The 129,948-nt window shown below is 33.6% G+C and overlaps 8 protein-coding genes and 1 long non-coding RNA gene across 13 annotated transcripts; 6 read left to right on the plus strand and 3 right to left on the minus strand.

Moving 5' to 3' along the window:
- Nucleotides 1-9,254: 9,254 nt before the first annotated feature.
- On the plus strand, nucleotides 9,255-57,898 carry LOC134242706 (fibropellin-1-like; the record flags this gene model as incomplete). The annotated part of the gene is made up of 25 exons (XM_062724835.1): nucleotides 9,255-9,285; nucleotides 9,609-9,716; nucleotides 11,979-12,098; nucleotides 12,800-12,913; nucleotides 13,117-13,230; nucleotides 13,316-13,429; nucleotides 14,094-14,207; nucleotides 14,355-14,468; nucleotides 14,718-14,831; nucleotides 14,983-15,096; nucleotides 15,181-15,294; nucleotides 16,012-16,125; nucleotides 16,277-16,390; nucleotides 16,475-16,588; nucleotides 17,306-17,419; nucleotides 17,571-17,684; nucleotides 17,769-17,882; nucleotides 18,604-18,717; nucleotides 18,869-18,982; nucleotides 19,067-19,180; nucleotides 56,029-56,142; nucleotides 56,292-56,405; nucleotides 56,491-56,604; nucleotides 57,317-57,694; nucleotides 57,780-57,898. Coding segments are annotated over exons 1-25 (3,036 nt in total), but the record flags the coding sequence as incomplete, so codon positions are not given.
- LOC134242680 (uncharacterized) lies at nucleotides 20,913-21,631 on the plus strand. Its single transcript, XR_009986903.1, has 3 exons — nucleotides 20,913-20,930; nucleotides 21,037-21,078; nucleotides 21,469-21,631. It is a non-coding gene; the product is annotated as an uncharacterized LOC134242680 (long non-coding RNA).
- LOC134242679 (uncharacterized) lies at nucleotides 44,420-52,142 on the plus strand. The gene is made up of 5 exons (XM_062724775.1): nucleotides 44,420-44,780; nucleotides 44,924-45,144; nucleotides 48,079-48,257; nucleotides 49,777-49,880; nucleotides 52,030-52,142. The coding sequence occupies exons 1-5, from the start codon at nucleotides 44,634-44,636 to the stop codon at nucleotides 52,036-52,038; spliced, it is 660 nt and encodes a 219-aa protein (XP_062580759.1). The 5' UTR covers nucleotides 44,420-44,633; the 3' UTR covers nucleotides 52,039-52,142.
- Nucleotides 57,899-58,428: 530 nt separating the features above from the next.
- LOC134242707 (uncharacterized) lies at nucleotides 58,429-60,476 on the plus strand (the record flags this gene model as incomplete). The annotated part of the gene is made up of 4 exons (XM_062724836.1): nucleotides 58,429-58,493; nucleotides 59,353-59,525; nucleotides 59,708-59,822; nucleotides 60,449-60,476. Coding segments are annotated over 4 exons (381 nt in total), but the record flags the coding sequence as incomplete, so codon positions are not given.
- A 367-nt stretch (nucleotides 60,477-60,843) lies between these two features.
- Nucleotides 60,844-71,237, plus strand: LOC134242681 (cytochrome P450 2C27-like). Of its 3 annotated transcripts, none has more exons than XM_062724778.1 (4): nucleotides 60,844-61,031; nucleotides 68,985-69,503; nucleotides 69,747-70,190; nucleotides 70,739-71,237. In XM_062724778.1, exons 2-4 carry the CDS (start codon nucleotides 69,089-69,091, stop codon nucleotides 70,918-70,920), a joined length of 1,041 nt encoding a protein of 346 aa, XP_062580762.1. In that variant the 5' UTR covers nucleotides 60,844-61,031; nucleotides 68,985-69,088; the 3' UTR covers nucleotides 70,921-71,237. The 3 variants fall into 3 exon arrangements, with proteins under 3 accessions (XP_062580762.1, XP_062580760.1, XP_062580761.1); XM_062724776.1 differs by lacking the exon at nucleotides 60,844-61,031 and adding an exon at nucleotides 64,002-64,527; XM_062724777.1 differs by lacking the exon at nucleotides 60,844-61,031 and adding an exon at nucleotides 64,005-64,527 and having other exon boundaries at nucleotides 68,985-69,134.
- A 1,144-nt stretch (nucleotides 71,238-72,381) lies between these two features.
- On the minus strand, nucleotides 72,382-77,421 carry LOC134242682 (transcription termination factor 3, mitochondrial-like). The gene is made up of 7 exons (XM_062724779.1): nucleotides 76,772-77,421; nucleotides 76,453-76,637; nucleotides 75,837-75,901; nucleotides 74,165-74,244; nucleotides 73,364-73,431; nucleotides 72,906-72,996; nucleotides 72,382-72,673 (listed from the first exon to the last, which is right to left on the minus strand). The coding sequence occupies exons 1-7, from the start codon at nucleotides 77,388-77,390 to the stop codon at nucleotides 72,399-72,401; spliced, it is 1,383 nt and encodes a 460-aa protein (XP_062580763.1). The 5' UTR covers nucleotides 77,391-77,421; the 3' UTR covers nucleotides 72,382-72,398.
- A 4,382-nt stretch (nucleotides 77,422-81,803) lies between these two features.
- Nucleotides 81,804-88,908, minus strand: LOC134242712 (protein archease-like). Of its 3 annotated transcripts, none has more exons than XR_009986907.1 (8): nucleotides 88,779-88,908; nucleotides 86,667-86,691; nucleotides 85,922-86,035; nucleotides 85,290-85,372; nucleotides 83,331-83,383; nucleotides 83,064-83,100; nucleotides 82,447-82,721; nucleotides 81,804-82,000 (listed from the first exon to the last, which is right to left on the minus strand). XR_009986907.1 is itself a non-coding variant. In XM_062724841.1 (8 exons), the coding sequence occupies exons 1-8, from the start codon at nucleotides 88,816-88,818 to the stop codon at nucleotides 82,632-82,634; spliced, it is 453 nt and encodes a 150-aa protein (XP_062580825.1). In that variant the 5' UTR covers nucleotides 88,819-88,866; the 3' UTR covers nucleotides 81,804-82,631. The 3 variants fall into 3 exon arrangements, 2 of the variants coding, with proteins under 2 accessions (XP_062580825.1, XP_062580824.1); XM_062724841.1 differs by adding an exon at nucleotides 86,393-86,403 and having other exon boundaries at nucleotides 81,804-82,721; nucleotides 88,779-88,866; XM_062724840.1 differs by having other exon boundaries at nucleotides 81,804-82,721.
- A 9,631-nt stretch (nucleotides 88,909-98,539) lies between these two features.
- On the plus strand, nucleotides 98,540-104,959 carry LOC134242708 (uncharacterized; the record flags this gene model as incomplete). The annotated part of the gene is made up of 4 exons (XM_062724837.1): nucleotides 98,540-98,623; nucleotides 101,114-101,867; nucleotides 102,400-102,542; nucleotides 104,710-104,959. Coding segments are annotated over 4 exons (1,014 nt in total), but the record flags the coding sequence as incomplete, so codon positions are not given.
- A 2,845-nt stretch (nucleotides 104,960-107,804) lies between these two features.
- Nucleotides 107,805-128,123, minus strand: LOC134242683 (insulin receptor substrate 2-A-like). The gene is made up of 11 exons (XM_062724780.1): nucleotides 127,609-128,123; nucleotides 126,196-126,505; nucleotides 120,564-120,700; nucleotides 120,198-120,340; nucleotides 118,010-118,123; nucleotides 117,617-117,712; nucleotides 114,148-114,291; nucleotides 113,936-114,048; nucleotides 113,471-113,608; nucleotides 112,739-112,900; nucleotides 107,805-112,533 (listed from the first exon to the last, which is right to left on the minus strand). The coding sequence occupies exons 1-11, from the start codon at nucleotides 127,732-127,734 to the stop codon at nucleotides 109,931-109,933; spliced, it is 4,086 nt and encodes a 1,361-aa protein (XP_062580764.1). The 5' UTR covers nucleotides 127,735-128,123; the 3' UTR covers nucleotides 107,805-109,930.
- Between the last annotated feature and the right edge of the window lie 1,825 nt (nucleotides 128,124-129,948).

Consider the following 129,948-nt stretch of genomic DNA (forward strand, 5'->3'; position numbering starts at 1 on the left):
AAACTTTTTTCTATCTTTCAAGAGTCAATAAACGTAGCGCCTATGTATATTTAGAGACAAAGGCATATAGTGATAGCTACCGAAATAAATCAAACAAAGTTGACTGAAATGGCATTTAATAACAATTCAAAAATCTTAACATATCTTAATTAAGAATTTCACCCAGAATTTTCAATTTAGCCACCTGAAAATGATTTGACCATCGATAACTCGCTGACATCTGTACACGATGTCGCGTAGGTGTGATGAAAGCGCGAAAGTGAATAGATTTAAGTCACGCGTTCAGTGCTTTGTTATTCATGAGGTGAAAGGCAGGTTGAAATTTCTCAACAAGGTGCCTTTACTATAGAGACAAGAATCCGTGATTTTGCACCTTTATGAGCGCAAGACTGTTACAATTTCATGAATAGTTTATCTCTTTACATTGACCATATTTACGGCAACTTGAAACATCCATGTGCTCATATTAAAACAAGCTAATTCAGAGAATTTGTGTCCCCCGCTTAGGGAAAAGTAAACCATGCGCAGGGGGTTGGGGGTGGGTGTTCGGATCCCCTTGACTGAATTTGTAGAATTATTAAATGTATACTGAAGCAAATAAAATATGCCAATATGGATATAAAGGTTTGATTGATTATTCTTTATGTGTGTAGATGATTCTTTTAATATGGAATATTTATCACACTGTAATGATGATTTTATGAGTTTGTACAAGCCAGACCTCATAATTTTTTCATTTCACATGCTGAATACTATCATTTAGTTAAAAAAAAGTATTTCGGGGGGAAAAAATTGGATTTTCCGGACCCTGGCCCTCTCACATTTGAACCGAGAGACATACCACTAGACCACGGAGCCGCGTCAACTCAGCGAAAATTATATACAAATATGGAACGCCGTCACTGCCTTATAGCAGAACACAACATTGCATTGCGTCAACCTTCCACTACATTATGTCAACACTTTATGACATTTACTCACACTACCATTGCATTGTGTAAACCTTCCATTACATTATGTCAACTCTTTATGATATTAACCCACACTACTATTGCATTATGTCAACCTTCCATTATATTATGTCAGCTCTTTATGACATTAACCCACTCTACTATTGCATTGTGTCAACCTTCCTTTACATTATATCAACTCTTTATGACATTAACCCACACTACTATTGCATTATGTCAGCCTTCCATTGCATTATGTCAACTATTTATGACATTAACCCACACTACTATTGCATTATGTCAGCCTTCCATTACATTATGTCAACTATTTATGACATTAACCCACACTACCCTTGCATTGTGTCAACTTTCCTCTACATTATGTCAACACTTTATGAGATTTACACATACTACAATTATATTTTGTCAACTTGCATTTCGTTATGTTTACTATTTATGACATGTAATTAAACAACAATTACATTGTGTCAACCTTTCATTACATTACGTCAATTCTTTATGATATTATGTGAAAAGCTCATGTCATACTGTGCGCACTCTTCTACATTATGTCGATTCACTATTACGTTATGCGAACACGTGTATCCTCGGCCTTTATATGAGCATAACGTATTTTCCGCGTTCCGAAAAGAACTAAAATTGGCGGGAGAGAAAACTGTCGTAGAAGAAATTCTCAGCGAATTTGGAGTGGCATCTTTAACAAAAACTTAAGCGACAAATGATTGACAACCTTGAAACGTGCAAAGCCTTATCACTACGACTATGCATTAAAGTCACGTCGAAATTCAATGGCGTTTACTTTAATTTGAAAACAAATAGTCGTGCAGAAATTTTTGTCTTTTTATTTTGTTTTTTTTTTTTTTTTTTTTTTTTTTTTTTTTTTTTTTTTTTTTTTTTTTTTATTTTTTTTTTTTTTGTTTTGATAAAAGTCTTAAACTTCTGATCTTACTAAGAACATTGTCATAAGATTTTTATCAGTTTTTAACTTTCCTTATTTTTAAAAGTGTAAGCACATCGTATAACACACGTGCAGTGGTGGGTTGGGTAGGGGGAGGGGGGCAGAAATCCCGCCCTACCATCTTAAGTGACCAAAATATACATAAAATTAATAAATTTATTGGTTATACTTTGTAGCACATTGCATTAATTTCACATTAAGTTTAGCTGAATTAAGTTGAAAACTCTTTTTCTATAAAACTATTATATAAAGCCTGAGAGCTTCTCTGCTTTCCTCCTTGGTCTCCAAACATTGGCATCGGAAGCAAATTGAAAGTGTTGGGGGAGGGGGGGGGCTAAGTGTAAGAATTTTTTTTTTATATACCTTCATAAAAAACCTGACAAGCAAAAAGAAGAGGGGGGGGGGTAGGTTCGAACTTCACTAACAATTATTTTTTCCAAACAACACCACTTTCCACATTATTTTTAACCTAAACTACAACGTATCTGTGCAAAGTGGGGGTGGGGGGTGGGGCTTAACCTACGCAGCGATGTTCAATGTCTATACTAAGTCTATCTGAGGAAAAAAAGTGGGGGTGGGGGCTAAGCCCCCCCCCCCCAACCGGTTCCGACGCCTATACCGTCCCTCTTCCTTGTTCAAGATTCCCATATCCGCCACTGATATGTGCCCATGCATGCTTACTAAGGCATATTCAATTGATTTAGATGAAGAACTGGTAGAATTTTGTAATAGAATTCTGGCCCTGGAATGATTGAAAAAAATTACTAACTCCAGTGACGTAGCATGGTTGAAAAAAATTTCTAATTCCAGTGACAAAGCATCTTTTTTGAAAGGAGAGGTCAGCCAGGAAAAAAATATTAATTTGCCCGAAAAAACTTGACAAGCCTAAAAAAATTGTCCAAGCCCGAAAATCCTATTTCGGGGAGGGGTGAGGGGTCAAACTTGGATAAGTCCTAATTTTTTTTTAGATACTGTATACCACATTGCCCTCAGTGGTCTATTTTTCAACAAAAAGTGGGGGTAGGGCTGTACTTTCAATGAACATTACTTTTTCACTAGTAAAGTTATGTCTGGGAAAAGGGGGGGGGGGGCTGTTATACTTCCTAATCAATCCGGACCCCCCCCCCTTCCCTCTTAACATAAACAATCTGTAAAACATTCATTATATACTAGATATATAGCTTTGAGATAATGTAAATGTATTTTTACATCAGGTAATGCACTTTTGGAATCAACATGATAAAAATTTAACACAATATAAAGCTATTTTAGATCACATAAGAAAGAGTTGACATAACGTTATAATATATCCACATCACGGTATGGAGTTTTGACATAATGTAATAAAGTGTTGATATAATATAAAGATACGTTCACATTATATTATACACTTTTTACACCACGTAATAAAGCACTGACATGAAGGTAAGATGTGTTCACCTCACATCATGATGCTCTCGCCGTAAAATAAAGATAAGTCCATATCACGTATTATTATGCTTCCTGTCAGTTTGTCTCTATGTAACCCATACCCTACTATTCTCGCATAGTGGTCTAAGGATTTATATAGCGTAAACATACTATGCCGAAATAGTGCACGGCTTTATTTACTGAATAAACTTCTTCCATGCTCATGCCGGGGATCGAACTCACGACTATGAGATTGTCAGTCCGATGCCTTATCGATTACGCCATAGAGACGATCACTGATTGGTGCAATTTTATTAAATATATAAACTTAATTTATACAATTGACACAAGAAGGAGAAAATAGACAAATATTATTTGAAAACAGTTATATTATTCTAAGGAATTTTAGATTAATGTGTACAACAAACTTTCAAACTAATTACATACAGATCGTTAGATGAACTGATTTTATAGGGTCATTAAAACGCTTTTTTATATGACGATTGATTGAAGGATGTAAAAGAAAATAATCAATGAGAATCGACGTCTGCAAACAAATAAGGCTTACTAACATAACAGAAAATAAAGATGTGTTGCTTTGGGACAGAAAATCCCGACTTATTTAGAGAAAATACTAGTAACCAAAATAACTAAGCATACAAACAATTTTAGCATGAATATTTTGAATGAGTTCTTGCAAGTGCGCTGTTTAAGCACCGATATTTTCAGGAAAAAGTCAAATAGATTGCCGCATAAATAATTACAACAGTCAGCATAATAATAACAATAGTGTTGCATTATGCATGTACTATGCCTAAATAGTAGGCAGGGTTTGACACATAGTGCACTCGCCTCCGGCTCGTGCACCATGTGTCAAACCCTGCCTACTATTTAGGCATAGTACATGCATAATGCAACACTATTATATAAATAATGCTTTGATATAATAGAAATACACACTCTCAAAAAGGAATGGATTTTTGACTTCATGTAATGATAAGTTTAATTATAAAACACAATTTACTTGACGTAATGCAATTTTGACCTCACATATTAAAGAAATGAAATGATTTAAAGAAACATTCATTTCACGTAATAAAGTTTTAACTCAATGTAAACACATTATCACTCCACATAATTAATTTTTTACTTCAAGTTATGAAGTGCTGACATAATGAAAGGATGTAATTACTTTATGTAATGCAGCATTGGCATGATGTTAAGATATTTTTCATCATCTCATAAAAAATTGACCTAACGTAAAGATACGTTCACATCACGCTATGATAAATTGACATAATAAATGCATAGTTGTGTGCTATAAGGCAGTGATGGCGTACCATATACAAACATTAAGTCACATACATGTATATGTTCACGTTCGATATATTGTCAAAATTTAACACAATGCATGGTGTCTAATTTAAACTTTATTAAACAGTTCTAATAGATGTAATAAAAATATAAAGTCCGCCGAGAACCTGTTTTATACGTAACAACTCTCCTTCATGCCCCTGTGCTAAAAATAGCGACATGTAATACAATCAATACTAATAAAACAAACGGGGCGGGCACTTTGAGAGGGGTGAGAGAGGTCCTAGGGAGTTTTGGCATAAAATTACATTGCAAAAGCTCAACATCCTCTTGAAATATCGCCCGAAAACGATAATGTTACACACAAACAGAATGTTTACATTTATGACCTTGAAGTTTGACCTTTTGACATCAAAATGAATAGGGGTCTTCCTTAGTCCATGAGGAGTTGTTATGAAAAATTTCATTGCAAAAGCTCAAAGGCTTCTCGAGATATCGCGCGAAAACGAAAGTGTTATAACAGACAGAATTCATGAATTTATGACCTTGACCTTTGACCTTTTGACCTCAAAATCAATAGGGTTTTTTTTTAGTCCATAGGGAGTTGCTATGCAAAATTTCATTACAAAAGCTCAAAGGGTTCTCGAGATATCGTGTGGAAACGAAAGCGTTACAGACAGACAGAGCGACGGACAGACGGACGGACGGACAGACCCAAATTAATATCCCCCACTTTTCAAGCGGGGGACAAAAAATGGCTTGCAAACTGGGGGTGTGGCCTAAAGTCTATGAGAAATCGATGTAAACAATGTACCCCTGCTATATTTATCAGATAAATACCTAATTGCAGTGCATGGAATTAAAAATTAAAATTGAAATCAATAAACTACGATGTTTGATGGAAAAATTGAGGCAGAAATATTTAGAAAATCTTTCATTTTATTTTTTGTAAATTATCGAGGGGCCAGATTTGGACGTTGAAACGATTCATTCTTTATGAGAGTGCAAGGGTATGTAAATCAAACCCATCCAAAAATTTGAAGTTTAAATTACTTTAAGAAGAAATAATTTTTTTGATATATATATTATTGTGAAATGCTATTAAAATATATAAGTCATGATATTATACAGAAAATATTAACTTTAATTCTGTGTCCATGCACCTTTAAAAGAGTAAATACACTATGTCTTTATTTTACTATGATACGTGAAGTACAATTCCGCTGTTAAAACCCAAGTCGACACCCTTAATTCACAGTATATTATGTTGACTTTATCAGGTGAATTATTCAACAGTACTAGTGTAAGACTTGTCGGTGGAATATACCCAAGCAATGGCCGAGTTGAGGTCTTCCATTCCGGTGTATGGGGTACAGTCTGTGATGATAGTTGGGGTTCTATAGATGCCGGTGTTATCTGTGAGATGCTTGGATATCAAAGGTACACAACTCAGGATATCTTTAAACTGCTTTTTGTCCATTTTTTTAATTAAAAAAAATTTATTTTCAAATTTCTTCCCCTTGTTTATAAAAGCAAACTGAAATATATTCAATTTAAAATTTAATGGGATAATGCTACTTTTTTGGAATACATCTTGCAAATGGTTGAGTCAAACTAGATATGTTTGATATATGAAGAGAAAATTTGGGAAAATTTTTGTCTCTTAGAAAATCATTCGGTATTTCCAAAACTGATATTAAACAAAAAATATGAAACATACAGAGGGATTCAATAATGACAGCAAGATTTCTTTCTTTCTTATTCCTTCTTCTTATCCATATGGTAGCTTTTAATTTCCTAATAAAGTTTCTTTAACTTTAAAAGGCCTATGCCAATAAGACTTGTCAATAGAGGTATTAAGGTCAGATGATACAAACATCTTTTTAGAAGAAGATTTAATATCATGTCTCAGGTTTAGAAAAGTGGATAATTCATAATTTTTTTTCTATCACGAACAGGAAAGTGAAATAGACTTAGAAAACACTAGTAATATTACAATTAAATTACAAATATTTACAAAACACACTCGGTAAAGGTTTACAGATGAAAACCAGTTTCAGAATATGTAAGATTTGCGCAAAGCGTGTAATATTATCAGTAGAACAATATACCTAACCAGAAAAGGCAAAATGGTAAAAATCAGCGAATGTGATATTGTTGATATTTTGTCATTTTGTTTTTCCTCATAAAATTCTTTTAGCTTGGTATATATTTTTAAAGCTTATATTACACTTTTAGCACCAAGCTAACATATTCTGAAATTTGTTTTCACCTGTAGACCGTTATTGAGTGTGATTTGTCTTTATTTGTTATTTTATTAAAATATGACTAATATTTTCAAAGTCTATTTCATTTTCCTGTTCTTAGGAGAAAATATTCCACGAATTATCTTTTTCTAAACTTATGGCATGATATTAAATTTCCTCAAAAGCAAAAAGTTGTTTGTATCATCTGTCCTTAAAGGGAAGATTTGCCACAATTTGAAACTGAACTATTTTTTATATATATATTTTGAAAGCTTATTTTCAAGTATTGAAAATTAACCCCATACATTTAAGAAAACAAAATTCCACAGTGATGATAATTAGATATAATTTGAATTAGTTCTAAAAATAAGGCAAGTTCATGTTCTCTTTTTTATTTTTAGGGGGAAAATATTAATCTATCCAATTATGAAATATGATGATAATGATCAGAGGTCAAGCTCAAACGTCCATTTGTCGCCCGTGTAGCATAGTGGTAAGAGCGTCTGCTCTAAATTCTCGGAGTGAGGAGTTGATCCTTACGTCGCAGGTTCGACTCACACTGTGAAATGTAGAGTCTGGTCCTTCGGATGAGACCGAAAAAACGAGCTCCCGTGTTGGCACGAAAAAAGATCCCTCACTTTTCAGTGGCCCTGGGTGCCAAACATAGGTTAAAATTTGTAGTTCTCCACCGGCAAGTGGTGTCGTCTTCATATGAGTAAAAAATTCTCGAGAGGGATGTTAAACAACAGACAAACAAACTTTCATTGGCACAACACAAATTGAAAACAGACCAAAACATCATTGATAGTTTCAGATGCCATGCAGGAGTAAGCATTTCCTATGGGCCGTTCAGTCAAATTTGAACACCAGTTCTTGTCATACATTTTATTGCCAAAATCGGTCACTTTAATCGACCATATAATTTGCAAAATACCGACCCGAATGAGACCGTCGACAGCCGTGTTCCATCGGCTTGTCTCGGTTTAGACATTGTGTATAAAGCATGCTCCCTTGTATTGCATCAATATGGGGGACTTTTCTCCATATTCATGCGATAATTGTATATTGCTAAATATGGAAGGAAGGATGACGATAGAAAGTCATTTCGTTTATCACAAAGAATTGGAACTAGGTTGCCATAAACGTCTTTTTCTAATAACAAATTCACATAGTGTTAAATCGATTTCTTTGAAAAATATCATATGCTTTTCATTTTGCAATTAACAAAAGCATAATGATTAGACATAAAATCTATCTGAAAGATGCAAGCAAATAACGAAAATTCTTTTCAACTTGAAAAAGTAATTGATTTCTATTTTCTTAACCTTTTCGTGGAATATTATACATAATTGTGTTTCTATGCATCTTTTATTCTTTATATGACAACAAATTTAATCCTTTATGGCTATACAGTCAAATTGATTGTAGTCGACTGTGCCGTGGAGCTTGTAAGCAATGCGATGTCTAAAACAATCAAACCTTTTAGCTGTTGCATCTTCGGAGAATGTGTTTGTATCTCAGAAGTACCGGGGTATATCACTATGACCTTATTTTGAAGCTTATTATGTTCTAGTCTTGTACAGTCCATGTCTCTCAAACATTGAGGCATAAGGCATCCGTATGTTTACGTGTATAGGTGAAAGTTATTTTACTCAAAAGGTCAATTTTGCCCTTTGTTTATCCATAGAATACTTTTTAAAATAAAAGTGTTATTATTGGATGTCAGATTACGAGTAACTGTAGACTTCATTCTCAGTACTAAGATGTTTCACTGAATTTGGCCTAAATTATACCTTTTCTAAGAAGATGTGTTGTCAATAGGCTGTAAAGTGTATAGGCTAAACTCAGATGATTCAATGCAAAACCTTTACTAGGATCTAGTTAATGCTACATTTATAATGCTCAATGGCTTACAAGTATAATCAGAAAATTTACAGGCCATAATCAGATAAGTCAATACCCATAGGTTACATGTAGATTTGCCATTGTAGATTAGCCTTCAACTAGGAGACGAATTATAACCGATAGTGAAATATTAGGTCTACTACTGTTAAGCGATTACAGTTTATTTCAGACAAAATGCAACAGCATTTTCCCGTGCATACTTTGGTGAGGGAAGTGGACAGATTTGGTTGGATGATGTTCGATGTTATGGAACAGAAACAGACATATCCCTTTGCTTTCATAGCGGATGGGGAAATCATAACTGTGGACATTATGAAGATGCGGGGGTATCTTGCTTAGGTGATGAATTAATTTTGTTAAAAGTATTTTTGATCAACTGCTATTACATACTTCTAACTGTTAATATCTTTAATAACATACAAAAATCATGCAATCATCTAAAGATTTACAATGTCTAAAATAAATTTGAATGTAACAATTGGTTTGTTTCTGGCTCAGATATCGATGAATGTGTGGATGATCCATGTAAAAACAACGGAACATGTCTAGACCTCAAAATCGGCTTCAAATGCCTCTGTGTTCCTGGATTCAATGGGACGAACTGCACAATTGGTGATTTTTGTTACATTGTAAAAGTATCAATCTAATTAAAACATATTATTCAGCACTATCCAATTAAATATTATATACTAGTATATTAAACAAAAGTAATATTACGCGTATAATCCTACATATTTAAGATAGCATTTATGATGATAGATAAATAAAATGCAATCGTTAATTGTTTTGTCTTCTTGAATGTAGACAAATGTGCGGATGATCCTTGTCAAAAAAATGGAACGTGTATTGACCTCATAAACAACTACGGGTGTCAATGTGTCGATGGATTCAATAGAACAAATTGTACAAACGGTAATTCTAATCAAATGAAAGAAAGAGAATACTCAAATAAAAAACCCATCAATTTTCCTTTCAACGTCACCTTTTCTTGCACAGATATTTATGGTGCAGGCGAAAACCACAGGAAAATATTAAATGTGATGGTACTTAAAATTCTGAAAACTGATATCCCATTAAATCTCAACTTGAAATCTATTATATCGTTAACCGTATCACTCAGTTTTGCTGTTGATATCGCACAGAAGACAAAATTAACCAACTTTCTCTAGATCACTACACTATTGTATGTGCAGTGAATCAATATTATATTCTCCGATACTGTTGACATTATATAATGTACGATGTTTTATCATGCCTTGTATATCAACATTTCCCTTGAAAAAGTGACTTGTTGAATGGATACAAGTACTATTGTTGATTAAAAAATGAAAAACTTAATTGTTCTGTTGACGTCCTTAGATTATTAACCTTAATGCTTCAGATCCCCTTTTATTTGATAACTTGCGCCTGTCAACTCGATATTTTCAGTTTCTTCTCGGATAGTATATATATATATATATATATATATATATATATATATATATATATATATATATATATATATTGCTATAAAGATACATATGTTCAATCACCAAGATAAATTTGTGAACAGAAAAAAAGACTCATGCAGAAATACGAAGGTTGTTCAAAAACTTTGTGGAGGATGTCAATCTTCGTTTAATTACTCACTAGAAATTTAAAATAAGCACAATATAATATGTACATATATTTGTTTTGTTGATGCGTGAAGTTTCAATCCATTCAATTTAACAGAAATGAATATACTTCATTTTAAAATCAACATGTTTTGTACCCGCGGAGCACACTTAACGGAAATGTAACGTCAAAAAATAGCGTCAAGAATTTCTAAAAATTACTATCCCTATACATTTCACACAGTATAATCCAATGCCCACTCATGAAATCCTTGGGCAGCTCTGATTTTGTATACTGTTTAATGTACTTTGAGATTAAATACTGTTCGTTATCTCCATATCCATCCTTGCAACTCTGAAGCACCTACAATGTATGTCTTTCCTTGACGTTCCAATTTTTTAAAGACTGTTAAGATTTTACTGTTAAATTGTAGCTTCACAGATTGTCCTCAACCGATACAGAGTCTCTGTCACCCAAATACTGCTTGTACTGTTTGTACCACATGCACAACTCGCTTGTGACATATTTTTTTGATTCCTCCAACATTTTTAGGGTTTATTCAGGTGTTTTTTTAGTAAAATACAAAATTGCATCGTCGTTATCTGTTGCTCCGTGACGTTCTAAAACGTTATCATTTTTGTCGTTTTCAATAAGGACTACCTATTTTCTCAAGCTGATTTCTTTTCAACAAAACAAAATATAGCCATAATTTGGTATACGAATCGATGTATCAATTCTTATTAGTTTGTAGTTCTGGGCTGTTTTTGATTTAGTTCAATTTTACAGAGAATGTGACTGCAGACATTATATAGATTATTGTCTGTAACTTACTAAATTTTCATCTACTCCGCGATCCGATTTTTGCATTTTAAAAATCTGGGTAAGTTTTGATTAAATTGTAATTTTTTGGGGAAAAAAATCACATTGAACTCGCTTTCTGTTGCTCCTTTAATCCGCATTTTATCCAAATTGAAAATCTGTAGATCCCTAAAACAGGGTTGCTATATCCCTGCAACTTTCAATCAAAATACGTACATTTTATGTTTCTGAATGCATTTTTTTCAATCTGTTTAAACACATAGGAAATGTTAAATGTTAGTAGACTGATAAAGGTTTTAAAAACCATATTCTATACGCCTATACTCTAACATAATATCAATATAATCACCTAGCTTTAGATATATTTTAATAGATATCGATGTGACTGCGTTTCTGGATTTAATGATATGAACTGTACAAACAGTGAGTAAGTGAATTTAACAAAACTATTCATAAGGTAAAATGTATACCATAAAACGTAAAATTTAATAATAACTTAGCGATGATAATATAAACGAGTATTCAAATATCTAAAATCCTTTAAAAAAAATGAATTCATCTTGAGACATCATGGAATATCTAATATGAAAACAAAGATGATATGTTAAATGTTACATTGGAATTAATGTATGAAATGTTGTTGTTTTTTTTAGGAAATATCTGAAGCATTTTGTTAATCATTAATATTTTAACCTCTTCGGGTATTTTTTTTTCATTATCGTTCCTTATTTACAAATTTCTTGCATTAAATATTTACAGATATTGATGAATGTGTTGAAAATCCATGTCAGAACAATGGAACATGCCTTGATCTGATCAATAATTACGAATGTAACTGTGTTGCAGGATTCAATGACACTAACCGTACATACACTAAGAGTATAAGAGATCAAGAAACACGGTTTTTCTAAGGAAAGATTGCTTCTTTAAAGAGATATCTTTTAAGATTTATTGACGATATATTAAAATCTTTGTTTTCAAAGTTCAATCTTTTTGTAAATATAAAAGAATGTCTCTTCATACTATCGTGCAAAAGTCTACGATATTTTGTCATGAATGGAGTGAAGCAATTACAATATAGAGGGAGAAAAAAATGTTATTCACAAGTATTTTGCTCATTAAGAAATTTTTTTACCAGTAGGAAAGGATATAATGAAATTTTCAGTACTGTGCTTTGCATTCATTAAAGTTTCCTACTGTCACAACCGAAATGTTTTTGTCTTAAATAAAAAAAAAACCGTTGCTATTTTCATCTTTCTTCCAGAATTTTTACTATAACCTCATGTCTACCATTTCTTCCTTTGACGTCATCTCACCAAACCCTTGTTACTCTTGTCTACTTTCTGATGTTCCTTGAAATTCTCTGACTTTCCTGTCTTTTCACTGATATCAATTTCCCTTGACTGAAACCCCGATGACCCTAAACTTGATTAGTCAAAACTTCCTTTTTTTCTTAACTAGGGTCACGTGATGTACCTTCGTGAAAGCCTGTCCCTGTAGTGAAATAAATTAACAATCAAATTGCAAAACATTGAATATTCTGTATTTTAATTTCCTGTCTTTTGCTGTATATTTTACAGATATTAATGAGTGTGGTGGAAATCCTTGTCAAAACAATGGAACATGCGTGGACCTCATCAATGATTACAATTGCAGTTGTGAGGCAGGATTTAATGGAACAATCTGTGAAGAGAGTACGTAAATTTTTGAAATTAAGACAACTGATTCTATTCATCTAATTTCAGATAACACAACACTGTAAATTGTTTATTCATCAAGAGATATTTTTAAATTTGTATACCGGTGTATTATTTTGGAATGCTTATGCTTCAGAACATTTAATATCCTTTGAAATAAGAGAGAGAGAGAAACGTTTGAATAAAAGAAGTTTTTACAGATATTGATGAATGTTCTGATAGTCCTTGTCAGAACAATGGAACGTGTGTGGACCTCATCAATGGGTATGAGTGTAACTGTTTTCCTGGATTTAATGGAACCAATTGCGAAGAGGGTAAATAAATCAAAATAATATTAAAGTACGATTTATCAAACCATTTTCAGAATTAGTCACACTTAACCTAGAGTATTTTTTACAGATATTGATGAATGTGCTGAAAATCCATGTCAGAACAATGGAACATGCCTTGATCTCATCAATGATTACCAATGTAACTGTGCTGCAGGATTCAATGACACTAATTGTACAAACAGTAAGTGTATAAAAGAGAATAATAAATAATACATTTTGGATAGTTAAACCATTTGAATGATATTTTCTTAAAGCTCATTAAGACAGGGCAATCTTTGAAGATGTGTCGCACACTTCCGACTTACTGTCAAAAAATCTTGTTAGACCTGCAAGAACAAGACATTTTTTTAAAATATCTCTTTAAATTTCACATTGATACTGAAATTTTCTTGGACAAAAAATCCCCCAACCCACATATCAAGGCTTCAAGCCTGAGTTGGGAGAGAGAGAGATTAAACAGTCATATTTTGTCTAATAACATATCTAAAATTTTCAACCTTCAATCTAGCCTTCAGTCTTACAATTGCTTAGCAAGAAGGTCTCACAAGTGTTCACCTACAGTGCCACTTTGAAATTTTCATGAAAAGTAAAAGGAAAGGAATGCTGTTTACAAAAAAATCAATGTTAATAAGTTGGATATAAAAATAAGAATTTATCTCATTCATAAAAGAGAATCCTTAAAAATTTCACTACTGTTCTTTGCATTCATAAAAGTATAAATTTTTGACTAACTTGCTCTGCACCTGATACTGTTGACAAGAAAATTACATACTGTATACTCTATAGCAACCATGGAATATTCTCTTTTTCAAAGTCATCTCTTATATACATGATATTCATTACAGATATTGATGAATGTTCAGAAAGTTCGTGTCTAAACAATGCAACATGTGTGGATCTCATCAATGATTACAACTGCAGTTGTGTTGCAGGATTTAATGGAACAAACTGTGAGGAGAGTAAGTAAATTAATGAACCTAAGAAAAATGAAACTTTAGATCACACAGATATCACAACTCTGAAAATTATGATACGTCAATGCTTAAGAACATTGGTTATCCTTTGTACAAGTGAAAGTTGGGATTACAAGAAAGACGTTTTTACAGATATTGATGAATGCGCCAATAGTCCTTGTCAGAACAATGGAACATGTTCGGATCTTATCAATGGTTATGAGTGTAGCTGTGTTCCTGGATATAATGGAACCAATTGCGAGGAAGGTAAGTCAAATGATATGAAATGACGGTGAATAAAACTAGTAAAAATCAGTTCATTTTCAAAGTCTCGTGATCTTTTTATAATCCTTTGCCAGTGGTGAAAGAAGTTACCGATCCAATTGCAAACAATCCCTTGAAAGTTTTAGAAATTCTTTACCAGTAGTGAATGAAATGACTGATTCGATTCAATATTGCAAACCACTGAATATTCTTTATCTCTTAATCATATCTTATGCATTTCATTTGTAACAGATATCGATGAATGTGCAGAAAATCCTTGTCAAAACAATGCAACATGTGTGGACCTCATCAATGATTACAACTGCAGTTGTGTTGCAGGATTCAATGGAACAAACTGTGAGGAGAGTAAGTAAATTAATGAACCTAAGACAAAATGAAACTTGAGATCACATTTTAGATATCACAACTCTGCGAATTCTGATACATCAATGTTTAGGAACATTGGTTATCCTTTGTATAAGTGAAAGTTGGGATTACATGAAAGACTTTTTTACAGATATTGATGAATGCACCAATAGTCCTTGTCAGAACAATGGAACATGTGCGGATCTCACCAATGGTTATGAGTGTAGCTGTGCTTCTGGATTTAATGGAACCAATTGCGAGGAAGGTAAGTCAATGAAAATGATATGAAATGACGGTGAATAAAACTAGTTTAAAATCAGTTATGCTTAACAAAGAGCATCTGTTACAGATATTGATGAATGTGCTGAAAATCCATGTCAGAACAATGGGACATGCCTTGATCTCATCAATGATTACCAATGTTACTGTGCTGCAGGATTCAATGACACTAATTGTACAAACAGTGAGTATATATAACCAAGCATGTTTTTTTTATTTCAAGGAAATGTTGACTTTTTCTGGAAGATATATTTTATCTTTTAGAGTTCATTCAAGTTATACTAGTATCTTAATCCTAATCTCAGATATCTTGAAGTCTGACGTCTTACACCAGTCTGTGTATTCCACCACAGACAAAGATAATCTAAAAGTATTCTCCCCATTGACGTACCTTGACCTAATCCCTGTTTAACCTGACCACTTTCTGGCGTCCCCTGAATTATCCGTCTATTCCTGAACATCTCCTGACAATATCCTTTACGACACTACTCTCACTTAGTCATTACTTGAGATTTTTCTTGATCAATATCATAACGTGATCCAACATCTGATGTTTTGGAGGGCCGTGTTTGCTTTGCTCCCATTTTGTATTGTTTTACGGACTTGTGATCTTGAATACTGTTCGATATCTCCATATGTTCCATGAAAGAAGTCTTTATCAGTCGTGCAATCCATTTCTTCCGGGCTTGAAAACTACACACCTTCATTTTCAAAGTCTCGTGATCTTTTTATAATCCTTTGCCAGTGGTGAAAGAAGTTACCGATTAAATTGCAAACAATCCCTTGAAAGTTTTAGAAATTCTTTACCAGTAGTGAATGAAATGACTGATTCGATTCAATATTGCAAACCACTGAATATTCTTTATCTCTTAATCCTATCTTATGCATTTCATTTTAACAGATATCGATGAATGTGCAGAAAATCCTTGTCAAAACAATGCAACATGTGTGGACCTCATCAATGATTACAACTGCAGTTGTGTTGCAGGATTCAATGGAACAAACTGTGAGGAGAGTAAGTAAATTAATGAACCTAAGACAAAATAAAACTTGAGATCACATTTTAGATATCACAACTCTGCGAATTCTAATACATCATTGCTTAGGAACATTGGTTATCCTTTGTATAAGTGAAAGTTGGGATTACATGAAAGACTTTTTTACAGATATTGATGAATGCACCAATAGTCCTTGTCAGAACAATGGAACATGTGCGGACCTCATCAATGGTTATGAGTGTAGCTGTGCTCCTGGATTTAATGGAACCAATTGCGAGGAGGGTAAGTCAATGAAAATGATATGAAATGACGGTGAATAAAACTAGTTTAAAATCAGTTATGCTTAGCAAAGAGCATCTGTTACAGATATTGATGAATGTGCTGAAAATCCATGTCAGAACAATGGGACATGCCTTGATCTCATCAATGATTACCAATGTTACTGTGCTGCAGGATTCAATGACACTAATTGTACAAACAGTGAGTATATATAACCAAGCATGTTTTTTTTATTTCAAGGAAATGTTGACTTTTTCTGGAAGATATATTTTATCTTTTAGAGTTCATTCAAGTTATACTAGTATTTTAATCCTAATCTCAGATATCTTGAAGTCTGACGTCTTACACCAGTCTGTGTATTCCACCACAGACAAAGATAATCTAAAAGTATTCTCCCCATTGACGTACCTTGACCTAATCCCTGTTTAACCTGACCACTTTCTGGCGTCCCCTGAATTATCCGTCTATTCCTGAACATCTCCTGACAATATCCTTTACGACACTACTCTCACTTAGTCATTACTTGAGATTTTTCTTGATCAATATCATAACGTGATCCAACATCTGATGTTTTGGAGGGCCGTGTTTGCTTTGCTCCCATTTTGTATTGTTTTACGGACTTGTGATCTTGAATACTGTTCGTTATCTCCATATGTTCCATGAAAGAAGTCTTTATCAGTCGTGCAATCCATTTCTTTCGGGCTTGAAAACTACACACCTTCATTTTCAAAGTCTCGTGATCTTTTTATAATCCTTTGCCAGTGGTGAAAGAAGTTACCGATTAAATTGCAAACAATCCCTTGAAAGTTTTAGAAATTCTTTACCAGTAGTGAATGAAATGACTGATTCGATTCAATATTGCAAACCACTGAATATTCTTTATCTCTTAATCCTATCTTATGCATTTCATTTTAACAGATATCGATGAATGTGCAGAAAATCCTTGTCAAAACAATGCAACATGTGTGGACCTCATCAATGATTACAACTGCAGTTGTGTTGCAGGATTCAATGGAACAAACTGTGAGGAGAGTAAGTAAATTAATGAACCTAAGACAAAATAAAACTTGAGATCACATTTTAGATATCACAACTCTGCGAATTCTAATACATCAATGCTTAGGAACATTGGTTATCCTTTGTATAAGTGAAAGTTGGGATTACATGAAAGACTTTTTTACAGATATTGATGAATGCACCAATAGTCCTTGTCAGAACAATCGAACATGTGCGGACCTCATCAATGGTTATGTGTGTAGCTGTGCTCCTGGATTTAATGGAACCAATTGCGAGGAGGGTAAGTCAATGAAAATGATATGAAATGACGGTGAATAAAACTAGTTTAAAATCAGTTATGCTTAGCAAAGAGCATCTGTTACAGATATTGATGAATGTGCTGAAAATCCATGTCAGAACAATGGGACATGCCTTGATCTCATCAATGATTACCAATGTTACTGTGCTGCAGGATTCAATGACACTAATTGTACAAACAGTGAGTATATATAACCAAACATGTTTTTTTTTTTATTTCAAGGAAATGTTGACTTTTTCTGGAAGATATATTTTATCTTTTAGAGTTCATTCAAGTTATACTAGTATTTTAATCCTAATCTCAGATATCTTGAAGTCTGACGTCTTACACCAGTCTGTGTATTCCACCACAGACAAAGATAATCTAAAAGTATTCTCCCCATTGACGCGCCTTGACCTAATCCCTGTTTAACCTGACCACTTTCTGGCGTCCCCTGAATTATCCGTCTATTCCTGAACATCTCCTGACAATATCCTTTACGACACTGCTCTCACTTAGTCATTACTTGAGATTTTTCTTGATCAATATCATAACGTGATCCAACATCTGATGTTTTGGAGGGCCGTGTTTGCTTTGCTCCCATTTTGTATTGTTTTACGGACTTGTGATCTTGAATACTGTTCGTTATCTCCATATGTTCCATAAAAGAAATCTTTTTCAGTCATGCAGTTAATTTCTTCCGGGCTTGAAAACTACACACCTTCATTTTCAAAGTCTCGTGATCATTTTAAAATCCTTTGCCAGTGGTGAAATAAGTTACCGATCCAATTGCAAACTATCACTTGAAAATTTTAGAAATTCTTTACCAGTAGTGAATGAAATGACTGATTCGACTCAATATTGCAAAGCATTGAATATTCTTTATCTCTTAATCCTATCTTATGCATTTCATTTGTTACAGATATAGATGAATGTGCAGAAAATCCTTGTCAAAACAATGCAACATGTGTGGACCTCATCAATGATTACAACTGCAGTTGTGTTGCAGGATTCAATGGAACAAACTGTGAGGAGAGTAAGTAAATTAATGAACCTAAGACAAATGAAACTTTAGATAACATTTTAGATATCACAACTCTGCGAATTCTGAAACGTCAATGCTTAAGAACATTGGCTATCCTTTGTATAAGTGAAAGTTGGGATTACATGAAAGACTTTTTTGACAGATATTGATGAATGCGCCGATAGTCCTTGTCAGAACAATGGAACATGTGCGGATCTCATCAATGATTATGAGTGTAGCTGTGCTCCAGGATTTAATGGAACCAATTGCGAGGAAGGTAAGTCAATGAAAATGATATGAAATGACGGTGAATAAAACTAGTTTAAAATCAGTTATGCTTAACAAAGAGCATCTGTTACAGATATTGATGAATGTGCTGAAAATCCATGTCAGAACAATGGGACATGCCTTGATCTCATCAATGATTACCAATGTAACTGTGCTGCAGGATTTAATGACACTAATTGTACAAACAGTGAGTATATATAACAAAGCATGTTTTTTATTTCAAGGAAATGTTGATTTTTTCTGGAAGATATATTTTATCTTTTAGACTTCATTCAAGTTACACTAGTATTTTAATATTTATCTCAGAACTCTTGAAGTCTGAAGACTCATACCAGTCTATGTATTCTACCACGAACAAAGATATTTTGAAAGTATTATACACTTTGACGTGCCTTGACCTAACCCCTGTTTAACCTGACCCCTTTCTGGTGTCCCCTGAATTATCCGTCTGCTCCTTAATATCTCCTGACAATATCCTTAACGATACTGCTCTCACCTCACTCACTCATTACTCGAGATTTTTCTTGATCAATATCATGACCTGATCCCACATCTGATGTTTTGGAGGGCCGTGTTTGCTGTGCTCCCATTTCGTATTGTTTTACTGACTTTTGATCTTGAATACTGTTCGTTATCTCCATATGTTCCATGAAAGAAGTCTTTTTCAGTGGTGCAATCAATTTCTTCCGGGCTTGAGAACTACACACCTTCATTTTCAAAGTCTCGTGAACATTTTAAAATCCTTTGCCAGTGCTGAAATAGATTACCGATCTCCAGTTGCAAACCATCACATGAAAGTTTTAGAAACCCCTTACCAGTAGTGAATGAAATGACTGATTCTGTCCAATATTGCAAACCATTGAATACTCTCTATCTCTAGATCATATCTTATGCATTTTATTTGTAACAGATATGGATGAATGTGCAGAAAATCCTTGTCAAAACAATGCAACATGTGAGGACCTCATCAATGATTACAACTGCACTTGTGAGGCAGGATTTAATGGAACAAACTGTGAGGAGAGTAAGTAAATCAATGAACCTTAGACAAATGAAACTATTGTTCACATTTTAGATTTTACATGGCTGTCAATTTTCTGTTTAATAACAAAACTTTTTGATAATATAATAAAGTGAAATACGTAGTTATAAATCTACTTGTCAGCAACAGAACACGTAATATCCTTTTTTGAGAGGTATAAACGTAAGAAAAAATTCTTACAGATATTGATGAATGTGCTGAAAATCCATGTCAGAACAACGGGACATGCCTTGATCTCATCAATGATTACCAGTGTAACTGTGCTGCGGGATTCAATGACACTAATTGTACAAATGGTAAGATTTTTAAAATAAAGAGTAAAACTTTACTCAAAATTGCCCCCCAAAAAATTCTTGTAATATCTCCTTATAGATTATAATATTGTGCAACGAAATTTATCTTGCAAATACTTAGAATACGGACTTTCGGGAAAATTCTTATGATTTAATTGTATAGATGTCGATGAGTGCGCTTCATTGCCTTGTCAGAACAATGGAACCTGTGTTGACTTGGTCAATGAGTACGAATGTCAGTGTGATGTTGAATTCAATGGTACAGATTGCTCTACAAGTAGGTGGAATAGCAGGATTTTTACTTTTAAAAATTTTAAGAATGCAAATATAATTGATACCGTATATTTAAATTTATTCTTATCAGCCGAATGAAATGTATTTGAGTACTATCCTCATCATTTGCACCTCAAATATGTTTTTGAATGACAACTTCAAAATATGTTTCTCTTTTGGGGATTTTTTTGACCATTTTACTTTTTTTTTTTTCTGAAGAATCAAATTTAATGAAATATAAGCTTGTCTTGAATCTTGATGTAACAACGACAGCAAATCTGAGCATAGAAGAAGATTATAACAAAGTAAAGAATAAAGTTCAAGAAGCGGTTGGTATTTTTGTCTCTTTTGAATTTTTTTTGAACGAATTATTTAACATTATTTTTATAACAAACATTCATCTTATTATATTTTATAGTTAACTGATGTTTACAGTAAAAGAATCGTTGGATCAAAAGTCATAATAAAAAGCATGAGGTATGTTTGTAAAGCAGTATGTTTTTATTTGTTTTTTTTTTCAAAATGTGTATATATGAAAGGATGTGGTATTTATCCCCACCCCACAATGGTATTGTTATTTAAAATTACACAGTAAAAGCTATAAGTTATAACGCAGTCACTGTGACCTATGGAATTACTTCCCTATATCCGTAATTGTGGCAGAGGTGACAAGAGGTTTTTTTTTGGATGAACTCTTAGATCATTCTGAAAGATACTCAAAAAACTGGGGCCAAGTAAGGGTCTTACCCTATCTTGTCCTTTGAAATTTTAGACGAAACTATGTCCATTCCCCTTTAAAAACATTTATATTTATATATTTTTTCGTTCCGAATATTTTATATAAGACATCATATGTTTATTTAAAAGAAAGGGAAGCTTAATTGTTGACTTTGACCTCGTCATACCAGACAGCCCAACATCAAAAGTACTCGTCGTTGACACCGTGTACAAGCTTGTGAATGGTCTAGTATTTGTCAACTTCTCGGGAGAAATAGTCACCATTACCAGTGCTACAATACAGCATTCAACATACGGAGAGAGTAATAAGTTTTATACAGTGTTTTCAATACACATTTTTACAGTGGGAAAGAGTTTTTTCTTGATAAAATCTTCTTAACTTGATTCACCTCTTACATCATCAAATTTATATGATACATGCGTACAACTGTTATCTATTTAATTAACTTTGAACATACTTACGATATAGATGTTGATTCTGTTCCTTTGTAGTTATTATCACAAACTCATCTGATGGATGCGCTGTTGTGAACTCACAAGGAGCATGTGATGTAGGATATAGTTGTCAAGAATTTATCAATCATACAGTGGCTTGCATGTACGTATATGTTTACACAATGTTTTTTGTATTTCTCTTTACTTCTTCATCAATTATGCAAAGTTTACTAATTAGTTAAAATCATTATGATAAAACAAACCTTATGAATTTCGAAGAAAACAGAACTGGACTTATATCCCCCTTTGCAGAGCTGAGACAAATGAAAGTATGTTGCATTTATTTGAGAAAAAATGAACAAATTATTCATTAATCTTTTTAATTTGCGTTTCAGTCCCATCATTAGTAAGTATAAATGTTTTCTTTACTTTTATTTATGCAGAAAGGATGCTGTGATAAATGTTTTATCTGAAGTATTCTATTAATGAAAAATTGAAACAAAATAAAGAATTATGTAATTCAGCTTTTAATCATTTTATTTTGTTTTCCTTATTATGTTATTATTTAATTTGATAATGTTTTGTAAAGATGAGTGAAAGAGTGTGAATGTTTTATATTTGTTATATGTTCATTTCTGTTTGTTTATTTTTGAAATTCTATACATGTTATTATATGTTGAATAATAAGTTATTGTTTAATTATTTCTATTTATTTGTACATGCATAATACCTATAACTTTAACCATGTTAACGGGAGATTAATATTTTTTTCTTATTTCAGATTGTAGATTGCAGAGAAGAATCAGTGATAAATTCTCTATAATATAAATACATAAATATTTAATACGCCGAAACTTCACATTCATTTTGCGCTATTTTATGTCAAAAATACATTTGTTGAAAAAAATGATATACTATTTACTTTAATCTTTCACTTTTATTTTACAGGTCTTGGAATAGTAATGGGGCAAGAAGATAATTGAAGAGAGAACGCTGATTGTTTTATGAACTCTAATTATTCCGTTAATGTTTACAAGTTCATGCAATATTTATCCCGTTTGCTGTTAATTTATCAAATATATTTTTGTTGCAAAAATGGTTATTGTTTTTTTTTTATAATAGTTCTTTCTACAACGAATGACCGTTGTGATAGCCTAGTGGTAGGGCAATGGAATGTAACGTACGTGTGCGATTTTCGTAAAATTTAATACGTAAACAACAGAAAATGAATTTGCCTTTGTTATGCACCCAGCACTGTGAAATGTGAAAGCCGATGCTCCCTTGGATAAGACCTTAAAATCCGAGGCCACATGTCTGAGTAGGCGTTTAAAAAATCTTCTGCAAAGGATATAAAACAACAATCAAACAATCACTATTCACAAAGATTTTGAAAATAAATAAATTCTGATTTATTTCTTACGTTCTAACATTAATTCTTGATTCTGTAATGCAAATAAAATCATGCAATGAAATAAAAAAAAAAAAGAAACTGCGCCATTAAATTCAATTCAATGAGGATATTAAGTGGGGAGCTCTATTTTGTTGATGAAGGTTTTTAGAAGAAAAAATATGAATTTTTCCCTTTTGAAATATATACAGTTCTTTTAAGTGGTGACTTCAACTAGACATTTAGATATATCGATGACGTATTGTCAATAACAATGGCTATTTCCATTCTTATGTCGATAAGATATACACCAGTGAGCTTGAGATAAAAGATAACACAGAATCTTACACATCTGTTTCATGTTTGGATATTGAAAATGACGTTAATAGTAATCTAAAAAACAAGCTCAATGAAAAAACTGATGACTTTAACTTTTCAATCGTCAACTTCCCTTACTTATATATAGCAATATACCTTCATCACCAGCATACGGAGTTTATATATCTCACTTTATTCGACCCATTGCTATCCGTTTTCGTCCGTCGTCGTCCGTCGTGTGTCGTGTGTTAACATTTGAACATTTTCAGCTTCTTCTCTGAAACCACTGAACCAATTTCAACCAAATTTGGTATACAGCATCTATGGGTGGAGGGGAACAAAAATTGTGAATTTCATGGTCCCCGCCCCCCCCCCCCGGGGCCTGAGGGGTGGGGCCAAAACCACTAAAATTAATGAAATCTTTAAAAATCTTCTTCTTTACTCCTGGACATCGAGCAGGCAAACTGTTAGCATGAATGCTATGACCATTGAGTCTTCTACCAAAATCGTGAAATTCATGGCCCCAGGGTCAGGGGTTGTAGTGCTAGGGCGGGGCTATATAGATTATATAGTAAAAATGCATTATTTCTTTGAAAATCTTCTTCTCTGCTCCTGGGTATTAAATAAACTAACTAAGTACAAAGTTATCATGACCATTGAGTCCTCTACCAAAATTTTGAATTTCATGGACCCAGGGTCAGGGGTTCTTGTGCTAGGGCGGGGCTATATTGATTATATTATGAAAATGCATTATTTCTTTGAAAATCTTCTTCTCTGCTCCTGGGTATTAAATAAATTAAGTACATAGTTATGATGAGCAAGAGTGCCTATTCCACAATTATGAATTTCATGGCCACAGGGTCAGAGGTTCTGGTGTTAGGGCGGGGCTCTATTGATTATATAGTGAAAATGCATTAATTCTTCGAAAATCTTCTTCTCTGCTCCTGGGTATTAAATAAACTAACTATGTACATAGTTATGATGAGCAAGAGTGCCTATTCCACAATTGTGAATTTCATGGCCCCAGGGTCAGGGGTTCTGGTGTCAGGGCGGGCTATATAGATTATATAGTGAAAATGCATTATTTCTTTTAAAATCTTCTTCTCTGCTCCTGGGTATTAAATAAACTAACTAAATACTACATGGTTATGATGAGTAAGAGTGCCTATTCCACAATTGTGAATTTCATGGCCCCAGGGTCAGGGGTTCTGGTGTTAGGGCGGGGCTCTATTGATTTAATATACTGAGTAGTGAAAATGCATTAATTCTTTGAAAATCTTTTTCTCTGCTCCTGGGTATTAAATAAACTAACTAAGTACATAGTTATGATGAGCAAGAGTGCCTATTCCACAATTGTGAATTTCATGCCCCCGGGGTCAGGGGTTCTGGTGTTAGGGCGGGGCTCTATTGATTATATAGTGAAAATGCATTAATTCTGTGAAAATCTTTTTCTCTGCTCCTGAGTAGCTGAGTAGCTCCTGAATAAACTTACTACTAGTAAGTGCATAGTTATGATGAGCAAGAGTGCCTACTCCACAATTGTGAATTTCATGGCCCGAGGATCAGAGGTTCTGGTGTTAGGGCGGGGCTGTATGGATTATATAGTGAAAATGCATTAATTCTTTAAAAATCTTCTCTGCCCCTGTGTATTTTAATAAACTAACTAAGTACATAGTTATGATGAGCAAGAGTTCCTATTCTGAAATTGTGAATTTCATGGCTCCAGGGTAAGTGGTTCCTTTGGGGTGGGGTGCACAACTGTTTATAAAGTGGAAGTGCATTTTCTCTTTTTTACTCTGATCTACCTCTGGGTAATAAGTAAATAGAGTAAGCATGCTAAGTTTATAATTATAATAAGCAATGGTGCCTTTTTCAAAATTGAGAATTTTATGGCCTCTGGTTTAAAACAGAACCAAATTCAATTGTTGGAAAGTTGTTACATGATACTCAGGTGACCTATAAGGCCCGTGGGCCTCTTGTTCTCTTAGGAAATACTTTTATCTTATTCGAACCAAAGTTATCCTATGTATCAAGAATATTTTTTGTTCTTATTTAAAAGATGTCAAATGTCAAAAAAGCAACCGACAATCCATCAATCCTTTCTGGAATGATAATGAAATCACTTGGAGTCTGTTAAAAAGTTTCCTTGAAGATGTCGAAAAAAATTTATATATTTTCATCAAACGATCATTACATCATTTTTCTTAAAGCATAATAATAAGCAGTTTTGAAAGTTTTATTATATATATTTTGCTGTTTAAATGCCAAATTATGATAAATTTGTATGTAATTTAAACCTTTATGATCAATCAGACTAGGATAAAGATTAAATTGTTACAGAAAAACGAATTATATGTATAAGAATATCCAGTATTTATTAAATTAACATGATTTTGACTCAATCAAAGCAGCCAGTAAATAGTTCTTCAATCGCAAATATTATCAAAAGAAGCGTTCTTTTTTCTGTCACTGAAATAGTTATATACAATTTACAAAGAAATTCCGACATCATATGCAGCTGATATTGCTTAAAAAATCCATGGTTCTTTATCAAAACCTTAACGCTGCTGAACAAGCCAGCTGTACAGATATTTAGCTGTTCTTCTCCCATCAAGAAAACATACAATGGCAGACATATCAGCAATTCACATACTCCTATTTTACATTCTGACTTAAAACGGCATATAAATAAACAATAAAATTTTGGGAATTAATATAGCAGCAAATATATAACCAGCTTTCTCGGGTTTTATTTTTTTTAAATATTAATATTTATTGATATGTATTGAACAAAAGCAGAACCATTTTATTGTTTAAGTTAAAACAGTGGGTTTTATGCTCCTTTTATGCACATTGGATGACTTGATATTACATATATTTAGCTGAAAGCTAATACTGAGCTTCTAAACGGATGGGTACACAGCTCCGCGCACTTTCTAAGCTCACACATGGTCACATTTTTCTTGCAATAAAACTTAAAATTATCAAGCTACAGTACGAGACATAACCCTTATATTATCAATTTTCTTCATGTTAAAGGTGAATATTCTCTAACATCATTACCTTAAGTTTTAAAACTCTATGTTTTAAAAGAGAGTATTATGTTACAAGCTCAAAAGTATGTGGAAACAATTAGAATCCAGAACAGAACAACCACGGACCTAAAACATCAGATGTGGAATCATGTAGAAGACATCTGCCAACTTTTCATAATCGCCCTGTGCCCCTTATCATGAAAGGGCAAAAGGGAAAATCCGTAAATAGTTCAAAGTAAAAATAATGGTCTACAAATAGTTCTAAAACTCCAGTCTGCATTTTGAATTATTGATAGATTGTATTTTCTGTCAACGTCATTTCATTTACCGTAGACCTTCTCGCGAAATGATGGTTTAAAAAAACAGATGATATTCCTTGTTTCTTCATTTTGTTTGTTAATAGCTTGCTTCGTTTAAGATATTGTTCATAAGTAGATCATACTCTTGCATATCGAATCAACTGGGGGACTAAAACCCAAATAGATCTGATAATAATATAGATAAACTAGAAACGATCTCGTTGCGATCAACGAGAGGTCTTCCGTCCGATTCCGGAAAAAACGTAAAATCGAGCTGAAAAAGTAAAAAAAATGGACACAAGGGGGATTGAACCCAAATCGCCAGCATGAAAATTCAACGCGCTAAATATTACGCTATTGGGACCTCGGCTTTAAATCTACTTGTATATACCTTTGCAACAGTTGTTCTGCCTTAGAATTATGAAAGGCGGATCACTATTCAAAATTTCGCTCTAAAGCCGCGAGTTTATCTTTGCTCCTTTTCTTTTGGAATGTTCTATTAAATAGTGTGATAGCTTCAATGAAATTAAAAAAAACGATAAAGTTCTTTAAGACTAAAGTTCGAGGTTTATAAAGTATATTTAACACATTTTACAAATCCCATATAGTATATAAGCAACAAACACTAAAGCAGTGAAACGGCTATGAATTTTTAACCTTTTTAATTTTCCTATAATCTCCATATGAGTGAAATATTCTGGAGAAGGACGTTAAACAGTATAGAATCAATCAATCAATGCTATTTATCTCCAAGGTAAACTATCCCAATTAGTTAAAGTTTTATGAAAAAGGTTGAAATGTTTCGTTGAAAAACATGGCTCTTCCTACGACGGTCAAAGAATCAGACACATTAATGCTCAATAATTTGAATAAGATCTTTGATGTTAATATAAACTCCATTAAGCGATCTTGGCAAAATGGTTTTCTTATTTTTGTCTCTTCAATTAAGTTTGATTTGCATAAGTGTGTGGTAAAACAGTGGTTAAGTTTTATACTTACTATAATTATACATTGATATTCTTTAATGAAAAACTATAACTATGATTTAAGATTTTTTTTTTCCGAGTGTAAATCCAAAGATATTAGTTATAAAATTTCATTTACACATTTAGTCTTCTTTTTCTACTTTGAGAACCAGCCAAAACCAATAATAGAAGACGTTAGTTTGACACAGAAATGCAACGTAACTATGACGTGACAATCCAAGTATTCCTTTGCATTTCATTTCTCCTTATGTAACTTTCATTCAAGCAAACGCTCGGCTGCCTCCGTAAACCCCTATTGCGAAATGTCGGAGTTGACAGAGACAGCCTCCATTTTGGACCCGCCTCAGATTATTGAATGCTAATATCTAGAGTTCAGATTTACCAATATTTAAACAAATTATATATTTAGCTTTTCAAGAAGGGTCTCTATTAGCATTCCAAAAAGAAATGAAAAATATTGCAAAACAAAAAAGTTAGAAAATACAATTTTCTTTAATTGCTTGTCGTAACGACCGGAAGTAATGACGACGAACGAAAGGTCGCGTCCTGGAAAGTGAATATTACGATCTATAATCCCTGAAAGTTTCACATTGATATCTTTTACCGTTCTTGAGATTAACCGTGGACAAAATGTCATTTTAAAATCAGGAAATTGCCCGTAACTTGGCACCAAAAGAGAATTTCCAAAAAATCGCTCAGATATATCAAGTTCATGTTACGACACATCTCTTCTGAAATTTTCATATAAATCCACCCGGTAGTATTCGAGAAATCGCGTACACAAAATTTTGGGAAAAAAATAATAAAAAGAATAATAACTAGAGCCGAGCTCGTTGCAAAGCAACGAGTAGATCTTCCGTCCTGTTTGACCGGAAGTGCATCTGTAATTTTCATTTTAAAAAAATGAATAATGAAGTTCAAAAATGGTGTAATCCTCCAAATCTATATTAATTATTGCAATATTAAGCCATTTTTAGCTACTTCCGGTTTGCCGGAAGTGACGTCGACGGACAGAAAATTAAGATTTAAGCTTTCAGTGACATATGTTACCCAAAAACCTGTCAAGAACGGCAAAAATATGCAATTTTTGACTACTTCCGGTTTGACCGGAAGTGACGTCGCCGGACGTATTTTGACGACCTCATTAAATAAAGCGTGACATTTTGAACAACTTTTCTTCTTTGACGTATTACAAATTCTCAATACTTTTTGAGATATAAAGGAAAAACTTTCGGTCCCTTTTGGCCCTTTATTATAGGGGCCAGCCCCTTATCGTTGATATCTTTCGAAAGATCGTGACATTCTTAACAAGTTTTGTTCTATATGTCTTTACAAAATGTTAACATGTAAAAAGATATTGCAGAAAAAGTGTCAAAAATTTCTGAGTCCCTGATAGAACTTTTTTCGAGCCATGGCGAGCGCCGACGTGCGGCATTTCCGGAGAAAGAGAGTGGTGTGTGACAAAAGAGCACACGTTGCTCTATCATCGCTGAAAATCTTATGTTTCTGTTAAAAGGCATTTTAGAGAAAAATGATGGACAATGAGACCCCCTGAAAATCACTAAATCGCGGAAATTTCAAAACCGGAAGTGACGTCATCAGAAAAAAAATTACTTTCAGCTTTGTTTGATGTTCTATCAGTCCTGAAAGTTTCATGAAAATCTATCCAGCCGTTTTCGAGAAATCGCGTGCACAAAATCGGTAAGAAATAAAACAATAATAATAATAACTAGAGCAAAGCTCGTTGCAAAGCAACGAGTAGGTCTTCCGTCCTGTTTTGACCGGAAGTGACGTCAACAAAAGAAAACAGCGAGCTAAGTTATCTCCATTGACTTTATAATTTCAATTTTGCGTCAAAACCTTAAAAAAATAGCTATTTGGGGCTACTTCCGGTTTGACCGGAAGTGGTGTCGACGGACGGAAAATTAAGTTTTTATGCTTCCAGTGACATGTGTTACCCAAAAATATGTCAAGAACGGCAAAAATATGCATTTTCATACTACTTCCGGTTTGACCGGAAGTGGCGTCGCCGGATGTATTTTGACGACCTAGATAGATTTAGCTTAGCATTTTGAACAACTTTGCTTCTTTGACGTATTACAAATTCTCAATACTTTTTGAGATGTAATGGAAAAACGTTTGGCCCCTCTCAGCCCTTAATTATAGGGGCCAGCCCTTTTTTCGAGATATTGTTTGAAAGATCAAGTAATTCTACACTTCTTTTGTTCTATATGTCTTAACGAAATATTTGTATGTGAAAAGTTATCGAAGAAAAAGTGTTAGAAATTTTAAAATTCTCGACATGCCCTTTTTCGGACCATAGCGAGCGTCGGCGTGCAGCACTTCCGGTAAAAATGAAATGCGTATGTCACATCTACATATATTGCTCTATCATTGCTGAAAAACTCAAGTTTCTATCATAAGCCATTTTTGAGAAAACTCGCGGACAAAGTGACCCTCTGAAAATCACTAAATCGCGAAAATCTCAAAACCGGAAGTGACGTCATCAAAACAAAAAATTATATATCATGTTTGTTTGATGTTCTATCAGTCCTGAAAGTTTCATGAAAATCGAGCGAGCCGTTTCCGAGAACTCGCGTGCACAAAATCGGTAAGAAAAAAAAAATAATAATAACTAGAGCAAAGCTCGTTGCAAAGCAACGAGTAGGTCTTCCGTCCGGTTTTGACCGGAAGTGTCGGAAGTGATGGAACAAAAGAAAGCATATTGAGCTCAGTAGTCTCCAGTTACTTTATACTTTCAATTTTGCTTCAAAACCTTCAGAATAAGCCATTTTTTGCTACTTCCGGTTTGACCGGAAGTGACGACGACGGACGGAAAAAGTACGTTTTATGCTCCCAGAGACATATGTAACCCAAAAACTTGTCAAGAACGGCAAAAAAACGCGATTTCCGACTACTTCCGGTTTGGCCGGAAGTGACGACGCCGGACGTATTTTGACGACTCTAATAGATTAAGCTTGACATTTTGAACAACTTTGCTTCTTTGATGTATTAGAAATTCTCAATACTTTTTGAGATATAAAGGAAAAACATTCGGCCCCTCTCGGCCCCTGATTTAATTGGCCAGTCCTTTTTTCGAGTTATTATTTGAAAGATCTTGGAATTCTATACTTTTTTTGTTCTACATGTTTTAACAAAATATTTCTAGATAAAAAGTTATCGTAGAAAAGGTGTTAAAAATTTTGAAATTCTTGATAGGACTATTTTCGGGCCATAGCGAGCGTCGGCACTTCGTACTTCCGGTGGCTGTGATATACGAAATTCACTTCTCCAAAGGTTGCTCTAGCATCACTGAAAATTTCATGTTTCTGTGTTGAGTGGTTTTTCAGAAAACTGCCGGACAAAGTGACCCTCTGAAAATCACTAAAACGCGGAAATCTCATAACCGGAAGTGACGTCATCAAAACAAAAAATTACATGTCTAGTTTTTTTCATGCTCTATCAGTCCTGAAAGTTTCATGAAAATCGAGCGAGCCGTTTTCGAGAACTCGCGTGCACAAAATCGGTAAGAAAAAAAACAATAATAATAATAATAATAACTAGATACGATCTCGTTGCGAGCAACGAGTGGGTCTTCCGTCCGATTCTTGATAAGATGAGATAAGATTTTGATTGAGAATTTCATTCTAAAATAATGATAAAGATTGTGAAGAAGAACGATTTGGCCTCCATAATCTGTAAACAGACATTGAACATAAAGACTTAAAAATTCGACTTTTGCCCCTCATGGCCCCTAATATTAGGGATTAGCCCTTTTTTCTTCATATCATCTTAAAGCCCTCAGGATTTTGAACACTTTTTGTTCAACAACTATTTAGAGATTCTCTTTCGTTTTCGAGTTATTTGAAAAAGAAATATTTAGGGGCCAATCTTTCAACTCCTTAATGGGGACATTTAGCGAAAAATGAAAGGTTGCATATTGTTCAGAACATTATTTTGAACATCTTTTGTTCAATACTACTTATAAAAATATTTCAAACTTCTGAGATATAAAGCGTCAAAGATTGAGCATTCTGGCCCCTTGTGGCCCCTTATTATGCACCATATGACATTCAAAAAACAATAAATAGTTTTAGATTGTTGAGATAAACATCATTGCTTCAGTAATGTTTAACAAAATATTGACTGCTAAAGAGTTATCGATTAAAGATTTTTGGCCCCTCTCAGCCCTTAATTTAAGTGTCCAGCCCCTTTTTTCTCATTTCATCTTAAAGCTCTCAGGATTTTGAACACTTTTTGTTCAACAACTATTTAGAGAATCTCTTTCATTTTCGAGTTATTTGCAAAAGAAATATTTAGGGGCCAACCCTTCAACTCTTTAAAGGGGACGTATAGCGAAAAACTAAAGGTTGCATATTGTTCAGAACATTATTTTGAACATCTTTTGTTCAATATTACTTATCAAAATATTTCAAACTTTTGAGATATAAAGCGTCAAAGATTTAGCATTCTGGCCCCTTGTGGCCCCTAATTATGTATCATACGACATAAAAATCATAATATATAGTTGTAGATTGTTGAGATAAACATTCTTGCTTCAGTAATGTATAACAAAATATTAACTGCTAAAGAGTTATCGATTAAAGACTTTTGGCCCCTCTCGGCCCCTAATTTGAGTGTCCAACCCCTTTTTCTTGATCTTTTCTTAAAGCTCTTAGGATTTTCAACACTTTTTGTTCAACAACTATTCAGAGATTCTTTTTCCTTTTCGAGTTATTTGAAAAAGAAATATTTAGGGGCCAACCCTTCAACTCCTTAAAGGGGACGTATAGCGAAAAACTAAAGGTTGTATGTTGTTTAGAACATTATTTTGAACATCTTTTGTTCAATACTACTTATCAAAATATTTCCCACTTTTGAGATATAAAGCGTCAAAGATTTAGCGTTCTGGCCCCCTGTGGCCCCTAAATATGTAATATACGACATGAAAATTATAATATGCAGTTGTAGATTGTTGAGATTAACATTTTTGCTTCTGTAATGTCTAACAAAATATTAACCGATCAAGAGTTATCGAAAAAAGACTTTTGGCCCCTATTGGCCCTTATTGTGATGAGTCAGCACTTTTTTCTTTATATCATATTAAAGATCTTGTCATTTTGCACAAATTATGTTCATTATGTTTTGACAAAATAATGATACTTTAAAAGATATGATGCAAAATGTCTCAAAAAATCAGTCATGATTCGTGTCCTAAATTTTGACCCCTACCGAGCTTCCATACTAGGCACTTCCGGAAAATTTCCTGACCATGTTGCAATATGGCAACATGTCCTCTATCATCCCTGAAAAAATCAGCTTTCTAGCTTAAGCCGTTTTTGAGTTCCATCACAGACATGGAGGTCATCAAAATTTCGATCAAAGGGCGATAACTCACGACCGGAAGTAAATTTCAAAAAAATGAAAAAAACGTATAAGGTTTAGATAAAGATACATCTTCTCCGAAATTTTCAAGAAAATCAGTCGAGGCATCTCCGAGAAATCTTCTGCACAAAAATTGTAAAGAAAAAAAAAGAATAATAATAATAATAATAATAAAAGTGAAAAAGAAACAATAGAATAATAGAAGGGTCTTCCGTTGGAGACGGAAGACCCTAATAATAATAAAAATAGTGGAAAAGAAACCTAAGAATAACAGTAAGGTCTTCCGCTGAAGACGGAAGACCTTAATAAAAATAGTGGAAAAGAAACATAAGAATAACAAGAAGGTCTTCCGCTGAAGACGGAAGACCTTAACTGGAGCCGAGCTCGTTGCAAAGCAACGAGTAGGTCTTCCGTCCTGTTTGACCGGAAGTAACTTTCATTTGAAAAAAAAATAAGGAGTAATGAAGTCCAAAAATGGTTTAATCCTCCAAATCTATGTTAATTATTGCAAAATTAAGCCATTTTTGGCAACTTCCGATTAGACCGGAAGTACCATCGACGGACGGAAAATTAAGATTTAAGCTTCCAGTGACACATGATATCCAAAAACCTGTCAAGAACAGCAAAAATATGCAATTTTTGACTACTTCCGGTTGACCGGAAGTGACGTCGCCGGACGTATTTTGACGACGCCAGTAGATAAAGCTTTATATTTTGAACAACTTTGCTTCTTTGACAAATTACACATTTTCAATACTTTTTGAGATATACATTTTAAAGGAAAAACTTTTGACCCCTTTTGGCCCTTTATTATAGGGGCCAGCCCCTTTTCGTTGATTTCTTTCGAAAGATCGTGACATTCTTCACAACTTGTGTTCAATATGTCTTTACAAAATATTAACGTGTAAAAAGAAATTGCCAAAAATGTGTGAAAAAATTCTAAATTCCCGATAGGTCTTTTTTCGAGCCATAGCGAGCGCCGACGTGCTGCACTTCCGAAGAATAAAAAAAGGTGTGTGTCACATCACCACATGTTGCTCTATCATCGCTGAAAATCTGACGTTTCTATCTAAAACCACTTATGAGAAAAGTGCTGGACAACGTGACCCCCTGAAAATCCCTAAATCGCGAAAATCTCGAAACCGGAAGTGACGTCATAAAAATGAAAAAATGTATATAAGGTTTGATTGATGTTCCATCAGTCCTGAAAGTTTCATGAAAATCGATCGAGCCGTTTCCGAGAAATCGCGTGCACAAAATCGGTAAGAAAAAAAAACAATAATAACTAGATACGATCTCGTTGCGAGCAACGAGGGGTCTTCCGTCCGATTCTGAAGTAAAAAACGAAAAATCTTGCAGAAAAAGAGATAAAAAAATCGGACATTCGCGAAAGCGAACCCGGATCGCCCGCGTGACAATCCGACGCACTAACCATTCAGCCATTGAAAACACCACTTCAAATTTTTAAATACGAAAATCTCGAGATTGCCTTTTTTGATTCTAAAACAAATTACATAATTCGCATTCGCAAAAGAGTCACTGTTAAGATATCTAATATCAAAGAAAAATATTGGAAAACAAAAAAGTTGAAAAAATGCGGTTTGTTAAATTCGCTTCCGGTATCGACCGGAAGCACTGACGGAAGATTTGAAAGTACAGTGCAAAACAACAACATATCAACTATTAGTCCTGAAAATGACAACATTCTAGCTTTTGTCGTTTTTGAGTTTTTGAGTCGACAAAATGGTCACTAAAAATTCGATTAAAGGTCGATAACTTCCGACCGGAAGTGATTTTTCAAAAATTAAAAAAACTGGATCAGGTTTTGATCATAATACATCATCTCTGAAAATTTCAAAGAAATCCGTCCATGCATCTCTGAGAAATCGTCTGCACAAAATTTGGACGAAGAAAAATAATAATAATAATAGTGAAAAAGAAACAATAGAATAATAGAAGGGTCTTCCGTTGGAGACGAAAGACCCTAACTAGAGCCGAGCTCGATGCAAAGCAACGAGTAGGTCTTCCGTCCTATTTGACCGGAAGTAACTTTCATTAAAAACAAGATAAATGAAGTCCAGAAATGGTTTAATCCTCCAAATCTATGTTAATTATTGCAAATTTAAGCCATTTTTGGCAACTTCCGGTTTAACCGGAAATATCGTCGACGGACGGAAAATTAGGATTTAGGCTTCCAGTGACATGTGATATCCGAAAACCTGTCAAGAACAGCAAAAATAGGCATTTTTTTACTACTTCCGGTTTGACCGGAAGTGACGTCGCCGGACGTATTTTGAAGACCTCATTAGATAAAGCTTGACATTTTGAACAACTTTGCTTCTTTGACGCATTACAAATTCTCAATACTTTTTGAGATATAAAGGAAAAACTTTCGGCCCCTCTAGGCCCTTAATTTTAGGGGCCAGCCCTTTTATCGAGATATCATTTGAAAGATCTTGTAATTATGCACAAATTTTGTTCTATATGTTTCATCAAAATATTTACAAGTAAAAAGATATCATAGAGAAAGTGTTAGAAATTTTAAAACTCTTTTTTCACTTTTTTCAGACCATACCGAGCGTTAACGTGCAGTACTTCCGGTGAAAGTAAACTGCGTTAGGCAAATCTACATATGTTGTTCTATCATCGCTGAAAGTTTCATGTTCCTGTGATAAATGTTTTTCTTAAACACGCCCGGACAAAACAAACCTCTAAAATCACGAAATCTCGAAAATTTCCCGACCGGAAGTGACGTCATCAAAATAAAAAATAAGTGTCTCCGTTTTTGACACTAACCCTTTCTCTGCAGGGACCGAAAAACCGGAAGAAGAGGTAGTAAGGGTTACAGTCAGGGGAGTTCCTCTTTCTGTAGAGGATTCGTGTGTTATAAATATGCTCGAAAAGCTTGGAGCTGAGCTTACGTCTGAAATTAAATATGAGAAAATCCGCAACCCCACCACTCTTAAAATGACAGAAATTCTAAATGGTAACCGTTTTTTTGTATATGAAACCAATGCTTAATGGCAAATTCCTACCAAAAAACAGTGAATGCGCTGGGCTAAGATGCACCATTTCACATCGGGGACAACCAGCAAAGAAGCAATCCTTGAGATGCACAAATTGTTGGGGCGAAGATCATATTCGCTTCAATTGTGAGTACGAGACTTGCTGCAAGATCTGTAAGCAACCTGGCCACACTCCAGGAGACCCAAAATGTTCAAGTTTTGATAGTGGCGAGAAAAACATCATCGCTTTCAGCGGAAAGGATGATATTCTTTCTAACTTCTATCCTTGTGATATCAACATCTTTGGAATATCGCATGCTTCTGCCGAGCATGCATTCCAGTACAGTAAGGCTATGCGGTCTGGAGATGTCGTCAATGCCTCCGCTGTGCGAAATGCTACCACCGCTTTAGAGGCTAAACGTATCGGAGCTAAGGTTACCACAACTGATGATTGGCTGCTTCAGCGTGACGACGTCATGAAAGAAATCCTGGAGACAAAATTCGACCAAGTGCTGGAATTCAAAGAAAGCGTCCTTAAATCCAGCCCTATTCGTAGAAGCGGCATATGATGATTACTGGGGATCAGGGCTTGACAAACGTGGCACCATCAACTCTTCCGTCACTTCCTGGCCGGGGAAAAACGTCATGGGACGCATTGTTACCAGCATTGCCAGATCAAAACGTGAGCGCGCCTTGCCTCAACGCAACCAGCCATCTCGACGCGGCAGAACAGGTAGTGTGACAAAATAACAATCAAGATAGCTTCTCCAGAATCTCCACATCCATTCAGTTAGTTACTGAAAGTTTGCATGAATGTTTAAATGTTTATTCATTAAACTGTAGAGGCCTTAACTCTACAGAAAAAAGAACTAAATTATATACTTGGTTATCTGACATAAAAGCTGATGTTATATTATTACAGGAAACACATTTCATTGAAAAATATGAGGCATGCTATATCTATAATGCAAGATGGTTTGGTACTAGTATACACAACTTTTCTGACTCTCAATATAGTAGAGGAACTTCAGTATTATTTAGAAAAGGTTTAAATTTTGAAATATTAGATATTCATAAGTCTTTTGATGGAAGAATGATTCTTATTAACTCAATTTTGGAAGAAAAAACGCTTACAATAATAAATATATATGCACCAAATAATCAAGCAGAACGAAAGTCCTTTTTTGATAAAATCAATAAATGGATAGCCAAACATTCTTGTAATATTGACAACATTATTTTAGCAGGAGATTTTAATTGTAATTTAGAGAAGACTGACGACTCTAGTATTAAAAACTTCAAAAAAATATTAAACAAGAATAATTTGAAAGACCTTTGGCGTGACTTAAGGTCACATGATCTAGGATATACTTGGTGCAATGGGGAAAACGTACCCACAAGCAGAATCGATAATTTTCTTGTATCAAAATCCCTAATATTTCCAGTTGAATATATAATCCTCCGAGAAGTACCTGGGTTACATTCAGGGGGAACAAGAATGTCAGATCACAAATGTATTAAGGTTAACTTTGACATTAATTTGAATATAAGAGGTCCAGGATATTGGAAATTCAATGCCTCACTTCTACAAGATAATATTTTTGTAAAAGAAATGAGGAATATTATTAAAGATTTTAAATCAAACGAAAATGCTCAAGCATCTTGGGAGGCATTAAAAATTAAAATGAAAGATTACTCTATAAAATATAGTAAAACTGTTAGTAAATCATGTAAATGTCAAATCATTCATCTAGAAAATGAAATAGCAACTATGGAGAAATCAAATTCAAATGATATCGATATGAACAGAAAAAGAAAATTAGAATCCGAACTAAAAGAACTGATCAATAAAAAAGCCAAGGGTGCCCAAATTAGATCTCGTGCGAAGTGGATTGATGAAGGGGAAACAAACTCCTCATTTTTCCTTAAACTTGAATCAAATCATCAAAATAATAATACTATAAAGCGTATAAAAAATGGTGACCATATAACTACTAATAGTAGTGATATCTTAGGGGAAATGTGTGATTTTTATATTAAATTGTATAAATCATCAAATATTGATAATAACGATATCAAAACTTACTTGGAAGCAACTAACATAACTCAGGTAGTTAATGATAAACAGAAAATAGAATTAGATGAATTTCCGACAATGAAAGAATGTGATGAAGCGGTTGAAATGTTGAAATTAAATAAATCGCCAGGCCTTGATGGGTTACCAGGTGAATTTTATCAAACCTTCTGGAATGAACTAAAGCCGCATTTTTACAATAATCTAATATACACTTTTAACAACAAATGCATGACTTTCTCTCAACGTCTATCTTTAATTACGCTTATTCATAAAAAAGGGGGATAAATCAGACCTAGCAAACTATCGACCAATAAGTCTCACAAATACTGATTATAAGATATTAGCGATTATACTAGCTAATAGACTTCAAAGAGTAATAGATATACTAATTAGTAAACATCAGTCTGCGTATATAAAAGGAAGATATATAGGAACAAATGCAAGAACAATTTTAGATATATTTGAATATTGTGAAAATAAAAATTTCGATGGAATTTTACTTTTCTTAGATTTTCAGAAAGCTTTTGATTCAGTAGAGTGGAATTTCATTTTTGAAACATTGAAACGTTTTAACTTCGGGGAAAATTTTCTTCAGTGGATTTCAATTTTGTATAAAGAACCAATATTTAAACTTAAAAATTATGGATGGGTTTCTAAAACGTGTAAAATGGAAAGGGGCATAAGACAAGGATGTCCTATTTCTTCGATGATCTTCCTATTTGTGGTAGAAATTTTATCAATAAAGATAATGTCTGACAATCAAATTATTAGATTTAAAACTCCTAAGATGTCAACTGATATTAAAATGATACAACACGCTGATGATGCTACATTAGCACTCCGCGATAAAGAATCATTTAAACAAGCAATTACATGTATAAATAACTTTGGAAATATATCTGGGTTAACTCTTAATATTAGCAAAACTGAATGCATGTTACTAGGCAATCTGAAGGATACAGCTCATAACATATATGGGATAAAAGTTAACAAAGAATGTATTAAGGTTCTATATATAGGAATTCACGTAGGTCATAATATAGAGAAATGTATAGAGAAAAATTGGGGAAACAGAATTAAAGAGCTCGAAAGACTTTTTGAATCATGAAAAAAAAGAAAATTAACTATATTTGGAAAAACTTGCATCATTAATAACCTTGCTGTATCCAAATTAATTTACAATCTCTCACTCTTGCCATGCCCTAGTGCTGACATCATGAAATATATAAATAAAATTATCTTTAACTTTATTTGGAATAAGAGAGACAGAATAAAACGAAAAACTTTAATAGGAGACATAGAGCAGGGTGGTATAGGAGTTGTGGATATAGAGTCTAAAGCGAAAGCAATTAAATGTGCTTGGATTTCCAAGTTGATATCTAAAGAAAACAACAATATTAAAATCTTTCTAGAAAACTTTAATTTAAGAAAGCAAGATATTATCTATAAATGAATGAATTAGCAATAAACAATCACAATATACTTAAGCGTCTTCCGATATTTTATAGAGAAATTTTTGAAGCTTTTAATGAATCTAAGAGCTCAATAAAAATAAGTAAAATGACTACACCAGACTTTTTGAAACAATCTATATGGGGAAACAAGATTTTTAATTACAAAAATAAGGAAATTTTCTTCGAAAACTGGTATGACGCTGGAATTTTATATGTAAAGGATATTGTGGATGAAAATGGTTTCAGGCCACTTGAATACTTTTCAAATTTACTTGTTAAAAAAATAATTTATATTGCGAATACTTGACATTAAAGAATATTTTTCAGAAATACATGAAGCAGTTCGATTTCAGCTTATCAAAATATACAAATATTAGAAATACGTACTTTTTCCTTTTTAACGATAATCAATATCGATGCATCAAAGACAATAAATGCAAGTTCTACTATGAAATTTTTAAAAACAAAAAATTTGTAAAGCCATGCTACATCAATAAATACAAAAAAGAATTCGGTATCCAAAGTCAATATTTTTCTAAAATATATTTTTCCAAAATTGTCAAAGCTTTTGACAAAAAAATTTCTGATTTTAACTACAGAATTCTTAACAATCTTCTTAATAATAGGAGTTACTTAAGCAAATGGAATGACATATCTAATCTGTGTCCATATTGTAAGGAAAGTGTTGAAACAAACAAGCACTTAATATACGAATGTCAAAATGTGCAAAGAATATGGAATACTGTCAGTGAAATTTTAAAATTTAATATATCATGGAAACTTATAGTTGTAGGATTCTACAATGAAGTTAACGAAAATACGCTATTATTAAATAATCTTATATCATTTATAGCCCTTAGAATATATAAATACAAAATGATGTGTAGACTAGAAGAAATAGCTGAATCCCCATCAGCAATTCTTTGTCATGTTAAAAAATCCTTAAGTATGTTTTATTGTGCTCTTAAAAGATCAAAATATAAGAACTGGAAAATAAATATATTTTAAAAAATTGAAGAAAGTTTGTGATACAAATTATTTAATTGATCAATTTCTATGCATGTACATATGAATATATGTTTAGTATTTATAAGATGTGTTTATGTTATATAACATTTTATGTATTATATATATAGAATACAATATTTAAAGAAAAAAAATCAAATTTGTCTGGAAAAAAAATTGATACCATCTTTACATCCAAAGGTGACCTGGCCTTTGGAGTGTATAATTGTAGGGGGACTTTTGGACTTGTTGCGTTGGTGCCCCCTACGAATATTTATTGTAAAATTGCTGTAGTTTGATATACATAAATGTACTTTAAACAAATATGAAATATGAATGAAACATTTATTTTTGTACCCATAAAATGTGAACTGTCATGTATGCATTTTTTGTTTATTCTATTCTACCCTACTGTATTTAACCACATAATTACTATCTTTGATATGTACAATTATTTTCTTTTTTTCTATCCGATCCAGGGAGCTCCTGGCACCCCAGGTGAGGGTATATTTGCGAGGGCCTCTGAGGAGGCATTACCTCCACAGTTATTGTTATTATGTTATTGAATAAAACTTTTTAAAAAAAAAATTAAAAAAAAAAATATATATATATATATAGTTTTTGATATTCTCTATCTGACCTGAAAGTTTCATAAAAATCTAGCGAGCTGTTTCCGAGTAATCGCGTGCACAAAATCGGTAGGAAAAAAAAATAATAAAAATAGTGGAAAAGAAACCTAAGAATAACAGTAAGGTCTTCCGCTGAAGACAGAAGACCTTAAAAATAGTGGAAAAGAAACCTAAGAATAACAAGAAGGTCTTCCGCTGAAGACGGAAGACCTTAATAAAAATAGTGGAAAAGAAACCTAAGAATAAAAGATTAAAAAGAAACAATGCAATAACTATAAGGTCTTCCGTGAAGACCTTAACAATCAATAATGCAGATATTACTTCTATGTATTATTATACCCCCCGCTTGAAAAGCGGGAGGGTATATAGTAATCGTTAATTCGTCCATCCGTCTGTTATGCTTTAGGGTACCATTCTCTTATCCGCAACTCCTCTCATACCACTGAAGGAAATTAAATGAAACTTTCACAGAATCTTTATTACATATTGCCTTTGTGTACCTCCTATTTTACTTTTTGATCTGACATATATTTTGGATTTTCCAGAGCAAAACATAGACACTGCCATTATATTCATATGGGAGGCGGGGGTATCATTTAGTGAGCTCATTGCTCACAGTACCTCTAGTTCCATTAATTTAAAGGAGCTCCAAATACTTTTTTTGAAAATCCATTTATATTTTAACCATTTATATTGACATGTATTTTAAAAGAGCGAATTGTACGATTTCATACTTTTGTCATTATTAATTATGATAGTTCGTTTAATAACGGAAGTCTTACTTCCCAGAGAACACATGGCTCTACAAAATGAAACATCTTCATAAAGTTTACGTCAAAATATTGATAGTTTAGTGAAATGGTAGATTTGCAATAAATATTTTACAGATGATTGAAATTTTGACCGCAGTGAAATATATGGCGATAACAAACAGTGTTCGAGCTCAAATGTCCATTCAAACAATACAAATCAGGAAAGAGTATAAATCCCTTTCATAATTCTGAGGTCTTAGGGAAGGGACATGGAATATAAAGGTACGATAATATTTTATGGTTTTTATCAAATCAAACATAGTACTACTTGTTAACTAAATATCTTTATAACAAAACCACAAACAAACCTTATATTATGTTTTTTTTAAAGAAATGCAATCTCAAATCTGGAAAATTTGGAAAAATAAAAAAAAACACTATTTCTAAAGAAATATTTTGTTAACCACCAAACCTCTGCAGTTATCAAAGCTATAGGTGTATTTATGTATATAAATAAATTTATGTGATCTAAATGCGTACAAAATTGCGTATTTTTATTAATCACCATTTTGTGTGAATTCATGGGTCCCGATGGGATTTTAGGTTTTATATTTAAGCGCCCTCTGGTTACGGCTATTACCCTTATCCTTATCAAAATAACTTTTGACTCCGAAAAATTGATCTACAAGTTTTACCCACCTCCACCCCATCAGTCCTCCATACCTATTTTTATTGTAGAAAATACATGTGCTAGTTTCTTTTTTATAAGGTGCCTTTTGTTATTGTTGTAGAAAATATATGTACTAGTTTTCTTTTGCATAAGGCGTGGGATATTTTTGGGCCCCACCTCCTGCTGCATTCTGAAATTGTAAAATCTCTCATTTCATTTGACATTTGTAATAAATGCTCTATACACACACTCTCTCTCTTTATTATTTAACATGCTGCAGAACAGAGCTACAGATGTGCTTCAGGTTCATATGGACCGAATTGTTCATCAGCTTCAGTATTAAAGCACATAAGTGTTATTCTAATTTCTTCAGACTTAGAGTAATTTAAGAGAAAAATACAGATAACAAATGATAACCAGGCTCGAAAGTCCGCTTTAATGCTGAGCAAACAAGGGCCACTAAAAACTTTATAAGTGAAATTGATGTCATGGGGTAATGGAGTTTTATGAAGAGACTTACTTTTGCCATCGACGACTGACTTTTACATTTTAAACAGAGACAAACTCCTATCACTAAAATGTAAAAGTCAGCTGTCGAATGTAAAAGTAAGTCTCTTCATAAAACTCCAATAAGCACCCTGTCGACCTGTCACGACCGCTGTGTGTTCTTTGACATTTGATGTGACAAAATTGTGCGAAAAAACCAGAAATTTTGATGGATTCGGAAAGCAAAAGGAAGAGAACATCGTTTCAACCATTTACCTAACTGAGAAGTTTTGTCGGAATTTGTTTGCTGATGCAATGTCAGACCCTACCCGCAAGTGTAAGATGCCTTCCCATAAAATTTAGGCTTCCTCATCGAAATACAAACTTGATTATTCTGAAACTTTTCAAGGTAGACTCAAGATCTGCAAATATGTAGAAAAAATTTACGTTCAGATAAAAAAGAAAGGCTGTATGATAGTTAGGCAGAAAACTAGACTGACAAATGGACAGACGAAAAGGAAACAAAACATATAATCTCTATATATATACCGGGTATACAAATATAGTTTGAAATAACACTTGCAGACAACATAGCTTTAAACATTTCAAAGCGACAAAAATTCAAATCAGAATTTTCCTCACTATCTCCGATGCAAATATTTTAATACCAATAACCAATAATCTCAACATAATAGAAAAAATTCCGAAGAGATTTTCTTTGCCTAACTTCTCTTGTCTTGATATCCGATAACTATTTATTGACATGTTGTCCTTTTTTACAGAAGAAATTTAAGAAAAAATTACTGAGTAGATAAAGCTGAATATACAAGCAATGCGTTAATCATTTTCCATTTACATGTAATTAAATCGAAGGATATATAAAGTTCATATGCGTACCACACCTAACATTTTAAAATTATTAAATTTGGAAGGAAGCACAACATTGAACACTGTTAAGCTACGGGGTTGAAACTTTTGTTTAGTTGTAAAAATACATTATGAGGTCGTGTTAGTTTAAATTAAGTTACACATTTCATATGACAAAGGTAACCGTATGAGGTTTGGATCGCTTAATAGAAATATTTAACTTCGGGCACCATATTTGAAATTTAATATAGATAACACATTAAGAACAAAACATGAATACAGGAATATTCCTGTGAAATTTGGGGCATCGTCGAGTCATTGGCCTCCTCAATATGGTGCGTTAATGACATTTAAAAGTCTCAAGTAGGAGTAATTACAGTGTGTAATGTTTGTTGAAACCACACAAATGGCTTTTTGGAGACCATGTAATTAGACTGAAATACCAGATATGCAACTGTGGTTAAAACAGAATAATCCAACTCATTATAAAACGGGGATAATGGAATGTGCGATGTTTACCATATGATTAAGATCATGATATTTTTATATAAGTGTTCAATCCTTGTTTTGCTTGCTGTACCATTTGTGAAGTTAAACCATAATAAATTTCGTGGCGGTTTGTTATCCTGGAATGCCATTAATGAAACACTGGTAAGTTCCGTTTTAATTGTACACAGTCAAATGGTTGATTATAAACTGAGTGGTCTTCACGAGCTGAAAGTTTTTAAATTGTAAAAAAAAATTGCATAAGGCAGATGACTACTTATTTAATGGAAAGACTGTTTTACTCACAGATAACAGTTCATCACCGTCTGTCGTTTGTGTATAATGACAGTTGTCCGAATAGGAACTCGAGTGCCAGCATTAGTTGTTTCCCTGGAGGTGGCTGTAATGATAGTACAACAATGATAGGACTGTGTACAGAGTCTAATTCCACTGAAAACTGGGCAGATAGTGAAGGAGACACCAATTTTACAATCACTAACTCGACGTCAACAAATGTATACTTTATTGGGTATGATCGGATTAGGTCTATTCATGTATTTGTATATAAACCAGGATCTCTATTGGTATTAGCACATGAACAATGCTTAAAGTTTGACTACCAATGCATTTACACATAATTGATGTTTATATTACAATTATATTATGATTATTATATTATGTTAATTACATCCAAAAAGGCATTATAGAAGTTTATTAAATGATAAGGAATTTTGGTGCTCTCTGATTGGTCTAGACGCCATTTACTGGTGTGTACCTCAGAGTGAGTTCACCTCAAATGACGTTCTGGGAGGTTTATTCGGGTTTTCCCTCTCGATCAACCATAGATTTGCTTACAGCTTTTTCGACCAATCAGATTGCGTGTTTCAAAGCATGTGTCGGTGTGAATGTAAACATGTCAGACGCCATTACCAAGGAGATTACGAACTTTTGAAAGTAAATGGTTGAGTATTTATTGTTTATTAATATTGTTTTTAACTTTTTAACTAATATTTGTTTAGCTGTTGAAGTATATCAACATGTAAATAGTGTAATTACACTTTACACTATGGATGTTTATAAATATTTGATGGAGACAAGAATGAAAGAGTCAGCAGTGTTGTAAAATTCCTCATCATTTAATAAAACGGTTATTGACTTTTGAATTCGGTCTACTCGTGACTATACAGACCTGGTCAGGTATTGGTTAACCTCGGCCTTCGGCCTCGGTCAACCAATACCTGACCAGGTCTGTATAGTCAGGAGTAGACCTCATCAAAAGTCAATAATTGTATAATATCACCACCAAAACCCCGCCAACTATCTCTTGAAAAGAGTTGCTGCAAATGGTTTTGCTATTTATAGCAATCTCCCTTATCTGTTCACATCTTTGTGAGCTACATGTACTATAATATTGTTTTTATTTGAAAAGGTAATTATAACAATTATATCAGGGTTTGAATAACATGAAATTCGTTGTAATATCAATGTCATAACTTTTGAAAACTTAACAGTTTGTAATTTCCTGTTGTACTACCTCATTTTTTGTTGTTGGAAGATCAAGACTTCAAAGTAAAACCAACCTCAGCTCATAGTTATTTTTTTCAGCACGCCAGAGTTTCTTTTTCTGTCACATATGACATATGACATTTTACTGTCGACAAATATTTCTCTTCGGATCCAGAGAATTCTCAAGAATTCAATCAAATATTTTATTTAAAGCGATGTTGTTCAGAATGAATTGAGATTTCCCAGTCATAGAAAAATAATTTAGATCGTTAGACAATAAGATCAAGAGGGCTTATGAAACCGAATGGGACTGTAAGTCAACCAACTTGGTAAACCTCTCTCGTCTTCAGAAATTCATACATGTAAAACTATCATTAAACGGCTGTTACAAAATTGATTTTTTTTTTTAATCAAAAATTATATTTAAAAAATGCCGTTACTTCATTAATTGGGATTTGGGGTTAGGATGGCAACAATTATCGAGATAAGCTAATTCAGCTTTTTCCTGACAAGTACAGTTGTAAACATTTTTTTACCTGGTTGAAACTCTTTTTCCAAAGGATGGTAGGATATGTCAATATTCGTCTCTGGCGTATACTCTGGCGTGCTGAAAAAAATAACTATGAGCTGAGGTTGGTTTTACTTTGAAGTCTTGATCTTCCAACAACAAAAAATGAGGAAGTACAACAGGAAATTACAAACTGTTAAGTTTTCAAAAGTTAGGACATTGATATTACAACGAATTTCATGTTATTCAAACCCTGATATAATTGTTATAATTACCTTTTCAAATGAAAACAATATTACAGTACATGTATGTCATGGTTTTCCTTTTGAGCTCACCTGAGCTGAAAGCTCAAACAAGGTTTTCTGATTACATTTTGTCTGTAGTCCGTCTGTCGGCCAATTTCAACCAAACTTGCCACATAGAATCCTCGGGTAAAGGGGATTCAAGTTAGTTCAAATGAAGGGCCCATCCTCCTTCAAGAGTGGATAATTAAAAAATAGTAAAAATTTGGTTCTTCTTAAGAACCATTAGGTGGTAAAAGTTGAAACTAATGTGGAAGCATTCTCAGGTAGAGAAGATTCATATTTGTTCAAATCACGATCCTTGGGGATAGGGTGGGGTCACAATGGACGAACAAAGTTTAACATAGGAATGTTTAGGAAAAATCTTTAAAAATCTTCTCAAGAACAACAAAGCCATGCGTAGTCATATTTATATGAAAGCATTCTTAGGTAGTGTAGATTCAAGTTTGTTCAAATCATAACTCCCAGGGGTAAGGTGAGGCCAAGATATATCCACAGTAGGCCAAAGACATAATTATGTAAGCATCCTAAGTAAATGTAGATTCAAGTTAATTCAAATCATAACCCTACCACCCCTTTCCACCCCTTTCCACCCCCTTCCACCTTTTAGGAGTAGGTCGGGACCACATTGCATTTTAAGCTTTCCAAAAAATTGATATTTTTGCTCTCTTCCTAGCCACACTGCTCAGGTGAGCGATGTGGTCCATATGCCTCTTGTTTTTCTTTCCGATCTTCGGGACTTTGTTCAAAGATTGCTTGTTACATGTACATGTATTCTGGAAGAAAAATAATATATGGAGATAATAAACCGTACTCAAGCTCAAATATGTATTGAAATAAATTAATACACATTTGGAGCAGAGCTAAGACGGATCTTTAAAATGTCACAGATGGAACTTTAATTATATGCCCGTATGTTTCCAGTAGATTTGATTACTTTAATTAACGGTAGATGACATCCGAGGATTCTTTGAATTAGGTTTAGGAACAATTCATTGTACATACATTTTTAAGAGGTATTTCACCGTGTTGTTTATACCATTGTTATTTTGTCATATATTTGCCATTGATCTTATTTTTGGTGAAATCTAATTTTCTGTACGTTTCAAGAAATTATTATAACGGCTAGTTTTTGACATTTTCGCAGATATTCGGGTTTTGCTTGGCTTTTATTAGCATATTCTGCAAACTCATGGAGCTTGCGAATGACAGTAGACGTCTCCACAAGAACCGACGACGGAAGAATCAACCAGTCTCCTGTTTCAGCAATGGCCTCATCAATCATTGTTGGTAATTCGTGCAATGGCGAGCAAATAGTAATACCAGGTTTGAATTTACCTCACTCCCACCATTTTTACTTTTAACAGTTCTGCCTCACTTAAGTCAGAATACAGAATCAAAATACATATTTTTTATTAGTTTGTAAATCGTGAAAATAATGGATAATGCGATCATCTTCTTTATAATCCCCCCCCCCCCCCGCTTTTGCGAAAGCGAGTGGACATTAAATCTTATTCGTCTCACAGTCTGTCTGTCTGACACAAAAAAATAACATTGGTCATAATTTTTGAAGGAGAAGAAATAGAGTTTTCATGTTTTACATGTGCATTACCTGTGGGAAGACCTTTCCAAATGTATTTTTATTTCAGACGGCGTAACTTTGACCTTGAGATTTGATTTACTTTTCTAAAAAAATAACATTAATTGAATTTTTTCGAAACTTTAAAAAAAGAAAAGATAAGGCTTTTATATTACGTATGTATATTACCTGTGACAATGCCTTCCAAAAATTTACTACCCTGTGAACTTGATCTTAAAGTTAACTTCAAAGGGTTTTCATATTTGATATGTGCACATATTTGATATGTGCATTACCTGTAACAATTAAGATGTTTCTGGGGATGCTATGATTTTTTACCTATTGACCTTGATTTTCATATTTACTTAATTTTCAAAAATGTTACCGTTGGTGATTACTTCTGAACACTGAAAGAAATACATAGTGATTTTAACTAGTGTGCCTCGTAAAGCGTTTGTCGTAATTAGTAATTTTTCTGTTTACTGGCTAAGATAGTTAGAAGTGGAGCGGGAGTTGTATAGATACTTATATACCTAGTGAAAGTTACTTATCAATTCTAGATTTACTAATCTCATCTAGTAAATCTACCCAATACCTAGTAAAACTACTTTTAAGGTAGTGATTGTATGGACAGTAAATTTACTAGTCTTCTTAGTACTTCAACTAGTTTTTTTCTCAGTGAATGATATTTGATAGGGCGTTCATATTTGACACAATATGCCACAAATACTAGTGGTAAAATCCCATCCACTAAGACTCCGAAAGCGTAGGACCACACTTCTTTGAATTTGTTTGTTCATTTTTGTTTAAAGATAATACACGTGTCTTTATGATTTTTAATTCGAAAAAAAGCTTTTTGTTAGATTTAAAATACATATGTTCTACATCTTTTGAAATATTCGGAGAAAAAATGTATAAAACAAAGTATTTTATTTAAGTATTTGCTATTCACTTCAGTGAAAATAGAGCACCGATATGCTGAGAAGACTCCTTTTATCAAACGAAAGGCCATTTCTTTTCAAGACAGATAATAAGAATAATCTTAGAGAAAACCATTGAAAAGGATCTTCTTCTCCAGAACCGCTTGGTCAGCAGAGATAACTAATAAAGATACATGTATGTAAAAGCGTAATATGTAAAACTAAAGAGGCCACAATGAGGGATCGAAAGTAAAAATTGTAATGGAATTGTAGAAGCTTTAAACATCAAAAGTGATTTGCATGTACCTGTTTATTTTATGAAGACATGCCGTTTTTACATTCAAAGTGGCGGATTACGACGGAGATAGTGTACGGTGTCGTCTCTCCACAACAACAGAAGAGTGCGGTGATATTTGTAACAAGACAAGCATTCTTGCCGGGATTTTAGAAGTAAGTTTTTTTAAATATCAAGCACAGAGAATTTTTATACTGCAAGCTTACACATACATGGTTAACTATTATTACTGGTGTTGGCAAATTCGGACGATTTTTAGTAACCGGTTACTCGCTTAATCTTCCGATCGAGTACCCGGTTATTCGGTTGATTATTTGATATAGTTTTCGTATTTATTTATTATCTCATCCTTTTACTATTGGTAGAAATAAACCACAAATGTAAGATATATGAACTTAATTTACAATTACAAACTAAAAAAAAGAACAAAAAAAAACACACACACACACAATATCTTAAAAGAATTTTAATTTTAAATGTCACTTGAAACGGGGATTATGTTTTTGTTTAAGAAAATAATTGTATCAATATATGAAGAGGACATAAATTGGCATCGAGGAGAATTAACATGCCCTGTAATTGCTGGTGTTTTGTTGAGTCTTCTGCAAGTTGCTGGTTATAAAATTATTTTTCAATTTAACGTAATTTAGCATACTTGTAGTACAACTCCGATTTCATAATTTGAATTTGACAGATTTTGAGTTCTTTAACATTATTTCCAAGCTGTTTGCGGCGGCATCTTGTTAAAGTATGTTCCTCTAACGCAGGTCTATTAAAATGAGGTAATTATAACTCAAAAGCCATAAATTAAACTAATAAAAACAAATCGTTCTTATTTGTGAACCACCAGAGCAAGGCTAACGGTAATTAAATTAGGGAAATGTGTCAATATACATTTACAAATAACATAAAAATTGTTACATACGTATTTAATACGAAAAATTTATTTTTATCCGAGTAATCGAATAGCAGTTTTACTCGCGTCGTTCGACGGTTAACCGGTTAACCGGGTACTCGTTGCCAACACTAATTATTACTGACTTATATGAGCATAAATGTCTGTTTAGTGTTATTCATTTGGTCATCTCTAGTACAGTAACTAGATCTATTCTTATTTACTTTAAAATTAACATGTTCTCCCAATTTATTTTCTTAAACTTATCAGCGTTAGATTTTTACATTTCAGTTCTCTTATTTGTAGACGCTGTGTGAATTTACGATAGTTGGCTATCCATCAGATGGAAATTATGCCATGGCGATACAAATAGAAGATTTCAAAAACTCTACTTCAACTACTCCCCTGAGTAGCATTCCTTTACAATTCATTATAACAGTAACTTCTGACGGTGCCTGTTATTATTCACCAAGTTTTATCTCCCCTACTCCTACAGAGGGAACTGTCATACAAGCTCACAACGGCTCATTACAGTTTAAAGCAAGAGTTAGGATATCTTTTTCACCTGAAAGGTATAAAATATATGCATATTTTCTTGGAAATTTTATAATCGTAAATTGCTTCATTTTCTTAGTTAGAAACAAATTCCAGAACCCAAGAAGCCTTTTCACTGTTTTTTTTTTTTTTTTTAAGTTTAGCATTTTAATATTCCACTGTAATCATTTCTCTTTATTGAATTTATTTAAGCATTGAATACATATTTTTGGATGTCTTCGGTCCTATGACACACCTGGCCGTGCCGACAAATTGAACACCGCGCGTTAGCGCGGTATGATGATTTGTCGGCACGGCCAGGTGTGTTATAGGACCGAAGATATCAAAAAGATGAATTCAATGCTTATATTTACATTCTTTAATTTTCCATTTTCATAATTTGGTATTTCGTTAATCTTAAATGTGAATTTAGCGCCCTTCAAAACTGCCGTGGTTAATAGATGTAAGAGCCGTTTGTGACGTCAAATGGCGTTAAATGACGTTGCAAAGTTAAATAACGCAAACAAACATTGCGAGTAAGAAAAATGACAAATTAATTCTTAATGCACATTACGTTAATTTTTCAGGGTTATAGTTTGTCATTAAATTGAAATAAAACATTTTACATTTAGGTGTTCCCAGATTATACAAAATGCATATAGTTCCTAGTGTGTATTCTAACGCGCGGTGACAATTAAGGTTTCTCGTGTGTTACAGAAATTTGAACGTCGTGGATTTCTAATGCATTTCATAAGGAAAATTACACTGAATGTAAATATTTGCTATTAGTCAATTTTTCTGATGCGAATTTCGGAAGTTAATATGATTTGACAGAACACAGTGTGTGGGTTTTATATGACTTTATTCTTTTACAGTATATCTAGATTTCATATTTTGTCACCACTTGATTTTACAATATCTGCCATCTCCAATCCCGTGCTTTACGAATATGAGACAACTATTTCAAAGACTGATATACTAGCTGAGGAAATAGGAATACATGTCGTGTGTTTTTCAGCAGAATCAAACTATAGGTAAACTAATTTATTTCGTTACAAAATATATAATTTGTGTTGGAAAACCTTATAAAATACATAAATATAGAGTTATGATAGAATTTTTCATTTATGTTTTTTAGAATTTTTTTAAAAATTTGTTACAAATATAATATTACTTCTGAACACAGTGTAATTAAATATTTCAAAAATTATATTTACACTTGCAGACGCTCCACTGGATCCCGATGTATAACGGTGAATATTACAGGTAGATCATAATATATTGACTTATATTATACTTTCATGTAAATTACTTGAATCTGATTCGTCGAGAAATACAGTTGTATTTGATAAAAAACACTACTACCCGCTGAATAATGAAGCCACGCCCTCCTGCGTGGCAACAGTCAACATTGCTTGACGACGGGTGGTATTACAAAAAATAGCGACTGCGCGGAGTTTATGCGCGCATGGTTCACTGTAATATGTATTTGTATAAAACATTCAGTATAATATAATAAATATTGCATGTAGTTGAGTGTGACATTGAAAATTTTCACCCCTCGAAAACCATTGTATATGTTCATGTATGGGTAGGCATATCGTATAAAACAAAATCTATTTTATTAGTCTTTCGAAAGTGTGAAAAATTAATAAATTTTAAAGCATTTAACGTATAATCTAAAATCACCTCTACTATAAAGAAAATTAAGAATAAATTATGATAATTATTTTTCCATGGACTTGCAATTATTCCATATGGTTTCCCTGCAACCAGGAGATTGTATCCTAATATTTAAAGTCTTAAATTGTTAAGTATAATTTTAGTTTCTACACATATAGTTCAATTAAAAAAAATTTAATTAAGGTTCGATATGCTTATTTTGGCACCTCAGAACATTTAATATTACTTTTTTGCCTTTACTTTTGTGTATAAATTAAGAATTACACCTTTGACGTATTCGAAATTCCCTTCAATGTTATTTTATCCAAATACTCTATAGGACACATATATTTTAAGTCTATTTAAAAAAAACTTCAAACTTTTGATTACCGGTAAGGCAAAGTTTCAAATTGCTTAACATAATCAATTATTTTACCTTTCTGCACTCACAAAATGTGATTTTTCTGGCACTGAAAATTTAACAAGCAAGAAATATTTTTTTTTAAGTCTTAAGGGGGCCGACTATAGTTTCCATTGCGCAATATTTCGCGCATCATAGCAAAATGAAGAGTATTTACTGTCTGAATGCAACTTTTTTCGCTTAATTATTAAAATTAAACAAAATTAAGAAATTATAGGTATAAAAGTGTAATTACAATTTGATATAACTGATTTTTTAACCGATTTTGCAAATGATAGGTAGGTTGACGTCGTTGCAGTGTGTTATTGACGTTATGATAACCTGCAGCTCTTAAAGAAAGGGGTAATAAAAATATTATTAAAGAAAAAGTAATAAACATACGCTCTTGAAATTTAAAACATAGAAATTTGAGAATATTTCCAATATTTTTATTATGTTTTCATGTGAATCATTTGTGTACGTCATATTTTGTAATCTCTATAAAAATAGTAAAATTTGCTAAGCTTTTGCATTTTGAGATGCCCCCTCTGGTAACAAGACGGTAGAATTTTGTGTTTCTAACATATATTGTATAATGTAGTATTACTCATCAAATATTTTAGTTTGAACAAAATGCCTATTGTAGTATTTGTATAATTGGCTTTAAAGTGCCAAAAATTGGCATTTTCCTATATAATCCTATAGTAAATTTATCAGTATTTTGAGATGGTCCCTCAAAAATACCTGGACGGTAGATTTCCCCCAAACTTTGCATGTACTCTGAAGTTAATGTAAGTTATATACGGTATAAAAATGAAGAGTTTCGCTATTGTAGTTTTCCCAAAATAAAACTATAGTCGGCCCCCTTAAACTTTTGATTGATCAAAGTTATTTTATATATTCAGAAGAGAAAAACAAAAAAGGGTATGTGATGTAAATTTTTAGATATTACTAATAAAGTGTTAATTTTATGTTAAAGTTGGGTCGAATTTTACCTGGGCTTTAAGAATATATCAACTATAGTTGTCATGATATGAAAGAATTCATAAGAAATCATTAAATAAATATTTCAGAACCAGCATAAAACTTTCACTGGGAAAAACAGCTCTGTGTCCAACTAATCAAGGAAAAATAGGAGTCTACCGGTAAATTTAGTAGTACTGTTTAATTTTCAAAAAAAATCTTCTAAAAGACACTGCCTCCACAAAACATAGTTCCTTGCTTAATCCTATTTTAATGGGAAAAAATAACGGGTTTTGCATAAGATAAAGTTTAATTTGCATTGTAGAATCCAGATTTAATGTTAAAGAACTTTAAGATACTATAGAATTTCAGAAATAGAGGTCCTGACCAAATTCTGCATAAAAGCACCGGATCGAACCTCCTTAACATGAGGGCTGTTTGTATAATGGAAACAAATGCATGCACTTATATGTGTTAAAATATCACGCCAAAATATACGTGCTGCAGATGTCGCGGAAGCAATGCATACCCATTGTATAACTTGATTTACGTAATCGAGTCCGTCAAATATTTAAAATGACACATAGCATAATTTATGAAGTCTAGAAAAGGGGCTTTAAAATATTCAATGAATATAATTCCTTAAAAAGGGGGACATATCGCCACATAAAGTGTCTGGCGTTACCTGATGTCTATGAACTGTTAATTGTTCATTCAATACGAAATATTCTTCAACTGGCATATTTCACCTGATGTCTGAGATTCAGAACATTTGATATCCTTTGTTTAATAGAAAGTTGCGATTATATAAAATAAGTTTTACAGATATTGATGAATGTGCCGATAGTCCTTGTCAGAACAATGGAACATGTGCAGACCTCATCAATGGTCATGAGTGTAGCTGTGCTCCTGGATTTAATGGAACCAATTGCAAGGAGGGTAAGTCAAATGAAAATGATTTGAAATGACGGTGAATAAAACTAGTTCAAAATCAGTTATGCATAACAAAAAGCATCTGTTACAGATATAGACGAATGTGCTGAAAATCCATGTCAGAACAATGGAACATGCCTTGATCTCATTAATGATTACCAATGTAACTGTGCTGCAGGATTCAATGACTCTAATTGTACAAACAGTGAGTATATATAACGAAGCATGTTTTTTTTTCAAGGAAATGTTGACTTCTTCTGGAAGATATATTTTTTCTTTAGGGGTCATTCAAGTTGTACTAGTATTTTAATCCTTATCTCAGAATTCTTCAAGTCTGACGTCTCACACCAGTCTATGTATTCCACCACAGACAAGGATATTTTAAAAGTATTCTACCCCTTGACGTTCCTTGACTTAACCCCTGTTTATCCTGACCACTTTCTGGCGTCCCCTGAATACCGTCTATTCCTGAATATCTCCTGACAATTTCCTTACCGCACTGCTCTCACTTAGTCATTACTTGAGATTTTTCTTGAACAATATCATGACATGATCCAACATCTGATGTTTTGGGAAGCCATGTTTGCTGTGCTCCAATTTTGTATTGTTTTGAGAAGTTTTGATCTTGAATACTGTTCGCTATCTCCATATGTTCCATAAAAGAAGTCTTTTTCAGTCGTGCAGTCAATTTTTTCCGGGCTTGAAAACTACACACCTTCATTTTCAAAGTCTCGTCATCATTTTAAAATCCTTTGCCAGTGTGGAAATAAGTTACCGATCCAATTGCAAACCATTACTTGGAAATTTTAGAAATTCTTTACCAGTAGTTAATGAAATGACTGATTCGATTGAATATTGCAAACCATTGAATATTCTTCATCTCTTAATCAGATCTTATGCATTTCATTTGAAACAGATATCGATGAATGTGCAGAAAATCCTTGTCAAAACAATGCAACATGTGTGGACCTCATCAATGATTACAACTGCAGTTGTGTTGCAGGATTTAATGGAACAAACTGTGAGGAGAGTTAGTAAATTAATGAACCTAAGACAAATGAAACTTTAGATCACATTTTAAATATCACAACTCTGCGAATTCTGAAACGTCAATGCTTAGAACATTGGCTGTCCTTTGTATAAGTGAAAGTTGGGATTACATGAAAGACGTTTTTACAGATATTGATGAATGCGCCGATAGTCCTTGTCAGAACAATGGAACATGTGCGGACCTCATCAATGGTTATGAGTGTAGCTGTGCTCCTGGATTTAATGGAACCAATTGCGAGGAGGGTAAGTCAAATAAATATGATTTGAAATGACGGTGAATAAAACTAGTTTAAAATCAGTTATGCTTAACAAAGAGCATCTGTTACAGATATAGACGAATGTGCTGAAAATCCATGTCAGAACAATGGAACGTGCCTTGATCTCATCAATGATTACCAATGTAACTGTGCTGCAGGATTCAATGACACTAATTGTACAAACAGTGAGTATATATAACGAAGCATGTTTTTTTTTTCAAGGAAATGTTGGCTTTTTCTGGAAGATATATTTTATCTTTTAGGGGTCATTCAAGTTGTACTAGTATTTTAATCCTTATCTCAGAATTCTTCAAGTCTGACGTCTCACACCAGTCTATGTATTCCACCACAGACAAGGATATTTTAAAAGTATTCTACCCCTTGACGTTCCTTGACTTAACCCCTGTTTATCCTGACCACTTTCTGGCGTCCCCTGAATACCGTCTATTCCTGAATATCTCCTGACAATTTCCTTACCGCACTGCTCTCACTTAGTCATTACTTGAGATTTTCTTGAACAATATCATGACATGATCCAACATCTGATGTTTTGGGGAGCCGTGTTTGCTGTGCTCCAATTTTGTATTGTTTTGAGAAGTTTTGATCTTGAATACTATTCGCTATCTCCATATGTTCCATAAAAGAAGTCTTTTTCAGTCGTGCAGTCAATTTTTTCCGGGCTTGAAAACTACACACCTTCATTTTCAAAGTCTCGTCATCATTTTAAAATCCTTTGCCAGTGTGGAAATAAGTTACCGATCCAATTGCAAACCATCACTTGGAAATTTTAGAAATTCTTTACCAGTAGTTAATGAAATGACTGATTCGATTGAATATTGCAAACCATTGAATATTCTTCATCTCTTAATCAGATCTTATGCATTTCATTTGTAACAGATATCGATGAATGTGCAGAAAATCCTTGTCAAAACAATGCAACATGTGTGGACCTCATCAATGATTACAACTGCAGTTGTGTTGCAGGATTTAATGGAACAAACTGTGAGGAGAGTAAGTTAATTAATGAACCTAAGACAAATGAAACTTTAGATCACATTTTAAATATCACAACTCTGCGAATCCTGAAACGTCAATGCTTAAGAACATTGGCTGTCCTTTGTATAAGTGAAAGTTGGGATTACATGAAAGACGTTTTTACAGATATTGATGAATGCGCCGATAGTCCTTGTCAGAACAATGGAACATGTGCGGACCTCATCAATGGTTATGAGTGTAGCTGTGCTCCTGGATTTAATGGAACCAATTGCGAGGAGGGTAAGTCAAATGAAAATGATTTGAAATGACGGTGAATAAAACTAGTTTAAAATCAGTTATGCTTAACAAAGAGCATCTGTTACAGATATAGACGAATGTGCTGAAAATCCATGTCAGAACAATGGAACATGCCTTGATCTCATCAATGATTACCAATGTAACTGTGCTGCAGGATTCAATGACACTAATTGTACAAACAGTGAGTTTATTAAAATACGAGTGAAGAGTAAATTTTTACTAAAAATTGCAAAAACAATCTTGACAGTAAGTCAATGAGTACGAATGTCAGTGTGATGTTGAATTCAATGGTACAGATTGCTCTACAAGTATGTGGAATGGCAAGAATGGCAGGATTTTTTCTTTAAAAATTTTAAGAATGCAAATTAAAATTGATATATTCAAATTTATTCTTATCAGTCGAATGAAATGTATTTGAGCACTATCATCATCATTTGCACTTCAAATATGTTCTTGAATGACACCTCTAAAATATGTTTCTCTGTGGGGGATTTTTGTGACCATTTTAGATATTTTCTTTGAAGAATCAAATTTAATGAAATATAAGCTTGTCTTGAATCTCGGAGTAACAACAAAAGAAAATCTAAGCATAGTAGAAGATTATATCAACGTAAAGAATAAAGTTCAAATAGCAGTGAGTATTAATATCTCTTTTGAATTTAAAGCAACTTAAAATTATCATTTATAACAAACATTCATATTATATTGATTATATTTTACAGTTAACTGATGTTTACAGTAAAAGAATCGTTGGATCAAAAGTCATCATAAAAAGCTTGAGGTATGTTTTCAAAGCAGCATATTATTACTTTTTAAATAAAGATGTATATATGAAAGTAAAGGTTATATTTACCCCAAGGGTATAATTATTTATTATTACTTTACAAGTCTGCGGCAATTTACTCGAATATCCTCGAATATCAGTTTCTCCATCTCTCCATTATATATCAAAAATATTTAATTTTTGGCTAACAAGTTTTTACTGATTTCAAAAAATATATTAGAAGCAAAATTATTTTCTCAAAGTTGTGATATCAACATTTCAATATTCAAACTTTTTAAAGTAGAGTATGTCAAAAACAAATTAATTGAAGTAATGTGTTGAAAAATCTTCAGAAAATGAGCGATTTTTTAAATTTATATAAATGAAATAGGATAATTTTTACTTCCTCCTCAAGTATCCAAATGGATTTTATTTGGATAAAAGTTAAAAGGCCCATAGTTGATATTAGTGGGTCGTCTTGGGTGTAAATAAATTGTTTATTTCATCAAAGATTACTGATATGCATGTGAAGTGAAACATTAAATGCTATACATAAAATGACAATGAAAATAATTTCAAATAATCAAATTATGTTTACCAATACGAGATCCTTCAGATATAGGTTACATTTTTGTGCATAAGAATAAAAGTAGATTAAGGATGTTTTAACTGATATAAATTGTTAATAAATATGTCCTTCATCTGCATATTTTCAAATTGTCAAAATTCGGTTAAGAGGGATTTTTTATCACTACAAATATTTATATCGCTGACATATGTTTAAATTGAGTGGCAAAATCATTGTATTGACAGCTATAATTCTTTATTCTTATTTTCCTAATATTTGATATAAAAAAATCATTTGTTTATTCAACAGGAAAGGAAGTTTAATTGTTGACTTTGACCTCGTCATACCAGACAGTCCAACATCAAAAGTACTCGTCGTGGACACAGTGTATAAGCTTGTGAATGGTCTGGTATTTGTAAACTTCTCGGGAGAAATAGTCAACGTTAATACTGCTTCAATAGAACATTCAACATATGGCGAAGGTAATAAATTTTACAGAGTTTTCAATCTATATTTTTCCAATGGGAAAGATTTATTGTTTTCCTTAATAAAAAGTTCTTCACTTGAGTCACTTATTAGTCAAATCTATCTCATACATTTGTACAACTATATAAAAATTAGCCGTGATTGTATTTACAGTAAAGATGTTTCTGTTTCGTTGTAGTTATTATCACTAACTCATCTGATGGATGCACTGTTGTAAACTCGCAAGGAGCCTGTGATGTGGGTTATACTTGTCAAGAATTTGTCAATCTGACAGTGGCTTGCATGTATGTACAGTTGATACAATGTTTTTCTTTTTTTGGCATTTCTCTTTATTTCTCCATCAAGTTTACTAATAAGTTAACCTCATTATGATCAATTTTTAAACAAGCCTTGTGTAGTCCGAAGAAAAACGGAATTGGGCGTAGCCACCCACCCCCCACCCCCTACCCCCAATATGAGAATAAACTTAACATATTATTCATTAATCTTTTTTAAATTTACGTTTCAGTCCCATTATTAGTAAGTATAAACGTTTTCTTTGTTGTTACTTATGCAGTAAGGATGCCGTGATAAATGTTAAAGTTATAGAAGTATTTTATCTTAAGTGTAAAGAAAAATTAAAAGTATTATAAAGAATTATGCAATTCAACTTTTAATCATTTTATTTTGTTCTCTTTTGTGATTATTTTACTTAATCATGTTCTTAATTTCTAAACATGAGTGAAAGGGAGTGTGAATGTTTATTTATGTGTTATTTGTTAACTGCTGTTTGTTTATTTCTGAAATTGCATACATGTAATATTATGTTGAATAATAAGTTATTATTTAATTATTTCTTTTTATTTGTACATGCATAATACTTATAACTTTGACCACGATTTAATTAACAGGAAATTAACAATTTATTTTCTTATTTCAGATTGTTCATTGCAGAGAGGAATCAGTGATAAATTCCCTATCTTATTAATAAAAATACATTGATATATAATAGGAAGAATCTTCACATTCATTTTGCTTATTTGATCTAAAAAAAATAATGATATACTGTTTACTTTAATCATTTACTTGCACATTGTATTTTCACAGGTCTTGGAATGTAGAGATAGCGCTGGTTGCTTCTCTTTTTTTCTCATTAATGTTTACAAGGTCGTACAATATACAATGTATATCCTGATTACTGATAATTTTTAAAATGTATATTTGTTGCAGAATCGTTCTTGTTATTCTTTTATAGTAGGTCCTGCTATAACGAGTGCCTGTTGCGGAAGCCTGGTGGTAGGATCATCGCGATTGAAAAGTAACTTGCGCGATTTTTGCGTTAAATTTAATACGTAAACACGAAACAACAAAAAAATAAATTTTCTTTCATTATGCACTCAGTACTTATGTGAACGCTGCGGATCCCTTGAATGAGAGTTTAGAATCCGAGGCCCCTTTGTCAAATTGGACGTAGAAAAGATGAAGAACCCTCTCTGCTCAATGGCCCTGGACGCCGAGTAAAGGTCAAAATTTGAAGACTATCAAAGGTGTATTGTGACGTCTGACATGATTTAAAATTTCAGCAAAGGATATAAAACAACAATCAATCACTATTCAGAGGGTTTTGATGATAAATATTCACATATTTATATCGGTAAGAAACATTTACTTTCGGTACAAAGTACAGTAGTGGAGATGAGTTTTAAGAAGAAATTTAATTTTAACAAAACATGCTTAATTATAACAGTTTTATATAAAGAATAATGAAGTCATTTCTAGTGTGATCTCGTTGTTGAAATGCGTAATACTCTGTAGGTTCATTTAATATATGAATTTCGTATGGCTTTCTTAAGGAGGTGCGATCCTGTGCTTTTGAGCAGATTTTTATCTGAACCTTTATTTCCAAAAATCTGTATCATTTCTTACATTACATCTGGATTTTATAATGCAAATTAAACTATATCTGATGAAAAAACTTCATTTAAAGTGCATTCAAATAGGATTACGTCAGGAACTCTATTTTGTGGCGGAAGTTTATAAGAAGGAAATAATCAATTTTTCCCTTTTTTAAATATATACAGTACTGTTGAGTGTGGCCTTCAACTCGACATTTAGATCTATCGACGAAGTATTGTCAATTAACAATGGTTATATTTCCATTCTTGTGTCAATACGATTTATCCCGGTGCAATGAGCTTGATACCTATTGATTATCATGGAGTCAAATGCTGACCTAACGTTTTCATACTAATTGTTTGTCCATTATTTACAATCTGCATTGACGACGAATTTTCCATTATTTCCCGATCATGACAAAGAGCATACAATGGGTGTGACCTGTGACAGGGGTTGCTCACTCCTCCATGGCATGTGATCCCACCTCCGATGTTTTGGAGGTACGTGTTGCCTATTTATTTTTTTATACTGGGTCTTAAATACGTATATATCTAATAATTTCTTATGAATTCTTTTATTATATTGTGTGATATAATTAATATACAGTATTTTAAAGGTCCAGGAAAAAAATTAAGCCAGTTTTAGCATAAAACCAACACTGTTTAGTAATATCTTAAAATTTACATCATATACCCTTACTTTTGTTTATCTTTTCTGAATGTATAAGAAAACTTAGATCAAGCTGCTTAAATTCATCAAATATTTAAAATTTTAAAATAATTTTTTTTTTGCTTCTTAAATTTCAATGCCAGAAAAATCACATTTTGTGAATGCAGAAAGGTCAAATAATTGATTATGTGAAGCAATTAGAAAATTTTCCAAGTCACAATTTTAGATTGTCTGTTTATAAATAATCCAATTTTTTTTGTCCCTTGATTTATTTGGATAGAAACATTGAAGGGGAAACTTCGAAGATGTGATTTTTGATAAAGACACAAGTATTAGTGCAAAAGTGTCATATTAAATGTACTGTAGCATTGTTGACTGTAAACTGTAGATTTTAAAAATCATGATCCAAACTAATCAAAATCCAATTGGTACATGTAACTTTTTGTGCATTTTATTCTCCTATGAAATACTCGTATCTTATGCGCACAAAAGTTATCCTATATAATAAGAATACTTCCTTCTCTGTACTAACGTAAAAGGTGTTCAGTGTCAAAATAGCATCTGAAAATCCATTTCACACTTTCTAAAACTGATATAATGCAATCACTTGAACTAGTCTGTTAAGAAGTCTCCTTGAAAATGTTACATACTCAACTAACAGGGAGTCGAGGATGTTTAATAAATGTAATATTTATTTAGTATCTAGATTTATAAATAATTCATTGAAATTTAACCTTTTATTTGTTTTGGTTGAAAAATGAGCGTACGTTTCAAAAAGGGATAAATGCAAGAGTTACTGTAACATTTATTGTTTGATTAATTGCCCCTCGTTTTGAAAAGTCCGGTGGGTGGTGACGCCCGTATCCTCTATTTTTATAGGATAACATCTATCCTCTAACAACATGTGTTTGTGAAACACTATGCGCCCGGCGGCAACAAAAGTAGAAAAAATTATTTTAAGCATAGAGGTCACAGTCAAGGTCACAAGTTCATTGACCTTGGTGTCATTTGAAAAAAACTTAATTACAGGAGTATGCTTACCAAATATGAAATCTCTATCTTTTATGCATCAAAAGTAATGGCGAAAGATCGAAAAAGCTATTTTAGCATGTATATGTAGGTCACAGTAAAGGTCACAAGGTCATTGACCTTGATGTCTTTTAACTTCATTAGTGGTGTAATCATACCAAATATGAAATCTCTATCTTTCATGGTTCAAAAGTTATTGCAAATGTTCGAAAAAAAAACTAATTTTAGCATATAGATCCTAGTCGAGGTCACAAGGTCTTCGACCTTGAAATCATTTGAAAGATCTTTACTTGTACAGTAAGCATACTAAATATAAGGTCTCTATCTCTCATGATTCAAACTTTATGGCGAAAGTTCGAAAAAGCTATTTTTAGCATATACATGTAGTTCACAGTCAAGGTCACAAGGTCATTGACCTTGGTGTCATTTGAAGGAACTTCATTAGTGGAGTATTCAAACCAAATATGAAGTCTCTATCTTTCATGATTAAAAAGTTATGGGGAAGATTAAAGTTGACAACAAACAGATAAACAGACATACAGACAGGACAAAAACAATATACGCCCGGATTGTTATATCGATCCGGGTGCATAATAAAAATGGAGGCCTCCTAGACCTGTTAAGTAAATACCATAAAGCATTAATAGTGTCAATCCCAAAACATACATGTACCTTTTAACACAGTTTTACGAAAGGTATCCTTCAGTAATTAAAAGGAATAATACGATTTCAGTCCAACTCAATCTATTCAGCTTTGCATCAAATTTTAAATGAATCAACGAGAATATAGCCCACAAACATCTTCGGATACCAACGGGTGGTTCGCCTTTTAAAAGACGATCGAGATCACCCGAGGATATCCGACGATGACCTACACATAAAGTAGTTTGTGAATGGCAATCTGAAACTGATATTACATTAGATTTTACTGTGAATGATATAATTTCTCTTACCTATTGCACAGACATCAAAGTGTCATTTTGTCATAAAAAGTACAATTTGAGATCAGATGCCCCATATATATTGAGAAAGGCTGAATTTTAGGACATCGTACTAAATATAAAAATGAGTGTTTACGATCAGAGTTATCAATATTCAGCACAATGATAACTGCAATACTCTGTGTTTTTTCGTTCCTTTTTTTAACTTGGTGGTTTTTTGCTGGGGGGAGGATTAACCTGCCGCCTTCGCCTCCTTGCTTTCCTCTTATTGGTAATGTTGGGCAATTCGCTCCCGAGGACTCTATAGTAGCCTTCAGAAAGTTTAGAAAAAAGTATGGCGATATTTTCAGCCTCAAGATTTTCCACAAGACGGTTATTATTGTCAATGGCCATGATCATATTTATAATTTATTCATGAAACATGGTGACGTGTTTTCCGACCGCCCAGCAGGTATATTGAAGGACTTTTTCAGTAAAGGAAAAGGTAAGTTTTCTATTGAGTGTCCTGTGTAATACATGACATGCGGAATTCACACATAACGTGTTGTAATTTAAAACAAAATATTCTAATGAGCAAAATGCTTGAACATCGCGTATCCACATCAACACGTCCGAGGTAAATTTTAATATCCGCTGCAAGCCTTGCTTTATGTGCAAACGTTTATGAACCATGATAACTATTCAAGCCTCTACTGCCTTCTATTAAAACGAATGAAAACAAAGATCCAGTACATATGTCATGTATGTTGATTTTTGTTTTTTGTTTCGTTTGTTTTTTGTTTTTTGTTTTGTTTTGTTTTGTTTTTTTGGGGTTTTTTGTTCTTTTTTAACGAAATTTTGCTGTCCTTCTCCCCAAAAATAATCTTTCAGATTAAATGATGTTTTATATATTCGCATAAAATAATATAATCCAGTGTGCGATATCCGTAAAAAAAAACTAAATTTGCGAAAATATCCTAAATTTTGATTTATGCCACTACAATTTACACCAATTACAAACTAGGGCTAATTGTAACGGGAACCGTTACAGATGTTCCCCAAACGCTCCCCAACTCCCTTTTGGTGCCTTATTCCCTGTAAGCTTCATTAAATAAGACGAACTCTATGCCTTTTAGACTATAACAATGTTTTCCCAGAAGTATATTCAGTAAATTCAAATTTATGCATTGCACGCATGCGCATTTGAATGCATGTGCGTAATGACCATATCATCTTGTCTACACTATATATACTAGAAATTACAGCGTTTTATCCAAAAGTAATAAAAAATACGTTTTAATCTAGTGTATTTGTAATTTTACTCATTTCACGTGCACGCACGTGCATGCGTGTGCATGTCGACTGTATCTTCTTGTAGGAGTCTATGTTCTAAATCCCATCCTGTTTGGGTGAAAAACGAGGAAGTTATAGCCATTTTAAGTTTAAGCCAATCAGATTGCAGCGCACGTGTATGCGCATGTTTTCACGACAACTGTTATATATCATATTGTAAGACATCCTAATACATGATTATGTTTAAAATTTTAAAGCATTTCGTCAAAAATTAAAAAAAGATATTGCGATTTTTGTTTCGACGAATCACAGCAAAGCACACGTGCATGCACGTGCATGCATGTGCATGACGACCATACCTCCTTGTAGGAGTCCATTATGTTTGTCTATGTTCTAAATCCCATACTGTTTCGTTGAAAAACAAGGGAGTTATATTTAAAGTTTAAGCCAATCAGATTGCAGCGCACGTGCATGCGCGTGTTTACATGACAATTGTTATATATCATATTGTAGTACATCCTAAAGTATGCCTTTATCTTAAATTTCATAGCATTTCGTCAAAAAACAGAAAAGATATTGAGATTTTTGTTGCAGCCAATCAGAGCGAAGCGCACGTGCATGCGCGTGAGTTCGTGCTAATTTGACAGTGTCAAATTATCTACACTATTAATATATCCTTATTAAATGAGTTTTAAAATATTTCATCAAAAAATGTTAAAGTTATGGCTATATAAAGTATATCCGTCATTTCACTCATTTCACGCGCACGCACGTGCATGCGTATGCGCGCAAAATGACCTTCGTTCCGCACACCTACACTACACACCAATTAACCCTAAAAAGGTTTTAGCTCATGAACAGTTTTGAGAACACTCGCGGACAAAAAAAGTCCCAGAACAAAGAAGAAAAAAAAGAATAATAATAATAATAATAATAATAATAATAATACGAAACCGAGTAAAAACAATATGTTTTTAACTCCGTTTGGGGAACATAATTAATGTTGAATTTGGAGATACGGTATTTGAGTTGATAAAATCGGTTTTTGCTTATAATGAATAATCTATACCCATAAGAAAAAAGCATTCTTTTTTATCCATAATGCGATGAAATTAAAATTACTTGTTTTTTATTCTTTGTTGATACCCTGGTATTCAGTTTGCTGTTGAGTCAATGTCAGCCTGTGAATTTATATATTACTTTTACCCATGCTTTAACATTCTTATAATATCGGAACAATATATACTCTATGGAAAGCCACAGGGGACCCCCAGGGTACCCCCAGGGTCAGGGTCTATATATTCTATAGTTTTAACCCTGGCCACCCTTGATGTACACCCTGGCCGTCCACCCTGGCCTTCCCCTGTTAGTAATCTATAGTTTTAACCCTGGCCACCCATGATGTACACCCTGGTATTCCACCCTGGCCTTCCCATGCTTGCATCCTGGACCTCCCAGGGTCAGGGTCTATATGATCTATAGCTTTAACCCTGGCCACCCATGATGTACACCCTGGCCGTCCACCCTGGCCTTCCCATGCTTGCATCCTGGAACTCCCAGGGTTAGGGTCTTTTAACCCTGGCCGTCCACCCTAGCCATCCCATGTTTACATCTTTAACCCTGGCCGTCCACCCTGTTTACATCTTTATATGATATGGAAAGCCAGGGTACGCAAGCCAGGCTAGCATGGGATTGGCATGCTGCAAACATGGATTGGCCAGGCTAGGGTGGACGGCCAGGGTTAAAGATGTAAACATGGGATGGCTAGGGTGGACGGCCAGGGTTAAAAGACCCTGACCCTGGGAGGTCCAGGATGCAAGCATGGGAAGGCCAGGGTGGAATGCCAGGGTGTACATCATGGGTGGCCAGGGTTAAAACTATAGATTACATAGACCCTGACCCTGGGAGATCCAGGATGCAAGCATGGGAATGCCAGGGTGGACGGCCAGGATAGAAATCATGGGTGGCCAGGGTTAAAACTATTGATTACATAGACCCTGACCCTGGGAGGTCCAGGATGCAAGCATGGGAAGGCCAGGGTGGACATGGGTGGCCAGGGTTAAAACTATAGAATATATAGACCCTGACCCTGGGGGTCCCCTATGGCTTTCCATAATACTCGGATACTGTTCTTAATGAAAATGCTGGTTGATGCTAGCGTATCAACTTTTAACCATTCTTGTATATATATGTAATGTATTAACCTCTGTGGAGACCTGGTGATAGAAGACTAGGTCCCAGGCACCCTCCAATACCTCGACGTTTCTTTGTTGATGTATACACACTGAACAAAATTGCTGGAACACATCACTAAACATTCTCATTATATTTTTATTAAACATTTGTCAAATCAATGTAAGTATCTCTAATAAGCCTTCTTGCCTAATGCAGTCGAATTGACAAATGACTTGACGTCATTACAAGACTCTAAAATTTACTTTGTGCCAGAAAGCCTCTTTCCCAATCCTAAATGACATGTCTGAGAATAGTTTCCTTATGTGTCAGTTTTTCTGGGCATCCATCTGATTTGACATCACCCTTGGATGCGGTCCGAGGCGGGCGAGGAGCAAGGATTTTGAAATCCCTTCATATAACAATGTCTGCTTTGATATACCCATCACCTCTAGAAATTACTTGACCAATTAAAACTGGCCCCGCTTAATCACTCTTCAGGAAATATCACACAATGAAGTGTCACAAACATAGTCCCAAACAAGGTTGTCGCCGCTTATCTTTTATAAGGGAATAGAGGGAATAATGGAACACTCAAATCTGTAAAAAGTTAAATCCTGGTGCTCTTCTAAGTAAAGAGACAAAAAGCAACAATTTTCTTCTTTGTCTCCATTGAACAATCTGGCAGATATCTCTGCAAATGGTAAGATCCACTGTGGACTTACCAATTAAAGCAATATGGGCTGCAAATTTGATGTCAGAGTTTTATGTTGCAAAATTATTACTAATTATTTCAATGACAGAAAAAATAACATTTATAAACTTCTGTTGTTCATATTTGCGAAGAAAGAACCATGTATAAGCTTAGATTGAATCAAAGTCTTGTACAATAATGATTTCCTATATAAAACTGTATATTGGATTGTACATGTTGTAGAAGTCTTTCTTCTGTATTATTTTAGTCTAATTGATCAAAAAGGTTTAAGTTACATACACATTCATAGTAACACATTTTAACAGCAAAATAAATTTCAGAAGTACAGCTCATATTGTTTTGATTAATGTTCAACAGAGATCGCAACCTGGATTCCATTCCTGAACAGGAAATCGAGGGTGAATTGGAATCTCAGGCGTGGTATCTGTAAAACGAATCATAAAAAGTGTAATGACATCATTGAACACTTATTTTTTCCATAAGATGAGGACGATTGATTTGAAAAAATAACATAATAGCCTAAATGTTAATTGCTGCTCAATATCTACTGAACATAATTTTCAGATTTCTGCTTTATAACGTCCCAATGCGGGGCAATTTTCCAAATTAAATCTAAAAATTCCATTCACTAAGATTATATGTCTTATAAACTCTAATGTCTTATTTTGAATGGCCTGTATTTTCAGGTATATTTTGTGTTGTATTGAACAAAATATGCTAATGCTGATGAATGGACTTCTTAGAAATTTTTTTTAATTTTCATAAATTCTATTTGTTTAAAGGAGTTTTGGGAAGTTCTGGTTCATCCTGGAAAGAACAAAGAACATTTTCGCTCAATGCATTGAGGAAATTTGGATTCGGGAAACGATGTTTGGAAAACCAAATCATGGACGAGGTCAGAGGGCTTCTGGAGGTCATTGAAAAGTTTGAAGGTCAAGCCATTGACATTGAAGAACCTCTTGCAATCAGCATTGCTAATATCATCTGCTCCATCGTATTTGGAAAACGGTTTGATTACAACGACTTAAAATTTAAGCACTTATTGTTCCTTTTAAACCAAATTTTTCACCTCACGACCGGAAGTTCGTTTTTGACCCTTTTCCCGGCACTAAGACATGTTCCGTTTGATATTTTTAAAGGCCAAACCGTTCAAAGAAATCTTGATGAGATTCAATCTTTTATTAAAGAAATAATTGACAACCATCGCCTTTGTTTTGACAAGAACAATATAAATGATTTTATTGATGCTTTTCTAATGGAGCAACAGAATCAAGAAATGGAACGCAATACTGCCTTTACTGGTACATGTATATGGTTAAATTAAAGTCTCTCTTGCATCATTTTTTCTATATCTTCTGTTATGTGATTCTACAAAAATATCGAAAACTATTTTCATATAAATTTATGTAGATTAAAGGTTTCTAAATATTTATCAATTCACATCTGATTTTAAAGACCTCTGTCTTCTAGAAAATTTTGTTAGTAAATTCTACTAATATAATATTATTTGATTCCTATTGTTAAAATAATCCATTGTAATGCAGACGAACAGCTCGTGGTTACTGTCCAGGATCTCTTTGCTGCTGGGAGTGAGACAACAGTGACGACACTACGTTGGGCTTTCCTATTTTTGATACATCATCCGGATATACAAACCAAGCTACTCAAGCACATAGACGAAATCATCGGAGAAGCTGTTCCTCAAATAGAGCACAGGGAGAAATTACCATATGTGGAGGCTTTCGTACTCGAGGTTTTGCGAATGGGAAATATAGTTCCTCTTGGAGTTCCTCATTGTCCAAATCGCGATTTTGAATATGGAGGATACTCGTTTCCAAATGGTGTCACTGTATTGGCCAATCTTGGTTCTGCATTACAAGATCCAAACATATTCAACAATCCACAAAAATTCCAGCCAGAAAGGTTTCTAGATGAAGATGGAAAGTGCAAGGGGACACAAAAGGATAAGATGATTCCATTTTCGACAGGTAGGATTTTAAAAGAGATAACCTTTGATGTTTATTTGGAAAAATCAAGAATTGGGTTCTTTCGACCTCATCAGTTTTCTTTGTCATACAGATGGCATTACTGATGTGACGAAAAAATAGAAGGGAAGAAACTACTAAACATGTTCTAAAAACGAGACAGGCCACTGAAAAATAAATTGATGATACAAAAATTTCAACAACCTTGATTACAGTCAGAAAATTGAAAATTCCTTGGTCGTTATTTATAAAAATGACCTTATTTGCAATTTTTTATACATTCAGTTGTATTTTGACTAGTATACTCATGCCAAATGAAACCATTGTTTTTATATTCAATTTTGACGGATTATTCCGTCTACCTGATGAATATAAAGGCGGATGTCACCGACCAACAGGGGATGATTACTCCCCCCTTAGGCACATGATCTCACCCTTGAAATTTCTAGGGCTTCGTGTTCTGTGCCATATTTTACAAAAATTTATTGTTTAAAAAAAGGTTGTTTTGGATACTAATCACCTGTTCCTTATTCTCATCTTTTTTTATTTAGGAAGAAGAGTCTGCCTTGGGGAAAACTTGGCAAGAATGGAGTTATTTTTGTATTTGGTTGCCATTTTACAAAAATTTGAGATTCAGCCCGAGGATACTGGCGACTTACCTTCCCTTAAAGGACATTTGGGCATCACCTACATGCCAAAGCCCTACAAAGTGAAATTTATCAGACGGTCATAACACTTCCGATTTGGAAGCCTGTCGATGCCATATTTCTTGAAATTGTTAAAATGTTTTCTTTTGCCGGTATTTGAATAATTAGTAACGTTTGTATAACACATCTTCACGAGAAATCTTAATTGAATATTTCCAGAACAATGTCAAATAATCCATCGATTCCCTGTATATTTGATATTCATTAAATACAATTTGTAACCTGTCATTATTTATTTACTTTATTTATGTTACGACCACTTATGTCTAACCTTTGCTTTCCTATAATGATGTGTTTTGTTCCTTGCCTTACAGCACATGTATTCGAAAATACCAATAAAAAGTGTTACGTCTTTTAGTCTTTTTCAGAAAATATTTATACATACAAATGCATGTAGTTACAGCTATCCAATTGATTTAACATTCTATTGTTAAAACAGATTATAAAGTGGTGTTATACACTTAAACATGGTTGTTTCCATTCTTATGTCGACAAAATATACTCCGGTGAGCTTGAAATGAAAGATGCCACAGTCTGACACATCTGTTATGCAGCAATATACCCTTATCACCTGTATATGGGGTTTATATCTCTCAGTGGAATCGATACGCTACAGCATGCTCTAGTATACAGATAAAGTATATCATTGAGGTAGTCAGCAAGATTCCAGTTCCCCAAGAACAAGTTGCATCTTGTTGACTCCCTCTATGATATACTTTAACTGTTTCATTAAACCGATATATTACATAAAACATTAACTGAACTTCATTATGAGTATTCATCATGTTATTTGGAACATCTCAGTATTTTTTATGAGAAAAAGAATTCTCTGGGTGTTCCGAATAGGTATGTATCAGTTCATCAAAATGACGCACCTTTTTTATAGGGAATCAGCAAAATATATCAATTTACATTTATACAGTGAAAAATCAGCAAAGGTATAATAATGTGAACAATTTCTAGGTAAGTTACTGACGTTTTTCATACTATTTGTTAAGCTATTAATTACATACTGAATTGTTGACAGATTTTTCCGTTATTTTCCGATCACGAAAAGGAGCACATTTCAAGTGTAACATGTTGACAGGGGATACTAACTCCTCCATGGCACCTGATCCCACCTATGATGTTTCAAAGGTCAGTGTTTGCTCTGCACCTAATTTACATTGTTTAATGGACTTTTGAGCTTTAATATTATTCATTATCTCAGTATATTTCATACACATTTTCATTTTTATTACTTACTGGCACCATGCTTTATCACAAAGTTTCAATAATATTGATAAAATGCGACACAAGAACTGCTCTGAGGGACAAAGTGGACAGGTGATAAAGTCAGTTTTTTACTACATGTATACAAATTAAACAATATACAAGGAATTAGAACAATCTTTTAACAATGCCTAAAGCATCTTTATAACCTTAAAAGATGCATAAAATTATTTTTTTGTACAATAGCCACTGCAAATTAGCCAAAAGCAAAGAAATCTGCTTTATTAAGATTTTATTCAGTTTTTAGGAATTTCATATAATGTTCCTTGGGTATGTTCATTTTCCAGCACCACTTATCAACAGAATACATTCCCAGGGATTCCAGAGACACGTAGCCTGCCTTTTCCGGGTCATAGTGAGCTCGGCCTATCTCCTTCAGGAAGGCGTGTCGGCGGCGAACTTGGTGGTGACTGGCCATCAGTACTGCTGGACACTCGGACAGTTTCTGAGTGGTGATTCCCATGGCATGCAGTATCTCCAGTCTGGACTGCACCGCTTTCTTGGCATCTGATTCAAAAAGCAGAATCAGCAACATTTAGAAAACTGTATTTTAACAACTTTTAAGAGACAATAAGGCTAAACTCTTAAAAATACACACATGACATGAATATTACAAAATAATATGCATTTGTTCACTAAAATTGAAGTCCATTTTCTATTGGTCACATTTTCTTATTTACCTATTCATAACATACCCCGGTATGCATGCAATCAATTTAAGTTATGAATGAGAACTCACCTTCTGCAAAAATGAGAGGACATTTCAGAAATATTGCCCGTATTTGTGACTTTTCAAATTCCCATATATTGTGCAAGAGAAAGTGAACATCCTACAATAAACAAAAGGATGCAAAGTTGAGGATATGCTCTACATGTACTTTCTTCCATGGGATCATACCTTTGTGGAATCAAAATAGCTCTTTAATTAGCAGGTAGAAAATTACATAAATTTCATGGATTGCCTTTTGTATGTCTTGGATGCAATATAAGTAGTGTACACTGCAGCAAATTAATATTGAAAATCTGTGACCCAGTACAGAGCGTAAATTAATTCTTAGTTTGTTTTCCTCCATAATACAAAGAATGGGTAAAAAATATGCAACTGTTTGTATTGAGGTCAGTGTACTGGTCATTAAAAAAAAAAGTACTATTACTAGTACTATTAAGTATTAGAATGTTATAAATGTGATAATTTACCTGGATTTTCTTTCTATTGTGTGAAATCAGGACTGGGTGAGTGGAAAATATTTCTCTTACTTGATCACCTGTCAAAATAAATGTTAATTTAGTATGTAAACACAATAAATAATTCTCAAATCTTCCTTCAATTATTACACTGACTACTATTCTAAGAAAAGTATCTGTTTTAAGTACAGAACATTTCCAAACTAAATACTTCAATTTTATGATTTTATAACATTTCGAAAATCCTTGCATTTTATGATTTCATAACAATTCAAAAATCCTTGCAAAATGCAATTTTACAAGTTTATTTAATTAAAATGATTTCTGAAAAAGAAAACACACATATGAGATTACAAGCAATGAAAATACCTGTGTGACATTTGGCATATATGCTCTCTCTATATAAAGTAATGTGCTGTAATTGTAAGGAAGAAAATTTATGATTGGCCCAGATATCAAACCAGGGATTGCTACATTAATAGTCAGGTCAGGTGCTCTGACAACTAAACTACCCAGGCACATATCCACAGTCCATATAGAGCAAACTACTACACTCCCCTCTCTTTGTCCTAAATGACACACAACCCAGATCCTTAACCCAAGACAGAACTTTCACCATTAATTATAAGTTTAGGGGTGATCTGTGGAACCAATTGTAACATAAATTTGAATGTACAGCTGGACTGGAAATCAAACTCAGGACCTCTGCAACAATAGTCAGAAGCTCTAACTATTTTCAACTTTAGTATAAAGGCCAGTATTCATGATAAAGCCCTGAAAACTACAGTGAATATATGACTTTCGAGGATGTACCTGTGAGATGAAACATTTTCTGTAGCATCCCCAGCTTGGAATCAATCTGCCCTACTTCCATTATCAAAAACATGGAATGCCTCACAACCATTTTACCAATCATATCAGCTGTATATTTAAACAATCCACCACAGTCTTGAAATTTATAAAATAATGCTCTATCATAAAATGCCATGATGATAATCAATACTAAGCCTTATCAGACTTTAAGGATATTTTTGCTTGTTAACAAAGGAAAATCTTTTTGGAAAATCTTTTTATGTGATGATGATCTCTTCAGGTGATGCTTTACCAGAAATTGTTGTGTACAGTTGTCAAAATCTGGTGACTTTTAACACTTTTCATACTTGATTGAGAAGACAATAGGATGTGATGCATACCAGGCTTATGCATATGTGCACATTATATTCTTTATTAATTTTTTTTTCCGTAGCATCTTCACATAGGTATAAAGGAAAACATTGATCACAGGGAGCAGATAAAAGTCACAGCAGTGAAGAGCCAGTGTGATATACACTGCTTTACCAAGACATTCTATCAATCAAAATAATTTGCTACACTTTCTCTCCCAACATTGTATAAAACAAATATTAAAATCATTAAAGGATTTGAATCATATCAATAAATCCACATTTCAGAGTGTTCATAGCATTCCAAATTGACTTAACTTCAAAACAAACTTCGGTTACTCGGATGTATATTTTTGAATATTTCTAAGCTTATTTATTATAATAATGCATTAAAACAAGTTCATACAGAAATTTCAAATTAGGGTTTCCAATGCTTCTATATGACCGTTATCGCCTGTGGCAGTGTTTATACAGCAATTATCGTAACCAAGCACCTGTTACCTGGCTTTTCTCACATTCGGCTGTCTTCTACCCTTATTTTTGGTTTTCTTTAATGATCTGTTTGCACTGAACATCGTTTAAGGTCAATTATGTTTCAATAAATTAGATAATTCTCCAAGAAACCGTAAATTCTCGGGAAAAGAGACAGATGATATTACACGTGCGATTGTTGATATGGTTGTGTTTGATTACATGCTAATGCAAATGGTTGAAGGCAAAGGCTTTAAAAAACTGAAGTCCATCGTTGCACCAAAATACAACATACAATCCTGTAATACTATTAATTCTAGGATCAAAAAAGTGTAAGAAGATCGTAATTCCATTCTGTTAAAGGTACTTGGACACAGATTTGAAGTCAATATTTTCTCTATAATATTACGACTTATATATTTTAAAAGCATTTCACACAAAAATTAATTAAAAATCTTATTTCCTTTAAAAGTTATTTAAACTTAAAATTTTTTGGCGGGTTTGATTGACACATCCTTGCACTTTCACAAATTTTTACCTTATTCTTAATCCTTAGGAAAAGTGGCAATCTTGTCACTTTTTATCCAGAAAAATAATTTTATTCAGAGTAGAAATGTTAGAAAGCAAATCTCCTTCACAAGTATCATCATTCCGAACTGAGAGTTGCGTACAGAGTTTAGCAAATCGAGCACACTCGTGTTATGTACACAGTTTTTGTAAACATGGCACAAGTTTTGAATATATGTTTATGTTTGGGGATGTACCTGTGCGTTGAAACATTTTCTTACCACAACTGCACGGACTGACAACATATTGTGTGCTTGTTTTGCATTATCAAAAACATGGAATGCCTCACAACCATTTTACCAATCATATCAGCTGTAAATCTCTTAGACTTCAGGTAATCCACCACGGTCTGAAATTTAGTAAAATAATGCTCTATCATAAAATGCCATGATGATAATCAATACTAAGCCTTATCAGACTTTAAGGATATTTTTATATGTTAAATAAGATTTTTAAAATTTTTGTGTGAAAATCTTTAAAATATGTGATGATAGAGAAATCTCTTCAAATCTGTGATGCTTTACCTTTAAAATTTGAAATTGATTGTGTACAGTTGTCAAAATCTGGTGAATTACATTACATTTAACACTTTAACAAAAACATTGAGAAGACATTTAGGATGTGATTGCATACCAGGCTTATGCATATGTGCACATTATATTCTTTATTAATTTTTTTTCCGTAGCATCTTCACATAGGTAAAGGAAAACATTGATTACAGGGAGCAGATAAAAGTCACAGCAGTGAAGAGCCAGTGTGCTAAACACTGCTTTACCAAGACATTCTATCAATCAAAATAATTTGCTACACTTTCTCTCCCAACATTGTATAAAGCTCGTTACCTCAGATATTAAAATCATTGAGGATTTGAATCATATCAATAAATACAATAGTTTATACCTGCAGTTTATCAATAGGATCCTCCAGAATATAAGGGTTAGTGGTAAGAACCTGACCAATATTGTGATCATACACTCCTAGGTCTTTCAAGTACAACAACTTTGGCACAATGTCTCTATTGAAATCTTGTCTTATTAGGAAGTTGGCTATAAATGGGAATTCTTCTACAGCAGAAAGGTCAACCCCTGAACAATGAACATATCTATAAACATTATACACAGGTTTCATGGATATAAATATCCTAAAAGATTTTGAATATTTTCTTATCATTCAGACATGGTATCAATAATTCATTTCTGGACTAAATAACGATAATTACCTAGCATTACAAGTTTTTGAAGTGTCTCTGAATATTCTATGTAACTTCCTACACTGCTGGATACCCTCGGTAGCAAGTCATACTTTATTTCTCTGTTCTCATCTGGGTGGGCTATAAGTGAGGTCATAACATCCCATTCCTCACTATCCGGGTCTAGTTTGTCCACTTTATCCAGATATGTGTTGATCTCGGAAAATGTCTGTGCATTACAAGATCTTAGATCAGAGTTAACAGCTTTAAGTACCTCAGTCACTGAAGAATTTGGAAAAAAATTATTGAATTTCCTGGTGTTAATGGTGGAACTAAGAGAGCTCCCAACAGCTGTTGTCACCTTTTGATGATTCTCATTTTCTTTACTGTCACAGTGAATAATTTCAACACATTCATTTAAAATCTTGTCTTCCTTTAAAATGTTCTCTACAGAACCAGCTTTTTTACTGTCTTTCACTTTCAAACTGTCATTAGGTGTATCTATGGTTTTAGCTAAATCTTCAAATGGGTCTCTTTGTTCACCAGATTTTGTGAATAGATTTCCACTGTCACTATGGATCAATGCAGTTAGTCTGACACAAGGAGCATTAACACCTCTTCTCTGTCGGAGAACTAGCTTGGAAAACATTTTCTCTGAAATTACACAAATGCTTAGATTTACATTACACTGTATTGTAATACTTTATAGTGATACATGTAATTGTTTTGTTGTTACATGCCCAATACATTTCAAGCTACTTTTCATAATACAATAACCTAGAATTCCTTTGTTAATTAAATTTAATTATGTATCAAAAAAAAAGAGACCTTTACTGATATACTGCATGGCATGAGGTAAAGAAAGACAAAGCACCAGATGGTTGATTGAAATTCGAGGTTTTAAGTATAGTATAATGCCTGTTCTGACTCTCACTACACATGTCAAAGCAAACGTGGAAAAGGGAGTTAAGACTCAAAGATAGAACGATTGAACAATACAAACTGACAAATACAACAATAATCTGATAATATTGATTGAACAGTGCAAACTCCTTCAAACTGACAAATCATTAATGAAACTAATTAATTTTCATTCCTATCATTTATCCAAAGTCACATACATGTATACTTCTATAATAAATGAATACTTTATAAATAAATATTACAGCGCGCACAAACCTTAAATAACGTCTGAATTAAAAAAAAAATCTAACTAGAATTGCCTCGACAGGATACATTTTCCTCTCAATATTCTCAAATACGACAGATATAACTAAATAAAGCAATATTGAATCAAACAAAATGGTTTACCTACATGTATCTGTAGTTTGCTAGCTTTCCTGTAATTTAATTAATATTTTATTTTCAATTTATTTTAGACTCAGTTGTTGCACACCCGCGGTGCAACAGATTTTAGACAACTCGTTCTTTAAATGTTTTCATTATCTTGTACATTGAATCGTCGTGCTAAATCGAATATAAAGAGAATCAACTCTTTATGCTCTTGTAATCAATGATTCGGGAGCATATAGTTTTTGTGCTGTCCGTTTGTTTGTTTGCATGATTGCAAAAACTTTAACTTTGTCCTTGACCATGGTCTTCATTTTTTACCTTGAATGACCATCGTAAAAACTTGAACCATATTAACCTTACCTACAACATTTTAACAAAACAAAAATAATTTTAAAAATAGGGCTTTCATTTTCAATAGGTTAATATCTGATGAAAAGACTAACAATGTTTACTTTGACGCAAGAGCATGCGCTACGTATGTACAATTTCTAAAACATATGTAAAACGAGGTGAATTATTGACAAACGAGCTGATGAAACAAAATTTTCAGCAATCTCGTTTAAAGTCACCATTTCGCAAGTTCTTTGGTCAATACAATGACCTTATCTATGCTGATTATCATTGAGTCAAATCCTGACTGACATTTTTCATACTACATGTAATTGTTAGTCCATTGCTCAACTACACAACGGTCGACAGGGGACCGGATGCTCACTCATCCAATGCACCTGATCCCACCTCTGCTGTTTTTGAGGTCCGTGTTTGCTCTGCTCATATGTAATGTTTTATGGACTAAAGAGCTTGTCTACATATATTTCACCTACAAATTTGACCAACTTTTGAACAATTTTAATCTTGGTCATGTCTTTTGCACAGTTTTAAAAGGCTTTCATAATTCCTGTGACAAGAACTTCCTTTAGATACCAGCAGTTTTGACCTTCAGTCCTTGACTAAAAACTTTAACATGATGCAATGACCATGCATTACTTTTGAACAGTTAATTTTTGCGAGGGCTTAATTTATATTTCACATATTGCATTTCTTACAAAGAGACGTTCCCCATGGGTACCAAAAATATTTACTCTTTGACCTTGGAGTTATGCACACTTTTAACCTTGGTTATTACATGCATTTAACGTTCGAGTGATTTGTATCTGGGCTGTCATTATTTTACAAAGATATTGATTGAGACGTCCTAAATTTCTTTAGCTAACGAAATTTTTAATTTCTTCAGCTTAACCTTGGAATTGTGTACTTAAATCTGAGAAACTTCGACCTGTGCAATTCGCTGTCATACGGGGGAATTATTGTTTAACAATCACATCTTATTGTTATCTAATAAAACAAGACTTTTTCATTTGTTGTTTGTTTAGCTAAACATTTAATTTTAATTTCTTATGCCCCCGTAATCAAAGATTGGGAGGAGGCATATGGTTTTTTTCCTAACCGTCCATCTGTCTGTTTGGCTGTTTTTCTACAAAAGGATGAGGTGACTTGCGGCCCCTCGTATACTGACAAAAAATTAAATTGTAACTAATCACTGATGTGTGTACCTTTATAGAATACTATTTTTAACAAAATTAGAAACGTGATTTGAAAGAAATAGATCTTTTATTGGGGTAGGGGTATCATGTTTACATTCAATTCCCATTGCATTTTAACCCCGCCCCAATCTTTGAAGCCCTTAAAATATACGAGCGCAGGTAGGTACAATTTTTTCCTTTGGCTGGTCACTGTATTTTATTGAAATCTACCTATATGTTTCTATTTTTAAAAAAATTTTAAAATCTAGTTGGCCTTTCCCATTATAAACAGATCGACGGAACAAGATTTTCTGACGTAAGAATGAATTCATATGCTAATCGAGGCACAGGCGATACTTTCTAACTGACCAATCAGCTAAATGAAATTCGTTACGAGTGAGTACCACAAAAATACTATGGAAACGTGCTTGGAATTCTACTGCTTTCCGATATTTTTTATGCATTTGAGTCACAGATTAGACACGGATCTACATATGTATCATTTCTGAGACCACAGTAAAATTTATATACAGTTACAAACAATTGATAAATATACATTAGTTTAAAGTTTTGTAGCGTGTTTGGTGAGCAATTCGCTAGGTCTACACGTATTCCCGAGTATCAGTGAATACAAGTTTCATGTGCATTTCTTGTCCTAAAAACCCTGAAAATCCATGCGTATTATTAAGTATAAACAGCATTGGATGACCATTATAAAAGTTTGAAATGTAGAAAAGGATAAAGACCTAAACCACGTGTTTTGGACGTAGTAAAAGCATGTTTTGTTGTTCTGTTATCGGATTGGACAATGACTAAGTGCTAAACAATAACAATAGCCATATAAGGTCTTCTCAGACACGCATATCCTTCTATTGTACTAAGACCCGCCCATTGATGATTCCCTTGCCGCAAAAGAAAATGTTCGCACAAACCTGGCCGAATTTAGCTGTGATAGGGTCTAAAAAATCAAAGATAATGCAATATTCCTTATAATTAAAATGTGTCTGAACTATTGAAACTATTCAAAAGGCATCGTATTTATTCACTCATGTTTGAAAACTACCAACATCGTTCTAGATTAAATATAATTCGTCAAGGAAAAAGGGGCCCCAGATAGCAGTTATGTCACATCATCCTTTAATATGTACATTGCCCTAACTTTTGATTGGCTCTCATATTTCACATGTGTATGTCTTGTGACAAGACCTTTCTTTGGATAAAAACATATTAAATCTTTTGACCTTAACCTTGAATTTGACCAAATTTTGCAAGAATTTACCCAACTTTAACCTTGACCATAACTAGTTTTGAAAAGTTTTCGCTAGGGCTTTCAGACTTCAATATATACGTATTCATTCTAATAGGAACTTTTGGGTAACAGCATAAAATTTTGAAAAACTTTAGCCTTCACAAAAAGCTGCCATGGCCGGGGGTAGGGGGTAGTGTTTTATGTGGGTGTATAAATAATAATAAACATACTCAGTAATCTGTTGAACTAAAGGCCCTTAGAATTCCTGTTAAGGGCATAGTCGGCAATGCAATACTTTATTACGCCCCCGTAAACGAAGTTTCGGGAGTATATAGTTTTTGTTGTGTCAGTCCGTCTGTCTGTCTGTCTCTCTGTTTGTCTGCAAAAACTTTAACATTGCTCATAATTTTTGATTTTTTGGAGCTATGACTTTCATATTTCACATGTGTATTCCCTGTGACAAGACCTTTCTTTGGTACCACCAAATTTGACCTTTTGACCTTGGAGTATGACCCACTTTTACACCAAAATTCCAGACTATTACTTTGGCCATATCTTTTGAACAGTAGATACCAGGACTTTTATACTTCATGTTTTTGGCTGGGTTGATTTCCCTGGGATCTAGTTGTTCACTACTGTACTCCTATATGGAGAACAAATTTCAGAGGGTTGAGAGTTATAATTTTTCCTATCTGGTGAACTTTCTTTATATTTCCCCTTTTTGCAAATTGATATTAATTAATTCATAATTTTTGTGGATCTATATAATACTACATTGTTTATGAATTACTGATAAAAGCATGATAATTTATTTACATGAGTTGTGCATTTAGGTGTAAAACCCCTATAGTATGAAACCATATGTTGGCTTTTGGCTGGACTGTGAGACCCAGATTCAAGATTTAATTCAGTCTTTGGATCCCAACAATGCTTCTTTATTTCCTCTTTTCTTGCTATAAAGCTGATACATGTAATACAACTTCAGGAAATAATAAGCTTTCAAATGGCCATTTTATTTTGTTCTATTAAATATACATATACATGTACCAGCATGAGTCATTCATCTAACAATGATAAACCAAAGACTAGAAAAATTGCATATCCTATGTAAAGGTACATGTTGTCCATTGTTTATTTGTCAAATCAAAATGAAGAAATTCTCCCTTGAACAGTTTCAAATCTGAACATTCAAAACTGGTAGAAGTACTGTATACAGGGTTATTTTTGCACCGTCTTATTTTCGCCCTTTCACACTTGCAAACAATTTTGCCCCGTCTTAAATTCGCTCAGTCATAGTTTTGTTTAAGAAATTATACTGTATTCTTTGATTTCGCCCCGTTTTAAATTCGCCCAAATGATAGTAGGGCGAAACGGGCGAAAATAAAACGGGATCGAAAATTTCCCTGTATACAGTATTACAGTGGATTGGCAACTAATTACAATGGTTTTAATTTCTCTATGTTTGTGATATATCATTTTTTCACGAAATTAAACCCATTGTAAATGTTATTAGTTTTTAAAAATGTTTAAATACTTATACAAAATTTTGAGCTAATTTCTTGCACCATGAAATTAAAACCATTGCAATATGGTACTTTTAGAGAGATAGTGAAATTTTAACACCTTGGAATTAAAACAACTTACAGTATTTAATTTCCCAATAGATATAACATAAATTTAAAGCTGGAAACCCCAGATAATCAAACCATTTCTTTTAATTAAAAATCTTATGCACAGTTTATTTACTGTGATCTTTGAGAATATATTGCAAGTCAACTATCCCACTCTCAGAGAAAGAGGGTCCCATTGTTACAGAACAATAATACTAAATGTCAATAATAACAAACACTTCATGCTGCCCCTCTTTGTCATAAATCTGCATGTTGGAATATGTGATAGCTTTCACCTCCGTACCCTGTAAAGAAAAACAAATGAACCTGGACTGAGTGTCTATATTGTCATTCAAATTCACAAACATATAATTATTATACAGATGAGCTTTAGCATCAATATCTGAAATCACATGAATATGTCAAACTGAGTTGGAAGTCTTATTAATTTTTTTAAAACATTTTTAACTTATCTGTTGAATATCTATAAGGTAATTTTTTTTGGTATATTAAATCAAGTTTGAAATAAAAAGTATTGACTGTATTATTAATTATAGTACAATCAAAGTAAGGGATTTGGCTAATAATATATAAAATGTGCCTGTATAAAATCTTAAATTTGTTCTATTAACATATTATGTCTGTACCTGTGGATGTTTCTTTATATCAAATTCTTCACCATATCTACAAATATAGAAAACAACAACATTCTTTAAATACACATATAAATAGGATAAAACAGGAATACACAATTTGACAAAAAATAAAAGAACACATACAATAAATAATGAGAACCATTAATAATTTAATCAATAAAAATTAAATAACATTTATTTGTTTGATAGAAATAAATAAAGCAAACTTGAAATAAGTACTATATGATAATATATTAATTATATTAAGGTAATACTTACCCTACTGATTTAATTTTAAAATTTTCTTTATCAAATTCTGTAATAACTATTTTCTGTAAGAAAAAAATGAAAATACTAAGTACATGTATTATCTCATATTTACATTTCCAATGTCTTTGTCCGAGATAAAATTACAAATAGTTAATGTCCTTTATTTCTCCATCAATGTACTGGTTCAACGATAGGTGCGGCTAAAAAATCACATGCAGGGTGGGACAAATAGACAAGAAGCAGGGCTTGTAGCATGTGGATTGGCGGAATGAAGTGCATGTAAATATAAGGAATAACTGTCACATTTTTCGATTTCATGACGATGATCATTCCATTGATTTGTGCGATAATTCTATGCATAAACACCTTCAGCGTTTATGCAAATTAACAGGCAAGCCAATTGATTGATCACATCCTAAAATCCTGAAACCAAACAGCATGTTTATTTTCTTGTATGCAGGATTCATTTGAAGAAGACCCCGCCAATGCACCAAATAAAAATTCTTGGCAGTGATTCTTTCCCTTTATATTATTTTTTATTAAAACCTATTTTAACACTCTATATATATTCTTTAATTTTTTTTTAAAATAAAATATTTTCTATTCAATAACATCCATAGGCACTAGTGACATAATAAAAAATATAACCCCTCATCTAATAAGTTATAGGTAGTATATATGTGTAAAGTCAAGTTCTTGTGGAGATGGTATTTCATTAACTTTTTTTTTCCTTTTGTACTAGCACTTGTAAAGATCCAGAGCACACGTGTATTTAAAAAAAATTAAAGGGGGGGGTGTGTGTCTGATTTTGGTTTTAACAATGTATTGATATATTAAATTTTATTCCATGCCTCCTTTCTAGATGATTATAATGATTGAGCCCTCACATTTTATCGTTTTCAAAAGGTTTTCTGTTGTACCCCCCCCCCCCCCCCACAAAGTGCAAAATGTGGTCGTTTTTTTTTATCGTCAAATATTTTTATGATTGCTTCCATTTTTAAAGTGATGCAGAATTAAAAGTTTGTTTTGTAGAGATACTAGGAAACAAAATATTTAGAGTGCTTCACTGCAGTGAGATGACAATGCATATAATAATTTTTCATAGTTTATGATATCTATGACTAGAATAAGTATAAATTCCAATACCGGTATTCACAATTGATTTGTCTAAATTAAAAATAATAAATAATGAATACAATGCCGTACAATTAATTTACTGTACTCTCCAATCACGAAATTTGCATACGTTCACGTGAACGTATAACTAAATCATGTTTTGACGTCAAATACGTCACTTGTAACTAAGCCTCTCTATTATAGATTCTTCATCACATATTTAGAAGATATTGGATGACTTCATAGCTATTCACAGAATTGCAGGTTATCTTACAGATAGTTGTTTACTTTCCAAAATTAAAGAGTCAAGAAGTATCCCGAATGCAAATATCATCATTTACAAAAAACAATTGCTGATTGGTCGACTGGGTGTACTGAATCCCGATCAGAACTCAAGAAAAAAACTCAACTTCTATCAACACCATATGCCAAGGGATTATGAGGAGAGTAGAGTATCAGAAACCCTTGGCTAGCAAAGATGGATTGCACAATGTAAAACTAAAATACTCAGTAACATGAAAATAAGTAAAATGGGAAATTTAACGTCGGAATTTACAGTATGTGAGATTTCACAGGTGTCAGATTAGACAGTTTTCACTGTAGTTTCATGCATGACTGGACAGATATTTGGGATGGATCCAAAACAGTAGGTATACACTTTTGTGTTCCTAGTGTATTGAAAGTGTATATTGTCCCTATTGCTTACTATGCAGCATTGTGATGAGATTTTGTGTGAAAAAACACTTTATTCTATACGTAAATAACAATTATATTATAATTACTATGATCTCTCTCTCTCAATACACAAGATACAGATCTGAAGTGATAAGAAGAAATTTAAAGTAACCTTACCCTAGGTATAAAGAAAGAGTCAGCTGAAAAGACAAATAACCATTCATCTAAAAAGTGGAATAGTAAACCCATCAAATCATCTCCTGAAAATGAAACAATGAATGTCATAATATTCATCATAAAAAGTTTGCAGTGAGTCTCTAGCTATCATTACAGAAAATGGGATATAAAAGTGTAACAGGAAAGGATAAATGTATGGCTGGACCGGGAATGAAACCTGGGACTCTTCATCTCTAGTCAGGTGCTCTACCAACTGAGCTATCCAGGCCGATATCCAAGGCCCACACCATTACATTCCTCCCTCCTTAAATGGTCTTCATCTTCAAAGACACAACCCCAGTTCTTATTGCCCCTGGCAGGACTTTCACCTGCTAGTCCAGGGGTGGTCAACGGCACTAAATCTGTCACAGGAAAGGAGAAAATGCATGGCTGGACCGAGAATCGAACCAGGGACCCCTGCACCTCTACCAACTGAGCTACCCAGGCCGATATCCATGGCATAAACCATTACAAAAATATACATGTACATGTATAGAAATGATATATATTAAAATTTTAAACAGAACAGTTCATGTCAAATAAACTTATATTGAAGAAGAATCAGGTTTAACAATACATTTAATAATAATTACCTTCAGCTTCCACTTCTTGTTCCCCCGTCATTTCAACTGTGTCATAATCTGTGGTCATGTAATTAAACATAGCAGTGGCACACTGCTCAAATGCCTCCTCTAAAGTGTCACCCCCTGAGCAACCAGGTCAAGGAAACAAAAATTTGGCAGGATTGATCTATACATGTATATAACTACACATATATTTATTACACAAATAAAAGTATTTTTTTAAGTATATACATTGTATTGTATACTGAAATATTAAAATCAAAAAACCCAAGAATTTGTCTTTTTTCTCCAAGCACAATTATGATACCATAGAATTTTTTTTTATTTTATGCTTATGTACTTTGAAATCCAACAACCCAAGAAATAATTTATCCCTTTTCTACATATCAATACACAAATTTTGTGATTTTAATGACAAAACCTTTTCCAAAATGATAATCAAGTTAATGTTTGTCAGCATTTTCTTAATGAAAAGGATACATGCATGTAACCTGGAAAAAAAAGAAAGACTTGTTAGGAACAATGCAAATTAAACTTGGCTTCTTTATAGCCATTAATTTCTTATAAGTACACAAGGACTATTAATTGACCCCAAAAAAGTTATAATCAAATATCTTATTCAACACATCTAGAAATTATGATTTGTAATATGTTCATTTTACTTTAAAATTAAAAAAAATAATTAAAACATAAATTTCAAGAACAATCTGGCACTGACATAAGACTGAATATATGAATTATGAATATGACTTACTGAACATCTGCTGTGTGATCCAGATCTGCAAAACAAAAACAAAACCATAATACCAAGTATGTGAAGATGTCTATGTTTCTTTCATGTGTTGTTTTCAAGTTTACAAGAATTACAATTTTAAAGCAAAACTAAAATATCTAATAATTTAATACAAATGAATCAAACCCATACAAATTACATGTAATAGTACATGTAAAAGAAGAATGTTTAAAATCTTCCACAATAACAAGCACTCTTATAACTCTTTCAACACTGAGTAACTTTTATCAACCAACCCCTGGTACACTGAGTAACTTGGGGCATCACTAAACATTTCACCTTCCGTCACAAAAAATACTACAACTTCTTTATTTCTTTGAATATTTTAATAAATGACACATCATTAGAAAGGTGAGGCATGTCTCTTTTAAATGATATAAATTTTATATATATACAAAATTATTTATCAAGTCAAAAACACTAATAAAATTCATAATTACATTTTATAACGGATCTTATGCAATAATTTAATAAATTTGCTGCTATGAAGTTTCAAAATAAGTTATGTTCTTTCCATCGTTCAAAAGAGAAATTATTTGCGAGTAAAATGATATGCAATATGTCAGAATTAATTGAAAAGTAAGTCCATAATTATTAATAAATAAAATGGGGTGTTTCAGGACATCGGAAGAAGTCTGGGGCGTGGAAAACATCCTCTGTTTAGGAACCTTGATATTCCGATTCCGAGTCAACTTTCTCCGACAAGATTTCACAACATTGTTGATAACTCATATTTTTGTTGTTTAGAAACATCTATAATGTCTAATTCCCTGATTTTATTAAATCTTTCATCGCCAGAAGGATCGGACATTTCGTTGTTTACCGCCATTTTGCTTTCTTCTTCGTTTTCTTTACTAATCATATAATTTTCCTTATTTTTTCGTGGTTTTCGCCATGTGGTCCGCCATATTTGTTAACGGATGTTTACATCATTCTACCCATAATTCATAGCGAAAGATTTTGTGCAGAGAACACTTTCTATTTCTAAGAATAAATGTTTTACTTTCAGTTTAGTGTCTGAGACCGATGTATCGGTCTACCGTGTTCCAAGACAAAATTTTATCAGACCGATGTATCGGTCTACAGTGTTGAAAGGGTTAAACACTCAGGATTGTCATTTATTCCTTTTATGTATTGGAATGAATTTTTAATAAATTTTAAAGCATTCATTTTAAAATCAATTGAATACAATGAAAACAAACACTCTACAATTGTGAAATCAGTGATTTCCCAACTGGGACATGTGCTTATTTAGAAATAAATGTAACGACTACTAAGATAATCCATGCTAAAAACAAATCTTTGATATTTTTTGATAGATAATTTAAAGTTTTGATCTGAAATATTTGATAGCATTAGAGATATAATTAATTAAAGCTGACTTAAAAAATCCCGCAACTTGCAAGAATTCCCTAACCTGTTAGCATATATGTCCCTGTCCTAACTGACTTACACTATAAAATCTATTTTTTTTCAATAACTAGGCCATTCAGTCTGTCTCAAAGGCTAATTTCAACCATTTGTTCAATAAAAATGGGTTGAACTGAATTCCCTGTCCATTGAAACTTTGTGCATAAGACTTCCAGACTGAAGAGATTGAACGGATTAGATGCCAGTACAAAATTTCTCTATGAATCTCGTTTGGAGTGAATTTGCTATTGAGGTCATTATCACAACTATAGAATTTACAAAATGCTGACTTTAATCAAGGTTGTTGAAATCCTGTAACATCAACTTATTTTGAAGAACCCTGTCCTGGTTTAAAAATTGATCATCCTTAGATCATCATGTCAGTTTATGGCATTTGTATGATTTAATAGGGCCTAGCGATTCTTGATAACAATTCTTGAGTTCCCTTACATTATGCTATTATCTGAAAGTCGACAAGAAGGCTGACATAAATCTGACAAGTTCTGAGGTTGACAGAAACATCTTATAAGTGGTATAGAAATATGTGTCCATAAGCATATATATATATATGCTATATAACAGTAAAATTTTGTACTCTGTCTAAATGAAAATTATCGATTTTCAATAGATACCATTCAATAAATTACTTAAAAAACAACTTACATTCATATTTCACTTCTGGTAGGTCCCCTCCATGTGCCATTTCTTGTGCAATCTGACACAGATCGTAAACAACAAATCTGCCTCTGCCAGATGCTTAAATTTTTTGTTAACCAATCAACGTCGTTTTTTCGAGGTATAATATAAATACAATTTTACATCTCGTAACCAGCCTCTATAACCAGGCAGAGCGCATGCGCGCAAAAAATTTACATCGAGTTCGGAAAACAGCAGAGAGGAAATTCGGAATATATAACGAAAACTAGTAGTGCTATTCTCAGATGCAGAAATTTATGCATAATTCAATAAAATTTTATTTAAAAAGCCGAAGAATTAATTTGTCGACATTGAAATTAGTTTTTATTTGTTTATTTAATCTTTTATTCATTCATTCATTCATTTATTCATTTATTTATTTATTTATCTATTTATTTATTTGTTTATTTATTTATTTATTTAATTTATTTGTTTGTTTATTTATTTATTTATTTATTTATTTATTTATTTATTTACTTATTTATTTATTTATTTATTTTTAATTGTAATAATTATTAATAAACTAAGTAACTTATTTATTTATTGGGAAATTTGTTTGTCTGTTTATTTATGAATACATTCTTTTCTTCATTAATTAATTATTCTAATGAGTAATCAATTTTTCTATTTATTTATTAATCATTTATTCTTTTCTTTAATTAATAAATGTATAGATTAATTTATTATTTATGTTTTAATTCATTTATATTTTAATTTGTTTGTTTATTTGTTTACTTACTTTATATTTTGCTTGATTGTTTATTTATTTATTGGTTTCTTTCTTTCTTTATTGGTTTATTTATTATTTCTGATAATTAAGTAAATGTTTGATGTACAAATAAATAATTTATTTATTTATTCATCATATTTATTTCTTTGTTATTATTATTCTTTTAAAATTAATCAATTAATTAATCAATTTATTATTCTAATTATCTTTTTATTTTTTTTTAATCTATTTTTTTCTCTCTCTCTGTTATAGACAGGTTCTGTTTATGTATTGCTAGTGTTTAAGTTCCCATCACCAGGGTTTGTATACCCATCACCAGGGTTTATATACACATCATCAGGGTCCAAATTATCTATCACCAGGGTTTATATACCCATCACCAGGGTCTATACATCCATCACCAGGGTCTATATTATCTATCACCAGGGTCTGTATACCCATCACCAGGGTCTATATACCCCTCACCAGGGTCTGTATACCCATCACCAGGGTCTATAAACCCATCAGCAGGGTCTATATTATCTATCACCAGGGTCTATATACCCATCACCAGGGTCTGTATACCCATCCCCAGGGTCTGTATACTCATCACCAGGGTCTGTATTATCTATCACCAGGGTCTGTATATCCATCACCAGGGTCCATATTATCTATCACCAGGGTCTGTATACCAATCACCAGGGTCTATATACCGATCACCAGGGTCTGTATACCCATCATCAGGGTCCAAATTATCTATCACCAGGGTTTATATACCCATCACCAGGGTCTATACACCCATCACCAGGGTCTATATTATCTATCACCAGGGTCTGTATACCCATCACCAGGGTATATATACCCATCACCAGGGTCTGTATACCCATCAGCAGGGTCTATATTATCTATCACCAGGGTCTGTATACCCATCACCAGGGTATATATACCCATCACCAGGGTCTGTATACCCATCAGCAGGGTCTATATTATCTATCACCAGGGTCTATATACCCATCACCAGGGTCTGTATACTCATCACCAGGGTCTGTATATCCATCACCAGGGTCTGTATACCCATCACCAGGATCTATATACCAATCACCAAGGTCTATATACCGATCACCTATTTCTCGTTATCAACAAGGGTCTATCACCAACAGTCTATATTTACATAGGTTTGATTTTGATATCACCAAGAGTATGTGCATCGCAGAGGGTCTGTCAAGGGTCGCAGTATCAACAAGGGTCAATGACTCTATGTATCACTCAGGGTCTTTATCACTAAGGTCTTGTGTTTAACTAATATTACGGTAACACCAAGGGTATGTGTATCATTAAGGGTCTGTGAACCACCACCAAAGGTGTCTATCACCAACAGTCTATGTATCAATAAGGGTCTATGTATCACCAAGGGTATATGTATTACCAAGGGTATGTGCATCATAAAGTGTCTGTCAATAACCAGGGATCTGTGTTTTAACAAGGGTTTCTATCACCAGGGGTACTGTATATGTATCACAAAGGGCCTATTTATCACCTAGGGTCTGTATCAACAAGGGGAATTTATCTCCAAGGGTCTATGTATCACCATGATTATGTGTATCACCAAGGGTAAATGTATCTCCAAGGGTCTATGTATTACCAAGATTATGTGTATCACCGAGATTATGTGTATCACCAAGGGTATGTGTATCTTAAAGGGTCTGTGTTCTACTAGGGGACTATGTATCACCAAGTGTCTATGTATCACCAGTGGTCTATGTGTCGTCAAGGGTCTTTTTATCACCAAGGGTATGTGTATTACCTAGGGCCTGTGTATCACGAAGTGTCGGTGTATCAACTAGGGTCTATGTATCACCAAGGGTATGTGTATCACCTAGGGTCTGTCTATCACCAGTGGTCTTTGTATCACCAAAGGTCTGTGTATCACCTAGGGCTTGTGTATCACCAGTGGTCTATGTATCACCAAGGGTTTATATATCACCTGGAGTCTGTATCAAAAAGGATAAGTTTACTTAGGGTATGTATGTCACCAAGGGTCTATATTACCAAGGATATGTATATCACCAAGGGTTTGTGTATTATATTGAGGGTCTGTGTATCACCAAGGGTACATATTGTCTCACCTAGGGTCTGTGTATCACCAAAGGTCTATGTATCACAAAGGGTTTGTGTATCACCTAACGTCTTTGTATCACCAAGGATCTGTGTATCACCAAGGGTTTTCACCTAGGGTCTATGTATCACCTTGGGTCTATGTATCACCAAGGGTCTATGTATCATTAAGGGTCTGTGTATCACCAAGGGTTTGTGTACTTTTTGTCCATCAGCAATGATCATTAACCTATCAGAAGAGTGTGTATACTTATTACACAAGTCTGAAAAGCCATATTAAAGATTTTCCCTCTTGCGGGGTCGAAGTACATGTACCTTATTTTCTGTAGGATGTCCAAAATTTTTTGCATTATCAAAATGAAATCCAATTACTATGTTTTTGGGTGTGTTCAGTTACAAGGTTAACATCTTGTAGAGAAGCCCTGATCGAATTGTATAATGAACTATAATGATTGTCTTGAGATTAAAATTTCTTGATTTAAAGTTATTATTTTATTTTGTCATCATAGCATACCTTTCTTTATTTTGTAGTTGAATCCTGTTAAGGAAAAAGCAAAGGACATTGAACTTTATATCGATAGACAAAGATATCTTATTTATGTGGAAATATTTTGACATTGAAAATTTCAGTCATCATGTATCTTGATTCATCTATTTCATAAATGGAAAGAAATCATAAAATTCCATCATGTTGTTCATTTGTTCCACAGAAAATCTGAACATATACATCTCTTCATAATTAATAAATAAAGTGTGCCATGGTAGAAATCCTCATAAAAGTAGATCGACCAACACAAAGTTCAAATTTCATTTATGTTCGATGTAGAGGTTTATGACAGTAGAACAAAAGTGCCAAAATAGACTCTACAATTCTGAATAATTACATTTTGTCAAGTAGAAAACCAAAGTGTAGTTTTGCTTCAGGGAAATGATATGCAGTGTCTGTAATTTTTGAATGGGATGCAGTTGTCTATGGCAAAGTTCATTTGTCAAATCTTTTCACATGAAGATGTAAAAGACCTGTCGCATCAAGTGCAAAGCTTTGGCCAAGATTAAAGTTTTGTTCAGGTCAAATGTCAAGGTCAAAGATCATATGCAAAATAAATTGGACTCCTAATAGTTTTGTCAGGGGCATTACACAGGTGAATTATGCTTTGATCAGGGCACTAGTAATTCTTAGCCGGCCTTGTTGCTGAAAGAACAATTGCTGGCTATTGTCAGGTTGTTTGAGACAGGAAAAGCTTGACACCGGCCACAATCGGCCAATTAAAATTACGTATAAAATTTTTATCCTTACCCTTAGCCGCTTTTGATTTATAATAAGTGTATGAAAATTAAACATTATCATAAGATAAAAAAAAATAAAGTATTCATAAACGGTTTGTAATAGATAATTCATATGTTGAATATGAGAGTCCGATCTTCTGAAATGTATAGGGGGTCGACCTTTCAATGATATATGTTCAAAAGTTAAATGATGCGTTTAGAAAACAGGGGGAAGGGGGCAACATCCCTCCCCCCAAGTTACGTGCCTTGTCAATACGTTAGGTGCCTCTTAACATCTATGTGCAACATACACATAGATATTTCATGTTACTTTTTATAAATGCAGATAAGGAGGTTTTCGTTATAAATATAACTCATGTATGTACAAGTGAAATCTGAATTATTCAAATTTTTATTTCCATCAAATGTTCCGAATATTCAACTATCATTCGAATAAAGTAAATGAGTAGTCGACTAAGGTATAAATAAATATTTTGTTAATAAAATTTATCTCAATTTATCCAAAAGAGGAATCAAAATACATCATGATTCACATTAACAAGTAAAGATATTTCCACAATCCACATAAATAAACTCTTTGCCCGTCGTTTTAAGTTAATTTGAATATCCTTTGCATCCTCTTTAACAGGCTTACACTACAAAATAAAAAGTAAATAAGATCAATATTAGAATCAAGAAATTTTAATCATAAGAAAATCAATATACATGTATTTCTTTATACAATTCGATCATGCCTTCTCTACAAGAGGTTAACTTTACTAAACACATCCATAGACCTTCTTAATATTGGATTTCATTTTAATAATTCAAATTATGTTAGACACCATACCATATAGGCCTACAAAATTATGCAATAAAACCCTGCAAGAATAAAAATTTCCTTGATATGGCTATTCAGACATATGTAATAAAATGCACACTCTTATGATAGGTATTCAAACCCTGCTGATGGACAAAGGTGCACAGACCCTCAATAATACACAAACACTTGGTGATACACATATGCTTGGTAATACAGACCCTTAGTGACATAAATACATACACTTAGTGATACAGATCCTTGTTGATAAAGACCCTAGGTGATACATAGACCCTTGATGATACATAGACCACCGGTGATACACAGACCCTAGGTGATACATAGACCTTTGGTGATACACAGACCATAGGTGATACACAGACCCTAGGTGAGACAATATGTACCCTTGGTGATACACAGACCCTCAATATAATACACAAACCCTTGGTGATATACATATCCTTGGTAATATAGACCCTTGGTGACATACATACCCTAAGTAAACTTATCCTTTTTGATACAGACTCCAGGTGATATATAAACCCTTGGTGATACATAGACCACTGGTGATACACAAGCCCTAGGTGATACACAGACCTTTGGTGATACAAAGACCACTGGTGATAGACAGACCCTAGGTGATACACATACCCTTGGTGATACATAGACCCTAGTTGATACACCGACACTTCGTGATACACAGGCCCTAGGTAATACACATACCCTTGGTGATAAAAAGACCCTTGACGACACATAGACCACTGGTGATACATAGACACTTGGTGAAACATAGACCCCTAGTAGAACACAGACCCTTTAAGATACACATACCCTTGGTGATACACATAATCTCGGTGATACACATAATCTTGGTAATACATAGACCCTTGGAGATACATTTACCCTTGGTGATACACATAATCATGGTGATACATAGACCCTTGGAGATAAATTCCCCTTGTTGATACAGACCCTAGGTGATAAATAGGCCCTTTGTGATACATATACAGTACCCCTGGTGATAGAAACCCTTGTTAAAACACAGATCCCTGGTTATTGACAGACACTTTATGATGCACATACCCTTGGTAATACATATACCCTTGGTGATACATAGACCCTTATTGATACATAGACTGTTGGTGATAGACACCTTTGGTGGTGGTACACAGACCCTTAATGATACACATACCCTTGGTGTTACCGTAATATTAGTTATACACAAGACCTTAGTGATAAAGACCCTGAGTGATACATAGAGTCATTGACCCTTGTTGATACTGAGACCCTTGACAGACCCTCTGCGATGCACATACTCTTGGTGATATCAAAATCAAACCTATGTAAATACAGACTGTTGGTGATAGACCCTTGTTGATAACGGGAAATAGGTGATCGGTATATAGACCTTGGTGATTGATATATAGACCTGGTAATGGGTATATAGACCCTGGTGATAGATAATACAGACCCTGGTGATGGGGTATACAGACCCTGGTGAAAGATAAAACAGACCCTGGTGACGGGTATATAGACCCTGGTGATGGGTATACAGACCCTGGTGATAGATAAAACAGACCCTGGTGACGGGTATATAGACCCTGGTGATGGGTATATAAACCCTGGTGATAGATAATATGGACCCTGGTGATGGGTATACAGACCCTGGTGATCGGTATATAGACCCTGGTGATCGGTATACAGACCCTGGTGATAGATAATACAGACCCTGGTGATGGGTATATAGACCCTGGTGATAGATAATATGGACCCTGGTGATGGATATACAGACCCTGGTGATTGATAATACAGACCCTGGTGATGCGTATATAGACCCTGGTGATGGGTATACAGACCCTGGTGATAGATAATACAGACCCTGGTGATGGGTATATAGACCCTGGTGATGGTTATACAGACCCTGGTGATGGGTATACAGACCCTGGTGATAGATAATATAGAGCCTGGTGATGGGTGTATAGACCCTGGTGATGGGTATATAAACCCTGGTGATAGATAATATGGACCCTAGTGATGGGTATACAGACCCTGGTGATCGGTATATAGACCCTGGTGATTGGTATACAGACCCTGGTGATAGATAATATAGACCCTGGTGATGGGTATACAGACCCTGGTGATCGGTATATAGACCCTGGTGATTGGTATACAGACCCTGGTGATAGATAATATATACCCTGGTGATGGGTATACAGACCCTGGTGATAGATAATATAGACCCTGGTGATGGGTATATAAACCCTGGTGATAGATAATATGGACCCTGGTGATGGGTATACAGACCCTGGTGATGGTATATAGACCCTGGTGATTGGTATACAGACCCTGGTGATAGATAATACAGACCCTGGTGATGGGTATACAGACCCTGGTGATAGATAAAACAGACCCTGGTGACAGGTATATAGACCCTGGTGATGGGTATACAGACCCTGGTGATAGATAAAACAGACCCTGGTGACGGGTATATAGACCCTGGTGATGGGTATATAAACCCTGGTGATAGATAAAATGGACCCTGGTGATGGGTATACAGACCCTGGTGATAGATAATAGAGACCTTGGTGATGGGTATACAGACCCTGGTGATAGATAATACAGACCCAGACCCTGGTGATAGATAATATGGACCCTGGTGATGGGTATACAGACCCTGGTGATAGATAATACAGACCCTGGTGATGGGTATATAGACCCTGGTGGTGGTTATACAGACCCTGGTGATGGGTATACAGACCCTGGTGATAGATAATATAGACCCTGGTGATGGGTATATAGACCCTGGTGATGGGTATATAAACCCTGGTGATAGATAATATGAACCCTAGTGATGGGTATACAGACCCTGGTGATCGGTATATAGTACCTGGTGATTGGTATACAGACCCTGGTGATAGATAATATAGACCCTGGTGATGGGTATATAAACCCTGGTGATAGATAATATGGACCCTGGTGATTGGTATACAAACCCTGGTGATAGATAATACAGACCCTGGTGATGAGTATACAGACCCTGGTGATGGGTATACAGACCCTGGTGATAGATAATACAGACCCTGGTGACGGGTATATAGACCCTGATGATAGGTATACAGACCCTGGTGATGGGTATACAGACCCTGGTGATAGATACAACAGACCCTGGTGATGAGTATATAGACCCTGGTGATGGGTATACAGACCCTGGTGATAGATAATACAGACCCTGGTGATTGGGATATAGACCCTGGTGATGGATATACAGACCCTGGTGATGGGTATACAGACCCTGGTGATAGATAATATATACCCTGGTGATTGGTATACAGACCCTGGTGATGATTGTATAGACCCTGGTGATGGGTATATAAACCCTGGTGATAAATAATATGGACCCTGGTGATGGGTATGTAGACCCTGGTGATAGATAATATAGACCCTGGTGATGGGTATATAGACCCTGGTGATGGGTATATAGACCCTGGTGATGGGTATACAGACCCTGGTGATAGATAATACAGACCCTGGTGATGAGTATACAGACCCTGGTGATGGGTATACAGACCCTGGTGATTGGTATATAGACCCTGGTGATGGGTATACAGACCCTGGTGATGGGTATACAGACCCTGGTGATGGGTATATAGACCCTGGTGATGGGTATACAGACCTTGGTGATAGGTATACAGACCCTGGTGATAGACAATATAGACCCTGGTGATGGGTGTATAGACCCTGGTGATGGGTATATAAACCCTGGTGATAGATAATATGGACCCTGATGATGTGTATATAGACCCTGGTGATGGGTATATAAACCCTGGTGATAGATAATATGGACCCTGATGATGTGTATATAGACCCTGGTGATGGGTATACAAACCCTGGTGATGGGAACATAAACCCTAGCAATACATAAACAGAACCTGTCTATAATAGAGAGAGAGAAAAAAAATAGATGAAAAAAAAGATAATTAAAATAATAAATAAATTAATTAATTGATTAATTTTAAAAGAATAATAATAAAAAGGAATAAATATGATGAATAAATAAATAAATTATTTATTAGTACATCAAACATTTACTTAATTATCAGAAATAATAAATAAACCAATAAATAAAGAAAGAAACCAATAAATAAATAAACAATCAAGCAAAATATAAAGTAAGTAAACACATAAACAAACAAATTAAAATATAAATGAATTAAAACATAAATAATAAATTAATCTATAAATTTATTAATTAAAGAAAAGAATAAATGATTAATAAATAAATAGAAAAACTGATTACTCACTAGAATAATTAATTAATGAAGAAAAGAATGTATTCATAAATAAACAGACAAATAAATTTCCTAATAAATAAATAAGTTACTTAGTTTATAATAATTATTACAATTAAAAATAAATAAATAAATAAATAAATAAATAAATAAATAAATAAATAAATAAATAAATAAATGAATAAATAAATAAATAAATAAATAAATAAATAAATGAATGAATGAATGAATGAATGAATGAATGAATGAATGAATGAATGAATGAATGAATGAATAAAAAATTAAATAAACAAATAAAAACTAATTTCAATGTCGACTTATTAATTCTTCGGCTTTTTAAATAAAATTTTATTGAATTATGCATAAATTTCTGCATCTGAGAATAGCACTACTAGTTTTCGTTATATATTCCGAATTTCCTCTCTGCTGTTTTCCGAACTCGATGTAATTTTTTTGTGCGCATGCGCTCTGCCTGGTTATAGAGGCTGGTTACGAGATATAAAATTGTATTCATATTATACCTCTTTTTTCTCACAGAAACGGCATTTGTTTCAAAATGGCGGAAGATTTGGCTGAAAACGAATATAGCGAAGCAGAAATTACTAAGATACAGGTATATGTACATTAAAATGATAATATGAAATTGTTTTATGTAAATAAATAAAAAAAACAATTGTATATAAAAATTTGGCTTGTTTTCCAAAGGATGAAACCGAGCAAAGAAAAAGAAATGTACAGCCTACAGGCCCAGTACAATCACTAGATTTAGCTACGTAGGTAGAATTACCTACGTAGCTTTATTAACCTATCTCAGGTAGCTTTATTTAGCTATTTTAAATGTAACTTTTTCTTTTTTCTTTTTTATTAAAAAGAGACAAAATTTCGCAATTAAATGACTTGATATTTATATTAGGGAGGTTTTAAAAAAAACATTCCAAAGCAGAGATAGTTTATACATTGCTGCGTTTGGACAATTTAGAACAAAACGTGTAATTCCATTGTTTGGTTAACTTTCCTCTCTCATGCGTGCAGTGAGGCATGGCTGAGTATGATTACTTCACTTTGTGCTGAATAATTACCAACCTATTATTGTATTAACCGGAATTGGACTTCTTTGTCATTTCATTCAAGGAGTAACTGTTCTAACTGTCATACATAGCCCCAAAACTTTCAGAACTTTGGTTGCAATTGTGCAGAAAAAGACATTTCTTCTAGAGGGATTTTTTCATGAATTGTGTTTATATGAGTTCAAAATTGAAAATGATCACTGCATCATAATATTTTCTGTACACCCTGAGAAAAATGCTATTTTATAGAAATAAATTGATTTGGTAGCTAAATAAAGCTACCTCAGGTTAGTAAATAAAGCTATGTAGGTAAATCAAGCTACGTATCTAAACATGCTAAATCTACAGGCTTCTGAATTTCTATCAGTGAGCTGTTATATGATTTGATCAGAGTGATATAAATTGTAAAACGAGAAAATTTGGTGCATACATATTTTAGCGCAAACACAATGCATTGGCGCAAATAAATTTTAGTGCTCGCACTTGTCATTAAAATCAGGGACCTGTTGAAATTATATAAATTAATGTGATATTTTTTTATCCACTCCCGTATTTGACTTTTTGGTTAGTCAAGCACGGAAACACAATAGCGCTCCCCTATATAAGTTAACTTTACCGCAGTGTTGCAATCACATGGACGTGGCACAATGTTAAATTTTATTTTAATTTTATTTGAAATAAAAGACATGGAGTATTAACACATTATATTCAGATTAAAACAATCCATGCATCGAAAGAAAGTTACTTGGATAAATGATAATCATAATCAGGTATTGTCTGCAAGCTCAATCGTCATGCTTGATTGCACTGTTTACCTCGAGGCGAAAGATGATTGACACGCTGAGAATCCAAATTTTGAAGGTGCTAATGATAAGTATCGGGTTACAACTAACAAAAGTTTAATTAAATTTAATATGGCAGAAATTTCTCAATCCATCCTACCATGTACAGTGCTAGTGTATATATAAAACCCAACGGCCCTTCGACATTACGTAATAGCACGTTCCAGTTTACATGTACATGTACTAATGTGAAAGCTTTGAACACACACACAAAAAATATTTAGAAATCTTAGTGCACAATTCATTTTAGCGTTCAGGGGCTCTTGCACCAAAGGCGCTAAAATTAGCAGTGCGCCAAACATTCTCGTTTTACAGTATATCCCCTCTATATTGAAGGGGTATGTATATCACTCTGATCAATCATATAACGGCTTAATGATAGAAATTCAGAGGCCTGTGGTCCATTTTTCTAGAATCTGTATCTCGAGACAAGCTTTATATGATTATATCACACTTAGAATATGTCCTATCAGAATCATAAGTATATCTAGCAATTTACTTGAATTTTTTATGGTTTTTTGATCTCTCCCACCTTAAACAGTCTTCTCCTTCAGACACAACCCAAGTTCTTATTAACCTCTGGCACTTTCACTTGAAATTCAAGCGGTAGTCAAAGTGACAAAAGTCTATCAGGAAAGGTAAAAATGTTTATAGCTGGACTGGAAATATATAAAACCCGGCCCGGGACCCCTGCATCAGTGTTCTACCAACTGCTACCTAGGCCGATATCCATGATCCAAACCATTATAAAAGCAAAATTTTAATATAATAGTCAAGATATTTTGAGTTGCTTTAAAATTACGTAACATATACTCAATTCAACTACAATTTAAAAGCAATTTGCGCATGTATTTGACTGAATCAAGATCCAGGTTGTACCAAGCAAATTTGGACAATATTTTACATTATGTCATGTATTTGCTAAGAATTTATCCAGCCCACTCCAGGATATTAAATGATAACGACACCTGTGCAATTTGCAATCATTTCCTCATTGACCAGATGAGCTTTCTAATCTCAGAATACATATTTTGTCAAGATGGGATATTTTATGCAGGTTTCTTTCTTTTTATTTACACTGTATATAAATCATTTTCTATCTTACAAAATATCAAATCATTGTCAAATTACAGGCACTTTATATGATTGTGTAGTTTTGCCATTTTCTGTCATTTTATGTATTGTATATTTCAGGCATTATTCAGAGGCATTTTGGTCAGAAAATGGATGAATGAGACCAGACAAGAGTATGAGGACATATTTAAAGAAATCGAAAACAACAGTCAAACTGGGCCACTTTGGTTATGTGATGGACTGTGTAAACCAACTTTCCAGAAAAAATCCAACAAGAGAAAGACACAAAGAGAGACTGACTGTTCAGTTAGAGACAAGACAGAAAAAAGTGAAACTTTCAGAACAAAACAAACAATATCTTCTCAGGCAGAACTTAAAAATGGTGCTACCGGAAAATGTAAAGACACTAAAGAACTGTGTGAAATAGGAGTTCAATCATCTAGTCATGCTTTTGACTATAATTTCCTCACAGTTGAGACTCAAACAAGTTTCTGTGAATCCAGTTCATCAAGTCAGGATATCCTCAAAATTGAACAGCATGTACCAACAGAAACTGAGATATCGAAAGGTGAAGTGCTAAATGTTCAGGACATACCCGAAAAATATAAGGAATCAAAGCAAACAGATGTACCAAAGTTTCTGACAGAGATGGCCCAAGAATCAGATCACTGTACAGAGCTGGCAGCTGAATTCATCCCAGACAGTGTAATGAAGGAGTCTACACTTAGGCAGAATGACTCATCGAAGAAAACAACAACTGAACCTCCCAAAGGAATCCCATCTACCAGAGGAAATCCTAATGTCCCATTTTCCATGGGGACCTCTGGGCGAACTAATGAAACCTCAGTCTGGGACAGTTTTCATAGCATTTCAGGTACCACAAAAGATACTGATCTTATTATTTAAAAAAAAAATATTAAAAATAAAAAGAGATGACAGAAATTAAGGACAGTGTTTTTCATGTTAATTGTGTCAAGCTTAAAAAATTCTTTGTTTGCAGTTGTCGACCTATAATTTTTAGACTGGGTAGGTAGGTAGGAATTCTTTTTTTTTTGAAAAAAAGTTTTTAGATTTTTGTTAGATAGTAAACAATTATCATGATTATACAGAGCTTTTCATAGGCCTACTAAACATAACTAAGCTCCACTCTTGTTATAAACAACTGATTGATAAAAAAACGAAAGTCAAAAATTGAAAATGAAACTAAGTCTTTCAATATCCTGAAAAATCAAAGAAAAAAAAAATATATCACAAAATGGCTAAAAAAAAGTTTGGGTCGGGTGCATTTTCAGTGGGTTGGTAGGCAACTGCAATTAAACAAATTTTATTTTAGGCCTTGACAAAAATCTTTAAAGTTGTGAAAAACACAGGGAGTGCAAAGTAATAAAATATTCTTATCATTGCAGCACCTGCTACTGAGTCTAAGGATGTTCAGCAGGAAAAAGAGCCCAGCCAGTACCCCAAGGATAAAGAATCACTGCAGGAAATGAGGAAAAACATTGCTTTAGAGTTACTTTGGGTTCAGCAGGCCATTAACAGTAGGAAAAATGTAAGTTATGATATATAATCCTAGTGGAGTTGGTAAAAAAGTGAGAAATAAACTGGAGACCAACACCTGGAGGTTAAAATTGCGGAAGATTCTTTGACATACCAGATACATGTATCTACATGTATGATGTTATTGATATTCGAGATACTAATAGGTATTCAGTTCAACTGATTATTTAAACCTTGCAAAACAAAAAAAAATTCATACATACCCAGTCTGATTAACACTAAACTACAGATGTCATCCAAGTCATCCATAAACTGTTGAAGATTTTCTGTTCTTCTGAAATGGCTGACACTTCCTACTAGTGTTGGCAAATCGGACGACTTTTAGTAACCGGTTACTCGCTTCATCTTCCGATCAAGTACCCGGTTACTCGGATGATTTTTGGTAAAAGTATCAATATATATTATTTATCTTATTCTATATTTATCGGTAGTAGTACTGCACAAATATATTGAATAGGGACATTATATTTACAATACACACATACGATATCGTCAAAGATTTACGATTTTAAAATAAAGAAAATTAATAGGGAATTCGACACACAAAGACAAATAAATACGTCATCGTCAATCACCATTTTACACTTTCTTTTTCAGCCCCCGAAATATATCGCAATCAAGGAGAATAAATATTTACATACTCCATAATTAATAGTTAATAAGTGATTAATTATTGGAGTGTCCAATAAACCGCTGGTTACCGAATAATTTAAGCTTAGGTGATTTAACAGATTTTGAATCAGCTGTTCTTTTGTTACAACTCCAAGCTTATTATGTCTGCGGCGGCATCTCGTTAAATTATCAAATGAGGTAATTATAACGCAGGCCTTCAAAATATGTATACCCCAAGCAATCAAAGCTATCAATTATATAAACTGTGAAAACTAATCAAAACAATTTGATTCACTACAACCATGCACTAGATCAAGTCTAATGGTACCTAAAATTAGGGAAATGTGTAAGTTAGTATACATTTATAAATTAAAAAACATTCATTTTCAATGCGTTTACTATGTAGAATTTATTTTATCCGAGTAACCGAGTAGCAGTTTTACTAACCGATACTAGCAACGTTCGACGGTTAACCGGGTACTCGTTGCCAACACTACTTCCTACCCTTTTCTCTGCTCTATTCTTTATAAAAATGCCCATTTATTATGTGCACTTAAACTTTGGAATTGAAAGCACAATATTCCTTACACCATGGATGTGTCAATGTGATCTGGAAGACTTAATTAGTCCAATCCACTTTTTATGCCCCCTTTAAAGAAGGGAGGGTATATTGCTTTGCTGCTGTCTGTTGGTTGGGCGGTCCACCATCAGTTTCCAATCATTTTCTTTGCATAATTATGTTGCACAAATTGAAATGAAATATAATATACAGATTTATCAGAAGAATATCTAGGTCAAACTAGGTTTTTGGTAGATCGGGCCATTTTGGACAGAGTTATGCCCCTTTGAATTAGAAAAATTCTAATTATTTGCAATCCGTTGATTTTTTTGCAGGGGTTGAAAATATTGAAATGATTTTTGGCATACAGATTTATGATAAGCATATCCTGATCAATTTTGTTTTTGGGTAGGATTGAGCCATTTTGGATAGAGTTATGCCCCTTGGACTTAGAAGCATTCTAATTTTTCAGCTGAGGGAGGCCTAAGTGTTTTACAATCATGTCTTGTTTCTTTACATTTTACTCTAGCAACTGCAAATCTTTTGATATTTTGAGGCTTTTTTTTAAATAAACCTAAAGGTATGGCATAAATGAAGATTGTCAATAACAGGTCAATGGAAGTCATTTGATCAATATATCATGAATTTATCATGATTGTAGAGCTTAGTAGAGATGCAATACTCTTGTAGCACCTCATTAATCCAGACACTTGTTTCCAACCAAATTTTGAATTAATGAAACATCCATATTACCTGAAATGATCCATTCCTTGATTTCTATGGAATTGTAAATTCTGTTCTCTACAAATAGAGAGAGGTGTCTGGAATACTGTTATCCTTATTGAGGTCTACTGTATCTTGATTATGAATACTACAGTACCTGTGTTATAATCATATAATGTATTACAGTACTTCTAACCAATAGGGTGCAATTTTATCACAGAAGCAGATGGGCAGTATTAATGCATATTTCTTTTTAATTTTTCAGTATCTAAAGTTGAAGGGACAGATAGCAGTTTGATGGTAGATCAACAGAAAATTTGATACAACAGTGAGATTGGAAAGACCTTGATTGTTAGTACATTAAGCCTTAATGCTGGGTTTTCCCATTGTGTATTCATGTACCGGTAATATGTTAAAGGTTTTGAGTATCTTTGAGGAACAAGTAACATATTCAAGATGTTTCTCTAAGCTTGTAATATCTGTGCCTCATATTTATTAAATATTTTGTAGATTATGCAAATAATTAACATAATAAATATTTCACATATTAAGCCTTTTTATTAAAAAATTTTGACTGTACAATCAGTTCAGTCCAATACGAAAATTCGTAATATTACGAAAAAATGTAAGATTACAAGAAAACGTAATATTACTGCCACTCAATTTCTTGCAATGCTTGAATTTGTCTTGGATTACGAAAACTCGTAATATAGTCTCTTACATCTGCTATATTACGCGTATTCGTAATTTAACTACATTACGAAAAATTGTAATATAAGTTTTATATTACGATAACTTGTGATATTACGTTTTCTCATAATCTTACGTTTTTTCGTAATATTACGAATTTTCGTATTGGACTGGACTGACAATTGTCAGCTGTAATTCAAACTTTTGAAAGGCCATTTTCCAAATTTAAAACAAGAGGTCCACATGCCATAGTGTCCTGTTACAACTTTCCTTTAATAATTTCTTAACACCAGAGGAAAGGATGGACAAAAATTGGTGATCAAGTTTTACAAGAGAATACATAGAAAAGAAATATGTTGATGAAGTATTGAAGAAAATAAATAAGTGAGCACTGTGGCAAATGAGACTCTAGTTTTTCATACCAATTAAGGAGCAGAGGAGATTAAAAATCCAAGCATTAATGCTTAGATGCCCCACCCTCCAAACTCCTGACACTGGGGTCATACTGTGTACATTGTTATTTTTGGCCCATCCTATTTTCGCCAAACAATTTTGCCCCATTTTAAACTCACCAAGTCATATTTTTGTTTAAGAAATTAAAACTTTATTCTTTGAGTTTGTCCCCTTTTAAATTCTCACAAATGAGGGTACAGCGAAAATAAAATGGGGAAAAAATTTCCCTGTATACAGTATATTTTGCAATTTTGGAAAAGGCACCATTATTCAGCATGACCATGCACTAATTCATTGGTTTAATAACGATGAGCATCAAAGAATTTTAAAGAATATTTTAAATGCATTTTCACTATACTCAAAAGAGACCTGAGCTAACATTAGAATATCTAACCCAGGAGCCATGAAACATACAATTTTTGGAAGAGGCACGTGCAGCCTTTGTCATGATAATAACTATGTGTTTACTTCACAAATTTGGAAGAGGCACCCTTATACATCATTACCTTGCACTTAGTCCTTCAACTTAATACCCATGAGCAAAGGAAATTTTTCAAAGAGTTATAAACATTTTCACAATACATTCAATACAGCCTTTTGCTAACACCAGAACTTTTGACTCAGTGCATGATATTACCCAAGTTAATCTCCTGTCATAAGCATAACATGGAGAAGAAATAATCAAAACACAAATGTTAAGTTTTGCAATTTTAATTATTTTTATATCTGAATATTCTGTAACATGAAAATAGTGGACAACAAGTAACAATAACCATGGCAACACATTGTCATATTATGGATAAAAATGTTAATAATACACAATAATAGATTTATATTCTACTCATCAGCTATTTCTGTATGTAATGTCATTGTACAAAAAAGCCTGAAAATAACGTACAAGATTACAAAAACACGCCAGCACTGAACAGAGGTAATTGGGCTTCAAAGGTAGATAGTGCACATACATAATAATTAGTGAAAATCATAATTCTGTGTGATAAATACTGTCAACGTAATCATTCAAGTTTCACCGACATGACCTTTCAAAATACATTCTTCTGACACTTTGCAACTTTTTATACATGTACCATCAATATTCAAAATTGTATGACCAAAAATAAAGTGCCACGCCACAGCATGATACGCCCGTCAAAATATTACACAATTATCTTTAACAGTTTAGACTGCAAGAAAATCACTTCAACCTTGATTCTAAGATTTCCATGATTTTTTCATTTTTAAAAAAAATATTTCTTTATCCATCCCCTGTGCTGTAGGCATAATTATAACAAATATTACATAACTGACAGATTTCTATACTGTTTGTGTCAGACTTTGTCAAATGCCAGCCATCATAATAAACAATATCAAATTAGTCTTAACAACTTAATCTATGCCAAATTAATTTTGAAAAGAAAGGCTGGCCATCAAATGACATATGCTTTGACCAGCAGTTCTTCTGTCTAATCCCCAAAGGATACAGATAAGGCAGCGCTTGATCAGATAGCCTTCGTACATTGAACTCATTAATTAATCTTTGACTGGATGCTTGTCTACTCATTACTCCCTAAATATTAATGGATCTGCACTTTTTATCCTAAAACACTTTTAAAACATATAAAATACTCCATGATTTCTTTTAGATTTAATGCCAGACAGGTTTTATATTTAATTCATATGGTCAAGTAGGCATGCTGATTCAACCCCACCCCATAAAATTAGTTTTTAATTAATTAATATTATATAATATCAGATTATTAGTTTATTATGCAATATCAAATAAGTTTTAATTACTTTTTATCAAATTCATTTTAAAACTTAGCTAGCCAACAAGAGCTATTTTTAATCTAACAGCTAGGCTGGCTGTCCATTTGCCCAATACCCAAGGGATAACACCAAACCTCCTCACACTAAACTCATTAATTTCTCTCTAATTTAACATGCAACTTTCTGCTATCAAAATTCTTCCTGACCAGTGCTTGATAATTATGCCCATGGGACAAACTGAATTCCTCTCATTAACACTGAAATTTATTTAAGATTGCTGTAAAGTATATGATGAAAAAATAAGTTTTTACTTGATTTAATACTTTTCAATAAGGATACAACTCTATTTTTTTACATTTTTAGGATTATGAAATTTAAAATTTAGAAAACTTAGTTTTTTAAAAAATTTCACTAAAATTAAAGGTCACAGTGACCTTGAAATAGGTCGCGACACACCGTCTACCTAAGATGTATACTTTTGCCAAGTTTGATAGCTCTAGGTCTAATAGTTTTCTAGTTATGAGCCGGACAGGATTTTTCCATATTTGGCCATAGCATCTTTATTAAAGGTCAGAGCGACCTACTTTTGGTGCACGACACACCGTCTACCCAAGAAGTATCAGTTGACAAAGTTTGATAATCCTAGGCCTAATAGTATTGAAATTATGAGCCGGACAGGAATGGACAGACGGACAGACGGACGGACGGACGGACATGAAGCCTATAACATAATACGTCCCGTCTTAAGACGGGCGTATAAAAAAACAATATTTTTTTTTAAGATAATAACATAAATTTTTATAAAATACTCCTATCATTTTTGTTATTGCAATTGTTAGTGATGAAAACCTTGTGCTACAATACAGGTTAATGTTAAATGCAATATCCTTACAGAGAATTCAAGACTACATACAATACTGGTATGTTTTTATAGTACACGCCTTATCAACAAGCACTTACAATGTTGTAAGGCACTCTTAACCTCCTTCTCTTAAAAACAATTTTAATTACTTTAATTAATGGAGCTCATTGAATTAAACCTACTCCCACTTTGTCTAGCACACAGAAAATGCAATACGTTATAAACTGGAAACTTCATGCCAAATAATTCTCTGGTGCCTTGCAATTCATTGACCGTCATCTCGATGTTTATTCATGTAAAATTTGCATTAAAGCTTTTAATTCCAAAGGAAATCAAATTTATAACTAAATAGCAAACCTTGCTTGGCAAATCTTAAAAAAAGGACCAATAAACCCGAATTCTTCAAATACAGATTAGGTGTTAACTGTATGTAATTTAGGTAATGAGGAGTCACATTCTGGCACTTCCCAGTGAAATATGATCACTGCCTAAATATAAATCAATGATTGGATATATCTAAATGATGATAAAACCAACAGATAATTATACCAGAGTGCATAATCTGCATTTATGCTGAAATTTGTATACTTGTATATAGAGAGATGTTGCAAATAAAAATCTTGGAAATAAGCTTTTAAACAGACTGAAAATATTAAAACACTGGCCAATTATAAAGTCCTCAATAAGAAGACTACTTGTGAAAGAGACATAAAAACAAAGAAAATTGAGAACCCTCAAACAGACTTGCATGCATAATTCATATTTAAAAAAAAAATAAAGAAATAGTAATCAAAAACAATCTTCAAAAATGTTATTTCCTTTTAAAGGTATTTTTAAATATATAATTGTGATGTTGTATTAAAAAGTCTCCTTGTTACATATTGTATGAATGAATAAGGCAAGTGTAATGTATGAACACTCCTACATCCTTCAAAATAAAACTTAACAAAATGCTTAAAAAGTGTTGATAAATTTACAACCACCAAGCTTTGTATAATGCCTGTAATTAAGGTAAGATGCATCTGCCTCTAAAACAAAGTCACATAAAATAATAAATTCCTCAAAAGTTGTCATAAAACATTAAAAGCTTCAAGTAAAAATTTGCTCTATAAAACTGTCATCTCGTACAGTAATGATCAGCAAATCATCAGAAAAAGCCCAACTTCAATATTTCTTCTACCGTCAAGCTGTCATACAGTCAATTTTACTTGCAGTTAAGCAACATCACTCACACACAAAAAATATCTTCTTGCATTACAATTTTCGAGCAGCATACAAATGCTTTATGCAGACATAAATTTGAGATAAAATGCACTTTTCCTTTCTAACAACATTTTTTGTACAAATATTGCATTACATACACAGAAAGCACACAACCTCTATCACATGAGATGTATGAAATACAATCTGTTGTACCAAGACAGTTCATCATACACTTTATGTCTGACACTTAATGGTCACAATCCGGTAGAAGTGCAAATCAATAGAAAACAGAAATACCAGAGCTTTCTAAGAGAGCTGTCTAAATTTAGACTGTAAGACATAGCTGCAAATTCATTAATGAAGAAAAACTTCCAACAGATATTTTCTTGTACTGAGAACGATTACAAATACAACACTAGGCTGGCAGAATATTTTACCTTATGCCAGTTTAAAGCACAACTCTTGCTTTCCAGCCTTTACTTTTAAAGCTTTTAAGCAAGTACTAATTAATTTATTCTATAGAAAACTTCACAGGCAATTTTTCTTTGCTCCGTGCATTTTTTAAATTATCAGACATTTCAAAGTCAATTTCTGCATACCCTTGTAGAGGGGGACCGCAATCATCTGGGGAGGAAGGATGCCTAGTCTGGCGAAATTTCTGTTCCGCTGGGATTTCTTCACTGGATCCGAGGTCCAGCTTAGCATAGTTCAGTGTGGGTCCTTCTGGGAGCTGCTGACTGGAGGTAGATTTAGACCTCACAGTTGGGAGGGACATTTCCTCATACTCACTGGCAAGATCGGAACAACTACGACGATTTATATCCCCCTCCTGCCCATTATCACCACTCTGTTCCGACTCCATGGCCATGCAGGGCATACTAAGTTGTTTATGAAGCTCTTGATTTGAGGTCACAGAAAGTGGAATAGGGCTTTTTAAATTTAAAGATTCACAGCTTCTCTCAATTTCTTTTTTACTGTCTCTGAACACATTGTCTTGTTCCTGAAGGGAACTCACACTTGGCTTTTTCTTTAGTCCAGTGGTAACTGTTTGATCCGATTTTGGGCCCTCATTCGGTGGACTGGCTCTCAGTCTACTGTCCTGTCTCGTATACAAATCACCGTCTACTGAGGTCCCCTCTGAAGGATCTCCTCTGATGGGAGACCTCGGAGGGTAAGAGAAATTTGAGCTCCGTTTATTGTCCCCAAAGTCCAGCCCCACATACCCATCATCATCCTCAGTGTTGTCCAGTAGCACTGCTTTCATTGGGAGCACCTGTTTGATTACTGCACTCTCTCTTTTGCTCTCTTTAATCAGTTTTCTATCAGGTTCAGACTTTAAACTTGCTGGAACATTGTTTGGTGGTTTTGCAGAACACTCAGTTTCTAGTTTCTCAGTTGTATCCTTTGTTGGTTTGTTCTTCTTTTCCTCATTTGAACTTGAGTCTGTATTAAAATAAGATCTGACAACTGTTGGACTTTTCAGAGAATTGTCCACTGTAATAGTTGTATCTGGTGCATACTCCATATATGAATAGTTCTCTGAATTGCTTTTAGGCTTGGTAACAGAATTATCCTTCTTTGTTTGAGGAATAGTGTCTGTGTTCTTATTGGACTCACTTTCTCCACCTTTATTTTCTTTAACTAAAAGCATTGCTGAGAACAAGGGGTCAGCTGACATACTGTACTGAGGAAGTTGGGCACTTGGTTTTTGAACAGTTGTGGTGGACTCATGCACCACATTGCTTTCTGCTACTCTGCTAACAGTCTGTGGATTTTCCGTCAGGTTTCCTACATCTACACTACCGGGTTCATAGTCAATATACTGATTATCATCTGATTGTTTCCCAGCCTTCTTGTCCACACTTTTATGAGCCTCACTGGACACTATGCTTGCTTTGGGACTGTGTCTTCCTAATCGGGAGCCCTTGTGAGATTTCTGATCTGCTTTGAAAGATCCAGATCTTGGACTAGGCCTTGAACATGTGCCAAAAGAATTAGATCTGGAATCTGGATTTTTCTCTGAGCCAAATGATCCAGATCTAGATCCAGGTCTTTTTTCATAAGAAAGTGAATTTGACCTTGAACTTGTTTTTTTGTCCGATAATGATCCAGATCTAGTCTCCTGCACCTGATTTTCTCCTGAAATCCCAGGAGCATAAGGAACGTAGCTTTCATCCTCAGACTCTCTGCCTGATCCACACGGACTCCTGCTTGCAATGGAGGACCTAGAACTCACATTTAAACTTGATGATTTTTGAGCATTTCCATCACTGGATTTGATTACTTTTATACTGGGTGATTCCTGTTTTATTCCAAAACTGTTTATAACTGCAGGTGAAGAACTAAGGCTTTGGTTTGATGAACTTCTAGAATGACATGCACTTGACTTTGCACTTTTGGGGGTTCCAATACTCATATCGATATATCCTGTATCATTACTTTTTTCCAAGTGCATGTCCACATATTCCGAGTTTCTACTAGAGTTACGCAGAGATTCAGAGGATGAAGCCTTTGATGAGAAAGACATACGTTCAATAGAGTCATTAGAAGTGCGATGAAATAATTGTTTATCAATACTTGAATGACGAACCGATTCAAAGGATCCTACTTTTCTCCTGACATCATGAGCAAGTTGGGCTAGTTTTGATTGTTGTCCATAACTTGATGAACGCTGACGGGCTTGTGACAAGATTTTACCTACACTAGATGTTCGAGGCCTGTAGCTTTCACTTGTGGCTCGGGGTCGGTATTCCATCTCCATCATGGAGTCTTCTGAGAAAAGCGACTGGCTCAGTGGACTTGAACCCAAAGAAGAGTCAGTATTCATATAAGTGTGGGTGGCTTGTGCTTTCTTCTGAGCAATGAGGTGAGGAGCACTCTGCCAGCGACCACTGTCTGTTGTTTCCTCCTTGGCCTTCGGTTCAACATAACTGGTATGGTGCCTCATTGTTTTGGTAGTACTGGGTTTAGATCCTAGGGAGAAAGATCGTTTCGGCAGATCGCCAGACATTGAGTCGTCTGAGAGGTAGCAGACCACTTTGGCAGGGCGGAGATTGTCAGAACCAGGTACTGGACTGTTTGCTGTTGGCGTCATAGGTAAATATGCTTCTCCACCTAAAACAGAAAACAAACTTATTTTAATCTCTACACATTTTCATGTAATTTCAAACTAAATTAAACTCAAATGAACTTTTTACACATTAATATTATTTTTTACTAATATTAAACTGCTGTACTACATGTATTCACAACGAGAATATAATTCCAATCAAGTTCAATATTTATTGCTATTAATGACCCCCTTTTGATGAAAACTTACTTCCTCCCTCCTTGATCTGAGGGAGAGGCTGACTGGAGGGCCCCATCTCCATGTAGCCTGGCTCCTTGGGCTGTCTGATGGGAATCGGTGCTGAGGCTGCTATTCTCCCAGCATGCCCTGCTCCCATCGGGATGTAACCACTGTTCATCTGAGCGGATGCAGCTGCAAAAGATAAGGACGCTTTTATAATAAAGTCTGAAAAATCTTCCCCATCATATAATTTGTTTTCAGTATAAGAAATATCTTCTACCGTATATGCTCGCCTATAAGTTGGTTGTATTTAATAAGCTTATATATCAGAGGGACTGACCTCATATAATACCATTAATTTTATAGCTCGCCAATAAGTCGGACATAGAGTTTTGGACCAGAGATTAACTCCCAAAAATCTGACTTATAGGCAAGTACATATGGTATATAAAAAAGGAAAATATTTTGTGAAAGAATCCACTGTAGAAATTTTATAAAGTCAGTGTAACCACATTAAAATCCATGTGATCATTTTACAATGTCAATGTGACCATTTTACACTATCAATGTGACCATATTACAATATCAATGTGACCATTTTACAATGTCAATGTCACTATTTTACAATGTCAATGTCAATCTAAAATGTCAGTGTGACCATTTTACAGACCATTTATCTATGTCACTGTGAGCATTTTACAATGTAAGTGTGACCATTTACAAAGTCAGTGTAACCATTTTACATTGTCATTGTGCCCTTACCTTTCTCTGAGTGTGGACTTGATATACTCATGTCAATATAACCAGGCTCAGGATTGTTACTACCCATTGAACCAGGCTTCATGTCCATGTACCCTCCCTCCATCCTGGGCACCGGTTCATGGTCCGAGGCAGAGGACCCTGTAAACAGACAGGCTCAGCAATGTTAAATAAATGCCATTTACAGTGGTCTTTTTGAAATGTAGTATGTCAGATACACAGCTATATATACTTAATTTTTACTGCTTAATCTAATAAATTTAAATATTTATTTTCTATGAGTTACATATTTTGAGATTAATACATATTTGGGAGGGGGGAAAGTGGTAGTATTTTTCATATTTTGAACATGATACAAGTTCGTGTACAATATACAGGAAAATCCAGCTGACTGATAATATTTATGAATGAACTTTTTTAAATTTCCAATGACAGACTGCTATTGCTAATTAAGGATTTGACCCATACCTGATCTCTCCATTGGGTGGTCTCTAAATGGTGAAATGGACCGTGAGGTGGGAGACATGACAAGATAGGAATTGGGGTTCTCCACTGAATTAGGACTCCTCACGTCCAAGTGTCTATAAAAAAATTAATTAAACCATAGAAAAAACAAAAAATAAGCTCCGACCATCATAAATGAAATGATTAGTTACACTGTCAATTATAGGAGTATTTACTTGACAATGGTTGAGTCCGGTCCTGGACTAGAGCCATACAATTCTGGACTTTTATACGTAAAACTGTCATGACGAGGTTTCTGTTGCTCCATCGAATTGGACAAACCACGCTCACGGAAGGATTCTGATGGTGCCTTATGGGAACTGAAATGCAGAGAACAAAAAAATTTATGAGCAAAATCAATTATACAGTAAATTACGCTTATTACAAAGTGCCACGGATGGAAGATTTTGCTACAGTGATAAATGTAACAATCTCTCAGGGAAGATTTTAACTTCCAAATTAGCTGTAATAATGGTTTTTTTTTTTTTAGCAGTTTGCATTATATCTTTAGGTTACAAAATAGGAACTACTCTTGCAGAGCTGCCAACATTCTAAAATGAAAAATAGTAAGGCGGGGTCTAGGGACCACCTAGGCCCCTTGCTGCTAAAGATTTTTTTTGCAAATGGACATGTAATCTGAGGAATGTTTCCATCTTTTTACTCTAAAACATTTACATGAATGTAATCGGCCATCTAAAACTGCAACGATGATACAAGCAAGCATTGTAAGAATTATGAATATATTATAATAGTAGAAACTATAGACTGCCAGCTTTGAAAATACCGGTATTATAAATTTGAACGAGAAAAACTTGAAATCGGAATAATATACAGAGAAATCGTAAGGCGTATTTTAGACGTTGATTTCGTACGCCTTACGCCAAAATCGTAAGGGTTGGCAGCTCTGCTCTTGGGGACAAACATACATGCATGCATGGCATACAGTGCAGAAAACAAAATATTTGTCAAATTTATTGTGTATCCTGACCTACTACTGATGGCAATGACTAACAATGTCAAGACTATAAAAGAAACTGACCACATGGATAAAGGATCAATTAATTTAATAACGATTCTCTGTAACCACTTAAACTTCGTTGCCACGCATGGTCACCGATTTTGATGAAACTTCACCCATGCTTAGTACTTGACACCAGAACCAAATATCAAACAAAATTTCGTTGCTATGTGTCTCGGTTGCTATGGCAACAGCCTCAAAAGTTTGAAAAATCGAGATTTTCAGCCACTTTAAATCTTGACCGTGGCTTAATGAAAACTAGAAAAAGCAAACAAACCATTCTCACAAAAACATGGCACCTTGATGTCACTTATACTGTAAAAAAACTGCTTAGAATATATCTCTAAGTAAGTGGTAGCCAAGGGTACATTTGGAATACATTTAAAATGCTGAAATATGCTGAAAAACACTCCGTATTCACTAATGATAGATGTTACATGCTCAAACTCAATCAACGACTTAAGAAAAACAATGAAAATGTTTGACCTTAAGTATATAAGTATAAGCAATGTTATTCTATAAATAACTTTTGTGGTTGCCATGGTAACACAGTGTAACCATGCAAAACCAGTAACTAAGATTGAGTTAATGCTACTGTCTTGAGGAAAAACATGAAAATTCAAGACTGGCAAATATGCATCCTTAGGACCTTGCAACACCAAAACCATAAGAAAAATTCGGTATAATTGCTACTTTGTAGTGTTACCATGGAAACAAAGTACCAGTGCTTAAAAGTGAATTATTTTTCACTGCATTAAGAATTTAATTGCCATTTAATCAAGAAACAAATTAAAGGACTCAGCTTGAATAGTAGTTATCTGTTAGAACTGAAGTTGAATATCATATATTGATAAAATTTGATGAATAAAACAACACTGTTGCTATGGTTACCAAGAAGTGAAAATGTTCGATTTTGTGAACTTTATATCAATATTACCGGTAAACCCTGTGTGCCAACTTCTTGCATCCACTTACAGATTGGATGATAGTCAAACTTAAAAGTCAAGTTCGCTGTTAATAAATATCAATCATAAAAGTTTTGGGAATCTACATTTGAGGGTACGTATCCAAGGAAAGAAAATATTTTTCAGGTTTTTAAGCATATATTTTCTGCTTATTTCCATAGCAACGCTCTATTTAAAGAATCTAATCTGAATTTTTTCAAATGGGAAAACTTGGAGCACACCAACATCTTATAAAATTGATCATTAGTTATGAGGAAATGTGCTTTTTTTAAAAGATAGGATCAGATTTAAACATACATAGTGCTACTTTGAAGGCTCTCTGTGGTATAAAAACCTTGGCAACCATTGCCAACCAAAATGAAATATCATATTTTGTTCTTGGTATATGTTTCAAGGTTCTTTTTTCTATTATTTGGTCACATTTCATCCTATAATTGCTTTTTATTTTTATGTGTATGACTTTATAAAATTCAATGAATATTTTTTTTACTTTTGAATACTTTGTTACCATAGTGACATATGTAATAGTTGATTTACCAAACATGTTTATCATGCACGTGAGACATCTGACCTTCAACTTTTGGAAACAGTCATTGCCAATTGTTTGCTTTGTCGCAAATGTTAACTATGGGGCTCTAAACATGTTAAAAAATGCCATTTTTCGAACTTTAAGACATGTCGCCATGGTAACTATAAAACATAGCAACCAATTTTTGCCTGATTTCAGTTTAGGGTATCAATGACTTTTATCATAGATAGTTTGGAGAAATTCTGAAACTATGCGTGCCACAGATCCTATATGAAATTTCAAATGATTACAGAGAATGGCTCTTAACATGTTTGATGCTTGGTATTTGACAATTAATTACATCATATAAAAGTACATTAATAATCGATGTCATGTGTTTGACATTGGAAATTCCAAGTAATAACTTGTCAATCCTGGAGATCAACAATCCCATTGTAAGGTACAGATACAACTATCACAATCAAGGCAAACTAAAAGTAAGAACAATTAATTTCAAAGTATATTGAATTCAATAATTGTATCCAAAATAAAATTTAGAGACATTCTCAGTTAATCATTTCATTTTGTTCAAAAACAATTGAGTTTCATTTGAAACATAATCAACATTTATTATTTTTAAAACATTGTCCGATACATGTACAAGGATCATTTAGTGATTTCACAAGAAAGAAAAAAATAAATATCAACACACCCCTATAGCCTCAGGATAAAACTAAACAACAAAATACACACAGAATTTTACAACATTACATGTTATCTTGATAGACTGACATTTATTTGCGTCGGCTATTTGGGGGGAGGGATTCACACTCAACCAATTTATGAGCAATATACTCTGCATCAAAATAATTGATTAAAAAGAGTTATCAGCCTTTCCTTCTAAAAAGTTGGTGTTTTACTGTTAGTAGCAGTTTAGATGGGAACATACACACTATATGAATATACAGTAAAACTCTGATAAAACGAAGTCACTGGGACCTCTGAAATTACTTCGCCATATCCATAATTCATTATATCCCTATAAGGAATTCCTTGAATTTATATGGCTGGGGATTCAAAATAACTTAGCTATATCTGTCAATTCGCAGTATCTGTGTTTGTACTAAACAAGTTTTACTGTATGTAATACACACCTGGCAGGACTTGTACTGATCTGGGGCAAGGTGTTAACTTCAGGGGGCAGGGCACTGCCAGGACGAGGTATTTTTTTCTTCTTATTCCTAAGTGACCTACAGAAATAATTAAAACAATCAATATATACACCATAGCACATATGTTACAAATGCTTTGAGAGATTAGAAATTGTTCAAATTAAGACATGATGCAAAATTAAAACAAAATCCTTTGGCCTTCATAATCAAAAGTTTTTAAAGCTAAAAATTATCAATTCTTACCCTTAAAATATTCAATTCACTAGGAGTAAGGATATCAACTAATTTGCATGTGCTCTTTACTCTGGAATCCAATTTTTGTTGTACAATTTCCCCCTTTTCATTTTCCCTATTGTCACTTCATTCATCACTTACCCTTGACCTTGACTGCCCTCACGGCTGCGACTTTCATGAGTCTCCATCTCAGCATCCCGAAGACGACCCGAGGAACTGGTGTTACTGCGAGACCTAAAAGGCTCTCTCATTGCACTGCAAAATTACGTTATGTAGCATAAGAATTTGGGTATTTTTTCCGTTTCTCTTTCATACAGCTATTAGCATCATTGACCAGGCTAGTATTATTAATTTGATGTATCTTCTAGTATGTAACAATTTCAAATGAGTACTAAATAAGGAAAAGAAAAGTTTATAAGGATACACAGTGCAGATCAAATGACCAGAGAAATACAATATCATTTTTTGGCTATTAAAAGTTTCACTTCTGGGAATTCCATCTAAGTATTAAGTAAATCAAAGGAACAATGTACCTGATGTGTAAAGGAGTAGGCAATATTGCCTTATTATAATTACCAGAAAAGCCATTTTTGGAAATTTGCTTTTTCATTAAAATTGCCTTTTCCCTTCAATTATATCACCACATACAAAAAATCAATTGTAAAATCAATTTAAGTAAGACTATAATTTAGTATGCATAAATACTGAAAAATTTTATTGCTATAAGATTTCAAATGCATTGAGAACAAAAAATTATATAGTCATCATGGAGAGGAAATATAAAATGACAGTGCCCACACGATACACCTACTCATCATCTGAGAGTGAAAAGCACTCCAGCCTCCTCCTATCAGAGCCACAACTATTGTATTTGTCTCCCACTTATCACCTACACAGCTGCCATCACCACTTGTCTACGACAATGACTAGTATCACATCAGAAAATAAATCGTCAGTAATATAGCAATTGACAAACACAATTCATTGATCACCAAAGAAAAGAAAAATTCTAATCCCCAGGGTGCTTTATAAGGAGAATACGGCATTATACTAAAGTATTCTTCATTTCTTAAATGTTTGAAATTAATGTTTATGTATATTGTACTGACATGTTTCAATGCTGATAAATATAAATTTAAATAATTTGTAGAGTACAACAAAGAAAATGTCAAATTCAGTAACCATTTTTTACACTGGTCTTGAGAGTCTGGTAAGTAAAGTACCCATTTAGCATGCTTAGATAGACAGGGCACTGAATTCCATACCCAGCATCACCACATGTTCTCTTGTTTATTAATTAATTTATTAAAGCAAAACAGACTTTATAAAATTTACATATTAAGCTAGCACGAACAGAGGTATAGATTTTAACTGAAACTAATTTCATGTTTACTTATATGCACCCTTGTTATTCTTTTGGAAATGTGGACAATTGCAATTTTGTAATTTTTTGAAGTTTAAAAATGTTTTTCCTTGGGCATTGCTACACCATGGCCAACAGGGCAATCAGTTGAAAAATTGAATTGTAACTAACATGTGAAGGGCTGTAACTCTAAATTTTGATGAGATCCCCCAACCTTTTAAATTCTGGTCCTACTCAGTTCAAACAACATATGATACACTATTGACAATTATGGGTCACACTTTGAGCAGAAAAACACAACTATAAACTTTTGACTGCAGGTGAGCTAAAAATTCAGATGTCATACTGATTATCTCTGCATAGTAATTTTCTCTGCATTCAATTTGGATCAGTCTGTAGCAAGAGTGCAACGATAATACCGCGGTTTATTTCTCTACGGTTCGGTTCACGATACCTGAAACTGATATCACAGTTCGGTTCAAACAGTCCGTAATTATCTGAATCATCCGTTTTGGTTCCTTGTTTACTATTTCAAAATGGCTTCTGCACGAAGCAGCAGTTTAACTTGTTTCCAGCCTCATATTTAATGGGTTGAAGGATGTTATCACTTTCCTAGTGTTAGTGTAATGAACATTTGATAATTTTTTTTAGTTTAAAGTATATGATGACAAACGTCTGACTTTTTAACCCAATATGTCACGTATCGTGATACATATCGTATCGTGAACTGAATACCATGATACGTATCGTATCATGTGGTAGGCGTATCGTTGCACCCCTACTCTATAGACAGCAGATTTTATTACAGCACCTGAGTAACCTTGTGACCAACTAGATTGAAACCTAATGTGATACTTGTTTGAACACCCTATTCAGCTTTCAGGCAACCTATTGAAAACTTTACCAGTATTTTGTAATTCGCTGTAAGAAACTACAAAAATACACTTTGTGCTATGCTTTCCTCACCTCAGTAGCACTTCGTGCATGCTCTGTGCTATGTATGCATCATCGACCTGCATCCACAGCTCTCCCGACCCTGTCGGAGAATGGCGGCCCAGCTCCATGAAGAAAAACGCCTCTTTATGGCCACACCTCCTTATGTTCATCATCTAGAAGAAAAGCATTGCATTAATCTCAATTATAATTCATAAGTAGCTGTAATGTTGGGTATGAGAGATGTTTCAAACCAAATAGGTTGAATAACTAATTACTATTAAACACATACTCATAATCGTCTTACAAATCTACTTAACACGTACTCATAATCTTTTTACAGATCGGACAGAATCTGAGCATGATAAAGCCGCAGTCTCAGACTCACAGATGACTCACCTGGATTTCAAAGTCCACTTTATTAGAATTATTCCTGACAAAACAGACTGTGTCCTGAAGACAGAAGCGGTATCCTCCACACAGGTGCTTGCTTACTCCTAGTCCCTTAGGTTTGATCTCCACTTGCCATATATAATCTGAAGTCAGAAAACATTGCAATGATACAATAATGTATATATTATACAACTCAGTAGATTGGATCTGTTGTAATTGTAAAGAGGGAGGAAAAGGGAAGACATACATATACGAGTATACTGGAAGGGGGGGGGGGGGGGGGTCACAAAGATTCCAGTGTTGATTCTTACAACTTTGAACTATTTTTCTAAATTCCATGTGCTATCATTATTCCAGTGAAGATCTGATGTCTTTTTATATTATTTATGTAAAAGTTATTGATTTAATTCTGTTAAGTGTACTGAACATAAGGATGACAAGTTTCTATGAAAAGATAAAAGTGGATATTTTTTACTTAAGGGGGCCGACTATAGTTTTATTGTGTGAAAACTACAATAGCGAAACTCTTCAAGTGTATACCATATATAACTTACATTAACTTCAGTGTACATGCAAAGTTTGGGGGAAATCTACCGTCCAGGTATTTCTGAGGGACTGTCTCAAAATACGGGTACATTTACTATAGGATTATATAGGAAAGTGCCAATTTTTAGCACTTTAAAGCAAATTATACAAATACTACAATAGACATTTTGTTCAAACTATAATATTTGATGAGTAATAATATATTATACAATATATGTAAGAAACACAAAATTCTACCGTCTTGTTACCAGAGGGGGCATCTCAAAATGCAAAAAAATTAGCAAATTTTACTATTTTTATAGAGTATTACAAAATATGACGTACACAATGGATTCACATGAAAACATAATAAAAATATTGGAAATATTCTCAAATTTCTATGTTTTAAATTTCAAGAGCGTATGTTGATTACTTTTTCTTTAATAATATTTTTATTACCCCTTTCTTTAAGAGCTACAGATTATCATAACGTCAAAAACACACTGCAACGACGTCAACCTACCTATCAATTGCAAAATCGGTTAAAAAATCAGTTATGTCAAATTGTAATTACATTTTTATACCTATAATTTCTTAATTTTGTTTAATTTTAATAATTAAGCAAAAAAAGTTGCATTAAAACAGTAAATACGCTTCATTTTACTATGATGCGCGAAATATTGCGCAATGGAAACTATAGTCGGCCCCCTTAATTAAACTATAATAAGTTTAGGATGAAAAGATAAAAGTAGATATTTTTTACTTAATTAAACTATAATAAGTTTAGGATAGTTTACTCTAACCAATTAAATTTTTTTTTTCCAATTATAAAGTCAATTTAAGTCATGCTCAACATATTAAATAAATTCTTTCTTACACCAATAATTGAACATAAAGTACAAAAAATAATTAATGTCTTCATCATATTACAAGGAGGTAACTAAACTTTGACTCAGAGGCAATTAGTCATGATAATGAAAAATTTACACATTTATAAACTAAATAAATGGAAATATATTTAAAGATTCAAAATAATAGATAATTTTTTTGTAATAGTATATCTATTTTCATGATGGTAAAAATCAACTTCAGAGTGATAGATGCATCGTTTTAAACAAAGTTAAATGCCAAACATTTTTTCTCTGTCTATTTTGTAGATTCTTGTATAAATGACAAATTATCCTGTAATACTTTAATTTTTTAAGGTTGTGCAGACTAGTAAACTGATAAACAAGAGTTGATAAAAGTGAGACAAAATATCTTACATTTGCATAACGTTACAGTATATACATTAAATGTTATTCAGCATCAGTTGTGTGTTTGAAAGAACCGGAATAAACTTGTCAATAAAAGCTTGCGTCCGATGTAGCTTACTTGAAAACAACAAACGACAGACGAAACAAAAATTAATACAGGCAAGTACTGAAGTAGTAAGACTAATAGTTATTACTGAGTACTACACTAAGTATTCTGTTGATTGCTGATCATCCTTTTTCTCAATATTTGGGGCAACATATCTTCATCATTCTTTATATTTATTTGGCTTTATTATATACTTGAATTCTTCTATGGATCCTCATTATTTAGGTGACTGTTAAGTCCCTTGGGCCTATTGCTAGTGGGTGGCAGCAGAATTTGTCAAAATCAAAATCTAATATAGAATAAAGTTTCATTATGTAGTCTTCAAATTATTGGTCTATAAGGTTTAATGAAATTGAAAATGGGCCAAACTGTAGTAAGAATGATTTAAAAACTAGCTATCAGACAGACAGAAGAACAGCTACTCAGACAGTCAGGCCACAGACTCTTTACTACATTACCACAGATTTAGCTTTTCTGGTCTCTGTCCAGTAAATTATGGATTAACATTAAAATTTACCAGTCATGCTGACTGTAAGTTTAAATGTTAGGAAGACCCCTGGGATTTTAGAAATTAATGGACTCACTATTTAGAGCAATACACAACTCTTGATTCCTCAAAGTCTGCACTGAATGCAGAAAAATCTCTTTTCTATATTATTCCCATAACATTATTTATTTAATATGTTTATAGCAATGTTATGACTTATACAGAAATATCATTTAGTATAAATTTGTAAATTAAGCTTTCAATAACAGTGTACAATTTGTATTCATTTTAACAAGAAGTCCACTGTATGCTAAGAGGGATTAGCTCAAGGATTGTCCTTGTACAGTAGTTTAGACAATCTTAATGCCCCTCATTATACACGTTATGTGATATCAGTTTTACTACTTGTTAAATGTTGAAGTACTTCTACTAGCGAAAAAAAGACAGAAAAAATATCTCTTATTCATTTAGAGTCGCCTGCGTGGCGCAGTGGTTAGAGTGTCTGCTCTAGAAGCGAAGTAAGGAGTCAATTCTTACGTCGCAGGTTCGAATCTTGCTGTGGGATGATGAGACTGGTCCTTCAGATGAGACCGTATGAACCGAGGTCCGATGTCACAGTAGGAAAAAGATCCCTCACTGCTCAAAAGCCTCGAGTGCCGAGTATAGGACAAAATTTGTAGCTCTCCATTGGCAAGTGGTGGTGTCTCCATATGAGTGAAAAATTCTCAAGAGGGACAATAAACAACATACAATCAATCAATCTAATTCATTTAGCATTAAAACACAATAAACTAAAGTCTATAAAAAAGATCATGTTTATAATTTACACAGTTGAAAAAAAGCACCTGCTACATATAGGATATTTTAGGCACGCACTGTAGAAAAACTTGTTTTTGAAAAGTAAAGTAAATTTATAAATTATTTCTGCAGTTTTTTTTATCACGTTTTTAAAGACATCATGATCTGGTTGACAGGGTTTACACGTCATTTGGAAATAAACAAAGTTAGACAAACAAAACTTTTACAACAACACTTCAGTGCACCTGTACTTGAAGTTGCACTAAGATGTTTACATGCAGGGATAGACATCAACTGCCTCAGGCATATTAAACATGTTAAAATTTTCTTGACTTCGAGCAAGTAGATTTTTTAGAGAAACCTATTTATATATCTTTACTTTACATTACCTTATCAAATATAAACAAGAGGCCCATGGGCCACATCGCTCACCTGAGTAACTTGGGTGATGAAGTTCTTTACCCGATTTCCCCTCTTGCTATACCTATCATGCCCCCCTACCCCCTCCCCTTTCATGATTTTAATACTTTAGAATCTACACTAGCAAGGATGCTTTCACATAAGTTTCAGCTTTCCTGGCCAAGTGGTTTTTGAGAAAAAGATTCTTAAAAGATTTTTCCTAATTTATCTATGTAAAACTTGAGATTCCCTATTGTGGCCTGCCCTACCCCTGGGGGTTATGACAATTAAATATCTACTCTACCCCAGGATGCTTACACATAAGTTTCAGCTTTCCTGGCCAAGTAGTTTTTGAGAAAAAAATTCTTAAAAGGTTTTTCCTAAATATATCTATGTAAGACTTGGATTCCCTATTGTGGCCCCGCCCTACCCCTGGGGGTCATGATTTTAATAATTTAATATCTACTCTACCCCAGGCTGCTTACACATAAATTTCAGCTTTCCTGGCCCAGTGGTTCTTGAGAAGAAGATTTTTAAAGATTTGTTCTATATATTTCTATGTAAAACTTGTATTCCCTATTGTGGCCCGCCCTACCCCCGGGGGTCATGATTTGAACAATTTAGAATCTACACTACCCAAAGGTGCTTCCACATCAGTTTCAGCTTTCCTGGCCCAGTGGTTCTTGAGAAGAAGATTTTTAAAGATTTGTTCTATACATTTCTATGTAAAACTTGAATTCCCTATTGTGGCCACGCCCTACCCCCGGGGGTCATGATTTTAACAATTTAATATCTACACTACCCAAGGATGCTTCCACATAAGTTTCAGCTTTCCTGGCCCAGTGGTTCTTGAGAAGAAGATTTTTTAATGACCCCACCCAATTTTTGTCTTTTCTTGATTATCTCCCCTTGTAAGGGAACTTAGCCCTTCATTTTTATAATTTAAACTCCCCTTACCCTAAGGATGCTTTGTACCAAGTTTGGTTAAAATTGGCCCATTGGTTCTTGAGAAGAAGTCGAAAATGTGAAAAGTTTACGGACGGACGGACAGACGGACGGACGACGGACAAAATGTGATCAGAAAAGCTCACTTGAGCCTTCGGCTCAGGTGAGCTAAAAAATAAAATGGGTACTCTATTTCTGACAGGATATTGAATATTGTTTTTCTCATTTATAATCCCATGGAAGTGCTTCTAGATCATACCATTTATTCAGGATGCAAATTTTTTAAATAATTTTTGCCATGTTTAATCGTTAAGTAGAATAGATTAATTTGCCAGTGTCAACAGAAGATCTTATCTTAAGACTTAAGTACAGATTTATTCACAATATTGTGTTTTGAAATCAGCTACTCAAGAAATTTAATGCCATATAAGGCCAAACAAAAATATATGTGTAGTTCCTATTACACCTCCAAATTGACATATTTTCGAAGTATTAAGATTAAATTTTTAACTCAATTTTTTTTTGTTAAATGTTTTGTGAGATAAAGAATGCATTGTGTGAGAGTATAACTGTGAGATTTGGTATATGAGTTGTGTGAAGGTATAACTGTCAGATGTTGTATAAATTGTGATTGTATAACTGTGAGATTTGGTATGAGTTGTGTGATTGTGTAACTGTGAGATTTGGTATGAGTTGAGTGAAGGTATAACTGTGAGATGTTGTATAAATTATGTGATTGTATAACTGTGAGATGTGGGAGGAGTTGTGTGTGGGTATAACTGTGAGATGTGGTTTGAATTGCGTGAGAATATAACTGTGGAATGTGGTATGAATTGTGTTAGGATATGATTGCGAGATGTGATGTGAATTTTGTTAGCTAACAAAACTGTGAAATATCATATTAATTTTAAGAGAGTATAACTTAAAGGTTTGTAATGATTTGTATGAACATGGTGAATGTTGAATGTATGAGTTGTGTGAAGGTATAACCGTGAGATGTGATATGAGTTGTGTGAAGGTATGACTGTGAGATGTGGTATGAGTTGTGTGAAGGTATGACTGTGAGATGTGGTATGAGTTGTGTGAAGGTATAATTGTGAGATGTGGTGGGAATTTATTTACCGTAGTGGGGATGTGGCTGTTGATAGTCTGTCAGGTATTCATATTGATGCTCCAATAACAGATCCAACCAAATTTGCATCTCTCCAGCATCTTTTACAACTACAGCAAAACACTCATCCACCAAATACAGAGCAATGCAGTTCTTTTGGCGTGTGTCAGACTTCTTGTTGATATTAAAACAGTGGTGGAGATATATTTGTCGCTTCGGCAGTTGTCCAGCTTTGAATTTTTTCTCAGAGTCATGGTACTCCAGCCTTGCTGGGCCACTGCTACTGGTGGAGCGCAACACAAAAAACTTATCCTTCTTTGTCTGAAAATGCAGGTAATCAGACATATACTCAAGGTTTTTACAAGACTTATATGACTACATGAAGTAACATCTTACATCTTTTTCATAACTATTTTTTTTCAATTTTATCTTTAGCATGTACAAAGTCACACCTTAGTGCAGTGAAAGTATTCAACTTTTAACTCTTCTGAAATAGTGCATGAAAATTTAAGGAAAAAAAGTCATCAAATAGCACTCTTTGAGAGACTTTAAACTCACATTTCTAAATATTTTGGGACTCTATAAATCAATTAATGTGTACACACAGGTACTTCTTGAATGAATTCATAGTGCAATGTGAAGCAACCCCACTATTAAATTCATGTCTATGTACACCAAGGTGTCCAAAACAACAGAAATGCATCATTTGCTAAAAAGTTAAAATATTCAAAGATGCAATGTTAAAGCTATGATTTACTTTGGTTGTGTTTTTTTATTTGGTTAGTCCAACTAATGTATATATGAAAAATCAAATGCCTGCATTTTTCATTGCCATTTTATCAAAAAAAGGATATATAAAGCTTCATCAAGCTATTCTGAATAGCTATTAAGTTCTAGCTGCACTATGGTTTTCATATATTTATAGTGTGAATAACACTCAGATCCTGCAATGCAAAAATAATTGCAATTTCTGGTGCAAGATTTTTCACTTTTCAGCTTTGATCAATTGACAATTTTACTCCCTAATTCTAGATTGATACAATGTTTACCAGTAAACAATCTGTATATTCTCCCAACCCTGTCTCTAAAATGGACAAATTTGCTTGATTTGAATTTTATGCAACCCAACAGACAATTCAAATCAAAATAGTTTATCCCCTGTAGAGACAATTTCAAAGGGTTGTGAGGTGGAAGAAATAAAAAGAATGTGTCCAGAATCAGGGAGTAAAAGGTGGTTGAAAACACGAGAACTTCTCCCCAACAGTGCACAAAAAATCTTGCATCTAAATTTTACATTTTTTGCTTTACACGCTCTGTAACATTATGGTCAAAGACTGATATCATTCTATATAAAACCATAACACTACAGTTCTGCGGCTAAGCTATAAAGTTAACTCTCAAGTTTGTGCTGGATCTGCTTATACCTTTAATTTCTTCAGATATCCTGTTTTTAGTATATCCGAGCCTGGCAGCTCAAATGCCATAACAGACCATCTGTTAGAGCTGGCACGACTGATATTGTCATCCTCTGAATCGAAATGTTCCATCATTTCGTCAACCTGACAGCTGAGTTTTCAAGTTATGAAAAACATCGTGCAACTGGACCTCTAAATTACAACATCGCTGGACAATCCATGTTCAAAAATGTCCTTTAAAATCATCCACATAAGTCTTTCGGTTCAGTTATACCATGCACATCCATTCCTAAAAAGTTGTTTACAACCAAATTTGCATGGGTGTTAAACTGGGACTGCGTGGCAGTATGCGCCAAACATTGGTCTCCTGCTTTAAAGGTGATACTTTCTCACTGTACCTCGGTTCAACGATAATTGAGTCTAAAACCAACATTTCCGTGTCTTATTTGAATTAATTGACGAGTTATCTGTTGAATTCATATGTTTGTCAAGGACAAGAAATATTACAGTAGCCATATCTGTCACGTGACTCGAAAATTACTAGAAAATTTGTAAACAAAGTCTGCGCATGCGTGAGAGTTATTAATTCGTACGTCGACTTACATGTACCTCTCGATGTACATATTTTTCTTAGTACTGAATACACAACTTTATATAAAAAAAAAATTCAAACAAAAGCATCATTCGTTCTAAACACGGACCGGTTAACATTTTTTTCCAGATTAGATATTGATTGCCGTAATAAAAGATGTGCAAACAAGTCGAGCGAAGTGTCCTTGGTGCGAAAAAAAATAAATCTCAAATTTTTTTCAGATAATTTGTCTAACATTTACTATCTTTAAGGGAGCGTATTAGTGTCATGTAAAAAAAAAAAATACGTTGGTAATTCAAACTTTAAAGTTGGTTTTAATCTTGGTTTTTCCAACTTTAAAGTTAAATTGGTAATTATAATTAATTCCAATTTAATTTAATCTTGGCCTTTTCCAGCTTAAATCTTGGCTTTTCAAACTTATATCTTGGCTTTTTAAACTTAAAAATTGGTAATTCCAACTTTAATTCAAGCTTTTCCAACTTTAATTTTGGCGTTTCCAACTTTAAAGATAGCTTTTCAAACATTAATTTTTGGCTTTCCAACTGGAAAAGCCAACGAGAGAGAGAGAGAGAGAGAGAGAGAGAAGCAATTCAAGTAACATTTGAATTATAGAGTATAGATAATTTTTTGCAAGGAAATGTCTGAATAAGCAGTATTTTGATCACAAATTCTTTCGAAAAATTGGTATTTTTAGAATTAAGTGTTGTTTTACCTTAAAACCACGGCATGCTTCCAAACAGTCATATTTTCTATGTTGTTTCTGTTTTTCAAAATAACTGTTATTTATTTTTTAAATATTTTTGAGGTCGTTCCATTTGTTTTAAATATTTTCTATTTTTTTAAAATATTTTTTAAGTTGTTTCATTTTTTGTTGTTGTTGTTTTTTTTTTAAATATTTAGTTATTATTTTCCAATATTCTCAAATACTTTTGCATTTTGACATTATAGAAGTTTTTAATTCAAAATAGAAAAATCGAAAAAATTTATTAAGCCGTGTTATTCATTAATTTTCTCTAACAGAAATATTTGTCATTTAAGTAAGATGCAATAGGAGAACGGTACAACGTTTATTTGAATACGAACGTAATATTTATCTTTTTTTTCTTCTCTCGTCATACCTAGAATTATCACCCAATACTCATGATCTGACACACGTATATTTAGTCCATAAAAACAGATGTGGTACTACACATACATTGATCCACAAATTACTATATACATAAATAAATTATCACATCAGTATTAATATGAAGTTGTCGATCTCCATGCTTGTTGGAATACGTTATTGCGTGATCACATAAAAGATATATTTACTTTGTATTAAAGAACAATATCTCATTCTGGTTTTTTATATAAACATGCATTTACATATTAAAATTTATAATGACCCTATACATAGGCGTCACGGAAACAAGTTGAAAAGGGTGGGGGCTTATAAATAAAAAAAAAATTAAACCGCAATTTTCAATGCATGCCTATAGTCTACAACATGTATATCTTTGCAATAAAGTGGGGAAGAGGGTAAGCCCCCCCCCCCCTTCATTCCCCGGCCATCCCCGTTCCGATGCCTATGTGATACATACTTGGATGTACATGTGCACTCTCGATGGCTCGAATTTTGATCTCCCGAACTTCCAATCCTCTCGAAGTCCTTCGTCTTTTGAACCAAGACCTTAATTTTTCTATCTTATATAGACTTCACCTTCCTTATAATTGAATTTCATGTTTGTAACAATGCATCTGTTCTGTACACAGGA

This window comes from Saccostrea cucullata, unplaced genomic scaffold, assembly GCF_032062105.1.
Source record: "Saccostrea cucullata isolate Sc308-1 unplaced genomic scaffold, CSIRO_AGI_Scuc_v1 ctg138, whole genome shotgun sequence".
Taxonomy (NCBI): domain Eukaryota; kingdom Metazoa; phylum Mollusca; class Bivalvia; order Ostreida; family Ostreidae; genus Saccostrea; species Saccostrea cuccullata.

Coding starts and splice junctions, on each gene's coding strand:
- LOC134242679 (XM_062724775.1), top strand. CDS start 44,634: ATGTGCGATGTTTACCATATGATTAAGATCATGATATTTTTATATAAG. Junction 44,781..44,923: donor ATGCCATTAATGAAACACTG/GTAAGTTCCGTT, acceptor TTTTACTCACAG/ATAACAGTTCATCACCGTCT. Junction 45,145..48,078: donor ACAAATGTATACTTTATTGG/GTATGATCGGAT, acceptor ACATTTTCGCAG/ATATTCGGGTTTTGCTTGGC.
- LOC134242681 (XM_062724776.1), top strand. CDS start 64,206: ATGATAACTGCAATACTCTGTGTTTTTTCGTTCCTTTTTTTAACTTGG. Junction 64,528..68,984: donor CTTTTTCAGTAAAGGAAAAG/GTAAGTTTTCTA, acceptor ATTTGTTTAAAG/GAGTTTTGGGAAGTTCTGGT. Junction 70,191..70,738: donor GATGATTCCATTTTCGACAG/GTAGGATTTTAA, acceptor TTTTTTATTTAG/GAAGAAGAGTCTGCCTTGGG.
- LOC134242682 (XM_062724779.1), bottom strand. CDS start 77,390: ATGTTTTCCAAGCTAGTTCTCCGACAGAGAAGAGGTGTTAATGCTCCT. Junction 74,245..75,836: donor ATTGGTAAAATGGTTGTGAG/GCATTCCATGTT, acceptor AATGGTTGTGAG/GCATTCCATGTTTTTGATAA. Junction 72,997..73,363: donor ACAATAGAAAGAAAATCCAG/GTAAATTATCAC, acceptor TGTTTATTGTAG/GATGTTCACTTTCTCTTGCA.
- LOC134242712 (XM_062724841.1), bottom strand. CDS start 88,818: ATGGCACATGGAGGGGACCTACCAGAAGTGAAATATGAAT. Junction 83,384..85,289: donor ACTCTTTCTTTATACCTAGG/GTAAGGTTACTT, acceptor TTTTTCTTACAG/AAAATAGTTATTACAGAATT. Junction 82,722..83,063: donor ATATAAAGAAACATCCACAG/GTACAGACATAA, acceptor TTTTCTTTACAG/GGTACGGAGGTGAAAGCTAT.
- LOC134242683 (XM_062724780.1), bottom strand. CDS start 127,734: ATGATGGAACATTTCGATTCAGAGGATGACAATATCAGTCGTGCCAGC. Junction 126,506..127,608: donor GATATCTGAAGAAATTAAAG/GTATAAGCAGAT, acceptor CTGCATTTTCAG/ACAAAGAAGGATAAGTTTTT. Junction 112,901..113,470: donor AAGTCCACACTCAGAGAAAG/GTAAGGGCACAA, acceptor TATCTTTTGCAG/CTGCATCCGCTCAGATGAAC.